The sequence below is a fragment of the Diorhabda sublineata genome, chromosome 4, assembly GCF_026230105.1.
Source record: "Diorhabda sublineata isolate icDioSubl1.1 chromosome 4, icDioSubl1.1, whole genome shotgun sequence".
Lineage (NCBI taxonomy): Eukaryota > Metazoa > Arthropoda > Insecta > Coleoptera > Chrysomelidae > Diorhabda > Diorhabda sublineata.
Window position 1 is genome coordinate 9,011,989 of NC_079477.1, and position 121,896 is coordinate 9,133,884.

At 31.5% G+C, this 121,896-nt stretch overlaps 2 protein-coding genes across 4 annotated transcripts; both read left to right on the forward strand.

The window, feature by feature from the left end:
• The first annotated feature begins 22,987 nt into the window (after positions 1–22,987).
• On the forward strand, positions 22,988–75,355 carry LOC130442801 (protein Wnt-10a-like). The gene is made up of 4 exons (XM_056777157.1): positions 22,988–23,214; positions 69,623–69,906; positions 72,660–72,847; positions 74,918–75,355. The coding sequence occupies exons 1-4, from the start codon at positions 23,004–23,006 to the stop codon at positions 75,252–75,254; spliced, it is 1,020 nt and encodes a 339-aa protein (XP_056633135.1). The 5' UTR covers positions 22,988–23,003; the 3' UTR covers positions 75,255–75,355.
• Positions 75,356–81,459: 6,104 nt separating this feature from the next.
• Positions 81,460–118,295, forward strand: LOC130442736 (neither inactivation nor afterpotential protein C). 3 transcript variants are annotated; one of them, XM_056777084.1, is made up of 18 exons: positions 81,460–81,590; positions 82,968–83,279; positions 84,563–84,667; positions 86,837–87,061; positions 89,438–89,604; positions 90,779–90,869; positions 97,299–97,580; positions 101,283–101,671; positions 104,363–104,905; positions 106,203–106,495; positions 107,900–108,168; positions 108,263–108,543; positions 109,495–109,754; positions 114,462–114,530; positions 114,619–114,794; positions 114,846–115,045; positions 117,107–117,876; positions 117,935–118,295. In XM_056777084.1, the coding sequence occupies exons 2-17, from the start codon at positions 83,007–83,009 to the stop codon at positions 117,831–117,833; spliced, it is 4,350 nt and encodes a 1,449-aa protein (XP_056633062.1). In that variant the 5' UTR covers positions 81,460–81,590; positions 82,968–83,006; the 3' UTR covers positions 117,834–117,876; positions 117,935–118,295. The 3 variants fall into 3 exon arrangements, with proteins under 3 accessions (XP_056633062.1, XP_056633061.1, XP_056633064.1); XM_056777083.1 differs by lacking the exon at positions 117,935–118,295 and having other exon boundaries at positions 117,107–117,887; XM_056777086.1 differs by lacking the exon at positions 117,935–118,295 and having other exon boundaries at positions 81,462–81,590; positions 114,846–114,932; positions 117,107–117,887.
• The last annotated feature ends 3,601 nt before the right edge of the window (positions 118,296–121,896 follow it).

The following is a 121,896-nucleotide window of genomic DNA, read 5'->3' on the forward strand; positions in this document are numbered from 1 at the left end:
CATATTTGCATTCAAAATTTTCTACATAAAGCGGTAACAATTTCAATTTAATATTAACATAACTAATCGAAATCAAAGGAGAATATCACGAAGTGAAAATTTTAGAAAGAGGAATTTGTTATAGCAATTGCAAATTACCGCCCTTTTGCAGATGGAATGTTTAGTGTAGGTATATCTGAAAAATATCATGATATAAGTTAATAGGTTCCTGGATTGAAAAATGGGTGATAAGTCGTTAACTACTGATCATAACATTGCCTTTTAAATTTAATCGATTATAAATATTTAATATAAAAAAGGATTGAAAATGACATATATCAAGGAGAAAATTACTTTGATACGAATAAAATTACTTAGTATTGCATCCAATATAATATTGGAAACCGTTTTTTCTATACAGTTTATCATATAGAAAAATTGATACACGCCATGAAGGACGTATGAGATCCCATTTGAACAACATTGCCTGAATTTCAAAGCTTTTGGTAATATAAAATGATTTAAATTAAAAATATTTTACCAGTATTTTTAGTTGATAAATGAATACATTGTAATCAAATTTGGACACAACAACTTTTTAACGTATTCTTATAAAAGCTTTTATTATCGAGATTATACAAACATGCCATCGCTTAATCCATTACCTTAAAGAAATTACTTCTCAATGCGCGTTCCCTGAAGCAAGTATTCAAGTTTCGGAATGAGGAAAAAGTCATAAGAAGCAAAATCGAAAACAGGGACTGAACGATGATTCTTGTTCAGTGTTTGGCCTAAAATTCAGTCACAATCAGGCTGAAATGTGACGGTACATTATTATTGTAAGCAATCTACGAATAAAATGTCTGTATTCCAGTCATTAACCACGAACTGCTTCATGTAGACGCCTTAAAACAGACTCCTTATTGACCATTTGGAATGGATTTATGGTGAAATATACCAAGGTAATCGAAGAATTCGTTGAGCTTTACCTTCATTTTCGACCGACTTTGACGTGATTTTTTCAGCCTTGGCTCATGTTCGGTGCACCATTTCCTAAATTATTGGTCAGTTTAGACGCCAAAATATATTGATTAGATCAGTAAGTTTCCTCAACGTTTTTGATGTTTTTTTTCATGGTCACTATCCCCAGATAAACTTTAAGCATCGTCAACAAACAGCTGACAAAGACAATATGTAGTTATGTCCAATCATGAAACTGAAGAGAATTCAGCTAGATCCATTAGGATTATTATTTGAAAAAATGTTATCCCTTGCATTCATTCAAAATTACAATCGAATAAAAAATACTACAGAGATAGAATACATGCTCCGGAAAGTAACAATCCAGATTGTATCCGGTGTTATTTTTCTTATATAATTTAAATAAAGAATTATTCTATTTTGTATTTTATTTGTGGAATATTTTGTTAATACGTTCCTGTACACTCCAAATAACACGGAACCGTTTCTAATTCAGCCATATTAAATCTGATATTCATGGTTTATAACTCACAAATAAGCCAAAAATCTTCTTTTCTTGATGCCCTTTTATGCCACTTTTCTTCATTGTTCTTTTTTTCAAAAACTTTACAACGGTAATAAATTGTTCCATACATAATTTCGTATTGTAATGACTTTCAATAGGTGAATTCATGTAATAATATGAATAATTGAAGGTATTAAACTGTTTCTATGCTTGTAGAATGAAATTAACCATTCATTACCGGCGAAGGTCAAGTATTTATGATTACGTTAATGTAATTGAATAACTACTAGCCTATCTATTTAAACTCATTTTCAATAATATCTTGCAAGAAATTATTAGCTGCTTTATAAGATTAAGCATAGCTTTACCAATCACTTTGTAATTTGTAATGTAATAATTTTTTTTTAATTTCAGAAATTGGACAATATCGAAGACGCTACAGATAAACTGGTATTTTCAACAGAGGTTTCAGTGGGGCTCAGCTATTTCCCATGTTCTTATTATGTCTTACAGATGTAGTCCCAACAGGTCTAGGTGTACTAATACAAGGGTTGTCTGAGAAGTTTCCGACCTAAAGATAACAGCATAGTCTCGTTAGTGTGTATTCTTAGTCTAGCGATGATTCTACCTTCTAACCCTTCCAAATAATACTTGCTGTCTTTTTTCTCAAGATAGGCGTTTACGTGTATGAAAACGTCTTCGTCTGGTAAATATCCCTCTCTTGTAAAAAAAGTCGCTTGTAGCCAGAAAGGGTGAATACGATGAAAGAGCAATTTGTTAATGTTATGGTGATCACGTTGTCCTGATGGAAAAGCACTTTCTTCTTCTTCAAGTATGGTAACTTTCTGAAAGTCGTCCCTTTGCCATATTTAGTTCCTGTTATTGATTTATCAATATGTTATGAACTTTTCGATTATATCGCCGGTTGACGCAGTTTTGCAGTTCCAAACGCTCGTCAAAAAACCAAGAGAAAATAAAAATTATAACTAGCGAGGGGTTGGGATAGGTTGGTTATTTGTTCAATGGTAAGAAGTGATCCGATTCCGTGTTCTCAATTTGCCTACTTCTTGGAATTGCACCGAGGAAATGAAACGCTGATAAAATCAAAATAAAGGATTTCCACTATTCACCTCTGAAATAATTTCGAAAACTTATTCCGCCGTTCTTCAAAGGAGAAAACAACTACTTTCCTGACTAATGCCTCGACGAATATTGAATTACAACTTCTCTAAAGAAGACGTAAATCGACCTTTTTGTCGATTTACATCACGCTGTGTGATTGAGATTCAAAATTCACTATTCAGAGTAACGTTGATAGACATATTGATTAATTTCAATCAGTCAAGACAACAATTTTCGCCCAAAATGGTGTGCTAAAAATATACAAAATTAGGCTTTCTCCTTGTATATAGTATGAATAAAAGCTAAAGCTATTGAAATAGATTCAAATACATTTTTTGCATTGCTATTATTATTAGAAGAAGAAATAACAGAGGAACTGGCAATTCAAACAGTTAAATGTTCCAATAAGAAAGGGGATGAGGTTTTTGTAATTCGAGATAGTCGGTACCTTCAATATTATCGGACAACAAATGCTCATAGACATTAACCCAAACATAGGGAGCATTCTAGACTTTCCATAAAGAAGAAATCTAAATTTATTGATACTTCAATGTCGAATTTTGAGAATGTTTCAACTATTTTTTCGGAGTAATAAGAATCTAATTCTATTTGTATTCACAAATTATCTCCATACACGCTGATGAATCCAGCTCAATAGATATGAACCGCAAATCGCGACAAATCAACGGCATGACTGCACAGCGGATTAAAAAACACCATTCCCATTTAAATAAACTGATTGGAGAAAATTGTCAGTCACTCGCCGCAGTAGGTGTTCAAAGAAACCGAGGCTTAGCAAGGAATAGTGACTTTACATTTGAGTTGGTTCTGCAAAATTTAAATCACTTATATTTTTTTATAAATTTTTAATTTTGCAAAAAAAATCTATGATTCATCAGCTGTGAATTATATATCCCAAAATATGCTGTCTTTATAATTTTTCAATTTTTAATTTGACAATTCTAGATTTAAATTCTTCAAAAATCACTAAACGAAGTTTGTTATTATCCAATTTGATTGCCAGCTAGTACAATATCATGCAACAAAATAAAAAGATTATTGCTCGGATGAAATTAAGATTGGTCTATCTTGTAACAAAATTTCCTCACACCACCCCTTAAAAGTTTCAATTTAATTTAATAAAACTTGGTAAAAAGTTTTGATATGAAATAAAGGAGGGGTTGCGAATTTCACCCCTATAATGTAACAAGAATATTGAAAAAATACCCGTGGTTAGTCCTTTGTAAGTACAAATTTCTAGCTTTACTGAAAAAAAAGCACTTCATATTTTTATGGTAATATCGTTCATACGAGCAACCTCCTAGTTTTTTCCGTTTTCAGAAACACCCTATATATCAAGACTACTATATTTTTCTAGGTAAAATTATCAATTTCAGTCTAAATAAAAGAATGTCTAGTTTGAACTGATTCATAAAAATATATGAATTGAGTGAGGAGGAAAGTGATTCAAATGGAATTCTTCAGCATCATATAAAAACTCAACTATTCCAATTTTTTTCAATACAAACATAGAAGTAAAATGGCGTTCCACAACTTTTTCTTGCCTTGAATATATTTTATATTATTTTTAGAAATTCTCTTTAGATTTATCCTTATAAGAAGACACACATCTCTTTAGACTTTAGAAGAACAAGATTTACGATAAGATCTAAGAATGACAAGCAAAAATTGCAGAATATCTGTCTTAAGCCTCTAATTGCCTTTCAGCAGTTTAAATTGACGTGCGTAACCTATAATTAGACGGTAATCGATCGTATCCTCACAGTAAGTATAAATCAGAACTGAAAGCTGGATTGTTTTATTGAATGAATCACAGTTTAATATAAAATTATTATTATTACAGAACAAATTATAATTAGTGATACAAACTACGGCTTTGTGGGCAAAAATCCTGTGTATAAGTCTTTTCATTATAATCCGAATTTAATCGTATTTCATCTTTTATTCTCCCAAATTCATTGAGATTTCGTATTGAATTTTTTTTATAATTTATCAACAATCAGAATATTTATTTACATTGTTCCACGATTATTTCAGTCGTTCATTCTTTTTGGTACTAAAGGTTCTTCTAATAGTAATAGTTTCCATGGTTTTTTTAATATCCTTATATTCTTGATACATCTAGATCTACTTGGTTGATGTAGTCCGAAAGACACCATGGGACATGTATTCTTTGTCGGAGTATTTTGGATTGACATCTCTGGATGATTTGTAGATTAGGCTTTGAAGCACAGTCCCATATTTTGACTCCAATGGGCTGGCTCAATGATTCTTTTCGTTCATTCGTCTTGATGTCAAATTGTTTTCCCTCTTTGTTGTTCGAAATTGAGTCTCATATCCAAGTACATTTCTAGGTATTTAGCACTGTCTTCTTGTAGTACTTTTTGGTATTGTTTAATGATTATTGGGAATGTATTCTTTTGATGATGGGGGATCAATTTTTGTAACATCAAGTTTACTTCTCGTAAAAGCAGTTTTTCAAATAGTTTGGAAGTAACATTGAATAGACTTATTGGGAAATACAATGTGATGTAGGTTGAGTCCTCAGTAGATTGATTTATCATTATTATACACTATTTCTGTCAATATCCAAATTATAGATAGATGTCAGTATGAATACAGTACAACATCATAAATCTGGAATCGCTAGGAAAAGATTGGTTCCGAATTTTATATTTTTCCGTATTTTCGAACATTTGAATGCATTTATGCTGGCGCCATCTATCGCACTAACGAGAAATCATATCGTATTACATAATGTAAACAGAGGGAAAGGTATGCATAAAATATAATAAAATCGCGTTTAATACTGCACACAAAAACATGTATAAAATAATAATAATAAAAAAATTAAATACTTGAGAACATATTCTTTCTGCTATCTATATGTATGGTGTCGCCATCTAGTGTCAAATACAGAAGCTAAAACGAACGAATTAGTCCGGATTTACGATGTTCAGCTGTATTCCTTTTTGGCAATTCTTCCAGAATGTTGATAATCATAACCTAATTTTCTTAGATTCAGTCGGTTTATCTCCTCTTTTATTTCTTTCACATTTTTGTCAGATTCTTCCATTATAACAAATCTTTCTAACCGCTTGTTAACAAAAATGGAGAATTTTCTTTTTTGCATAGGTGAAAAATGGACTTAGACTTTGAATAACATTTAGATGATTTATATTCTATAAACAAGACCAAGTATGCGGCCTGCGTATGCCTTTCCAATTCATAACTGAATGTCAGACAAACCACGCCAGAGCATATCTTGTAATTGCTATTAATCCATAATAGTTCATCTACCTCAACAAATTATGTTCACAATAAAACTTCCTTCATAGATAACGTCATCTCTGGAAAACTTCATCATTTTTTCAGTAAAAAGATCTCTGATAACCAAAATCTATTTAGAGTAGAGTAAAGAGCACTTGATGGTCAAGGATTAGTGTCACTGCTCACAAAATGATGATAAATGATACTTCAAAATCATCAAAGAAATGAAAGAGGAGTTGACTTCTCAAATAAACCTCAAGCATCTCACAATCAAAGTACTTTATCGGAACACTTGACATATCACTGCAAGAACAATACAAAAAAGTATAGGTTTGGAATTCCAATAACTTAGCAGAACGAATTAGGAACTAGCTTCAATTGGGATAAAAGATCAGTAAAACAGATAATGGGTTGAAATGAAATGTATCTAATTCTAACAAGCTTATTTCAACCGAATCAAATTTAAAAACTGTTCAATTTTACTGGTGTTTTTTTATTGATGGATACATTTATCTTTAAAAAAATGTTGTTTTAATGAATTGTATCTACTAATCAATTTAGATAAATGTCACTTGAATTATTTTGATTTTTGCAAATTAAAGACATAAATAATTAATGGCGGCTGTACACTTTCGCCGAGCGCTTTAACCCTACCCTAAAGATCTTAATGAGACGGTGTCAATGGGGTAATTATTCGTTTGATATCGTTTTTTATAATGTGATAAAATTGAAAAAAACAGGTTTTTAGGGTTAATCCTTCCTCATTTGTACTCTAATTGAAGATCTTGATGAGGGGGTGTCAATGGGGTGTGTATTTGTTTGATATCGTATTTCATAGCAAGAAAAATGCAAAAAACGTGTTTTTTTGGTTTTTATTCTACTTTCTTTGTACTCCAATGTAATGTATTGCTAAAGGGGTATCAATGGGGTGATAATTTTTTCAATATCGTCTTTTATAACGTGGAAAAATGGAAAAACCATGTTTTATGGTTTTAAGTTTACCTTGTTCGTACTCTGATGAGAAGTCTTGATGAGTGGGTGTCAATGTGATGACTAATTGCTTAATTTCGTCTTTTATACCGCGGAAAAATAGGAAAAACGTGTTTTTTTGCTTTCAACCCTACCTTGTTTCTACTCTAATGAAAGGTCTTGATAAAAGGAGGATAATGGAGTGTGTATTTGTTTGATATCGTATTTCATAACACGAAAAATGAAAAAATCATGTTTTTTTGGTTTTTACTCTACCTTGTTTGTACTCTAATGTAAGGTATTGCTGAGGGGGTATCAATGGGGTGTTTATTTGTTTAATATCGTATTTTATAACGTGGAAAAATGGAAAAAAAACGTGTTTTTTGGTTTTAAATACGTACTCTGATGAGAAGTCTTGATGAGTGGGTGTGTTAATGGGGTGATTAATTGTTTAATTTCTTCATTTATATCGGGGGAAATGTGTTTTTTGAGGTTCCAACCCTACCTTGTTCGTACTCTAATGAAAGGTCTTCAGAAGTGGGTTTCAATGGGGCGATTATTTGTTCGATATCGTTTTTCATAACACATAAAATGGAAAAAAACGTTTTTTTTTTTGGTTGAAACACATTAGAAGTAGTTATGCGCGTTAAATTTTTATTTATATGTTCATACGTAACATAAAAATATTTGTTTATAGCTTGTTGACATTTTGCACCAAATTTTGAATTTTTCGTAGGTGTCCCTTAAAGTGTCCTTTGTTTGACCTCAGTTGATCCGCATGGATTTTAGTCTATTCCGATATCCTAACCCAAGCATCATGTAATTTTTTTATCTCTATGACTTGAATCCCACAGTACGGATTCTGTTTGATATATTTCTAGACTTTTATTCACTTTTATTAAACTTGAACTTTTATATACGTATACTTCGTGCAGCTGCTACTTGTACTCTGAAGCGTAGGAGACTGTACATTAATGTCATCGATTCTCCTCGCGAGAAATCCCGAGACCCTTTGACTCGGAAACGAAAAACCGACTTTCGCACTCGGCTTGTCTCCGGGTGTCTCGCAGAGAGTGTACAGCCGCCATAGTGAAACCATTTTAGTGAACTTAACACTAAATATAAGTCACCTTTTTCTTTATGACTACTTCTACTCCATGCTAGAAGCGCACACAACTTGAATAGCTTCTGATGACACATATCTGGCGACAAAGTTTGTAGATCTCACGATAATTTTGAACAAATTCTGAACATTGAATTTACAGTTCTATATTACGTCAAACAGCACAATCCAAAATGAAACATTAAACATAATTCAGTTGGTTGTTCAAACCTTACAGTTCATTTCATAATATCAAATAATTTATAACATTGTGAGTTATGACCTACATCTTCGCCCGTTGAATAATAAACTAATAAAGAAATTGTTATAACAGAACTTGTTTTTACAATAGTCAATCATCTTTAGGAATTAGAAAATAACATCCATTATTTCCAAAGGTATCTAATAATAATCATACATCATATTCAACATCACGTATTACGTGCTGAATAAGATCTTGGCGTGGGCGTGAAATGTTAGAATCAAAGAAGAAAAGAGAAAATGAAGAGGAAAGCCGAGAATTTCAAGAGTTATTAGAGTTAAGTAGCCTTGTCGGTGGCAAACAAGTAGTGTCGCATCATGTCAAAGGTCTCGTCAATGTAGTTGCCATTATAAAACAATCTTTACACACTTTGTCGGTTCTCTTTTTAATATCAACAGTGGCGTTCTCTTATTCATCATTATAATACTTAATAGAAGTTTACTTAGCACTACTTTCCTCGAATATTAATGGTATAAACCGACGCGTTCGCCAAATTTTTAAAATTGTATGCTATTCGAGTATATAATTGTGAGATGAACAACATTTCTCTAGAATTATTTATTTAACAGTTCAAAATTTGGACGACATCAATCAATAACACGATTAAAGTAAAAAGAATTGATGAATTTCCAGAACGCTATGTTCTTATTAAACTTCATACATAAATATTATTAATAATTTCGTTGAAAATTTTCTACAAACACTAAAGTTTGCGAATCCATCTGCTCAAGTTCAAGTCAAATGTTACATATTTTTCATTGCTACAAATTGAATTGAGCTTATTTTCCATAATGTATACGATCAATTAACATAATGTATCTTTACGTTCAATAACGCTAAAATTCAGTGTTTGATCAAATGCGTTTATCCATTTAAATTTGATTGTCAAAAACCTTTACCAAGCATACTGTAAAAAAGAAGCTGCTGAAAATGTGGAGAATATTATATTACGAAACAAAACCTATTTTTTTTATTATCTTTTCAAATTATATGGTTGGATTTATTAAATCAGTTATGTTTGTTGTACGCCTCTGTCGGGTGTCACTCACGTCTTTCCCCTCTTTTTTTCTAAATCTCACTTCTTAACACCCCACGTTGTGCGCGTTGTCCTCTGCGAGTAGCTCACTATACCTCACCACCCCGAACCTTCTCTCTCCGTCTTTTTCATCTCTCTATCTCTTCACTGTATTCTGACACCACTGATTATTCTTCAAAGACTTACCGCTCATGTTTGTTATGGTGATCAGTAGTCACAGCTCCGGTTAGAGATACTTCCGGGTAAAGCGCCCGGAGGAGTCCTTTAAGGATTTTCTTTAAGGATCTCTGGTGATATATGTGTTAGTAATTTTGAATGTTTCGACCGTGTAATGTTATTTTTTTCATTGGTAGACATGACACTGTATGTGCTTGTTCTCGTGTGATTTTTTAAATATTTTATTCAATAATGTGATCCTTGAAGGATGACTATTAATTGTAATATTCGGATATTGTTTACAGTCTTTGTTGTTTTTTCTTCTTGGTAAGTTAATTTTCTATCATTTTCAGATACTTATTTGAACGAATGGCCTAAATGTATTTTTTTGTCATAAATATAACAAAAACTACATTAACATATTCAGTAATGAAATGCTTATTAGATCCGATTCTCTTCCACTAAACTTGTATTATAAATATATAGAGCCCCATCTACTAATATACTATGTTATTCTTATCGTAATTGTAGAAAATGGGTTTAATGTTGTGAGAAAATATGAAAAATTCATTAAGAAATGATGGTAATTACTCTAAAGAATCTTAGCTACTGCATTCCATATCCATTGAAACTAGAATACATTGTAAATATAAGGATTAAATTATTGTATCATTTATATCGTTTGTTTTGTTGAAAAAATTATATACATTTCAATGAAGATTGATATTCATAGAATCATTTGAAACATAGAGAGTAACAGGAAACAGAAATCACAAAAGTATACGGACAATAATCAATTATGTTGTTTTTTTACCTTTTCTATAAATTATTTCACATTTTTAAAAATATTGAGAAGAACCGGAGTAAATATTTACCTAATATTCAAGTGATACTCCAAGTGGTTGTTGTTTATCAGCTTAAAAAATGTTTCCATATATTATACTTTTCACATTTTCAGAAATGTGATTAGAAATATTATTATTATTATTATTATTATTATTATTAATATTATTATTATTATTATCTAATAGTGATCATTCTTTTCTTGTAACTTCCAACTTATTAAAGCATTCAATGTAGTTGAGGAATCTCATATAATTTGGATTATATGATGCTTGCTAAAAAATTAGAAATAACGAAATTAATCATAGATACAGGTCAACAATGTGTCTTGCAAAAATTTTTTAAAAAGTTTTTATATCAAAATGAATCGTTTCGGTAAAGCTTCATATTTAGAAAAGAGGATAAATACGTTGAAATGCAAACAAAAATGCGTTCGGAATAAGTTTCCAGCATTATGTGAATAGCAAAAATATGAGTTTGTTGAAGAAGAATTCGAAAGACTACTTGAACATAAAGCAAACCAATAGCACAAATTTTAAAAATAGAGTGGAAATAATTTAGGATACCAGCGCAAAGCTTTTTTTGATATTGATAGAAAAGTAGACTCATTTAAGGACATAGTTTTTGAGTACTCATGTACAGCCAAAAAACAGAGCTACAAGCACTTTCGGCGTGATAAAATACAATTTTGCAGCTCCCTCAACTGAGTGAAAATATATCTTACATTGATCTCGTGTAGCGTGGATGCATCAAAATATCCAAATCGATCTCCGTCAAATTTGGACGAATCACAAAAAATATGTACAGTGTTATCGAGATGTGAGACAATCCCTTTTCTATTGATCAAATCTGACTATTTTTTTCGATCACTAACTTCCATCAGTTATTTCAAGTACATAGTGGAATTGATAATCTCGCCAAATTCGAGCAGAACACTGGGAGCAATACATTTATAATTCCACCTAATACTAAATATTACAATCTTTGACGTCGATAGGAGCTTCCCAAGTGTATGTGAAACTTGTTCAGGCTTTAACATTTTTTGCACATTATTGCTACAGATGATGTCAATCAAAGCAACACCGAATATCAAAACGACTCGATTGTCTTTAACTTCAAATTTAGATTGGAATGACAGAAATTTCATAGGAAAAAGTTGCAATAGTTTATAACTAACTCAATAAGTGGAGACGTCTAGACACGCAATATTCGGATTGATATCAAGAAGGTTAAGGTTAACTACTCATTATACTCATTCTAATCACTCTTCTGATTTTAGCAACTTACAAGAAGTCATTTAAATTATTGGTCATCCTTCAAGTGAGTCACACCTAAAGCATAGTGATGAATTAATTTCAATACTTTTACGTTCAATATCAATAAAGAATATGTTATTCATTATATAATCGTAACGTAAACCACTCGAGCAATCGTAAAATCGATTACTTTGCGATTAATGAGCATTACGTCGAGTTACGAGCAAAAAATAACGATAAGTTCTCATTTTATAATAACTGATAATACCCGATACTTTAAAAATGAGTTGTTTTGGAGATTTATTAAATAAAGATAAAAGATAAAACAGAAAAAAGTTATAAATCAAATAAAGCAATTTTCACTGAAATTATAGCACCTGTTGTGAAATATTGTACTTCGATGTACGAAACGGTAATGGAGAGAATTATGAAGAAAATATGGTTATAAAGATGTGGAAGGTTACGATACAACAAGAAGAATATATGTCGAAATTAAAATAAAAATTACAGGACAAAAGAATGGTTTGTGCCTCAGCATACTCAGATTATACTGAGAGATAGAATAGGATAGAAATAGGAAGATTACAAATTTTCAAAATGAGAAAGAAGATAATAAATTACCATTTGATTATTTACTACTCAACCATAATGAAATAAGCTGTTGTGAAACTCCTAAATAAACATTCGATGAATCGAAGCAAGAAGATTAATATTGTAATAGATTACCAGTAAATCAAACATAATTTCCAATTGAAGTATATTGAAGAACATGTGATTGCAATTCAATCGAACCAAAACATAATGAATAAAATCTAATTTTTCACAAGCTAAAGAAAAAATATTAGCTGAGAAAATGTTGTTTCTACCACTTTATATTCATATAAAATTGATATTGACTTGATTAAACGTTTGTTAGAAACAGTTTACCCAATGTACCATTCAATGTTGAACTCAACAAAGAGGAATCCAGCACGTTACTTAAACAATTATTGATGCGTAAGAGCTTTAACTTTGCTAAAAGAGTAAAGATGTGTTCGTTATGTGGCTTATTTTCTGATCATGTAACAATTATTCGAGGGATTAGTATATTCATAGAAACTTAATCACAGTAATTAATAAACACTTTCACCGACTGAAGATATTAATGAGTAAACAGTGGACTAGTAAAGCTTTCCTTGTTGTAGTACACAGTACACATAAAATCAAGATGGCATAAAGATTATGCACAGTAGACTGTCGATAACTGGAAGAGAGTGTTCTTCAAAGATAAAATTTTATGAGATATTCAAATTGTCGTAATATAATATGCTTAAAGAAAGTTTTTGTGTTCATATTATCTCTTGAATGGAGCCATTAGACTGTTGAAAAAATGTTCCGATGATGAGTATGTTAAAAGGCACGTATAAAGTTGTTTATGATTCGTGCGAAATCTACACAATGCAAGGGCTTAAATAAAATTGATAATCAAATCTTGGAGTGAGTCCTACGCAATTAGGAAAATAATAATTAGACATCTTGTAAAATTATATATAATACAACTAGAATTAGATTATGTTATGTTCTTGAAATTGGAAAATACTCCTAAAGCAACCATCCTGAGCTTACCTCGACGAATACAAGTGATTATTAGGTTGAGGCGTTATTCCACGTTATTTGAATTAATTTTATGAATTCCAAACTGTATAGCAGTGAAACCTCACAAGATTCATAACGGAGAAATATCACTTTATTAAACACCTTCAGAGAATATGATTAAACAGAATACCAGGTATTGTGCAGAATGGAGTACAACATCGGAATACATAATTTCTAAATGAACTGAGATAGTGAGCGCTCATGCCAGGATATTCGGTTTGACTGTGATCAAAAGTGGAGAGCTTAGCTTCCCTATACCGTCACAAATAATAGCATTCATCAATTCTCTGAGAGTGCACTGATAACAGTAACAAACATGTCAAGCGTAGCTCTCACAAAGAAGAGTTACGACAGATCATTTAACTGGCAAAATTCATATGGATAGTATAGAGAAAAATCAAATCGAGCCAATGCTTACAATCTGAATTTTCCTTCGTTCTGTATTCCCAATTTTACTCTGAAATTAGTAACACAATCTTTTATAGTGAAAATATAAATCTTCATTTTTTGTTGTGCTATCTTTTAGTGAAATTTCAAAGTCTGATTCAAACGTTCTATAATATTGATAAAAAATTTAATAAGAAACTGCATCCAAACAGCCAAAAAACAAACAGAAAAAGTTAAATGAAGTATGGTGAAAATATAAGTGGTTTACCGTTGAATATAGAAAAGAATTTAATAGATAAAAAATAGGTGAAGTGCTAAGGGTATTCCTTAACCAGACTAAAATGAACATTGCGTGAAGGTCTTAGATCTACGTATACACTTAAACTAGTGCACAATTGCAACGTATTAAGCCTATTCGGAAATCGGTTTCCAGAGCTCTTGGAAAGTAATAGGAATTTGAATTGTTTTTTTCGAAAATTTCTTCTTATTTTTGTTATAATGATTATATAAATATAATTTCTTTAGGAAACAAGCGTCAACGAGTTTATTGAAACTTCAACGTGGTTCAAACAATTCAATGAGTCCCTTCTCAGGATATTTTATTTAGCAGCACTGTGTAAGAATTTCCATTTAAAGCTGGAGAGCCATGCGTGATCTCACGCTGTACACTACTTGCACTTGTCCACTTTAAAGCATGTGTGTGTATAATGTATTCACAACGAGTAGGTGAAGCTCAGGAGAGGGAATGTTATTCGAGAAATAGTCTATCTTCCTTCATTAGTATCAAATATTGGTGGATGAGAATGAAATTCTTGAAATTATGAGCTTTATTTTGTCTGTTCCTGCTTCAATCCTATGTAGATAATTTTTTGCTGCTTCTCCAATTGTTCTATAAGGGCTTAGTTTGTGCAGCTCACCTTTTTTAGCATAACTGTAGCAATCATTCCATTCCACTAAAGTTATTGATCGACAATTTTAACAACAACATCGAAGCATTTGCGTAATTTTCTTGAGTACCCGGTGCTATAGCTGAGAAGAATAACTGCTTCATACCAGAAGCTTTAAATTTTTTGACATTATTCCTTCACTATATTTCTGATATGAGTTTGTTTCCGCTGATTCATTCATCTCTGAAGACTGGATGGACACTTTCAAAAATCTACATCCCCCAACTTCAAATGAGTATTCGGTATTTGTCGCTTAGCTTGAACAGTAGCTATGAAATCTTCAAGGTTGTGGCAGTAAACTGTTGTTTCTTCATATATATATATATACTTGAGAAATAAACTTATTATGCTGCGCATGAATTGTCTTTTCAAATTAGGTTGAATATTTTCTCTATTTTTAGAAGCTACTCGAACAGTGTTAGCTATTGCACAAGTAGTTCTCAGACTGAGATTAAAACATGTTTTTATTTTTTAAAAATCTTCAATACTTGAGTAAATATTGATTGAAAAATTTGTTGTCTTTGGCACTTTTATTTAAATATATTTTCACTGATTTTCTCCTCATCTGAGAAAGTGATATGATTGAATCATCCTTTGTTCTATACCTTTTAAAGTTCAAGTTTCATTTTCAGTTTTTTAAAATTGGTTACGAGTGATGCTTTGGAGCATGTATGTTCGTTTCCTAGTTTAATTGAATTGAAGCATTCACCACACCGCTTTTTAACTGAAGACTGAATCTGACCTACTTTTGAATTCGACAGAAAAATATTCTGTCTTTTATGAAAATTATTAACATAGAAACATATTAACTAGAAACAATTCAAATCCCCCATTATTTTCCAAGAGCTTAGGAAACCGACTGTCTGAATAGGTTTAAAACGTTGCGTTTGTGCTTTAGTTTGAGTGTATACGTAGATCGAAGTCGTTCAAGTTATAATTTTCATTTAAGTCTGGTTAAAGAACACCGTGATTCACAAACTACCCATGAAAGAATTAGATTGTATTACATCCCTATAATATTTATGATTTGATATCTTTCATCAAACATAAATTGAATTTCATTCTTAACCTTTTGTCGAGAAACCAATATGTGATAGGCGGAATCAAAATTTATTACTATTTCAAAATTTGATGCCAATTAAAAATCAATGTTGTCAAAAATAGTTGAAATATAAGTAAGAAAGAGAATTATCTATCTATTGATAAATATAGAATATATTTTATTAATTTAACATAAGTACAATTTTTCGATTTTCCTACATGCATCGATCACTTTATCAATCAATCTCAACTATTGCAAAAACGTCTTACTCAGCTTCCGATTATCCACTTACTTTTCATTAATTCATCAACTGTCCATCACTCGTTAAAGCAATAAACTTTGCTAATTTATTCAACGTTTACCCTTAAAGGTTCACACTACGTCTACAGATGTCTCTTTTTTCACGTGTAGATACCAACCCAAGAAGCATACAAAATGCATAGTGACGATGTCGACTTAATCGATCTTAAGTCGTCACTAAATACAGTCAAAGGGTTAAATTTTATTGGACAGCATCGCCAAAGATTGATCAGCATTTAAGATAAAGGTACACCTGGAACAGGAACGGTTTCAGATATTTTATTTGCTAATACGAAAACAAAATTGATAGAATTTGTAAGTGCTTAAACGCTCTTGGAAGCTTTAGATAATTTATTGATTTTTTTTTGGTAAGACCATTGTTTTAAGAAAACTTTTCTGCATATCATTTGCTATAAATAATGTCTTTATTAATTATAAATAATAGAAACAGTAATTTATAAATTGTAAATATTAGATGACCTCAAAAGTTCGAAGGCCAACACTTATGATATTCATTTAACTCTAAGCTATATCTAACCTTCAAAAGACACGTGTATAAATTTGACAGCTGTGGTACTATTAGTTTGTTAGTTTGAACAAAATGGACAAAAAGTGAATGCCTCAAAGAAGCTGTCACTGACGAGAATATCAAATCAAAAAATGCACAAAATAATTTCGGATACTTATAAACTGAAGCAGATAGAGGTAGCTAAAACCCTAAAGACAATAAATTAACATATTGGACATTTGAAAAAAGAGGAAAGCGCTGTTTCATCAAGACAATGTACTGTCTTAGAAATAAATGAAAACAATGGCAGAAGTGCATGAAATCAGCTTCGATATGCTTCCGCATTCACCGTATTTTCCAGATCTTCCTGTGAGTTTCTCCTATTCCAATAACTCAAGCAAATGCTTCTCTGGATAGAAATTTTGCGTCAATGTCGAGGTAATCGCTACCCTGAAGCCTATTTGTAACTATATCTTATAATAGAATCTATTTTATCAAAAAAAGAACTTGATACCTGATACATCAAATAAAAGCTTTCTCTACTTGAACTCTATATGAACAAAATTATAATTGGTGACAAATTTTTCTTTTTTTGGGCATTTCAAGGCCAGAAAAATTACCAAAATAAGGTTGTGCTACTAACAAGTACCTTAAAATTTCCAGTTTTTCAAAAAAAATTATCATCTCCAATCTGTTTTTATACTCACGTGGATATCAACATGATAATTAGACGATTACGGAAGTCATCGCATTCAATTACTGAAGATAAATCCATGAAATTGCTTTCTAAATCTTCATTTATTCATGTTTATATTTCTTACTTGATACTGTAAGAAATCTTAAAATGAGCAATTTAGTGTGTACTAACTAGAATTTAGTGTGGACAATCCTAAATCAAATAAATAAACTTCGAATAAAACTTCTCTATTTTATATGCAGCAGTCATATTATTTGTTGAAATAAGCAGCTCACTAAAAAGTCATAAGACCGGATCTGATGTTGAAGGTTAAACGTTAACGTTAGGATTGATTGCACTTGGGGTAATTGAAACATCGGTCGATGAATTCTAATCAATTGAAAAATTGAAGTGGATACTGACAAGATGTAAGTGACTCTTTGAATGGACACGTCGCTGGAGGTTAAGACTTTATTTAGAAAGTACTATATTTGCTAAGAAATGAATGATTCACATAGTATATATAATGACAACGTTTTGTTATGATATAAATGGAAAATGAAGGACTATTAGAGAAATAGAACAGTTTTTTGATACAATTCTTGAATAAAAACTATACCATCAATCATTTACAAAATAATTTCATTAACTGGAAAACTATCTTATGATTCAATCCTTCCTTCCTTCCTCTTCTTTCGAAAGCATCGATGGAATAGAGAAAACAAGCAAGTTCATAGAAACAACTGGATCCGTAATAGAAGAAATGTATATATTTTATTACTCAACATATTCTCCTCTCAATTGGATACATTTATTACAGCGAACCTGCAACGCCTCTAAACCTTTCAGAAAAATGTTTCTTCTTGGTCTGCAAATCAGACGTTTTAAACCTTTTTTCAGTTAACGAAAGACATGATAGTCGAACGGAGGTAAATCTGGTGAATAAGGGTGGTGTTCTAGTAATTTAAACCCTATATTACGAATTTTTTACATGGTAACATGAGATTTGCATGCAGGGGCGTTGTCCTGCAAAAAAAACACCTTTGGATAGCTTTGAATAGTAATATCCAGTTATTGTTCTACCCTTATCCAAAAAATCAATCATAATTAATCCATGGCAATCCAAAAAAACTGAAGCAAGAACTTTTCCATCAGATTTTTGGACACGAAACTTCTTAGGTCTTGGAGAACCAAAGTCTCGCCATTCCATCGATTGTTGCTTTGTTTCTGGATCGTAAAAATATACACTAGTCTCATCCATAGTAACAATTCGGTTACAGATCGAACGCGATGCTTCTACCTTTGCACACTTTTGGTCAACATCCAAATATTTGGGGATTTTACAGCAATTTTTGTCATGTCCAAATTGACGTGAACTGTATGATGAACGCGTTCGTATGAAATATTCAGTGCTTCAGATATCCGTTTTAGCCCAATTCGACGGTCTGATAAAATCATGTCATGAACTGCATATATATTTTCGGGGACTGACACAGAAACTGGCCTTCCCGATCAGTCATCATTTCAATTTATTGCGTAACTCTGTTTTAATTTTTTGACATCAAACTTTACACTGACACTTAATAATTTCTTGTGAGTTGCTATGGTAAAGCAATTTTTTGTTCATGCATGGAACTGGTCTAGGCTAACTAGATATCATACATCCTCGTAAAAGGAAAGAGGAAAACCATAAATGCGTTGGTGAAACAGATTGAAAAATGTCGCTGCATCAAAAAGGATAGAGCTCACTCAAGATAGAGAAGTATGGAGAAAGGAATGAAATGTTGACTAATGGAGGTATGAGGATAATAAGATTAGGTATATAACATTCCTTTACTTTGATATTTCCATAGATTGATTAGCCGTGGAAGTATTGGAATACCCGTTAATGAGTTTTCATGACACAGACCAAAATGATTACTATCCATTATATCGAATTCTTAAGAAAACATTGTTTATGAACAATATGTGATCATCTCACATCAATTTCACATTATATAGAAGCAAATAATAATAGACTACATGCATAGGTGTACTAATCAACCACAAATAGCTCTGAAAGAAAAGAAGATATGTTAAGATATGGTTCAGGTTTTGGATAAAGTCCAGCCTCACGAAATCAAACATAAATTTTCATAAAATTAATTGCGAGAACCAAAATTCAGAACTAAGACCACAAGTCAGCAGCATCCTATACAGATTTGATATACCACTAAACTATACAAACTACTATAAGTACATTTGTAGAAGACACATGTGTGCTAGCAATTGGTTAAACTTGATTAAAATAAATTGTATAAATAAATACAATAGTCTAGTGTCAATGGCTTTTAAAAATTATATTTTACCACATTCAAAGACAGCTAAGTATGGGACATGAAGTTACTGCAATACAAAAAGCACATTAAGGGAAAAGTGGAGAGGTGAATCTCAAATATGGAAAATTGTTCTAGATTATAGATAAAAACTCTGAACTCTCCATTCGAATTAAATTGCTGATAATGAAACAAGTTCTAAAGCTTGTGTAAAATCAGAACAATGTATTGGTATTGTTATATAATAAACTGCGACTTCCACTAAAATACAAAGAAAAATATCACTGTACTCGTATTAGAAAGTATACAATCTATAAAGCAAATGTTTAAAGTTTGAAGACGCCACGTTGTTTAGTATTTATTTGGCAACCATCAATAGTAAACGTTTTCAGTGAATTTCTGAATTTACAAAAAATTGGTCATTGTTAAGCGTCAGCCCAACCAATATAAAAGCTGAACTAGATTCTACTCTGAGTGAAACTGCACTTTCGTTATCAATAGTAAAATATAGATTAAACGACCTGCGAAGACCAGCATCGTAGTGGTCAACCCAATGAGGTGACAACTCCAGAAATATTGAGGAAAATCCACAAAACTGTACTGGATGATCATCGGCTGAAAGTGCGCGAACTAGCAGACATAGTAGGCATTTAGAAAAGTGCCTTACATAGCATATTAACTGAAATTTGGACATAATAAAGCTATGCGCAAGTTGGGTGCCACATTTGCTCACAATGGAACAACAACAGCGTTGTAAAAATGTTACCAATATTTGGCAATGTTCAGAAATGAGCCCGAATTTTTGCGCCGTGTTTCAACCATGACCCCAAAAAAGGCAAAGGCCGTCGGATTTTTTTGGATCCGTGTGTGGTTATTTCCATTGACTTGATTGTAAAAGAAATACCACTAACGGCGAGTATTGTGCGAAATGAATTAAAGTTGGAATTGCTACCTCATGCATCCTATTCGCCAGATTTAACCCCGACGGATTATTTTCTGTTCCCAAACTTGAAAAAATGTCTCGGTGGCTGAAGATTTTCCAACAATGAAGAGGTAATATTAGCAGTTAATGGCTATTTAGAGGAGCTTGACGATTCTTATTATAAACAGGGTATCGAACTTATTGAACATCGCTGGGAAAAGTGTATGGAGCTAAAAGAGAGCTAACGTTGAAAAATAAAAATATTTATTTTTGTTTTCTTTGTTGGGCCAGGTACTTCTGGAACCATCCTTGTAAATATTTGGGGGGTACTATGAACTAGAATATTTGATTTCCAATTTTCAAATTTAAACAATTAAAAAGGATCACATTGTATATTCGAGTTATGGTATCTAGAGCTCTCTACCATTTCGTACGATCGTACCATCAGATGACATTCCGGACAGAAGAATGCCAACAAGTAAAATGTGTGGACATTCGTGGGAATATACTGATTCGAATGAAATTCATTGCTCTTGCAAGATTTATTTGGATACTCTTCGTTTTTCATCTTTCCCACTCTCCTTTTCTTCTAGTTTTTATTTTCTTTGTTTAAAAGCGGTTTACCATATCAGAATTTTAATTGGAATAATTTATGTTGAAATAATTAAAACAAATAACATTATGAAAATATTCAAGAGTTTTGTTATGGGATACTAAACATATTGAAAATAATGGAATGATATCGAAAATTCGAGATGAGTTGGAAAAATCAATAAACAAGTACTTCTCAAGCTCCAGGCTTCTCTTTTTAGTATCTTATATAGCTCAAGCAACAGCTATATTAAATTAATAAATAAATTTTATAGAACTTTGGTGTGAATTACAAGATTGCGTGGTTTGCAGATCAAAGACGTCACATGATAAAAACCCGTCGTTTATGTATATTCAATATGAAATTAATAATGTACAGAGGGTGTTCCAGGACTTGATGCAACAAAGTCGGGAATCAGTGAATGAAGTGAAAATACATGTGACATGAAAAAAAGTTTCTCACACTACCTTCGTTTCCGAGTTATAGGCTTTCAATGATGCGAAATCAGAACTTATGTTTGTCATTTAGGAAGTCGGGAGGTGTTCCTTTGTGATAATATAATGCAGAATCTTGGAATGTTATTCCAAGTTCAAGGAAGTGTGTAGAAGTGCAAGGTGCCCACTTCGAATATTTAATATAGTTTTTTTGTTTTGATTTGACTTGAGTTGTAGACTAATCAACTAAATTTTCATTTCAATTTTTTTCTTATGTATGTAACATGATGTTCGACAGTAGTATGCAGTGCAATTAGAAATGGTTGATTGTGCTCAAATACAGTAAGTATCGATAAATAATTACAATTTATAATGATTTTCTTCAGAAGGTCTCTTTATGACGAAAATCGTTTCCTTAGCATGTACAACGAACTAAAAATCTACGTATCTCCTAAGTCAAAAATTTCATCAACTTATCATTTTTACTATCTTTAGAATGTGTAGGATATCCCTGTAAAAGTTACTGATTGTTAACCATTGAGCATAAACCGCCCCTAGTCTTCAGGTAGTAGTGTAGTGTAGTGTACAAGTACTGATTTCGTAACTCAAAGACTTATAACTCAGAAACGGGGACTCGGATGAGCAAAATTTTTCATGTCATAGCATTATTTTCACGTCCCGGAACACACAGTAACCAGATATTGAGTTCAATTCACCAACAATATTGAACAAAATAAAATAATTAAATTTCTTTATTTCATATGTCATATGCCGTACTATGTAAAATCAACTACAATAAAAAAATTGAAATTTCGCCTGATAGATACATCTTCTTCTAAATTCACATGCATAGCCATTGAAAAAGTAAAAACTGCATTAATAAGAAATATATTTGAATTGCTGATAATATTCAGAACAATGGTTAACAAACATATTGTAATAAATAAGTACAAGGCATATCTTAACAACAAAAATCCCCCTGCCTTTTTTAAAAAAACTTTCCCAACAGTTATATATCATTACAATAAATATGGAATTAGAATAAGTTTAAAAGGGCATATAACATTATTAAAATATTCCAGTAGTATAAAATATGAAACAATCAGAAATAAATAAAGTGATATATCAGATTCCTTATTATAATAGTAAATCTGTGTACATGGGGCAGACATTTCAATATGTCGAAAAAGGATTAAGAAATCATCAAGTCATAAAAAAATGAAACCACATCAACCAACCAAGAAATATTGTAAAATTTACATTTACAAGAGGTGGAAAATCTTTCAAAAATAAAAACAATTATGGAAAATTAGTTATTCACATAAAACTGAGGAATATATCATCGAGAAAGAAACTAAGTAATTTGAGAGAAATTTAGTACACTGTTTTATGAATTTCAATTTAAATCGATAATCACATCTTTTTTGTTCTGAATTATGATAATTAAGATCAGAAAAGATTTGTATTTCGATTGAATTATATTGTATTTTAATATTCATGTTGTGGGTAATAATTTAATTCATATTTTAGAGTTCTTAACAGAGTATGTTGATATAGACCAAAATCAGTTCGAAAAATAAGTTTCAAAAATTGTTATTATTCAACCAACTGAATTATATATTGAAGAAATTTAATATGATTTCCTATAGCAAGTTTGAGCTCATAATCACTTTTTTGCATTTTAGGCAGTTAGAAGCAAAAAATTCAATTAGACAACGTACGTTTTCTTTCCATAGTTCATATATGGACACTACTATTTGCAGAACTGTACCTGGATTCACCAAATCACAAATAGAATTGTGCTACCAACAACCTGATGCAACCTTGATGGCTCTAGACGGTTTAAATCGAGCTGTCAAAGAATGCCAATATCAATTTCGAGGACATAGATGGAACTGCTCATCATTAGAGACTAGAGGCCAAAATCCCTATATAAGCTCAATTTTAAAAAAAGGTTAGTGTGTAATAGCTTATATTATTCAAAAACTTCTCGTTCCATAGATAAAGTTATTCGGAATTTCCAGCACAAATAATTGATAAAATGATAATGATACCTTTAATTAACGTTGATATATTTGGAAAATTTTTTCAGTTACTATAAAAGAATGTGTATAAACGAGCTCGAAAGTTGTTCTCTTATCTGAGCTTGAAAAATGATTTTTTTCAAGTGAAGATACAGGAAAAACACTTCAAGGAAGCTTGTTTAAAGTTTATCCCTTTGATTATGAAACATTCTGTGTATTTACAGTTAATTGTATTTAATTTCATTTATACACGGCTGCTAATAAGAGTATATGAATATGATTTCTTTTGTTTCTCATTTTTTAAACCCTTTTATAGGTTTTTGTTGCTAATTTACTTAATTCTAAGTCTCTTTTGTTTAGAAATTAGATTTTTAAACAGATAAAAAAATGATGTTCAGATTGTTTGCGGTCTTCATTAAAATTTTACTTGACATCTTGCAAAATAACTAAAAACAATAATTTGGAAGCTTCCTTTTTCCTATGCATGTTAACAAATTTTAACAATTCTCTCTTTGTTACATTTGATTCCGTCTACAGAATATCTGGATTTTTATAATTTTATATAAAAAAACTCACATCCAATTATAAAAATTCTTCAATCGCAATCCAACACAAAAAAGAAAATTCTTAGAATTGATCAAGATACATAGGAACGAGAAAAAAAAATAATTGATAGCTGCTACATATTTTTTAAATATAACAACTATTGAGAAATGAACAGATTTTTATTTTAATATTAATGTTGTAGGTTATTTATTAATTAATATAATTATGTAAGCTGCAACATCAATTTTGTTGAAGAACTGAATAGATCGAAAAGTCAATTTTGCACCCGTTTTTTCTTTTAGAAGAGAACTGATATCAAGAACATTTGGCAACAAAAAAATGTAAAGATTTGTCTATTTTTTTTATGTTGAACTAGGTTTTTATTGTGGCACAAAAATTATATAGAATATATCGAAAATCCTGTTGTGGTAATTAATTTAAAATCACTACGTGTTCCTCATCGGGGATTGAATTTATAATGAGAATATAACAGTGCATATATATGAGGATATTAAGAAATTACATTAATTCAACAAGAATTATGGAGAAATACATGTTTAAAAAAATGTTTAAATTATAACTTTTAAATAACGACCAATGACAATAATTAATATATATTGAGTGTATTTCTTTTCGATGCTATTCAATTGTTTTTTGTTAGAATGAAATCCGTCCAATTTAAAAATTGGACAGCTCTGTACTGTACTTTAAAAACCATGAACTAATTATCAATTTTCAACAAATGTTTCCTGCATATTCTGACACAAAAACATTTGGCCTTAGAGCTATGAACAATATTGGAATAAATAAAAATTGTGAGCAAAACCGCTAATCTAAAGCTGGTCTTGGTTTTGGTCTTCTTTTTCTGCAAGACCACGATCCCAAGACCAATACCATCACTAGAAACAAAAGAGAACTTTTCGAATTTTGACAAAATATTTAGACTAATTTTCTCAAATATGAATAAAGTAACAATTATTTTTTATTAAAGTTTATAAACTTAAATGATGAAGGGCCATTATTCTAATATTAATCATAGTATAAACTTGTCTGAAGATAAAATCGAAACGAATCTCTCTCCCTACCTATTTTTTGAGAATGTTCAAAAGCAAATATTTATATTCTGTAAGATGTATGGTTTCCAACAATGATATTGAAAAGGAAATAATGAATTCAAAATGTAATTAATATAGGAGCCTTTTACCACATTGCTTTATTTTTTGTTGAATTGAAGCGTGCTGGAAATACGAGATTGCTTTTATCCTAGATGCTTTTAACACTGAATAATTTCACGTATCAAATTGATATATTTATTGAATAACCATCAACACACAGTCATTCCTCGATAACTGAGTGTTAAATTTCATTTTACTTTCAATTATCAGTGGAGATACTATACATAAGATTAAGAAAGTATATTTATTAGAATAGTACAAACACTGAAGACATCGAGTGTGTTGATTCATTTAATGTGAAAATGTACAGTGTTTTCCACTTTATTTAAACCCCCTTTCGATAATTTCTAATTGAAAAAGGTGTGAGAAAACATATAGTACAAAATCAATAATAGATTGAGTAATGATCACATCTATGAATATATTAAACGCAACTTAATTTTTTGAATGAAACTTCTCATTGTGGAAAAGTCGTACCTATTTTATCAATAGATAGCAAAAAAGTCAAAATTATATTTATTTTGAAAGTATCGTGCACCCAGTAAATCAAATATGGCAAGAAAAATGTTTACGACTTAAAGAGTGGTGTGGTTCTTAATTTTATGTACCATTTTTCTCAACTCTTTCTGTCTCTCACTATGCCCTCTTAATTATCGACCCTCAGTACTTCTAGGTTCTGTGTTTGGTCTTCCCATTTGGATTTCGCTCTTTCACTAAGTCTATTTTCTATATATCTCCCCTTCCAAACTTAGTCTCTGTACTTTACTTTATCTTCTCCTCCCAACTGGTTTCGTAGTTCGTAAGCGTTCGATATTCAGTATTTTTCTTTCCAATATTCTTAGTTTCTCTTCGTCCTTCAGTATTAGACTGATTACTTCAGCTGCATAAGTTACTGTTGGTCTTATTATTATCTTGTAACTTTTTATTATAGTATTTTTACTTAAATTCATATTTTTTGATAGTATCCGGTATTTATCACTTGCTCAATTATTCTGTCAAATATCTCTATTTTTTTTGTTTTCCAGTTTACTATTTAAATGTATTGAAGTATTTCCTTCATCTCGTCTTGCAGGCAATATACAGTGCCTTTCAGATAAAAGTATCCACCTTTAATAACTTTTGTAGTACTGGTATTTAGAAAAAATCCAAAAACACGTCAATTTATGTTGGAAGGGGCAAGCATTATGGCTTATTTAAAGTTACTGGAAAAGCCACCCCCTCACCCCTAGCAGCATCCCCTTTATTTTTTTAAATTACTTTTCATATTTTTTATTTAAAATTTGGATACTCCTCTTTGAGCTGATTTCAAAAATGTATAATACTTGTAGGTTAAAGTGGTTAGTTTATGAGATAAACAATTTTTCTTTTAAGAGCACAAAATTTACTTATTATTTACTTTCACCTTATTTGCCTGTACTAAAATGGGTTGTACAACAGTTCAAACTCTTTAATCTTTTTAACTGTGCTATTTATTATGAAGTTACAATAAGTGTTCAAAATGAGTACCATTCACTTCCATACAATGGTATAATCTATTTTGAAATGCCTCTCTGACATTGCTTAATACGGCTGGATTTAATTGTCGACATTCATTTTCTATCCTCTCTCGTAAATCATCCAGAGATTCTGGTTGGGTAGCATAAACTTTTGTTTTTAAATACCCCCATAAAAAGAAGTCTAGGGGTGTTAAATCCGGTGACCTAGGTGGCCACTCCATCATCTGCCCCCTTCTACCTATCCAACGAACGGGGAATGTTTCGTTTAAAAATTGTCGGACAGGCATAGCATAGTGTGGGGGAGCTCTGTCTTGTTGAAATACCAGTAAATCTTCGGAAAGGTTATCATCATTTTCTATTATTGTTGTAATACGTGGGTCAACCCCTTCCCTGAGTAACTCAAGATATGATTCACCATTTAAATTTCCGTTGATGAAGAAAGGTCCGACAATGTGGTCACCTAGGATACCACACCAAACGTTTAACTTTTGGGGATGTTGTGTATGGAATTCACGTATAATATGTGGATCACTTTCAGCCCAATATCTACAATTATGCCTACTTACTAAGCCATTTAATGACCATGAGCATTCATCAGAAAAGCAAATATTGTTTAACAATTGTGGATTGTTATTGATAATTTGCGTCATTGATTCGCAAAACTCTAGACGACGATCAAAATCATCTTCATTCAACTCGTGCACCAACTTAACTTTGTATGGGTGGTACTTGAATTTATGTAGAACTCGGAAAACTGTAGAAGATGAAACACCGATCGCTCTACTTATTGTTGACAACGATTGGGGTTGTTGAGCCTCTAAGCTGACTTGCCCTAAAATTGCCACTTGGATTGCTTCGTTATTTACGAGTCCCTCTCGCTTATGCACTTTATTGCAAACAGACCCTGTTGTGGTAAATTTCTCCATCAGTTGAATTACATACTTATGAGTTGCATGTCTTCCGTCATGTAATTCGTTAAATATTCTAGCAGCAGCTCTTGCACAATTATTATTTTGGTAGTATAAACCTACAATTTCAATTCTTTCTTGCAAAGAGTAAACCATTTCAGAGAAACAAAATAAATAATGTATCAAATTACACTATCAATAGTGACTACAAATTCTAGTTGACAATGTCAAACTTTGATAAAAAGTAGAGTTTTTTGTTGTTTGGATTTTTTAAGTAGAATAAATAGCACAGTTAAAAAGATTAAAGAGTTTGAACTGTTGTACAACCCATTTTAGTGCAGGCAAATAAGGTGAAAGTAAATAATAAGTAAAATTTGTGCTCTTAAAAGAAAAATTGTTTATCTCATAAACTAACCACTTTAACCTACAAGTATTATACATTTTTGAAATCAGCTGAAAGAGGAGTATCCAAATTTCACATAAAAAATATGAAAAGTAATTTAAAAAAATAAAGGGGATGCTGCTAGGGGTGAGGGGGTGGCTTTTCCAGTAAGTTTAAATAAGCCATAATGCTTGCCCCTTCCAAAATAAATTGACGTGTTTTTGTATTTTTTCTAAATACCAGTATTACAAAAGTTATTAAAGGTGGATACTTTTATCTGAAAAGCACTGTATATTATATTTTGTTTTGGTTGAAAATTAGTACTCTGGTTTTTGTTTCCTTATTTATTAAGAAAACAATACTTGAACATAAAGTGTTATATGCAAAATTTGGAATATTCCAATTGGCAGATATATGCGATAATTACGAGTATATTTGGAAATGTCCAAGTAGCAAAATAAACAATATATAATGGTGATTATTCTATAATATTTCTAAATCTTTTTCTACTCACATAGAATTCGTCGAAAATAATTCTTCGTTTCGCTGATTGAATCCAAATCACCAACTTAATTTTCACTTAATTATATATAGACTTCAAATTCACCATAACTCATTATTACTATTAAAAATGTATTCATTTTTTGTTTCAATTCCCTGGTAACATTTTTTCTTATAGAGTAAAAAATATATGTTGGCCGATGTTCTGGCAATCCGTAGATGTCATGTCTGGATGCAATGTTGTGGTTCCTTGCAACGGGTATTATCCACAAGTTCAATATAGATACAATTACTCTGACCCTGGTATATAGTTGTGACTCCCAGAATCTTTCGGCTGAAATATCCCTAACAGCTGAAAACAGGGTTTCAAATATCGAACGGGGCTTTAGTTTTCGATGAGGCTGACGTTGATTATAATTCGTATTAATATGTGGAAGGTTAAATTTACGATGATTTTGGTATTAATTGAATTTGGAAGAATTTTTCAATCGAACTATGTGATTAGTGAACCATGCAGAAGTCTACACTCACTGGATCTTTTGGTAGACAATAATTGTAAAAGTCATCTGTCACGTGTCATGTAACCACGAGGTTCTAGGAAACTTTGGACGGCATGAATATTCAATAGCCATACGGAGGCACTTGTTTTGTACCACCTGCAGGGTGCGGGAATTTTGTTTGGTACCTGAGTAGTTTGTTGTATGTGGTGTGTTTACTGTGTCTTAGCTTTTTGTACTTGTTTGCATTTGTATTTCTTTGCACAATGTACCCTAATTAATTTTAGGGTACTGCTTGGCAGGATAGTTTGTCCGTTAATGTTTAGCTACGATTGCAATGAGCTGATTTTCTTAACCATACGTTTGAGTATGAATTACTCTCTTTTTGAGGCATTTATAACTAGGTTATTGTTGTGAAAATATTGTAAAATTTTGTTGTTTATATGTGTTTAAATGATTTTGAGTGCGTGATAGGAATATTTCGCCGATGCTACAAAACGAGTGTCTCTCATCATACTAGACTGTTAAAATTTGTTGGGAAATGGGTAGGTCATATGTAAAAAGGGAATACAACAAAGGTGATAAAACTGACCCTTGCGGAACTCCAGCATTTATGGGGTATGGTCTCGCCATGCTTCATTATTTTTAACGTAAAATTTTCTGTTGGTTGACCAGGAATGCAAAATTTTAATTAAACAATTTGGTATGTTTAAATTTACCTCGACCTATACGGAGTCTAATAATTTTTGGACATTTGTCGATAGCGACCATGATGGACTTGTTTTTATTCTGGAAGCTTTCTCTAATATAATTAAAAACTCTTATTATTTGAGCCGTCGTACTATGTCCACATCTGAATCCGTATTGCTCGGGGGGTATAATTTTTTCTAAAAAGTTTCTAACCTAACCTAACCTAACCATAACTCATAATCACACCTTATATTTGTGAATATATTTACATAATATCATGAGTAAAATCTGAAAAATTTATATATATAAATTTTAAAAACGAGGCTACTTATATTTTCAAAAGTAAAATGTCTCAAAATTTTGTATGTCGCAGTGAACGTTCAAATACATTATCACTAAATCAATCAAATCTTTCCTATAACGTTAATGAAAAATTTGAAGTTGAGATAGAATTTTCAATTCACACATTTACAGCCTTTTATATTGAAAAAGTACAGCGTACTTTTGTGTTTGATTCGTATATCTAATCAACGTGTATGAGAAATTCACACGTAAAGTGCTAACAGTCAACATTCTTTGATGTCACTATCTGAAGAAATAACACTACAACATTTTTCTATCCAAATTTGCTCTTAGAAAATTCAAATTATTTCGATCGATAAACTTTTACAATACAGATGTTCAATGCCAGATGGATACCGACATTAAAGACGGTACATTTTACTTGCTGTTTGTCTTATTTGTTTTCTTATAAGTGATCAAAACCTATTAAAAGTGTTCATGCCTTCTGCTGTAATCGTTCGCACGATACATATAGCAGATCAATCACCAATTTTCTACTATGACCAATGAATCTACGCTAATATGTTTCGGAAACAATATACAATATCTAACTCTAATTATGTCTACTTTATGTCACTGGTTTATACATTCTTTTCGTCGCTTTGTTTCGTTGTTATTTTATGAGTGAATCCGTAATCCCGCGACACAATTTTTATTCCAATTTCAAACATTAACTTCAAAAGGATATATCTTTGGTTCCCAATATTCTAATTTGATTTGAAGAGGTTCCTTTAGCCACAATAATTAATTAAAATAAGCAATATTTGAAATTATATTGCTTGGAACTGAATATTTTTCTTTCACATTTGACACTTAATATGTTTCAGATTAATTTCACTCATACGGGTGTGTCTACTTAAGTTGGAATCATATGGAAAACTTTATTATTAGCGATTTCATGAAAAAAAGTTCTGGAAGGTCCAGAATTTAAAATGCAACCAATTTTTTTGAACCAGTATACGAGGTTTTCAAAAAATTTGAATTTTGTGCAAGAGTAAAGTATCTATATTTTTCACAATTCAGTAAAACGTTATAATGTAAAGTATTGGATTAAAAGTTATAATCAAATATGCAATTACAGCCATTGTGATTATTTACTAATCATTCCGTATTAATTATTCTGACTGGATATAATTTATCTCTCTTACCTGTACAATTTACATAAGTAATGAATGCATAATAATTATTTATTGTAGAATTTGAAAAATCCATACACAGAATTTTTATTAAGCAGAAACAAACATAATTATATTTTAATTCAATGTCCTACAGCTTCGACATATCCACCTTCTCTTTGTAAACATTTAATTGATTTTTTGTCAAACTTTCCGTATCATATTTGGAGTAAATTTTAGGCATTCTTCAGAAATAATCGTCTCAAATAGCCTACATCATCAAATGGCCCTTGCTGATAAACCTGCTGTTTTAAGTAACCCCATAAAAAAAGTCGAGGAGAGTCAAATCAGCAGACCTAGGAGGCCAAATACCTTTGAATTACCTTCCCATTAAACATATTATCAAGCATTACTCTAACGTTTAAGGTACTATGGAAAGAAGCACCGTCTTGTTGGTACCAAATTGTCATACCTTCTTGTAACGGAAGGTCGTGCAAATGTCGACACCACACCATGCGTTCGTTTTAAAAGAATATTCTTTCTGAGTTTTTATTACAATGTTTGAATTACTGTTAGACCACCAGCGACAATTTTGTGATGAGACGGTTCCGTTTGAAGAAAATGTTGCCTCATCGGAAAATATTATAGTTCTTGTAAAAAACTGGTCTTCAATCAGCTTTGCATGGATAAGAGCACAGAATTCAAAACGAATATCGTAATCCCTTGGTAGTAACGTGTGTACAAATTGCGGTTTGTATGCATGATATTTATTACCTTTCAAAATATTTGCCACTGTATCTTTACTTACTGAAGTAGTTTGGATTGCAGAGGCCCTTTTTCTCAATGACATTTTTAGGTCTTCTACGACAGAAAGCATCACCTCAAATTCAGTATCTTCATTCGCAACCCGTTTATTCTTAAATTTATTTTCTATACTTCAAAGCATCAAATTTATTTAAAATTTTTGTATCTGTTGAATGCCTAATGTTCCTATGCGGATGCCTATTATTAAAAATATTTGCGGCCTGTCTATGTGTTTTATAATTGTCTCCAACAATTAACCATTTTTTCTTCACGATTTAGTTAATTTACCATTTTTATTGTAATGTTATAAACACATACTTCATGTCAGGGCATCCTAGATTGGTTTAATCCTGCCAGAAAAATTAATACGGAATGATTAGTGAATAATTACAAAACCTGAAGTATCATAATAAAAGGCTGTAATTACATATTTGAATATAACATTCAATTCAAACCTAAATTCAAATTTATAACGTTTTTCTGAATTGTAAAAAATAAAGATACTTTACTCTTACGCAATATTAAAATTTTTTGACAAACCTCGTATACTGCTTTGAACAAGTAATATCTGATGGTTGAATTTCAGCTTTTGAACCATGCAGAACTTTTTTTGCATAAAACCACTAATAAAAAAGTTGTCCATATGGTTCCTACTTAAGTATATCGTTTTTTTTTTCTACTAAATTTAATTAAATTACTTTTGACTACGTAATAGTGGGTTTCATTAGGAGTTTGGAAATAAGGATTTTTAATTACGCAAGTGACAAATTCACGGAAAGTCATGCAAGCCCAAAATAGTTATTTACGTTATAAGTCCAGGAAGTGATTTGGTACGGTACAAGATAAATCTTTATATGGACGAGGCAACGAAGGAGCCGAGTCAAGAATATCTAATCCAGTACCGTAATAATAACTTCACGGACGTATATGCTAATAACCTTTTTTTTTATATTGTTTTCGGTTTTCAATAAAACCAAAATTATATTAAAATATCTTTAATTTTCCGGATTCAAATTAATACTAAAAAGTCGACTTTACAGTACAGTATGGAAAAAGAAACAATTTCTGGACGTGTAATGAACGATACTTTCCACTGTACTCATCTGGAAGCAATGCTAAAACGGATAAGAATTAAATTTAGATTATTTTATTTTCAAAGTACATAATCATCATTCATCGTAATAGTACGAAACATGATTAACATTTAATTCATGTTAATTTTGAAAAATATACGAATATATGAAGAAAATCCAGATATTTCATGAAGCATATTAGAGCAAGTCAGTGCTGGTTTGTTACCAGCAAAATTCAAGTGGAGTTATAAACACGAGTATGAACATTTTATGGAATGGCGAGATATACATCGTTTAGTTTGTGAAAAAAGCCAAGAATATGAAATCTTCCACGTTATGGAGTCAGTGCTAAAGAGTTATTTAGCTATAAAAGAAATTGTTGGTGAAACAAAATATCCAAAAACTATTGCTTTTTTGAAGCGGCAAGCTGTGGGCTATATAGCAAATCCATTACATTTTTATGCGAAGCTTCAGATGAACAATATCCACTGGCAAAAATTATTTTAGTGTTTGGGATCTTTAGCGCATGCCGTAGAGATGATTTAATACGTTTGAGTGAGACGGTATGAAAGAAAATGGGCGCTTTATTTCTGTGATAGAAGTATAGAAGTTTTACCATTACCCATGAGTGATTTACATTCGAGCCCTGTGCACTTTACCATAAATGTGCAAATCTACGGCCTGAAAATATGAACAGCAGGAGATTATTTGTGGCATACCTAAATCTTAGTTATTACGCCCAACATGTTGGACGCCATACTATCAGCGCTGTGCAAAATCTCTGAAACCTATACTTAGCTCTGATAAGAAATGGAGGATGGCGTTTTTTCAATGTAGCAGAAGAATACATAGAAGAATCCATAGAAAAAAAAATAGAAATATCATAAAAATTGTGCAGCTTAAAATGCAAAATACAGACTCTGTGACCTTTCATCATAAAAATAAAAACATCTGCTTCAACATCTTTAGTTTGAAAGAATGAAATACCGAGAGAATGAACAATAAGTGTTACTATTAATACCAACGATTCCTAAATATACCAATAAAGTTGTTATTATTTTCAGAAAAATGTTGTTTCTTGTTATTATTCATTACAATTCTTTTTCTTATTTAGCGCACGGAAATAAGATCGGAGATCGAGAAAAACAGATTAAAACATAATAAAAAAATATATCATGTCTGACTGTGAACAATGAACATTTCTTGCTGTCAATTCAAATATTCTTGGGTCGTTATCAAATTTGAATTAACCTCTTGGTAAATAACAATAAAAACATTTTAGAGCTTGTACAACCATCACGAAAGGTACTAAACTTGAGGCTTGGTGTAGCATTGGAGTACAAGATTGTTCTGCGGCGCTACAAAACAAAACAAAAATCCCTTGAGTTAAGTGAGAGATGGTTGGATGCTTAAAAATTCACTAAAAAAGTTCACTATTGATGGCTGCTAAACAAATACTAAACAACGTGGCGTCTTCAAACTTGAAACATATGCTGTATAGATTATGTAGTTTCGAAGAGAGTGGTATTTTTCAAGCAGCTACCGCCATCTCTAGATCAGGTCAAGTACTTCTGGAGTCGTGAATAAAAATTTCTATATATTTCTATAAAGTTTGTTCGTAATTGCCACTTCACTGTAGAGAAAAATGGATTTTTTGGAGATTACCAAATATTTAGCTCTCTAAAAGAATATTAGAGATCCGTCTTTGAAATTGTATTGTATACCTTCTTATGAGCTCTAGTTGGATTCAGATTCAATTGGAGAAATTTTTCCTAATACATACTGTTAGATTCTTTTTTTAATAAGTAGATTTTTATTATAACAAAGTTGAGAATCGGTACGCAAAGCTTACGTAAATCTGTGTAATGTCTTAGAAATCAGTTCATTAACAAACATACTAGAAACTTTCAAACATTTTATCCATTTTAATGGTAGAATGGTCATTAGAGAATTGTGTACAACGGAACAATTATAAGTGGTAATTGGAAAACACATTTTCGAGATATTGGAATCATGTAGAGTATTTGCTAATTGACGTTTGGATTTTTGTGATTCGAACAAAGCTAAGAATTCAGTCAAATCTGTTTCGAGTACGCATTTAAATATAATTAAAAGAAGAAACGTTCTTTTTCACATACCGACTCATTACGTCGCTTAAGAGGTTGACATTTTCGAGTGTGCGATATATTGAAATGTTAATTTAAATGACTGCTTGTTATCTGAGTGTGTTACAAATATCCGACGAAAAACTCTCATTTTCATCGAGTTTCTAAGAAACCCTCAAACGTGACAATCATCTTAATGTCGAAGTATTTTGATTGGTGTACATTTTCAAACTGATTGTAACCATTTTGGTGTATCAATTAATTAAAAGAGACTGCATTGACTTACACTGGTTTTGGTATAAACGGCATTATATGCATCAACAATACTTAACTTTTTTTACTAAGTTCTTACTGTTGAAAAGATACTTCTTTATTAGGATGAGGATACGTGTGCAAGGACTTTTAGTCCCAAATGGGCAGGTGTCTGAATTCGCAATATTTTTATTTCGCAGATATTTATTGCTTATCATTTATGCGCAATTACTGGGGCATGTTGAATATGTAGAGAATCACCACCCCTAAATTTTTTTTTTCAATTTTAGATAATTTTTTTTTAATTTTTTTATGATACAGCATTAGTAAATACATATAACCCTGAATTTTCAACCCTTTACAAGCTACCCCTATTTTACCATGACGATTTTTATTTTTAATAATTTCTTTTTTTCTTCTCAATTCAATTTGATCTTCCGCCTTCACCAGTCGATAACCGATCAACGATCAATCGATCACTTTCATAGATGGAGGCAGAACAGCTCATTCTGCATTTAAGCTGCCATTGGAAATTCAAAGAAATTCAGATGCAATATGCAACAATCGTCTATGGCCACAGTGCTGAAACAATGTAAAATTATTTATTTATTAATCTGGGATGAATGCATTATGGCACATGAGATATTAAAGGATATAAAAGGATATATAAAACAACGATAAATTATTTGGCGGCACTTTGTTACTCCTTTCAGGTGATTTCAGGCAAACACTTCCTGTTATTCCACGTTCAACGTACCCTGATGAAATCAACGCTTCCTTAAAATCATCGCGACTATGGCGTAATGTTGAAAAAGTACAGCTGACGGTGAACATGCGCGTTCAAATGCTTCAAGATCCGTCCGCCGAAACATTCTCTAAACAACTGTTAGATATTGGCGATGGGAAAGTTGCTGTACATGAAAATACTGGATGCATTAAATTACAGACAGACTTGTGCACAATCATCGACTCGCAAAATACCCTCATCGATCGCATATTTCCCGACGTACACACACAATATGTAAATCATAAGTGGCTGGCAGAAAGAGCGATTTTGGCAAGTGAAAATGTAGACGTCAATGGATTAAATTTAAAGATACATCAGTTGTTACCTGGGACTTGAAGTCATATAAATCTATCGATGCAGTTTGTGGTACCAACGAGACTGTGAATTATCCAATTGAGTTTTTAAATTCGTTGGATTTGCCAGGCATGCCACCACACAATTTACAATCGAAAGTTGGATCACCGATTATTCTCTTTCGTAACTTAAACCCACCACGGCTATGTAATGGCACACGATTAGTCATTAAAACATTAATGAAAAACGTTATAGAAGCCATCATCTTGAATGGCAAGTTTCAAGGCGAAAATGTGTTGCTGCCACGAATCCCTATGATTCCGACAGATGTGCCAATTGAATTCAAACGCACTCAATTTCCAATTAGATTGGCATTCGGTATAAAGATCAATAAATCACAAGGCCAGACATTGTCTGTATGTGGCTTAGATTTGGAACACCATGCTTTTCCCATGGACAACTATATGTGGCATGTTCTCACGTGGGAAAACCATCCAGTTTGTTTGTGTTGGCTAAAGACGGAATAACCAAGTATATTGTACACTCTATTGCGCTAAGAGATTATTTTTTTTTTTAACTGCCATAATTGATAGTTACAATATGAATAATTATTTTTGATATTTAGATAACTAGCAAGAATTGTACATCCCCGAATTATTTTTATTGACCTAAATATATATATATATATACATAAAACGTTCTTCACCGTCTTTCGATTCCCCGTTTCCATCTTTCCTGATCTTCCCAAAGATATCTATCCTTCTTGATACCCTCCCTCCAATTTATTCTTAGTCTTCCTCTCTTTCTTCTTCCTCGCGGTGTTCAATTTAAAATTTATTTGGGTATGCGGTGGTCTTCAGGCATTCTTTGGACATGTCCGTACCAACTTCTGTAATCGTATGCTGCCGTGCGTCTCCAATAATCCATTTCTGTGGCTTCAAGCATTTTTACTGTTTATTCTTTTAACGGCTAGACTTCGCTACTATATGTTGTTATACTTTTTATTATGCTATGTATATTTTCGATGTTTGTTTTCATTGGATATTTTTTTGACCTACAATACACTATTTAGCTGTCGAATTGCTTGTCTTCCTTGGTTATTTCTTTGTGTGATTGCTTCATCTAATCTCCCACCATTAGTGACTATCATGCCTAGGTATTTGTATTTTGTACAACGACTTATTTTTTGTTGTGTTTCTTCAAGTATTAAATTTTGTTGTTCTCCTCCAATACACATATACTCCGTTTTACTAAAATTTACTTCCAGACCCCATTTCCTGTATTCCTCTACTAGCTTTCTTGTCATATATTCTAAGTCTTCGTAGTCCTGTGCCAAGATAATTTGGTCGTCTGCAAAACACGGGGTATATAGTGTGGAATCAATTAGTGGAATGCCTATGTTCTTACATTTTCTTTTCCAGTGTGCTAGTGCGTATTCCAGGTATATCTTGAAAAGTGTGGGCGACAAACAGCATCCTTGTTTTAACTCCTTATTCATTGAGAATCCTTGTGAAACCTTGTTTCCTATTTTTAATTGGGACCTATTGTTTTCTTAAAGCTTATGTACCGCGTTCATTATGACAGCATTTATATTTGTTCTTTCCAAGGCATCCCATAGTTTTGTTTGTGGTACGCTGTCATATGCTTTTTTAAGGTCAACATACAAAAGGTGGAGCTCTTGATTTTTGGCGGAATTCTTATCAATTAATTGCGAGATCGTAAATAAATGATCAATAGTCAACCTCCCCGTTCTGAAGCCTGCCTGTTCTTCTGCATTCATGTTGCAATATACCTGTTCGATTTTATTTTTTATGATTTTTCCAAAAATTCTGGTTATTGTTCACAGTACTGCAAGTTCCCTGTAGTTGTCGCAGTTTTCTCTGTCCCCTTTTTTATATACGCTAGTCATGTAAGATGTTTTCCACTCTTCGTGTAGCGCTTAACCATTTATACACTTCTGAAAAAGCATTTGCATTTGGTGAGGAAAACGTTTTTCAGTGTCATTTTTAATTAACTATGGTGCTATTCGATCCGGACCTGGAGATTTTTAATTTTTTAGTGACTGACAAACGTCTTTTACTTCTTCAATTCTAATTCTAAGCGGAGATGTGATAATATTTCTATTGTCCTGTCTTTGATTTTCGAACTCTGACCTTGTTTCTGTAAATAATTTAGAGAAATATTCATCCCATTTCTCTAATGTTATTGGCGATATAAGATTTTTTTATCCATCTTCTCGAAGAGACTTTAAGGTTCTCCAACTTTCTGTGTTTCTGCTGCCTCCTAGGTAGGTGTTTATTTGAGTGCAGGTCTTTTCCCATGTCTCGTTTTTCTTTTTTGTTATAGCTTTTCTTACTTTTGTTTGTGCTTCTTTAAAATTTCTTTTATCGTTTATACACGAAATATTAAAGTATATCGTAGGTCATAACGAGAACAAACGAAATTTGCCGTATTATTTCAAGTGAACTATATCCACAGGCTGAATACTATTTCACTTATAATTAGTATCTATACATTTTGTTTATCAATTACTGTAATTTTGTTTCTTATTTATTTATACTATTTCTATCGGTGGGGTTAATTTATAAATATTGTCTTTTAAATGTAAAATAAATGTTAAATAAACTCGTTTATTACCCAAATTTCTTAAAAAATCTAGAAAAATAAAACAAATAAAAAAACCTACTTAGAAATTAGTTCTAAAAAAACCATATACAGCTCACTACTGTTTATAAAAAGCATATCAAACGCCCCAAATTTTAGAATTCAATTATATTCGAACAGGAATGGCTTCACGGAAAATGTTGTGGAATTATTCGTAACATCTCATTAATCTAATATCCAAATAACCAGTAAAGTATGTACAACTGAGTTATACAAGATAAAAAAGATAAAATTACATCGCGCGAGCTAATCAGTCTCCGATAACGGCGCAGCTTCACTGAGATCTTGGCGTTCGAAATCACCTTGAGAATCTCCTCGATTTCAAGCACCTCACCTGGGTTCGTATAAGTATTGAAAAAAGATAAGGTAGAAGGTATTTGGTTTTTCCATAGCTAGGTGTTTTGGGGAGAATCCATTTAATTGTATGGTATTTAGATATTAAGAAGGTTACATGGAATTTCCTGGGTCAGGTATCAGTTTGTCAAGTGTGGATGGATTATCTTTTTATTGAGGAAATTTGTTCGGAGAAATGTTTACCTTTATTAAGTATTTTTAAATGCAAGGTAACATGGCATGGTCGTCACTATCATCAAAAATATTTAGATGTATTAATAAACAAAATTTATACCTATTCAACTGTTTCGATTTCTATTTTAGTTTTCGACTCTTTCCTTGTAGCTTCTTCTTAGGTTTCATCATCAATTTATATTTTCTATTTATGGTTATATTTCAATTTCATATATTGAATGATAGTTCTTTTAATTTCAATCGTATTGACACATTTTCTACTAATCAGAATTCATGACCAAATTGATTAGCGATATCAGTACCAGTTCCTTAGCGCCGGTGGTTGAAATAAATCATTTTTTTTTAAATTATTATGAAAAGTTGTGGTTTATGAACTTGATCAAGCTATTTAAATATATTCCAATGTTTAAAAAAGGGAAATATTCAGCAATCTCATAATGCAATCATGATAAGAATTGCTGAATTAACTAGATTAAAGAAATTTTTGATTTACCGAGTAGTCATGAAAGGGGTAGCTGTGGATAATTCACAGAACCGAAAACCATGTAAATAAAAACTGAAATCAGTTCACACAGCTACTCAAGATTTTATACGTAGGACAATTTTTAGTTGATATAAGGAGAACAGGATTGCGACATTAGAAGTAATACAGCAAAAGGTAGCAAATTCTCCAGAATACAATTATACCAGTTTAGAAATATTGCGTCAAGTTTTTTCAGCATGTGGTTTTAAATACAAAAAACTAACTAAACGGATGCCAATAACCGAATCGTCTGAGATACTTCATTGGCGACAAGATTATTTGCGTCAGATAAAAGACTACCCAAGTTCTAATAGACAAATGGTGTATAAAAAGGGTTCAGTTCATGTCTGGTACCCTGTTTAAACCAAACGCCCTTACAGAGAGGTACATTTTACGTTTCATAATTTAACATTCAGTTTTAACAAGTTAACGACGTATAATAATGATTTTTTTTCTAAGTTCCAAGTAGGACTACTTAAGTGCATCTGTCTAAATAACGGCGTCTAATGTCGTCCAATTTAAAATGATTCGAATGTCTTTTAACGAATTATTTCTCGTATAAAATATACTTATGTAAAGAAATAATATTTCTTTAGATTTAATATGGTTTACTTTATTTATCTGTGGGTTATGATGTCTATGATAGATCTATCATGGATGTCACAAATGTCACTGTCACAAGTGTCCATTTTGATTGATTAGAATAAGATAATAGAGGTTAACTCATGTAGGTCAAGAAATATTGCTTATTTAAGAAAGAATTGAAGAAATAAACATTAAATAGCGTTTATTTCAATTAATTTGAAAATCATCTTATACATATTTTCAAAAGTATTTATAAAAATAATAAATTTATAAAATGAGGTATCTACGCCTATGGTAGATCAAAAATGAAATTGTCGGCAATTGTTTTTATAATCTGCAATTGATATTCGAAGAACTATAACATCTCGAAAAGTTAGTGACAAGTAGTTCTTATGACAGCGGATCCATGCGGAAATGAATTTTGAATTAATAACAAAGAGATTAAACACACCGAACGATTCACTAACCATGAAATTACCTTGAGTAGCGAATCAACTGTAGATTCAATCCACAGAACTTCCATTTAATCGTATTTCATCTTGTAATAAATTGAATTGATTGGAAATCGCGTCGATACCTGCTCGAAAGATATGAACTTAACAAACAAGTTTTAATTTGCTTGTTTCCATGTGCGATAATGGATAAAAATTATATCGTATAAAGAAATAACAAATGAATGAAGAAATATAACCAACTAATACTTCACACTGTAAATTTGAGTTCTATATATCTAATGGATATATCTTAACAGGTGATAAAAAAATGAATATATTCTTTCAATCATAAAACTCAATATGACAACCATTACATTCCACTGACATCCACAATCGACTAAAGCATCAAATAGAATAGTCAGTAATGAAAGCAATATCCTATCACAATAGATGGAAGATATGATAATAAAGCGTATCGACCATTTTTTGGCAACTACCACCCTTATAAATGTCAACGGTTCATTGTTAACCCTCAGGGGTGCTATGACCCTATTTGTTATGGCTACTTAGTGACACATTCACGGTAAGTAATGAATAAAACACGGTAGGCTATACGCCAGTGGCGTCGTTAATGTATTTAAAAAAGGTTTATGGAAATGAATGCATGAAAATACTGTTCATCAGAAGTAAGATGGCATTTGAGATTTGGGTGCGCAGCGATATCTACAAATTTCTTTCACCAATATCGCGAAACGTAATATGCAGGGACTACTTTTGGGACGTTCATTTGGTGTTACAATTTATGAAGCGTGAAGCCTAAAGTCCAAGGTAAGAACTCACTTTACCCACAAATAGGAAACAAAATGAAGAAAAATGTAAGGTAAATGAACAAAAATCGATTGTTTTTGACGATGCTGATGAATGCATATTAAGAAAGATAGTTTACAATTTCTATGTCACCCACAAAATTCGTCGAGACGTCGAGAAAAGGTCACGAAAAAATGTGTGGATAAGGATTATCATGGAAGTTATGAAAGCTTTAGAAATAATATGGGATAAATCCGCTTCCGTTGGAAAAAATTCAAACGGATCGGTGCGAAATTCTACTTTTACGTACAAATATCCGATTTTGTATCGAAGTATTCAATTCTCTCTACCATCATAGCGACTTTCACCTGTGTTCCACAATCCTCTCTTCTACGCAACGATTTATGCCAACCAAATTCTGATAGACAGTAGCTAAATCGTAAAACAGAAAGTATTTCACACGATGTTGAATCTGGTGAATCAAGAGGATCTGGACAACCAAGAAGACTTGTTATGGACAAAAACTGGAGATACCAAAGCGAATATTACAACGGCGCGTAGTTAAGATGATGAAGAAAATTTTTAATGTGTTTTTAAGGTCTACAGTTATCCCAACTATGCTTGTGGACGGTCTACAAATTTAGTATGACATTACGTTGCTCTACAGTATTTTAATAAATTGAATATCGTGACAATTCAAGTACTGTAAGAAGAACAGGTCTCAAGCTTCATAAAAAAACTAGTTTTATCTCTAATGCACTTTGAATGAATCATTATTCTCTATCTTCATTTTTCTCGGTAGAAGCTCAAAACCACATTAAAAAGTTAATTACCAAAATATCAAATAATAATTAAAGATCTTGATATTTGTATCTTCCCAACTCAACTTCCCAATTCACTTTCCATGTACAACATCAAAAAATTCGTGATTCATCTAAAAATCAGTTTTCTGTTAATTAATCAAAATTTTTGTTCCTATTCCATGTTTTAATGAGATATTTGCAACATATCCGGTTTCAAAAACATAAAAATTACAAACAGGAGCTATCGTCTTCCATAACTGCAATTCTCTAGCATTTTTTCTTATGATCAAACATTCCTTGTAACTAGTATCATTGTCAATCAATAATATTCCGATCTGATTTGATAAAAGTAAACGTCAGATAATATTTTTAAGGACACCCTTCTACTTAATTCTTATTTGAGTTACTAGAGGCATATGTATCTCTTACTGTTACATTATTTCAGTGATGAAAACCTTTGGTGTATGCATTGGATTATCTTTCGAAATAATCTTTTTTGAAACCACGTGATTATTAACAGTAAAATAAAAAAATTAAAGTTTAGAATTAGATGCTTTCACTTTGTTATAAGTATACATGGAATAATTTTAGTTAAACCGTACATATGTACAATATTGTATACTTCTTATTAAAATTAATTAATTTAAAATTTAGATGCTTACTTGAACACACTTCTTACGTCTCATTAATGCGGCGTATAGAATTCGTGTGTGATTATTGATTTCTGTAGCTCAAAAGTTAGAAGAATAAGGTCTATGATTTTCTTATCGGTTTTACGGCTTCTACAATTCTTCTCCATAAGCTGTGATCTGTATTTCTGAACTCCAATCTTCTACTTCTCTAATATCTTCGACACTACATCCAACCAATTTTTGGTTTTTCTCTTATTCTTTTACCAACTTTTTCGTTGACTTTTTGGGCATCTATTTTCCGGCATACTGTTCGTCGTCAAAACATTATACATATTCTAATTTTGGATTCTCTAGTTAACTCGAGCTTCGCCATATTCTGGCGTAACACCATATATGTTGTTTTCTTTTCTTTTAATTTCATTCCTTATTGTTTGTAATCAGTTTACTTTAAGTTATTTAAAATCCTTTTCTGTTCTTCTTTTTAAAATGACTTTGTCTCCATATAGAATTATTTACAGATAATCTTGAAAACATGCAGTTTTGTTTATATCCTGCTTTTTCGTACACAATTTTGTCAAAACTAGATTGAAAGTCACAGTCGATATTAGATCTCTTTGCTTTAGTCCCTTCTGAAAGCTAAATTTCTCTGCTACAGCTTTGTCGCTCATGACTCTATTATGTGAGTTGTCTAATGTCATATATCATCTTGACTAGCTTCCTATTAGATTCAAGGCAATATACCTTTCATTTCTATCTATTCTGCCATGCACATATAGTTGCGAGTCTTATTATCAAGGATAACGAGTAGGTAAAACAATAATTAACTTTCGATTAACAACTTAGAACTTGTATATTTAAGAAAAAAGTGGAGTTGATAGATAGTGAATGTGACATATAAGATTAAACTTAGCTTATATACCCCGCGCGTGCCTAACCTCTAAAAGCAGCGTAGATCCACAAGAAGTGACTAAGGTCTCGTTAGAGATGCGTGAGTCGAAAAAGTCTCCCTTGGATTTGTTTGTGTGAGAAATAGGAGGTATATGTTGATTTTGCCTTAAACTTGCTACCAGGTGTATCTCGAATAGGATCAGGTTAATCGCATGCCGAGAAAAGTGAGGTTATTAAAAAAGGTACTTTGGAATTGAGGCATTAAGGCAACTTGAAATTCTCTTAGTCAGGCGGGTAATGAAGAAATATTGATCTATTGAGGAAATTGTTCGCCAAACCGTTGAAGAATAAAAAATGTCGTAAATTAAAGTGTACCCTTATTATGTGTTTTTAAATAGGATGAGAGAGGTACATATGGCGTGGTCGCCACGCATCAATTCCATAAACATGTAGGCCTATAGATTATGTAAATTATCGTCAATATCTAATTCGTTGCTCCTATTAATTTCTAGAAATCTCCTTTATATTCTTACACTCTTGTTCTCAGTAATCTTGTGATCATTGTGTTATAATTCTAGCTACAACTTTATCTAATTAAAAAATATTGCAATGCTTTGTAGACAAAATTTATGTCTCATCCATTCAACGTGTTTTGTATCAATAAAACTAATAGTTACTCATTAAAGAATAGAAAAAAACAAGAGATTGTTGATATTTCAACTCTAATTTCTATTTCTGAGAAAGTTACTTCAATTGCAATTTACATTAATTTCTATATCGCCCTCCACCTTATTTCTGTTATTATCCAAGTACATATTCCTATAATGAGTTGCAATAGGATATGCAAATTGGAACTATGGCACAAAATATATAATTCCTTCAACTAATCGATTGCTACAAGATAACCAGTTTGGTAAAAGTAACACATCTATAAACATGTTAATAGATGTAAATTATATGATAATGAAAACGTATAAACACGAATTAAAGTTTCACAAACTACGTGAAATCTTATAAATTCTCCTAGTTAAAGAGAAGTACTTAGCGTTCTCTTATTTTTTGATGTTAGAAAATAGTATAAACGATGGGGAAACATATCAACAACTTTTAAAAATTTGTCTGGAAGCCACTGTCTCACAAATAGAGATGTTAAACACCAATTGTTTGCTGTATCGATAGACATCTGGTGCATTAGGGGAGTGCGTGGATTAATTGATAGCCAAAAATTATAGGGAGAACAAACAATCGAGCTTTTAGATCGCTGTGATTTTTAGATTGAAATTAAATTTGTAATTAAAAGTTCAGTAAATATTTCAATCGTATAAGAATTTGTATTTATTGTGAATAAAGTACTAGATACTGTAGTACAGAATTGATAAAGAAGTTAGCTTACAATGATTTACGAGGAAAAATCTAATCATTTCATTAAATACAAAGGTTGCATCCATCACTGACAGCATTGTAGGAAGGTTTCTTTGAAAATGTCTTTCACCTATCCAGCAAGGGCCGTCCTACCTAGAAACTTTTTCTTTTTAGCACTTTCTCTATTTTCAAGCAGATAGAAGCCGTATAATATTATAATATTTGATTAATAAGGCGGATCTAGACAGATAGAAAGATTTTTCATGGCCAAAAATGAATCAAAGACTAGTTTTGGTTCATCGCGTTGTCATGGTAGAATGAAAAGCTGTTGACCTCTTTTTTCGTATATTTCTTGACACATAGTTTGGGAAATTTTCCAGTACACTGAACAAGATTACAGTTGTTCCTTTTTGTACAAAATCCGATCGCAGTATGTTCTCAGAATCGAATAAAACAAAGACGATGACCTTTATGTTCTATTTCGATTGACGAGTCACTGGTCGTTCATTGAGACCTCTGAATTTACAACCATTGACATCACTCTTATCTTCAGTAACAATTTTGGTTATGAAATTGGAGCGCACGATATATCTTTTGTTCATCTAGTAATGTTACAGAGCAAATTATGCACTTAATTGTAAACCATCTGTGAAAAGTTTCATTTTTTTCATCAACCTCGTGGATAGTCAATTGCCTATTCTCGTTTTGTTTCAATGTTGACGAAGACCTTTCCAACAGTTCTTAAAGCTATATTATATCAATAGGTATTAGGAAGTGAGCTAAATCTATGACTGAACTCTGTTTAATACTATGTTTGTTGCCTATTATTATGCTTTTATCAATTTTTTCACATATAACTTGGAATAAGATAGTTCCAGAAATAATTTTCTCATAAATTTATGATATTAGTATGAAAAATTATTAGGTACCAGATAGAATTTCCATCTAACCTTGATAATATTAATGTCAGTTGTGAAGCGACTGGACGTGGACTAAGACAACGTGCAAAAAATTTCATAAATTTTCTTTGGAAGTTAAGATGTTGGTCGTTGATTGATAATAGTCTCTTATCATTGCATCATGACTTCCAAAAACCAAAACTAATATTTTTCTTACCTGCTTTTCGCGTTCTAGGGTACTTCATCTATCCTTGATCATAATAAAAGAAAACAAATAACGAAACCTCTAAATAAATACCGGCAATAAATATCAGTAATGACAAGGTTAATTTTATCCAATGAGTAGATTATACTGACATTTTGTTCATTTTTAAACAAAAGTAAGTGGATTTATCCTAAAATTTTAAGCTTCGCCTTTAAAAAGAATAACAACAAAATTATAATGTAATTGCGAGCCTGAGCTCTATCTTTAAGACATATTGTTCCATATTTTATTACTGAGAAAAAATACTAATATGTTTAATAGAAAACGAGAAATAACGATAAAAATAGGTGTAAACTAGGCCAGTTTTCAAAAAAAAAAGTTGATAATAAATCTTTTCGACAAATCTTAGCTCAAAGCTCACATCAAAGAAAATATTGTAATACTCCACGCTTTAGTTCAAAATAAATTGAAATAAAGAGGCACATTAGAAAATAATGTCGCTATTATTTATTAAATTCGAACAAATAAATTGCGTTTCTATTCTTCTCCAATAATGTAATCATCTTTGCTATCAATAATATTTTGTCATCTAGTGTGAAAATGTTCAATGCCGCACCGATTGAAAAGAGTTTTTAAATATGACATTTTAAAATGACATTTTTTTCATCTACTAAACTTTAAAATTTTTTGTCACTAACAACATATTGTAGCCAGCGATGCTTTAACTTTCAGACCAATTCATTTATATTTTTCTAGGTTTGATATCACCTTTTCTTTGACAATCACCGGATACTTTTTGGTCAAAGACTGGTGCAATCAATCCAAATGTTCACAATGCAGATCTACATAAACAGTAATCGTCTTTTCGGGATATATATTAGGCCTCGCAGTACTACCTAGTTATTTATTCGAGCAAAGCTACTACACTTGGAGTTTTGGATTATCATATAGGACCGATCAAGGGATCAAGCGATCAAAAAACTGTTGAAGCAATGCGTTACATGGGATAGATAGATTGGCTTTGTTCTCTTTAGATAGATTACTGGAGACTCAAATACCCTTTGTTCATTTTTCTAATCTATTCTCCATTTGTCAACCAAGGTTGGTTGAGGGTGTTTTAGGGTTTGTCGATTGTCTGACATGATCATGATTCGACTTTTGCCCAGAGCGTGTTTAATGTTTTTGGTCCTAAGAAAAAATTAAAAAGATCAATATGATTGGATCTGAACTTAGAATACCATCTTTGGCATTAAAGAACGTCTAATGCACTTGGATAAATTTGTTTTTGGTTATCACTGATTTGGTACTGCCTTTACGAAATCATTTAATGCTAAATATGACCATTCTACCCCGAATTTCAAAAAAAGAAAAATATCCATTATTTAGAAGTGGATACGATGCCACTTCAAAGTACATAATGAAACATCAACATTCGCAGAGGCCATATTACTTTTAAGTTCTCCTGTAATATGACATGAATAATCAGAAAGAAGCCTCTATATCGAAAAGGTTTCATAATTATGTACTAAATATCTAATTGATATCAAATCAGTTGATGAGTTCATCATAATTTCTCATTTCATTCATGAAAAAAATTAAAGAAAAGGTTGCACGCGAAATTACCTCACATTCGACTTCACAAAACATGCTAACAGTTGTTTGTGAACCCAGTAGTGCCTAAAGAGTCATTTTCTATTTTACTAAATAAATTTTCTCAGTAAATGATTCTAAGAGTGGCACTTACGTGAATATAATTACATGTAGTTCTAATACGAAATAACCGTTCAAACACCTTAGGCCACTTTTTAACCTATAACGCGTCAAACGTTCTCGTATATTGAGAATTTATGCTTAATTGACTTATTACCAGAGAAGATATTTCAGAAAATAACATAAACTTTTTTTTCTGATAAGTTTCTGAAACATTGCAGCTTTCGAACAATAGTGGGTTTGCCATAATCAGGATTGGATTTCGTGGAATAATTGGAATAAGTTAGTCGCAAAGAAACCACGTGCCATTTTTCAAAGTTACAAGAAAAGGATCCAAAATATCGGTTTATTTGAGCAATAACATTTCTAAGAAATTTTTGTTACTTCTTTTGTATTTAATAAGCGAAGGCATCAAAGAAAATTGATCGACAATAGACGAAATTTTCATCCTGAGACAAATGAAGAAAAATTTAAAAAATCCATTTAATATTACAAACCCCCGTACATGATGGGACGAATATTAATGAAGATATTATTCTACGGCGACGACGCAATCTTGACAACAGCCGAAAACCTTAATATGCAGATATCAGAATCAATTGTAATAACAAAAGAGCCTACAACATCTAAACTAGCTGTGAACGACAACCCCATTCACCAGTGTATGCAATGTACACACTGAGGAGTCAGATAACAAACGCCAGAAACTCTTGGCTATCTATGTGCATCGACAGTAAAGTATGCATATACAAAACAAGAAGTGAGCCTAATAAAAGTATGAGAGATAATTTGAAAATCCAGAATATAGTACAATTCACGAGATAGAGACGACGATATTGGAGAGACCATAGAGAGAGAGACAGAATTATGGAAGATCAATGGGTTAAATGGGCAAAGGATGAAAAACCAACTTCAAGGAGACCTCCCGGCCAACTTTCAAAGATATTGAACCAAAGCTAGACATATACTTCTCAAGAGGCTGAATAGAAGAAGAAACAAGTCTCACAAAAAGATAAAGAAGAAGAGGAAGAAGAATCTTATGATACATTTCGCCAACTTTTTACTTTTTAGATCTTTTCATATACTTATGTATGAATCGTCTTGATTTTAGGTTTTTTTTATTGGAAATAAGTTTACCTATTCCAAAAACTAATTTTCCGTCAGAATAGACTAAAAATATAGATAATTTATCAAAAAAATATTATAATATGGTCTCATATTTATATTAATCTAAATATAAAAACAAATTGATCAATCATCTCGTCACATCTTATGTAGTAATGAAATTTGATTTTTCGAAGTCCTGCTCTGAACTGTTTTGAGATAATTCAGTTCACCTGAGGGTTTTCCTCGACTTTAAGAACCTATTATTTCAAATGTAAATCTTGTTCCAAGGTATTTATTGTTCAGAAGCATGGTAATCACCGTAAAAGCTTTAATTGTTGCTATTGTCTTGTTAATTACTTCCAACAGGAGGATATAAACGATGCTATGGGCAAATATTGCTGTTGCAAAAACCAGAGGCTGCGAGAATATTTGCAACAATGAATTAATTACGTCATTACCGTAAAAAAGATTGATTTTCTCCTCTTCTTGTTTATTTTTTGTTGTGGATTATAGGAAGTACTTACATATATATATATATATATATATATATATATATATATATATATATATATAGGAAGTTCCGAAACTTGGTGCAAAAAATTCTGGAGTGAATATATGACATGTGAAAATAGTGCTGTGACATAAAAGAATGTTCTCAAATGTCTAGGTCGCTCATAGGTCTTTTAAGTGGTGAAATCAGAACTTATATTTAAGTATATTTTCTAAATCATACATTCCCACATTATGAATTTTTAATGGATGATTACGTATGTTCATACCCAGTGATTAACAATCCGTAACTTTTACGTGCTTTAGAGCATAATGCATTAGATGCAGTTGATGCGGATTCCACAACTAGATTACGCAAAATGTTACTAAAATTCAATGCATCAACGACAACTATTCATGGGATTCTCAAGTTGCAACTTCTTTACCCCTTTTACCTCCAGAAATTGCATGCCATAGAAGTAGAGGATTATCCAACAAGACTGGCTTACGCTCGTTGGTTTCTAGATAAACAATGAGCTGATAATACATTTGTTGGAATAGTACTTTTCCCATAATTTACATTTATGGGCAGATGAATATCTTCACGGTACAATTCAAACAAAGAATTTTGTAGGTCGATATTTTTTTATAATAACCTGAATGGTCAGAAATACTTAGAATTTCTCAAAAATGATACCTTATAAGCTTGGTATATGTAACACTGGTAAACACAAGGAACGAAATTATCGATAGAATAAACTTCCATTGTGCGCTTTAAGTTCAAAGAAATATCCTCCGTATACTCCGGAAGGATGTGGATGTGCAAGATGCCCATTTCGGAAATTTATTGTAGTTTTTTTTTCATTTGATAATTTGTAGGCTAACCCACCAAATGTTTCCACATTTCATTTTAAAAAAAAAATAAATTTGAAAACTTCATTTTGATATCTTTAGATTACATAGGCTGTCCCTGTAACAGTTACGGATTGTTTACTATTGGGCATGAGCCGCTCTTGGCCTTCAGATAGTAGTGTAGATTTATTTATTCCGTCAAACATACGACATGGACATCCGTAATCATCCAATGAAAATTCATAATGTTCGAATGTATAATTTAGAGAATGAACTTAAATATAAGGAAGTAAAATTATTTTTTTTCATGTCTCTGCATTATTTTCACACGTCATGTCACTCCCGAATTTTGTGTATCCCAGAACACTCTGTATATATATATATATATATATATATATATATATATATATATATATATATAGATAATTTCACTTAACAATAATCAAATTTATTGAGCTATTAAACGAATTGTTAATTTTGGGAATTCCTAAATAAAAGTCGATTTAAAAATTAAGTATAACTCATCAAAAGATAAAATAAGCGAGCAATAATTTTCAAGTGTTTTATCATTGAGTTTGACCCTCTAAGGTTTAGTCAATTTCATTTTTTCTTGGCTATCACACGAAATGCATTATACAACAGTAGCTAAAAACGCTAAACTCTTTTGAGCAAGAGAGGAATACGCCATAGAAGACCAAGTACAAAGACTAACTGATTTAATTAGAAAAAGCACTAGAAAAAGAAAATATATACTCAGCTGTGCTCCTCTACGTAGCCTAAGCATTTGATAAAGTCTACCATCACGGACAATACAGTTTGCTGTTAAAATCCTACATTGATGTGAAGAATGTTTTATATCAAGTGCGATCATATTTAGAATTTGGACGTATAAAATCTAGTATACCTTCAAGTGAGTGTTATTCTCATCTATCCTATGGCCAAGTATTCTAAACTTATAGCACAATTCTCTTCAATTTTTTTTCTAATCATTCATTTTTGTGCAACTTTATCCTGCTTCTTTCAATCGCTTCACATAATTTTGGACCTAAATTGGCATAATTATCACCTGTAATTTTGGCACGCTTTCACATGTACTCAAATTACGTTTTCGGTATCCGAAAAAATTATTAGTATGATCTACTCTTCTTGAGATTGATATTAAATTTTTTGTCGGTGGTAAAAATCATTGTTCTCACTTCATACTCTGCATTTTGGTCTATGCAATATGATAATGAATCCATATGTTGTTACTAATCTTGCAGAAAATCTAATTTGTTTCGTCTACACGGCATTGACTGCAAGTATCTTCTCGAGTTTGCTTGCGTGCATCTGTTAATATTGATTATGCTCATCGCGTAGTCAATATTTTCATGCTCAGCAGTAAATTTTTGTGCGTGACACATCCTATAAGGACCAGTATCTTCGTGCAGCATGATATCGTCCATTTTTTAATATTTTTGTGCGTGGTATCGATTTGGCCATGCTCTTCTGTACCCAACATTCATGATACCATGTTTTCATTATATCATATGATCAAGAGACTTCTGGTGGCCTGAGGTGAGAGTTTGATCCCGGGACCCCCTCTCCAGGGACCTTGTTCTTCAACTCGCCCCATGTCTCATTTTTTAAAATTCATGGCATGAGCTAAGAATTTGTGAAACATCTCCAGACCTTTACATTAATAGGCTTACAGGACTAAAAACTGCAATATAGTCTAAAAATGTATAAGTATGTTCAGCTATGTTCGAAATAAGTAAATTTTGGTTCAATTCAATTTATAAATTATAAACATTTTAGTACTTTTAATTAGTTTTTAGTGTCAAGTCACTATAGCTTATAGTACTTATTGACAAAATATTAACGACTATTAAGTGTTGCATGCTTTATTCTGTTGATTTTAGAATGGTCCAAAATTTCTCATATTTTTTTGAGTATGTGGAACTCAATGTGATCTGACAAAATGTATAAACAAAAAAATGAGGCCTCTTGTGAGGCCCGGGGCAATTTGCCCCCTTTGCCATATGATACTGGGGATACGTTCAATGTATATCTAACAAATTATTGTTACTTTGCGTTGCTACCAACTTTGTTAAAGACCATCATTCAATCACCGCGTGTTGCTCGTCACGAGGTAATTTTCTAAAATCTTTATAGAACGGTTTAATGTTTTCTGCTATTTATATTCTGTTATCCAATTTGCTCTATCCTCTAATTTAAATGTAGAAGAAAACTTTCAAAAGAACAGACTTTCCTTTTCCTAAAATTTATGTCCCACCACTGGTAATGAAATTTTCAAGATTCAAATATGCGGGTAGATTATTTAATGAAAGAGAAAGAAAAGTTTTTCAAATGACTATATTGCATTTATTTGTTACTAATGGTGTTAAAATTATTTATAATTCGCTCAAATACAATCAATTGTCGAATGATTTGCAATAGTGCAATTACCAACTTAATTGACTGCTTTTACTCCATAAGCGAATTAATGACAAAGCCGTTAATACCAGTTTACCATATTCATACCAAATTGCTCACATTACAGATTTACGTGAAAGATTGTTAGAGAAAGATGTTTTTGTTCAATTTCCTACTTAAGAATCGATTAACTACAAACTTAGAACTCTAGAAACTCTAGAAAAATTACCCATTATCCTCCCTCAATAGAATCACATAATATTTCTCAAGCCACAATTGATTCCTCGTCTGAAATAAATCTACGTCGTTTTAGTGATTTTACAAATGGAAAATCAACAAAATTACTTGGTATGGGGTCAGGACTATAACATGGATGGTACAATACCCTACATATTTTGAAAAGTCTCATGGGCTAGTTGAGCATGAAGCGTTGAAGAGTTGTCGATATGAAGATACAATAACCGTATGGGGGATCTCGGTCCTTTTTCAACGCTCTAAATAACAGTGGCAAACAATTTTCAATGCATCATTGAGTTGTAATTGTTTTTTGTTTATCCTGCACAACAACAACAACCATTAAACCTGTTGGATCATTATTCTGAAGAGACGTAATTTTCACTTGAACAGGCTTTAACTTATCTCACTTACTTTGCTCTGGTCAATTATAGATATGAATGACTTTGAACTGTTTAAAGAATCAATGTTTAGAAAATATGTACGTATATATTATTGAAAAAATAAAATACTGATTTATACTAATAATTTGAATGGTTTCACCATTCATTTTATACCTGATAATATGTCGTTTAGTCATAAATATCAAAATAAAAATAATAAAATTTTGTTATGGTAGATTTAGCTTTCTAAATCCCTATAGAAACATAAGGTAAATTTTAAAAAATATATGATTATTTAGGTTTTTGATTTCTCCAAAAACAATAAATAGATTTTTTGGATATGAGGTGTTTCTTAAATGACCGATTCATTTATTCTGAAATCGGAGAGAATATCTGAAGCAAACTTCCTGTCTTCAAAAATGCTAAAAAATATTTGCTATTCTTTGGAAAGTATATTTATAATCAGGTATCACTTACTGAATTATTTCCTACAAGGGCCGTATTATGATAATGATGGTTTTCGAAATAACATTCCATATATAGAGAATGTATTGGTAAGGAGAGATGATGGAACCTATTTTTACACTTCATGAAATTCCATGTATATAGTTTGGCTCTTAAAGAGAAGACTTCATTAAAAAATATCAACTGCGAACGGTGCTGTCTGCAATTTCTTCTTCTTTTCTTGAAGAGTTGTCGTTGCATGTTAGCAGTGACAGACGACTCTTACACCGGCGCTGTCACCGTAGAGACTTATAGATCTTCTTCAGTCAAATGGCTTGACTACATGGAAAGATCTTGAATAATTGCTTCGGCGACTTTTTACTTTTCTGTCATTCAAGTGTTTCCATTAATTAGTTTAAATGTATTCATGCTAACAATACGTATTGTTTCTTACTTTTTGTGATCATAACCTTTGTAAGAATCTCATGATTAGGTTCAATGAAGAAAGTTGAATATTCTGTAACTAACATAACATACGTAAAATATACCTTAAGGTAAATATGGCTTACATGATGAGCAAATCAAATATATACTTTCATTAAAAATTTGAATGTTTATAATTACGTTATCATCCTGGCTTTTGTACGGTTTACACACAACTTTGTATTAACAAATGCCAATCCTACTTCCTACGAGAGAAATTGTTATGATAAGTTTTTTTAATAATATTGAAAATATCATAAGGGAACAAATTTTAACCTTTTTATACAATTGAAAAAATTTTACTTGCTTCGGATTACGATAAATTGCCTGTCAGATATTGACACTGAACGTAGATTTGCAGATAAAGCGATAATTGAAAATAACATCATACAAAAGTGAACTTTCAAACATTCTCTACTATGAATTAGTCAGTTAAATAAATTAAGTTCGACTATTATTGGTTATTTGTAGGTATTATTGAACATATTAAGTCTGGTCATAGTATAAAAAATATTACTGTGCAAGGATTTAATCTCGTGTCCAAACTCAGGTAATAAGTATGCAATTATAAAAATCCACCTGCTTCATTATTGACGCCTGCTCAGGCATCAAGCCATAGCTCCTCAAATAGATCACTACCTTCCATGTTGGTTGTCAAAGCACAGGAGGAAGATTTTTATTCACTAGAAACTAGATTTAAAATTAATTACGATATGAAATATGAAACCTCAAAACTATATATGTGCAAAAAGTATTAATTTTCACCTATAATGCTTATTTAAATTAATTATTGTGGCTAAGTGAGCTTTTTAAATCTAAATAGAAACAAAAAGCTACATCCATTTCAAGTAAATGCTTAAAAGTTTAGAAAGGACTTGAGAATCTCAAAATTAACATCGAAATTGTATCGCGAGATTAACTCACAAATAAATAAACGAACGAGGAAACAAAATGAAGAGAAGAATATGAAAATTGAAAAAGAGCAGTTTGCAGAAATGAAAATTATAATAATAATGGTATTAATTTTACGATATAATATCTGAAAAAGTATTCGAATTTTCTATCGTGTACCACAAGACTTATGACCTCTATATTGTTTGTGTTTACAGAACACCTAAATCTGACGTGCATACTTTCTGTCATAAACTACTGACATTACTGAAGTTGCCTCTAAAAAGCAAACTAATTCTATGTGGCGATCCCAATATTGATTATTCCAGTGTGTGTACTGGTCAAGAATGTCTTCAGTCAATTTTTGATTCTTTTGATATGGTCATATAACGGCACCAACCAGAATAACTAAGACCAGATCTAGTACTATAGAATATATCGTGTCATCGTATGATCCAGAATCTATTGACTGTACTGTGTTTAAGTCAGGTCTCTCCGATCATAAAGCAGTGATAACAAAATTTTCCAAATTCATAAAAACCATAACTAGTCTGGCATCCAAGTCTTTACACCTCAGACGTATTAAAAATAAGCAAAATAAACCCTCGTCCACTAAAGGTTATAGAAAAATTTTTCATAAGATAATAAAAGATGCCAAAGATATTGATTATAATAAGAGAATCGCGAATTCTCGTAATGTTTCTAAAGAAACATGGTCCATTGTGAATGATCTAAGAAATAAGTCTTCTTCATCGAGCATAATCTGCACCTAATAAACTCAATAATTACTTTGCGAATGTAGCCAAAAATTTATCAAATTCTCATGATCCGCTTTCATATCTACCTGATGCTAATGCTAAATTACACAGTTTCTTCTTTATGCCCGTAGTTTTAGTAGAGCTTCGCAGTACAATTAATGACATCAAAAATAAATACTCATCTGGAACTGATGGACTTACATTAAAAATGTTTTCGAGCCTGCCCGATTGCACATTAAATTACCAATCACTTTAATTGTCTTAAGATGGCTATAATTATACCTCTGCATATAGGAGGAGATAAAAATCAAGCATAGAATTATTGCCCAATTATACTCCTTCCCACGTTATCTAATATTGGTCAAAAAGAGGCTTTCATCATTTGTATTTAGATATAAAATACTCACTTCCCATCAATTTGGGTTTTTAAGTAACAAATGCACAAAGGATGCTATTTTCTTCCTCCTTAATAATGTGTACTCTAACCTAAACAGCAATCACTCCAATACAACAACCAAAGTTTTATCATGTGAAAATACATTGCAGCCTTTTTTATTAAACAACTCCACCATTGACGTCGTTGAATCTGTAAAATTATTAGCGCTTATCGTGGACAATTTCTTAAAATGGGAGTTACATATTGCCTCCTTATCTAAAAAATTAAGTTCCTCCTGTTTGCGCTGAGATTAGTTTCCAAAAAACTGAACTTATCCACCTCCTTAACAGTCTATAATGCTCTTATTGAGTCGCATCTTAGATATGCCCTTCCCTTCTGGGGTATGTGTGGTGCGACTCAATTTGAGCGAATCTTCAAACTACAAAAGAGAGCTCTTATATATTTACTCGAAATAAACAGCAGGGCTCACTGCAGGGACTTCTTTAAAATATTAAAAATTCTGACTCTTTCGTCCTTATTCATCTTTGAATTCGTTTGCCTAATTCGTAAGCACACTTCTCCAATTTCAGAAAGATTGTTACCCGGCTATCCACTTACAAAACCCGAAATGTGGTGCACGACCTTTACCTACTTACTCCACGTTCAGAATTAGTTAAGGGCTCAATATTTTACAATGAAAAAAAATGCACAATCACTTGCCAATTGAAATCAAATCGATATCATCTTTTACCGCATTTCGCAATAATTTGAGGGCATATTTACTGGAAAGTGCCTTCTACTCTTTAAACGACTTCCATTCTAATAATAATATTCAATTCTGGACATGCTGCATGCTGGTTTAATTTTTGCTATTATGCTATTATATACTAATTATTATCTTTTACTATTACCTATAATTTTGTTATTTTATTTGCATCTTCATTTAATTATTTTTATGTTAGTTTTTACAAGCTGTTCTCTACAAATTGTGACAATTTTCTGACAATAAAATATTTCTTTCTCTCTCTCTCTCTCTCTCTCTCTCTCTCTCTTTGAACATCCCTTGCTGCGCCAAAGTTATCAGAAAAAAAAGTTTGGATAAGAGTGTAAATTATTAATTTTGAGTGATGAAAGAAAGCTTTGTATAATTGCTTTATAATGGTTCCTAATTTTTAACTTAACTATTCATTTTTAAATAATCTAAACTATCTAAATTCTTGAATAATTTGCTTTTTCACTATATAGATTTATATATTTATACATTTTATCACTACTCGATTTCAGCTCATCACTTATTTATTTTTGAGCCTACCTGGCAATATTTCTTCATTCGGTCTCCATTCTGTAATTTTCCTTGTTCCCTGCCGTTTTCCCATTCTTATAATGTGTCCGTACCATTGTATTTGTTTAGCTTTAATTTTATTTATACTACATACTCATTTGCTAAAATATACTTAATTTCATAGTTCATCAGTCCTTTATACTCATTATTTCCAGCTTTCACTGGTCCATGAATTTTCCTAATTATTTTCCTCTCATATATCCTTAGTTAATCTTTGTCCATATTTGTTAGTCTCATAGTTTTAGCGGCGTATGGTTTTATTGCAGTCTTGTAGACTCTTAATTTGGTTGCTGGGCTTATTCCCTTGCTCTGCATTATAATTTTATACTTATTATATGTCCTATATCCCGCATGAATTCTTTGTCTTGTCTTAATCTTTGTGTCATTTTTGTTGTTTATTATTGTTCCTAAGTACTTAAAGGTGTCGACTACTCGGAAGTTGAAGTCATTTATCTTTACTGTTCCTTGTTTGTGTGAATATCCTTCATTTTTTTCAATTTCCATATATTTTGTCTTTTTTTGTTTTATCTCCAATCTTTCAACCTCTGTTGTCTGCCTCCCTTACAATTTTTTCCAATGTGTCTTTGCCAATAGAGTTAAATCAACAGCAAATGCTATTAGTTGTATTGATTTATTGATGATAATTCCATCGATATTACATTTCCTTATTATACCTTCATCTGTAAAGTTAAACAATACCTTTGAGAGTCCATCACCCCTCACCCTAGCATTCATTCCCTCAGATGGTCCGTTTTTTGTTATTACCTTTGCATAGTCATTTTCACCAATCTCATCAGTTTTTGGGGTACGAATAGCATGTACTGTTGATTTTCGTTGCTTAAAACCTTTTTGATATTTTCCTATTTTTGATTTCATTACCTTTTTCAATTTTTCATTTATTATTGTTGTTAGTATTTTGTATACGGAATTAAGGAAACTAATATCTCTATAATTGCTTTTTTGCTATAGCTATAACAAATATTTCTCTCTCACACAGTTTAGTTTGTAAGGGAGTTGGCATTATTGCTTCCTGATCGATATGTTACTCTTGCTACACGATACAAAAACAAGATTTTGTGGAGCAATCCTGCAATCCATAAAAATATTTTGAGGTGTCTACAAAATGCCCTGTTGGATTTATTGTAATTAATGAATTACAAAATAAACTCCACTCCATTTATTTACGTCTCTTTACGCTTTTAAATGGAGACACCGCCACACCATGTGATAAAATATTTTATTCGTAGATGCCAATAACTTAATTTAATTAATCTCTAACTAAAATCCTTGGTTAAATAATTCTCTTCGCACACCTAGTGTGATGCTACTGAAAGTTCAAATTTTGGATCTAAGTATATTGGAAGTAGGTTTCTTTTGTGTAAAGTATTTATGATTGATAATGAAATAGATGGTGTACTAGGTACAGAACTATTTAGTTTTTTCTCGAGTGGAATAGCGATGCTTATAACAAAATTTAGTTATGCTTTGTTCATCTTTCTTCGACTAAGTCATATAATTGATTCGTAGGATCTATTTAGAGCATAGGAACTATAGAAGGAATTTTTTTTGCCCACATTTCAATCATTATTCCTAAAAAGAAATGGAACATATTTGAGGTGTCTACGACTTTCCAAGATGTCCAGTCCTAAATCCAAAATGAATAAACTAAACTGCTTTTATCTATTATGCAATTTTCTTATATTTTTATTTATGAATTCATTTGGTGGATTTTTCGAGAACTTCTATTGTCAATAGGCATTGTTTATGCATCTGTATAACTTGATGATTACTTTTGTGGAATTATAAAAAAAAATCTAAGCGTTCTTAATTAAACAAATGTACCTCATACACCACTTTAACTCATAATATGCTTAATTATTTTGAGAAATTTCTGCTGTTAACAAAAAAGCTGACTTATGTGAAGTGCTTACGAAAATTCTCAGGAGTAACACCATCCGAAATAATGTCAACTTCCAAAAAGTATTCTGAGATTCCAATGCCAAGGTATTGCGTATATACCTTACGTGAAACAAAGTACTTGGTTAATGGTGTTTGGTAGTCTTGTAGAGACAAAAAAGCGATGTAAAAAGACAATAAGAACCGTAAAAGAAGAGTATTCTTAAATCACGGGCAAATGTCGATAATGTGCAATTCGTAGGCAGCATCATTTCAGCGGTGCTTCTGGTCAACTGTTTTTTGCGGCAATCGTCAAGTAACTCGTGACGAGTGAGTAAATAGGATCTAAATTACAAACCTACATTTCGAATATTACTGTGTTGCCTTTTAAGAAAGACTCTTAAGACAATTGTACACCTTTGGTCGAAACATTGCACCAAAATTAAATCCAATATTTATTTCTACTTATCTTCTAGATATAACAAGATATCTTCATAATTTATGAAGTTTTGTATTCTAAAAGAAACAAAATTTACTCTTTCCAATCAGATTAACATTATTTGGTAGTGTAATTTGTACTTTAATAACAAAGAATATATGAAATTATTACAGATACTTTCTAATAAATAAACAATAATGAAAAAAATATATCAATACTATTACGTGGGCTCAAATTTAATCTGGGTATCGGTAAAATATAGTTTGAGAAAGTTGGCAAGGAAAATTCTTATACTATACATACACAAAAAAAAATAAAACAAATAGGTTGCTTAAATTACATACAGATATGTTGAGCTCAAATTTCATATAAAGTTTATACCAGAGTTTGAGACCATATGAGAAACATAAAAACTAAAGTAGATTTTCGCTCAGGCAAAATAACAATATACGAGGACCGTTTTATTTTCAACCTCCGATAGGATGTAAATAAAAGACAAGTTCATATGAAACAATAATTTTATTACTAAAAGATTGGTACACTTACAGTTACTTTTCAACATAATCTCCGAAAAGATTGAGATATTTGCCATATCTGTGGACAAGCTTTTCAATACCCTCTTCAAAGAAAGTTTCCGTCAATGAATTCAAGTAGAGTACAAAACAGACCTTAAAAATTCCGTAGAAAAAATTCGTTGAACCAAGTCATCTGAAACGACAGATTTACGTCCTTGACCCCCATACATACGAAACATTCTCCGATGGAATTCTGCAGCACTATGAACTTCAGCCTGTAGAAAAAGATTCACACTTCGCAATTAATACTTTGCGGGAGCATCAATAATGGCGGACATGTTTACGTGGCTGTAGTACGACTGATGCCTGAATGTCAAAAATGGCGGAGAGTGTAGTGCAAGAGCTTCGCAGTCGCCTATGGCGCATGCCTGCTTTCTTCTACCGCCTAGCGTCTGCACGGAGCGATCGGAGGTTGAAAAAAAACAGGCCCTCATACATGTACGACAGAAGAATAGAAGGGATAATCTAAGAATGTGTAGAATTATATATGACACATAGATTTGTAGGATACATTCGACGATATAAATAGAGAGGTAATATGAAAGTGCTCAGAAATAAGGAGAATACTAAGTACACCAGTAAAAAAATTAAAAGAGTAGTCGAAGCAGTAAGGAGATCATATGAAAATAAAGAAACAGTCTCTAATTAATGTAATATCCGGAGACATAGTAGAAAGAATTGAAGAAAGAGATATAATAATAGAAGATGAAACGCAATAATTTATTGTATAATAAAGCAATAATTGCGAATTCGGAAAATGGAATGCAATAAGTGAATATATGTAATGCAGAATTTGGCAGGATGAAAATAGAAAAAAACCTAAGCAAGAAAGAAATGATTGTAATGATTAAAACAAAGATTTAGTTTAGCAGTAAAAAAGTGGAATATGAAATACTATACTGTTGGAAAAAACATATTTTTCCAAAACTGTATTATTTATTGCTCACTATAATCACATTGAAGGATCTATATCTTCTAGTTTAAATCATATCCTCTTGACTTCATCATCAAGGAACGTTTGTTGTACAGCACTTGTTACAATTTTTCTTTAGTAGTGCAATCTACCTTAGCTGAACATTTGATAAGAATGTACCAGGAGTGCTTAATTGGATTTGGGTCGGGTAATCAAGTTCTTTTGATACATTATCCTGGATCAATTTAGAATTGTAACAAGTCAATTAGAAATATTCCATCAAATGTGTGCATGAACGGAACAATCCTACGACGTTAAATTAGTTATGCTCCCAGTGCCATGGGTTGTGCACTAAAGCCCAAAATATTTGTTTAGAAGGATATTTGATAGTCTGTTGCATATGATCTCATCGCAGAGGTTTCACTCGGTCTAATGAAGGATTGACATATCTGTACGAGTAAAGTTATTTTATGGCTGAAAATTACCTTTTGTAATTTGTCAACAGACTATTGCTATACATATTGTATATTATCTTCTGAGAAATGATTTGTTCTTCGGTGTTCTTGCCTACCGGTTAGCTTACAGAAGTTTCTCTGTACAGTTCAAGTATTTACTTCAGCATCATAATTCATAAAATTCTTCGTCTATCCATGTCTTTCTTAGATCTAGTTTTGTATTTCTAATCAAAGTTTTATCAGCTCTTGAGGAAGACAATGATTGAATGAAATTTCCGGATTTTTCTACACTAACTGCTGTAGCTAAATCTCTAACAGTTATAGACTTGTGTTAATCAAAAGCTATTATTTTAGCATGCTCTAAGTAGAAGTAAGAATACATGATGTAATAACTATCATCACGTAACATGTACAACAAAGAATTGTCCAATATACTGAAAAGACGAAGCTGAAATTGAAGTAACTGAGATAAAAAATTCTAGAATAAAAGTGGAAATAATGGAATGGAACATAATGGACAAAATGAAAAATATACTACATACTATATTCGGTGAAGAGATCGCGATCATGCCAGGATCGCCTTGTGATTTTTGAATGTTAATTTAATATTTATCCAGGTGTCCGGAATTTGAAAAGCTGTTGCACTTCTAGAGCTCTTGACTAATTGTAGTCGTATATATAATTGTAATAAGTAACAAAGTGTAACTTGAGATGTACACTTGTGTAATAAAATAGTAACATGAACCATATGGCTTCTTTACCTCCTGGCGTTAATAGATAACCCGGTAAATATTAAAATAACATTCACACATCACAATGAAAATGAGATAACTACGATTGGTCAAGAAAATAATGGAAAATGGATAAAATAACAAAATAAATTGAGTATAACCCCAGAAATATAATGCATAAACCAAATAGAGCAGATGACTGGGTCGAAAACGCATGAAAAAAAGTTGGAGAATAGTTTCTCCAAAATATTAATATAAATTCATTGTTTTGTATCATGTTAGTTGATAATAAACCATTTTTTTTATTTGTGTCACATTAGTTTTCGATTGTTTCTATATATAAGTAGATTTTTGGAATTGTAGTAAAATGAAGCAAAACCGATATTGTCCGATAATGTTCTCTACTCTCTACTTTTATTTGTGATTTGTGATGTATGTGGCTATGTGGTAAGTGAACAAGCAAATAATTTTCAATCAAATAAAACTACAACAAAGTGTCAGAAATAGCTGAAAGATTATTAAAAGGAAAATGTCACAATATTTCCAGCCAATATGAAGCTAACAATCGAATCTTGAAATTATCAGCACATTACCATTACAATAGGATACACATTATGAATATGAAAGTTATTAACATCACAATCCCTACATTTTCTAGAATTCATTCGATTAGATGAATATTTTATCAGAGAACAGCTTCCTAATTTTATAAAAATAGATAAGAATATGATTTGAAAATTGATAAATAACTCTTCAACTTTTCTTCATACATAACATTTTGATAAATAAATTTTTCTTTTTAGTTATTAGTTTATTTTGTCTTTCACCTCATAGTAAATGATTAGGTAAAATTTCAAATCAAATATTCGACTACCAACTTTCTTGAAAATGAACAATCCTTTTAAGCGGTACTATCGTATTCTCCAATTGTAATACTACATTTCGTATTTCCTTTATTTTTGAATTAGTTTCAGTTTAGATTGCTCTGCGTTCCCCGTTCCCTAATTCGTTGACATAATGATCGTGGTGGAAAGTTTGAGTACAAGGTTTAGAATACTCTTAAGGCGAACAATATAATTTGAATCGGTTTCTTCTTGTTTAGTCACCGACTCTCGTCTCTCGTAATGTGTCTAATGCCCGAGAGTTGTATTCTCGACCACCGGCACTGATTGTCTAATAATGCCCGGAATGGTATTATCGACAGGACGTTACTTATTCCGCTGCAATTTTTCTGCTCTTTTATAGGATGACCACCAAGGGACTTACTTCTCATAATCATACAGGAAACAATCTGACATCGCTTAGACTATAACACAACTCTTTAAAAATGGAAAGATCTTTGTGATTTTTGATATTTCCTTAGTGGTCACACTATTGTGAACTCCTCACTATACTGATTAGAAAAAAAACTAGCCTATTAGTACAAATATATTCACCACTGTTAGTTTATCAATACCTTATTTAAATTTGATAGCATAACTAGTTTCCATTATTTGATATTCATAGAAAAACTATAGTATCCTACTCGCGGGTAATGGATATCACTCAATGCTACTCATCTGAGTCAAATCAAAATTTTTGTGTTTAGTAGAAATAATCGTTATGACTAATATTCCAAAAGTCGACCTTTACGAATTGGTAATTATATAGTTAACATCGACATATTTAGCAAAACTCTTTTGATAAAAATATTGATACACAGGATGAATAAGTTTCATATACCAAAATTAGTATTAGCTTATAACTGGAGAGCTGACTTTATGCAGGATGACCAGGATTTTACTTAAGAGTTCATTCACTAGCCCAAAACACTAGCTTAAAACTTTATGGATGATGTAAAATTTACATTTAATAGAAGTTTGTTTAAATTATCAGTTAATTCCCAAACCTCTGCAATAGTGGTGATATTTCTCAATAGATGGCGATACAATTAAATTTGTGCGGGATAAAGAAATTTTTCCGTCCCAGCAACGACCGATTATTTCAGGCAAGGCTGTACCTGAATTTAAGGTGATAGTTTTTGAAATCAGATATTATGCTGTTATACCTAACCTAACCAGGTGAAATTATTATTTGGGACGAAATATTCCAAAATGGACGGGATAGAATGAGTTATTTTAATTTTTATAGGTATAATATTTATTCTAGGATATTTGTTAAATGAGTATTTATATTTCTCTTTATGTAAATCACACAATTACAGAAGCAATTGAGAAGCAATTGAGAGAAAAATAATTTGCTATTTAGATGTAGATGGCGAAACATATAAATTAAAGAAAAACCATGATTATTATTATCTGGTACAGGGGAAATTGAACATTTGCTTAAAAGAAAAGTTATTTTTCAGTATGAACCCTTCGAGATAGGGTCGCCTCCCTTGTCCCCCGGCCACCATTTTGGAAAAAGGGGTGCAAACACCGTTTTCGCGATACCTCAGAAACTATGCATCTTACAAAAAATTCGTACAGACCCAATTTGTTGCAAATTGTTACAACTTTTTACCCTAAATTCAAAATTGAAGAAGTTATAAGCAAAAGTGTGAGAAAATTATTTAAAAGTAACATAATATTTTAGTCTATCAACTGGGTGTCATCCGATTCGGAATCTGAATATCTATATTCACCGAATTTCGTTCTCATGTAAACCAGTCTTCAATTATTTTTTCGTTTATTTACTTACTTTGTTCATACATATTATATAAGACATTCCATGCCGCCATTTTGGTTTCCCCGAGTATATATTCTGTTTCTAGATTTGATCGAGGTGTCCGATTAAATGATGTTTGGAAATTATGATTATTTTCCTACCTTTTTTTAACAGAACATATCGGGTTTACAGATATTTTCAGTAGTTGCCATATAAATTATGAATAGATATGTCCTTAAATAGATATTAACTTTAGTATAATACATCTTGAACAGATGAAAGAAGCTGAAAAGGTCTGCCATTTTTTTCCGTCTTAAAATTTACAACGAAAATTATAATCTGTGTTCGTGAATTAAGCTGATTTCCAGCTATTTTCTGAAAATAATTCTTAATCAATATACCGTTACAAATATAGCTACACATTTTGACGCAGTTTTGAAAATTCTATAGAAAATTGTACAAAATTATAAACGCTATTTACCACTAAAGTAAGCATTGTAATCTTCCAGTCTTACGGGATTTTAGGTATTTTAAAAAGTCAAAAGTTGATGATGTATTATATTTATATTCACCGATGTATAATTAAATGAAAATTCTTATTCATTCTTAAAAGAACTGATTATAAAAGTAAATACACGTTCAATCCAATAATTCCTTGGTTATGAACGTTACATCTATTTTACGATTAGTACCGTCAATATAAAGAAACTATTAGGTATGTCTTGAGGTTGTTCTTATGAAGAATACAATTAATTTTAGATTATCATGTTTGATTTTTATTGATAGGAAAAGAAAGTTGCAGAAAATCTTAGTTTCATAAATCGTAGATTGAGTAACGTAATGGAAGACTTCCACCGGTCCGACTTTATTTCGGTCTTTATCAAAATATGACTTGACATTGACAATTTGCAAAATTATATTCATCAATAGATGACCAACAATCTAAAAATCAAAATAAAAATCTGTTTTAACCACAAACAATATTTTTTTCGTAGTTGTTATATATGAAAAATATTCAGCAGCCATCAATTAAATTATTCGTAGTTTCATTGAAATTTATAAAATAGACCTATAAATGGCACTCAAATCATTTTGACCTCTTTTTATCATTGACAGCATTTCTATGTATGTGAACTTTTTATAAGAATTGTCTTTCCTTAGTATTTGATCCCGTAATTCTTGAATTTTTATAATTGAATATTCGCATTTCTGTCGAGAAGAATATGATACATTAACGAAATATTTGACTAAAATAAAATCTAAAACGCATAAAAACAAAAGAAATATTATATATGAACCAACTTGGAATGTTTGTGGAGCCGTTAAAATAGGGCAGACATCTCATTATTGAGAAAATAGATTAAAAAGTCATCAATGCGATAAAAAATGTAACTGCATTAACAAACTGAAAAATATCTAAAATATTAAAACGCTTCCAGTATATTCTATATATCTAAAATATTAGAACGCTTCCAGTATATTTAGTAGCTACGTAATCATATGTACTGAAGACCTGTTACGGGAGCAAGAAGAAAAACTTTCTAAATGAAACTTATCATATCGATAAAGGACAATCTGAAGAATAATAATCTAACTATCTGGTATTTCTATTTACCTTCGATCCGATACCTATATTCAATTATTAAAGAATATAAAACATACGCTCTGTATACGAAAAGCAAAGAAACTAAAAAAGCTCTTCGCGGATTTTAATAAATCTCTTACTGATAATATTCATTGAAGAATCTTAAACATCACCATATGTTAATAGGACGTTCTTGGATGTTGTACTTAGCCAGTCCAAGACCAAGACCTTTAAATTCAATAGGTAGGTATGCCATGGCGTTAGCGGGTACGACAGAGACAGACAACTCGGTAGATACTAAAATATTTAAAAGAACTGACAATTGCATAGATAGACGAGTGCCGGCCGACTGCGGCAAGTACTCGATATAACCTAACTATATCACTGGCGGAACACGCAGGAAACACTAAATTTTATTGTAGAAAATTATAATTTGAAAGTAGACAATAGAGCACTCAATCAGAAATTTCGGAGTCTTATTTTTCTCACCATATTCTATTTAATTAACTAATAAACAAATATATCTAGAGATCTAATGTGTAAATATCCCCTACACTATTGGGATATAATCAACAATATACCTTATAGGAACAGAAAGAATCTTTGTACAGAATACAATTTTTGAGAATTTCTTTTCTTCGACACAATTTCATTTATCCTCTGGATGTTCCACCAAAAAACAGAATCCAATTAAACCATAATATAGGTTGATCCTAATAACACATACTCCATTCAATTATAAAAACGGATTTTGGGGTTTTCGTGTAATTTCAAAATGAAATACTCTAGATCTCTGACCCCTATTTCCATGCAAGGTTCATCGCCAAGACCAAAATAAAAATGGATAGATCAACTGAAATAACTGGATGCAAAAAACTACAAACTTCGGAGGAAAATGGTAAAAGATAGAAAACAAAGTTGTTGGCCCAATCATAATTTAAATCCAACTGGTGTGCTTCAGACAATACCATTAATCTCTTGTTCGCTATAAGTCAAATAGTCTGAAAGTGCAGATGTAAGTGAAATATTCAATTTACTCAACTGAAATATTGGTGCTTTCAATAAAATTCAACTCAATTAACCTATCGAACTCATGAATCTTATCCCCGAAAAGTGTATGTCCTCCGCCTTTGCTAACCAAACATTTACAATAAATCTAAAGTGACTCACGTAAGGCAGCTACAAACAAGGTATGAAGGAGAGATAAAAATTTTGAGGACAAGTACTATATAGGGTATTGGCTACTGCTTGCTTATAATGCGGCATTCGCATTGGGAAGCACTCATTCTCGTAAATCTATGCACAAGAATCGAAAGATGTGTCTTCTTACATTTAGACACTGGCGCTGGTCGAGTGTCAAGTTCATATTAAGCATACATAACAAGGAAGAGATTTGTCGTATGATTTTTTCAACGTCAAAAACTCAACTTAAGAATGTCAATTGATACCAATAATTATAAAAAAGTGGAGGCTCATAGTACCTTAAGTTATTGAACTTGTGATAAATAAATAAGAGAAACTATAGGAATTGGAATTGAAAAATTTATTGTTGGTTATCAAATTAATTCAATATGAATCTTTGATTTTGTAATGAATGGAAAAAATAACATTTTTTTAAAATGAATTAAATATGGCATAAATCTGGGTACAACTGGATTCTAAGAATGATTTAAATAACAGACGTTGATGGTTCTAATGTGTGAAAAGATAATTAAAGAGTAAAGAAACAATTTTCAAAGGAAATTTGACTCTTTTGTCCATGTTCACACTCATAGTATTATAAGCCGCCTTCACAAATCATTACGCTATTGAATCTATTTTACCTTTGAAACCTAATTTGCCAAAAAACCTGAAATAAATGATTTATTTTCTCAAAAATTATAATGAAATTTGTAGAATCGAGTTAACTCAATTAAAAATATTATTATAAAATAAAAAATATACAAAATTGCTTATTTTCCAGTACGACTGGAACCCGTTATCATTTCACTGCAAATCGAGAATCTAATCAAGCAAGCGCCATGTTCAGTATAAATCAATTTTTTTACATTGTTTTCATTCTCTTAAACCCTATATCATCTTTGTATCTTGCAGCGCCATCTATTTGTGAAATAATAAATTTTTATTAAAAAGTTCTGTTTCATTGAAAGAATTGATATTGTTAAATATCCTTAATTTATTTGATTATGAGAAATTTCAAGTTAATAGTTTGATAAAAGGAGTATAAAACTCCATCAAAACAGATTTGAAAAATGTCGTTCCTGTATATTGATACAATTTCCCATAACTGCACCTGTACATTGTTTTTTATTTGCAGGTTATAAAGAAGCTGCTTTTGCCCATGCGATTACTTCTGCAGGAGTAGCAATTTCTATAGCCAGGGGCTGTAGTTCTGGGACCCTAATGAATTGTGGCTGTGATTCAAAAATATATAAAATTAGGAAACCTAGAGCGATGTCTAAAGCAAAGTGGAAATGGGGAGGCTGTTCGGATAATTTAAGATACGGAATTAAATTTTCTAAAATGTTTCTAGATTCCAGAGAAAAGGCTGAAGACATGCAATCGAAAATCAATCTCCACAACAATCAAGTTGGCAGAATCGTAAGTGTAAATAACCTAAAAACTATTATTTTTAAATTATTTTATGATTTTCCACTATGCATGGGACGAGTTGATTTATATTTAAAATATTCACCACCTATATATTTAAGAATTTTTGCAACCGATGCTTCTACAGATTGAGAGTTCGAAAACAGTGAGGTACTCTCAAAAAATTAATCTTTAGTTCTTTTTAGTTTCTTTTGATGGATGTTAACCAGAAATCACACATCGCCAAATCAGGCGAATAGGGTTTATTCGGAACATAATTTTCGGGCAAAAATTCTCCAAAAATTCCCTCAATCATTTGATAGGTGCAACTTCGATCGTACATGTCACTCTGTCACTGCTAACAGTAACTCAAGATCAGGATCTATTTATACGTCCCTTATCATCCTTATCATTAATTCGACCTTGAAGTCATAGTATTTCATAGCGCGCACACGTCTTCTTGATAAATTTATATGTCGATGACAAATGGATGTACCACTACCTATTTTCTCTTTGATCGTAACGACTCAACTGCAGCTTACTACTAACTGGTGGATGGTACTATTTAAATTGTAACTCTTTTATTTACGTGGTATTTATAAATGGTTCTTGTACTTACTTTATTCAGGACTACTTTAATTAATCATTGAAGGTGGAAGAGATTTTCATTATGTGTATAACGGTTTCTTGAATTTTCTATCCATTCATGAGAGAACTTGAATCAAGCAAAGAAAGTCTACAATACTAGTTATGCTTTTCAATTTATGTTACAATATAAAATTTCAACTAACATTCTTTCTTAACAATAACCAACGTGATTTTGGAATTATCGTTAAAAATGTTGTCTGATCTAGAAGGTTACTGTGTCATTACTATCAAAACAAACTTTGGATTCTAGATATCGTCATAAAATGAAATCAAGAAACGTCAAAAATAATTTCTGTGCGTATTAAATCCGTCAGAGCTCCTTTTTGTTGAATGAATGAAGGTCCCTCCTAGGCTGACCTAAAGATGGCGGTAGCTATTTGAAAAATACCACTGTATTAGAAAGAACAGTATCTATACAGCAAATGCTTCAAGTTTGAAGACGCCACGTTGTTTATTATTTGTTTGGCAGCCATCAATAGTGAACTTCTTCGGTGAATTTGTTATATGATGTAATACTTTCATTTTTAAAGCCTTAGACCAACCAATATACAAGCTGAACTACTATCTACACATCTACTCTGGATGTGAGTGCTCCTTCGTTTTATAGAGAAATATTGTATAGCAAAGATCAATTTCGCAGTGATTAACCAAATGAGTTGACGACTCCAGAAATGTTGAAGAGAATGCACACAAAAAGTGCGGTACATCACATATGAACTGAGAATTTGGGCATGAAACAGCTGTGCGCCAGATGGGTGCCACAATGGAATAAAAACATTGTCGTGAAGATGTTTTCATTGAGTGTTTGGTAGTGTTTTTTAGAAATAAAAATGAATTTTCACGTCGTTTCATAACTATAAATGAAACGTGGGTCCTTCAACTCAAAGAAGGCAAAGACCGTTCCATCTTCAGGCAAGGCCTTGGTGTCGGTTTTTTGGGATGCGCGTGGGATAATTTTCATTGACTATCTTGAAGAAGGAAAAACTATCAATGGCTAGTTTAATGCGAACTTATTGCAAAATTTGAGTGAACACATCAAGATAAAGCAGCCGTATTTGGCTAATAAGAAAGTGTTGTTTCATTAATACAATGCACCAGCTCACACATCCGTTATTGCAATGGACAAAATTATTGAATTAAAGTTTGATTTGCTACGTCATACCCCTATTCGTCATATTAAGCTCCCTCGATTATTTTCTGCTCCTAAATTTAAAAAAAATGGCTCGGTGGTCAAAGATTTTCCAACAATGAAGAGGTGATGTCGGCAGTTAATAGCTATTTTGAGAAGCTTCACGATTCTTAATATAAAAAGGATATTGAACTTATTAAACATCGCTGGGAACCGTGTATGGAACTGAAAGAAGATTACATCGAAAAATAAATATATATTTTTCTAAAATCTTATTATGAATAACCCGATGTAATTTATCGTGAATAAAATTTGAAAAAATAAGTGCTAGACGAGAAACTTGTGGTATTTTTATAATCACACCAATAAATATTTTTAGATTTAATATACCTGTGAAATGTGAGCAGATAAAACTCATCATCAAGGTTACAAAGAATCACTTCCAATCTATTCAATTTGTTCGTCTGAAAGACATGAATAAAAACATAAAAGAATAAACATATGGCTCCCCACTAGTTGATAGACACCTAATATCCGTCAGAGCCCGTGAAAACATTCGTAGATATAATAAAATGTTAATAAAGTTGTGTCCTGTAAATTAATGAGATGGAAATTTTATGTTTCTTTGCTGAATATGTCGATGATGAAGACCGCAATTTGAGAGGTGGCTGGACCCCCTAATAATCAAAGTGCAGCAGGGTCACGCCCCTAAACATATCTGACAAAGAACCGCCATTACACCTACTTTTGAGTTGTTATTATTATTATTAGGACCACACGCGCCGTTTCTTTCATTAAGAAATTTTACCTCCTCTTCTGAAATTAGGACAGTCTACAAATTTTTTTAGGCGTTATTAAATGTGGCATAATAATAAATGGGAAGTTTTTCTTATTCTCATCGTTCATGATTGGGAATTGGTCTTGAGGGACAGAAGAGAAACGAATTTATATTTTTATCGTTTTGTATAATAAATGAAATTTGTTACAGGCTGTATCCAATAATATGCAGGTGATGTGTAAATGTCATGGGATGTCGGGTAGTTGCGAACTAAAGACCTGTTGGAAATCTGCACCAGATTACCGTGTAGTTGGAAAGGCACTCAAAGATAGATTCAAATCTGCTATATTAGTCGATCAAACAAATTCTGGAAAAAAGAATATAAGAAAATTCAATATGTAAGTTATTTGGTGTATAAATTGGTAATCGTAAATTATAACCGTAGGGAGCTCATTACTTTATTCCAAGATTCATCTTCAACAGTGCAGTGCAGTTCTGCATTGTTGTGTTGTATAATAACACCATTACTGACAAAAATTTTGGGATACTTTCCCATTGAGTCACTTGATCTAATTATTCATAATGAAAATTTGCTTTGAAAGTTATTCAAAATGCACTATTACTCTACAAACACACGAAAACACCTTTTTAGGATGTAGAACTTTTCTGTTATTCATTTGAAGCAATTTCCTGCCTTTTGAGTTTTGGTTGATTATATAGAGCCCAGTTTTCGTCTCCATTGATCAAGCGATCAAAAAAAAGTTTTCTGTGCTGGTGTGAGTAATAAATACACCTTATTTGTTCTCTTCGTACATTATAAGAACCCAAACACCTATTCTGCTTATTTTTCCAATATACTGCAAATATTCTTGGAAAAAAGACCAAAGTTCGTTGAGGGTTCTTCGAGTTCCTGGATTGACTTCCACTTCTGCCCTTAGCAAATCGTTATCTAATGTTTTTTCTGATCGATAAGAAACAGAGAGATGGAAATAACTGGATCAGACCTTCGATAACTACCTTTGGTATACACGAAGGAGAAGGAGAGCAAACATAGAAAATATTTTTGGTCGCAACTGACGTTACTAAATTTTCGTAAACCTTACAATGCTGGATATACTCTTCAGGTATTTGGCTGGTGATTTCACCTCAAATCGCATTGAAAATTTGATTATTTTGACTGAATTTTTGTCAACCTTCAAATGTCTCAGACAGAACTTCGAAGTGTACAAGGCTCTAACAAATATTAAGAAAGTATCTACATGTGTAGGATCGACGTTACTTTACGGCTTGTTAGTATATTAGATGGCACCGCAATTCTCGCAAGTTTCATATTGCCTCCAATCAGAGCTTTTTTCAACATTTCAAATAAAGTTTTCGAAGTATTCCTCACACCGGTTAGGTATTTTGGAACCAGAATTTCTACCCCTTTCCCACATATATCAGTTTCTAAGTAACTAACTAACTTGGCTTAGGTTACTGACATCAAAATATTTTTGGTATATATATCAGAGTTCCGAAGGATCTAGCCCAAGAAATCATCTCCAGATTGTTTTTCTATTTTCGTATGGTCATTAACTCAGACTTCAGAGATTCCATTAATATTACAATGTCATATGTTCTTCGGAACTCCCAAATCAGTCTTGAATAAATAAGATGGGAGGTTATTACTTCAATTGTTACCTAACTGTCGACATGAATTGTTCCGCTTTTAATATTTTCTTCATAAGATCACTTCTCTGCATCTCTTGATGACTAGTATTTTTTCGTAGAGGAAACAAGTGATGATGAGTATCAGGTAGCTGCTAATCTATTTCTTCCAAGCTTTCTTTCTTACTCTCGTAATAATTTAGTCATGGGAAAGATCCGAGAAACAGAAGCCTGAATTTTAATAGGATCTGTACCTTCCCTAGAAAATTCTGAGGATAGCCTCTTGGGAATATTCATTTATTACCAGATAAGGAGTTGTCACATATTAATAATCACAAGTGTCCTGGACACGGTTCTATAGCTCCAGTGAAACACATACAACTTCGCCTGTAAACTTAAATTCACTACAATATGGTTTTTTCGCTGAAGTTCAGTGATTTTTTTCTGGGAACCATGGCAATGAAACACTAAAGTGAACTAACTTTAATATATTTTCCGAGCTTTTGAATACTTTGAATACTTATGTATTCATCGACTGGAAATAATTAATTGAGTTTTGTGGTGGCTCAAGTTGTATAAGTTCTTATAAAATATATATTGGAATAATTTTAAGATATTACTTTCAAGATAATACTTTAGTTATAAGCAAGAGCTATTTCAGGTTAAATACCTGTTGGAATATATTTGTAAGATATTTCCACTTGGTGCCATTTCACAACAATACGAATGACTCCAATTTGCATCTTATTTACTAGAATTTCATAAATCGTGTGAATGTGGAATCATGAGAAACTATTCAACTCATTTTTATTTTTTTATAGGATTAACCAGAAAAACCATAGAAAGCACAACAAACTCAAACAATTACAGGGTAAAAAAAACAAACATAAACGAGATTTATCCAGCGATCTTTTATATTACGAGAAATCACCGAATTTTTGCGAAAGGAACCAAAGTCTAGAAATTCTTGGGACGACAGGGAGAATATGTAACAAAACATCGACTAGTAATGATAATTGTGCAGAACTGTGTTGTGGACGTGGTTACAACTTTATAAAAAGAAGAAGAATCGAAAGATGTAATTGTAAATTTATTTGGTGTTGTCAAGTTGAGTGCCAGACTTGTAGTCATGAGGAATGGATCAGCGTTTGCAAGTAATTGTTGTGAAAAGAAATTTCTCAGCCCAACACACACTTATCGCCATTCCAAGAGTTTATTATTTACAATTGAAAATATCAACTTCCTATAGTTCAATAAACAAAATTGTTCAAACACATAGCTGTGAAAATTAATCTCCTACTGTTACATTGGAGAGACGGTGATTGAGCTATATACATATATATATATATATATATATATATATATATATATATATATATATATATATATATAGCTCAATCACAATCATATATGGGCGCAGTAGTTGTTAATGTGTATAGGCAATTTTGACTGGCAAGTTGTACCGAAAACATAGAAAATTGTCAAGATATCAAAAATATTTTAGAATCAGAAAAATTACAAAAATTCACCACTTTACTATGCAATTTTAATTGTGTTTATTAAACACAACTTTTATAGGAAATTTACAAGACAAGAAGAAATCGATTAAACACCATCGGGGGTATCATGGCTATATAACAATGTATAGACTTTTGTTATCGTTCATTAATTTAAGAAACTAGAATGAATTATTCGTAGATACATTGTAATTTTTCAGCATTAAATTTATTATTTAAAATTGTTTATTAATATATCCAACCAAAATCTATACCTGAAATATGTATTAGTGTTCACACAAATAAATAAATCAGTTTAGAAGTCTTTTTCGGCTTGTGTGTGTATTTCATTTATCCAATATTTTTCATTTCACCTCTTTATGTACCCTCCAAGTAACGTATTCATACTGCGTCTCAGAATCAGGGAAACCAAACGCAAACAATGAACAGAACAGTTTCTTTTGACAATTTATCAAAACCTTCAATACTGAATATGCAAAGATTGCGAACAACTGGAATTTAGCGAAGATTGCGAAAAGCTCTCCGAGTTATTGTTTGATGAAGGTGGGACAAGGTCAGATCCTTAAGGCAGTGAAATGAGAGATGCGAATAAAGCGTATTCCATCAAGAACCACGCCTAGCTATTGATCACAAACATTCGACTAATAACAAATCAAACCTCACTTATCCTAACCTAATATAACCTATTTCTATTTAACGACATATGTGGCTATATATTATTTGAATGTTATAATTTCTGTAATTATTAGTTAATAGTCAGGTACACTATTTATTATAATCAGTAAGTTTTGTGTAATCAGTAATAACTGACTTGTTATTGGTATCATATGTTTCTAAACTAGACGTGGTTCTTGGTGATGTACGCTCTCTTCGCCTATCACATTCCGCTCCCTTAAAATTCAAGTTTTATCTCACTCTCGTCAAACATTAACTTCGCTAACTAAAAGCTTTTCGCGATGTTGCCGACACCTCAATACTATCATTGGAATTCATGACCTGACAGAGAAAAATGATCCACAAATTTGATACAACTCTTGCGTGTACTCAACAATAAATATATAACATAAACAATTCGTAATACTCCACAACCCAATTTCCAGTATATTATCTCAATGCTTTAAATTGCTTGCCACATACAGTAGAAATAACTTGATTACTTAACACTATTACGTCCTGCTTATTATGGATACAATGGATCTTTTGTACTTGTCTACCAATATAAAACTCTTTTTGGGATAAATTAAAGAACCCCTGAACTTTATTATTATTTAAAATTCACGTACTTATACATTTTATATTAATTATTTATAATTATAATTATTTAATTATTGATAATGAGACGGGAAACAAAATGATATAATAAGGTTGTTTAGGTAAAGAAATTCATATAATAAAATTTTAAATACCAATATTTTGACAAATGAATGTTTCAAGCATCCGAAATTATTGGAAAAAATGTCTTTATTCAATAAAATGAGGGTATAAAAAATAGTACTCCAAGAGCAAAATCACTTATCAAAATACCTGAAATAGAATGGTCGAAGGCGACTATCACATTGAAACTGTTCTAAATCTAACCTACCAACTAGTATATAACCGTTTTATTTGGATCATTGGAACAGAAGATAAGAAAGCATCTAGTGACCAGCAACCGACATATATAAAACAGCAGACATTTTATTATCTCTTTTGGCCGATGTAAGGGTTCCACCTAACGCATTTCTTTAATGAATGCATGTATCGAGCGCACATTTGCAGGTATAAAGACGGTTATTTAGCTTGAAATGTTTATTATCGTAAAAGAAAAAAGAAAAATTATTAAAAAGTTAACAATAGAGTGACAAAGAGTTAATACTTTCTCATCATTGCAATTATAGTGATAGTCTCCTAACCTAACATAATCTAACCTAACCGAATCATTCTTAAATTAAAAGGCTTTTTTATGGAAAACTTTTTAATTATTTTCAATCCAATACCAAAAATTCACAAAAATAATTTTTTCTATCAATTTTTGTTCAATATTTTTATAATATTGGTCATTTAATCATTTTGGAAAATCTTAGATGTTGCTGATGGTTTTCCGGTTTTTCTTAATGATAATAATTATTCAAAAGTTTGTATGTTTGCCCATCTCTAGGACTTCAGCAAATCAAATTCTATTCTTGTGCGTTCGTCGAACGATCTTTCGACACAGGTTATATGCGCCAGATACACGAAATATTTTCTAAATGTGCCTGTGCGCTCCTCGCACTCCACCTTCTTTAAAGCATAATCTTTTATTGACTTTTGGGCATCGTAATTTAACCAACTCCGTTCACATTATAGATTTTTGTTGATCAAACTTGTATATTAAATTTGTTAAGAAAACGAAAAACTTTCATCGGTATTTGTTGAATTCAACTGATATCTTCGGATTTACTTTATTTTCACCAACTTCTGAAGACGTGTTAAGCAGCAAATTGTATTCTATTCCGATAGTGGTCTTCTTTAAGATAGTTCAGCTCATAAAATAAAACCAGGAACATTTTATTTTATATACGGGCATTTTCTCGTCGCAAGCTTCTACTATTTTGATTCCTTAGAAAAACTAAGTTTGTTTTGTTTTCCAGGCTTCTGTTGTAGTTGTTTCCGCTTTGGCGACACAAAATTATTTTAAATGATACCAATATAGTTTAGTGGTAGTTTTGTTAATATAATCTTTATATTCCTTACTATGTTCATTTTTTTCAAATTGGAACATTAGTATTACAATAAAAAAGACATGAGTTGTCTCCAGACATTAACGTGATCATACGCAGTAGTGTTTGAAATCGTCGGTGTTTTCTGATTTTCTGCGATTTTTCTGTGAACTAACCGTTCACTAACTAAATGGCGGATATCAGAGAATAATACCGTCGTAGCTGTACACGCCCTTACTCACAATGATAACTCAATAAATTTTACCACCAAAAGCTGTTGGGTTCATGGAGCCATTTTTTGCACCTATTTTATTTCATATCTATCTCTTTCGGTATCAATGATCGGGCACACACTCGGTAAACTATTAACAAACCTTGAAATCACGAATATTCCAGACCTGCAGAAGAAAATATTTCGTATATTAGACCCCACACCCTAATTACCTTAATTACTCCATTCTGCATTCATTTCCCAGAACAAGACATTTTTGTATAAAAAATGCATTTATGATAGTTCTCTAGCATTATTCATAAAAAATATGAAGAATCTACGTTGCCACGAATTATCCGAATCTAAAGGGGTAGTTAAATATAATTCTTCATTATTAAGGGTACTAAAAGGTAATTTAGTTACTTTAATGAATTTCTTATCTATTGCAGCTGAATAAAATGACGTTACTTGTTCAATTGAAGCTTGTTTTGACTCAAGATGCAATTGTTCGCAATAATTTTGTGGAAGCAGCACTCCTGTCAAGGGAGCTTCAACTTATGAGAGAAATATTCAACCAATTCAATGTTTAATGGAATTTTTTAAATAAATCGAGTTATTCATCGAATGAATTCTCAAAGAATTTCATTGTTAACACGTCACCAAATAGATAACCTTTATATTTACACTTTACAACTAAAATATTCAGCCATAACTGTTTGTTTTCTACTATAATTATACGTTCCATGTTCGTACTTCCTTTGTCTACAAAGACTTTGACATCAATAAACAATAAGCACCAAACAACTTTTATTGAACATGTTTCTTTTATTTACTAGGATGTTATACACGTGATTGCTTTTAAAATTCCCTTCAGTTGTATATATACCGCTTCTCTTTTGTCGGCTAGTTCTACAAGATAATTCTCCTATTTGTCGTCGACTTACATAACTTTCTATCAATCTCCTATAAATCTTTCTTTTCATTTTTTCATAGAAAATATTGAATCTGTTATATAACGTCTATTTGGTTAATGTGTCATTGACAATCAAATGGGCTTGGGGAAATTAAAAAAACTATATTCTTTTATGAGGAAAATAAATACAACTTGATTTTACAATAATAATGATGTCAACTAACAAAGTTTAGAAGTAAGGATATATTTTAAACCGCTCGAGATCCGTTCCAAATAGGTGCTACGTCATCAGCGCCTATTTGACAAAATGCTAAAGGCTAAAGTAGGTTTTTTCGCGGCTATACAGACAACTTGCCCATAAGAAATGGCATAAATAAAGATTTTATGACTGTTAAAATCCGCGGGATGAACCAGAGGAACGATAATACGTCAAGCTAAACTTGATGAAACTACCTATTTATCTCGAAACTATCTTCACACCAAAACCTTTTAATTTTACTTGATAAAACCGCATTCCTTTTTCTTTACATCCCACCATTTTCTTTGTAATTTTTTCCCTTGGGGATACTTAAAAATACTTTATTTGGTGCAGTGATAGTGATGTTGGTACATTTGCTACAATACAATATTTATGACGAATATTGATTGATGCAGGTATCGACATCCTAAGAAAAAATATAACTAATAGGACGCGATAGAAAGATAAAACAAAAAACATGGTGTGGATGCTACTGTAGCTTATCGAACGAAACTCGATCGGCGCTGGTGACATAAGCAAGAAGGAATAAGGACTTTCAAACAGTACAGTAAATTGCAGAATTTAAGTTACGGCGTGCCCTATTATTTAAAAATGTATACCCGATTTCGTTGTCAGACCCATTGCAAATACAATAATTTTCTAACATATTTTGAAAATCAAGAAAACTATAAACTTTTTCCGAAAAATGATTCTGTTTATTGTCAGTCCTCGCTATCGTTCGGGGGCAAATTAGTTCTCGACTACTGAACGTTACATATCTTATAGTATATGTGATTATTTAACAATTTATCCAAGAAATAATTAGGAGGCTAAAAAAAACTAATGTAGAGTTAATGGCAGTAATCGCTGAAACAGAAGAGAGTTGGGAGAGTTGGGAAAGTTGGTCGTTGAATATTTATTTTTTTATTTGGTTAGGATTTTTTGAATGATTGGTGTGCTATAGTTTAGTTGATGCGCAGTAGAAGAGTTTACAGCTAAAGAATCTGAATAAAGTATATTTAGTATATACAATTTACCGATTCAAAAGCAACTTGCAACTATGGAACATGTGTTAAGTTAAAAATATCATAGAAGCTATGTAAACGTATTGAAATGACACATAAAGAGACAAAAAATATTATCAGTGAACACAAAAAAGGGATTGAAGTATGCAAGTACTGAGATACTATTGACTATGTATTGATGTGAGTATGACAAATCTGATATCGTCATCATAAAGTTTGATGTCATACGAGTGCTATTTGAGTTGTTTGAAGATACTTGGAAATTTTATTTTGTTAAAAAATTGGAATGACTCTATTAGACTTTTGGTGATGAGGTACCATTTCGAAGCAATGTAATTCACTGTTTCTCTGAATTTAATATTGGTTGCACTTCGCTACAGGATGAAAGTCATCCAAAATTGGCTGATGTGCCATAAAACATCAATGCAGTGCGTAAACTGATATTGCAAGATCATGTGACATACCATACGCATAATTCGACAATCGCTCAAAAACAAGATCGTATCGGTTAGTGCAAAGAAATACTGAAATCCGCGTTCGTATTACGTGATACTTTCTTAATTAACCAAATTGTAATAACAGAATTGCTATAAATTTTTTGTAACTGTACAAAGTTGAAGAACCCTTACATAAAAAGGAATAACGAAAAACACGTACAATTCAAAGATACTTTACAATTACCAATAATTGAAACCAACTTTATTACTAATCCTATTAACATTAATGGCTTCGGCTCAGTAATTGCATTAACGTTACCTATAATGTTATGTGAAAAAGTTTTAGTTTCAATTACTCCCTTCTTTTGAGTAGATGCAACAAATTATGTAAAACATTGTTGAAGGGTATAGCATAAATACTTTGAATGAAATAAGCCGCAGCTTTTGAAGTTGTTTTACTAGATAAAACATTAAGGTAAGTTCCCAATTTTCTATTTCAAGGAGATAAATACTCGTAGTTGTATTAACAATCTATTGTCCTCTTAAATTTTAAAATCGAAAAAACTAGATACTGAGTGAAAATCACAAACGTGAATAGAGAAATTACAAATTATAATTCCCTTATGACTGAATGATTAGTTTCTTTTTTTAATGCCTCTCAAGATAATTGAATGCTTTCAAATCAATTCTGATATTTTTTCTGAGAATAATATTGGGTACAAACCAACGCAGGTTCATAAGAAATATTTCGAATTCCTAAGAAGATGTTTTCAATTTTATCAAACTTTTTTCAACTTACGCTAAAAATTTAGTGAAAAGTTTTTGTTCTGCACTGATCAAGCTAATATCTTGATAATTTGGTAAAAAGTACTTTTCATCTTTTTTGAAAATTGGAATCAAAATACTTTCTTTCCATTCTGATAGTATATTCTTGGTGTCAAGTATTTTATTGAAAATAGTCCGTTGTTCTTCGTGTAACGTGGTATTCCCATACTTGATCATCTCGTTTGATATTTCATCAATTCCTTGAGCTTTTCCGTTTCTCAGTTTAGTCACCATTTGTTGTATTTTCTCCAAAGATATGGTACATCTCTCAATTTGTTCCTCATTTTTATGTGGGTTCTGTATTGGTGGACTTATTATTGTTGAGTCGTAGAGTTCTCTAAAATATATCTCCCATTTTTTCAACGTGATTTTTGAGCTCTCTATATACTCATTTATTGGCTTTTTCTATTCCTGAGTAGGTCCCTTATTCTTTTGTCCCCATTACTTATACACTTATATATTCATTATATATCACTGCTTTGAATCTATACAGATTTTTTCTTCTCTTCAGCCAGCATCTTAATTTTTTTTCTGAACCAGGGCTTAGTATTTGATCTTCCCCCGTTCTTTATGGTTCTTCTTCCAAACGCTTCCTCTGCTGCTTACAGTATGTTCGCTCTTTTTTATCCATGCCGTTTCAACGTCGTCGCAGTCTTGGATGTTGTTCGCAACTATTTTTCCTCTGAGCCTTTCTTGATATAGGTGTTTAGTTAAGTCTTATATATTTGAAAAATCTAGCTAAAACTAACAGGAAAATTTAATTAGTGGATATTGAGGACAATTACTCATAAGGATGATTGCGTTGCTAATGAATTGTTCCATCAAATTTTCTTCCCGTTCTAGCTTGTTATTTATGTTGTTGTCGGTCGATTTCTTGTTGCCAATGATCGACGAAATGAATTGCCAGTGTTAAGTTCATGATCTATCAGTTTTAGAAATACTAGAGTAAGAAGTGTCATTATTAACAATATCCTCTCAATAATTCATAAATTATGTAATAGTTGTAGATTAATATATTTGTATCTAGATATAGTTTGGAGAGCTGTTGAAATTTCGTTTCAAAAAAATGAAAACTGATTTTGGCGATATACAGTCTCCTGAAGACCGATATGAAATCAGCGACGTCGTTGGATGCGGCGTCTATGGCAAAATCTACTTTGCCATTGATCTGCAAGCGAATAAAAAGAAAGTTGCTATTAAATGCCAGAAATATGAAACTGGTTGTAAAGAATTTGTTGAAGAAGAATACAAAATTTTGAGGGATTTCAGTAGTCATGCGAATATTGTTGACTTCTACGGAATTTTTAAAAAATCGAACGAAATTTGGTTTGCTTTAGAGGTAAGAAAAATTAGTTTATTATTTTCCTGATGGTTATTGAAAACATATACGTATATACATATAGATAAATAATATCGGTTTTCATATGTAAAAATTCCTGTGCTTAAATTCAAACATGCTGTTATTTGTTAAGACTAATCCCTAATCCTATCAAGAGTACAAGTGCCTAACTTTCTTTCCTGTCTGTCTCTTTGTTTATTGACGACTCTTTATGATGAATAGTATGGAGCGCGATAAATGAAGTTCATATATTTATCAAGACATTGAGGTAAACCAAAGTTTAGAGCAGCCGTGACAGCAAGGAAAATATGTGAAATTGATGAGGAAAACACTGAGTCAACAGTACAGCATTAGTTTAATGGTTTAATAGTGGAGATGTGACAGATACAAGCAATCTGACGGTGTTATTCAAACTTATTGTAATGGAACTATGAAAGAGTGTGTGTAGCTCCATCTATCTATGTTTCTAGAAGAAGTTAACTGTTACCAGACAGAAAGTTCCGTAAAGCATATATAAGACAGATGCAGTTAGTGGAATATTGAAGACGGACGGATAAAGATAAAAGCAATCTGGATTGTGAAGAAGTGACCAGTAAGTTAAATTCTTTTCCCAGAAGGAACGTTACATTATCTAGACTCAGATAAAGCTATACTCAAATTTCCGATGGTTATAACTTTTCCAAAGAAGACTCTCTCAAAGGTAGCGAGTTTTATGTCACACGTGAAGGACTGTACAGAATTTCAAAAAGATACAAATAAGAACAAAATCTCAAATGAATTGTACAGTAATCTAATAACTCTAGAACAAATAAAAATAACAATATAATGTCTAAAGTATCGAACTGAATATAATATAAAATAAAATTGTTGAATATCGATTATCCTTAGCGGTTGAAGAACACAATATTTTATTACAAATACTCTTTCCAAAATGCCAGTGATTATTCACTAACATATTTTTTGCTTTTCAATTAATATATGGACCGTTAAATAAACTCATATTCTTTTTCAAAACATTTTTCATTTCATTTCTAAAAGGCACAAAAGCCGTTATTCAAACATATTAAAGCAATGATTTAAAATCGATGGAGGTCATTTCAGTCTAGCAAATTTCGACTGAAGAGACCATAAACCTCTTTTTTCTGTCAAGTAATAATGAATTTTCAACAAGTTAATATGTGTCATTGGTAAGAATACAATTTTTATAATTAGCGTTGTGTTGTGGTGAGCCAATAAAAAGCGGTCAAAGAATGATTTATACTTGTTTTATACTTTGTTTTAAGCCATGTGAAGGAGGCTCTGTTATTGACTTGGTGAATCGTTTATTTGCAAAAAACCGAAGAATGGTCGAAGAACATATTGCTTATGTCATCAAGGAGACTGTTAGAGTAAGTACTGTATAAAGACTTAAAGAATAAAACTTGAAAGACATGTTGTAGTGAAGGATTTATTAGCTTACACATTTTTTGCGGAGAATGAAAAAAACAACAGCATATCACAATTTGACAATAATTGATTACATAGGTTATAGTTCAATTTGGAATAATATTATAAAATTATACAATGCGTTTCATATGTATGGAATAAAATCAAATTTAGCGTACTATGTGAAAAAAACCGGAAACAGGTCTATTTTTATTCTTAAATTGGCAATTTACAGTATTATCCCCCTTCAACACCCCCTCTGAATTATAAGCCCACCTCGAAAATATTAAAAGAGAAAGGGTGTAGTATGCCACTTTGTTGGAAAGGGATTTTAGTCCTCTTTCCAGTAATATAAAGTTTTTTGAATTTGGTACTATCATTTTTGAAAGAATTGATTTTTAAGATGTAAAATTTTGATAATATCTCTATAAAAATCACAATAGAATTAAGATAATGATGTCGCATAATGGAATGTATTTTTTAATTTATTTTACAATCAAATTAAATGTTCAAAATGACCACCATTCACTTCTTGACTTCTTATTTTGTTAATTTCTGCCGTTACCTCAATTTTTAAATCAGCAATATTGTCAGGTCCATTAAAATATATAAAATAATTAGATAGTTAAAATAGTCAAAAGACCAAATAAAAAATTCTTATGTCATTTAGGTATTTAAAATACGTTAGTTTAATATTTGTGCACGTATTAAATTTAATTAGGGCTCATTTGTCCGAAACAAATTTATGGGAAACTGGACATGTAAAAAATATTGAAAAACATGTAGAAATGTTGAATTTACTGATGAAAAAAAGTCAGATGTAATTTTAGAGATTGAGGAGAATCCGCATAAGACAACTCGAGAACTTTCCGCCGACAATGATGTAAGTAAATCATCTATTTTGAGAGTTTTGCATAAAGAAAAATACCTCTACAAAGTTCAGTTAGTTCAGGAGTTAAATGAAGATAATCCTGATAAAACGCAAGATTTCTGGGAATTGATGATGGTCATCATGAACGCAAATATGCAGTTCATAAACAGAATAGTTTTTTTAATGAAACGACGTTTCATTTAATAGGAACGGTTAACAAACAGAACTGTTGATATTGGAGCAGAGAAAATCCTCACTGGATGTGTGAGGCTCACACTCAATATCCTAAGAAAGTGGAATTTTGGGCTGATATCATTAACAAAAAAATTATTGGCCCATATTTTTTTAAGGTGAGAATTATCTAAAAACTCTTAGTGCCCATATTACGAAGACTTTTTCCTGGTGTTAATCATTTAAATGAGATTTACTACCAACAAAACGGAGCTCCACTGCATTTTGCACGTACAGTTAGAAATTATTTAAACGTTTTTCCCAATAAGAGGATTGGAAGAGGTGGAACGATCGAATGGTCGGTTAGATCCCCCGATTTGACTCCTCTCGATTACTGCTTATGGGGATTATGCGACATTATCATTTTCATTTTAATTACATGTGCGATATTCTGCACATATTGAAGTATTTTTACTCCTCACATGGAAATGCAAGGAACAATCTTCAGACTTGACATTTGGATATCTAATATATATGTTACGGAGAGCCACCGAAATATGGAAAATGTCGACTTTCACCGTTAAATGTTAGAATTCACTAAGTCGCTTGGTGTATGTCTGACATTTTTGCTAAATACCCTTATTTCTAACTTACACCGGCAAATGTCGACATTCACCAAGCACTAATGGTGAATGTTGAACATGTTCGAACTTTATAATCGCTTCTCTTCATTCAGTCTAGATAAATTTTATGAAAAATCCATTGATCGAATATTTAAAGGCCATAATATGTGAAGAATGTATTGCTGGCTTACTAAAAGTAAAGTAATGGAGAACTTCGAAGAAGGAAATTTGAAATCTGTTCACCATCTTCAGTTTGTTATTTTGATTGAAATATTGTTGTGAAATAGTTAGTGCTAAATTTCTATTTGTTTTTGTGGCCATAAAACTTTTGTAATGATAAAATGAACTTACGTTTTGGATGCATTCGCATAAATGAAAGATAAAATTTTGTATCTAGGCGAACAGGTTGACAAAACATCATTACTATGAAATTCGCAGAATTTTTAAATAACAATTATTTTCTTTAGGGATTAGTTTTCCTCCACGAAAATAAAATAATTCACCGAGATGTTAAAGGAAGTAATATACTACTTACAAAAGAGGGAGAAGTGAAACTCTGCGACTTTGGACTTTCAAAAATACGCAATGAAGCTGATGAGATGCTGTCTGTTATTTTGGGTTCACCAAGCTGGATGGCACCGGAACTAGTTAATTTAGGAAATAAGAATAGAGACTCTGGTTATAATGATAAAGTAAGTTGAATAAATCCATTAAATATACACAATATTCATTGCAAAATACACAATTATTATGAAATACTGTATAAATTTCCTGACATAATATCTAAACAAAACAAACAACTGAATAAATTGTTAAGCATACGAGGATGGTCTAAGAAGTACTTGGCCTGATCTAAAGATGGCGGTAGTTGCTTGAAAAATACCTCTGTATTAGAAAGTACACAATCCCTATAGCATATGTTTCAAGTTCAAGTCTCAAGACGCCACGTTGTTTAGTATTTGTTTGGCAGACATCAATAGTGAACATGTTCAGTGTATTTCTAAACATACTTTTATTTGAAAGTAATTAGCCCAACCACTATGAAAGCTGGACTAAATTTTACTCCAAGTGAGGCTGCTTCTTCGTTATCAACAGTAAAATATTGGACAACAGAGTTAATATGACGCCGTACGGCCCGCGAAGACCAGCATCGCAGTGATCGACCAAATGAGTTAAAGATTTCAGAGATGTTGAATAAAATCCAGAAAGTTATCAGACGTAGTAGGCAGTTTAACAAGTGTGATACATCGCATATTGGACAAGAGAAAGCTATGCGCAAAATGGGTACCGCATTTGCTCACAATGGAACAGCGTTGTGAAGATGTTCTCATAGAGAGTTTGGCAATGTTTTACAGAAATAAAGCCGAATTCTTGCGTCATTTCATAACAATGGATAAAACGTGGGTCTATCACTTCACAACCGAAACAAAAGAACAATCAAAACAATGGACTAGAAAGGAAGAGCCGTTCTATCTGCAGGCAAAGTCATGGCGTCGGTTTTTTGAGATGCGCATGGGATAATTTCTATTGATTATCTTTAAAAAGGAAAAACTATCAACAGTGAGTATAATGTGAACTTATTACGACATTTGAGCGAAGGAATCAAGCAAAAAAAGCCGCATTTGGCTAAGAAGAAAGCGGTGCTTTATCAAGACAATCCACCAGCTCATACATTCGTTATTACAATTGCCAAAATAAATGAAGTTTGGATTGCTACCTCATGCACCCTATTCTCCAGATTTAGCTGCCTCTCTGGTCAAAGTTTTTCTAACAATGAAAAGGTGATATCGGCAGCTAATGCCTATTTTGAAGAGCTTGCCGTTTCTTATTATACAAAGGATATCGACCTTATTGAACATCGTCGAAAAAAATATATGGAGAACACAAAATTTTTGTGTTTTCTTTGTGCGTCAGGTACTTTTGGGACCAAACATTATATAGAAAAATGTAAACTTATCTTACTATGTTAAAGTTAATATTTCTTCTTGTTTTATTTCATTATTATCCTTTGAACCATGAAATACGAAGTTTGTCACGTAAATTTATGTATATTAGATGTCCCATAAATACTAGTGCAAAATTTCTAAGATAAAAAGATAAAAATAAAACAAGAATAAACTCAAATTAAAATCTATACTTTCAACCGATTTATCATTGAAAAAACGACATCTCATTTCATAAGTAGCTATATATACAAATTAGACAAGTGTAGTGTTCCACCACCATACCAACAATTAAACTCTTCAGCTACTGGATTGTCTATAAATCGAGATCATAACCTCAGACTGGAAAGAATAAAGCTATATGATCCTTTGTTGGAAAAAGAATAGTTTGCACAAATAATTGGCAGACTTGGACTATGAAATGAGAAAAATTAATAACAGCAGGCTGTACTTGTGAGATAACAATCTGCCTGGTCACCTATTGTAAATAAGTACTATAAGTGATATAAAAAATGAAAATAATTCATATACATTTCTCAAATACGGATGACAAAAGAGCAATGAAAACGAGAGGAAAAAAACTAGTAAATAATAAAGAGTACAAAGTACATACAAATTGCTTAATGAAAAAATTGAAACGATTAAAAATTTAATGAAAGGTTTGAAGCTTTATTTGGAAGGCTATTTTTTGAAATCATGAATTGAAAAAGTTTGTACGCATAAGTGAGTACTGCCAAAACCTGTAATGAATTGCTGAGCAAATTCGTGAAAATCAGAACGCATCCTGCTGTAAAACTAAACAAGATTATTATTTTTACAAAAATAGTTGCTGAGAGTATTATCACATTGGAGATCAATCACATTCATTTGTAAACTACGCGATACATCTTCAATGTCACAAAAAAATTGCTTTCAAAATTTGAAATTAATTTTCATTTTCAAATTTAATTATAAAACTTCCATTTACAAAACCGTCGCGGACCGTAGGAAGATATATCTCGGTTTGCAGAGCGCTGCCATATACGAATCGATAATTGAATCACTTAGGTGTATAGAAAATCATATTGATGAAGGAATTTATGTTATTTAAGCAGTACCTACTTGTTATTGATATTATTTTTCCAGATTGATGTATGGTCACTTGGTATTACAACCATAGAATTAGCCGAAGGTAAAGCACCTTATCAAGGAATGAATCCATCTAGAACCTTATTTCAGATAGTATCAAATCCACCTCCTACTTTAAAAAAAGTTTCGAATTGGACAGAAAATTTTCACGATTTTATCAGCGAGTAAGTATTTGGATTGTGCAAATAGATTCTTGCGCCACTAACAAAATGATTTTTGATGTGATCCAAAAACACACGCGGTATTATTTTATCGAAAACTGCAATGGAAGTAATTCCAATGAATAACATTGTACTTGTCCAAACTTTGAATTCTTGACTGGAATCATTTCTATAAAGTTGCTAGGAATATTGTCTAAAATCAAGAAGTGGACGTGATAAACTACAAAACTCATAACAGCCAAAAGCACCTGAGACCAAAGTGACTTTTCTCCTTTTAAATCACTCAAACCACGTATAGGTAGTCTTCAAATTTATTGTATTATCATCATAATATTTTAATATTTTATAAGGGTTGAAACCGCTTGATACGTAGTTGCTAATATAAAAATTCATTTATCCTAGTTTTCACCATACCTCGTGTCATTATAACAGGTATATGGGCATTCACAATAAAAATCACCACACCATGAACTTATTTTTCATACCAGATTATTCACATAACCCAACATAGTGCTATTCTATATCGCATGCCTCTGATGTGTAATACCTAGTGATTTTAGATATTTGAGAAATTGTAGAAATGCTTGCTATTCTTGATATAACTGCTGCTTAGATTCATCCACTCCGATAACAATTATATTGTATGAATCTTAATCCGTTTATTTATACTAGGAAATCCTCTATTCTATGAAAGCTATTCATAAGTTTAACTTTAAATATTTTAGCATGTTTCGTACATATGATAGAAATCACTGAATCTTCAAAATAATCTAAAAACCTTCAATTGCAATAACAAATCATTTCCTCCAAAGTATTATTTAGTAAAAAAAATCCCCTATTATCTTGATAACAGTTTTTTATCCTTATATAATCTATTCTTTTCTGCACTTTTTTCTGGTGATGTGATTGGGCCGCTTCTATACTAACCAACCGAATCCAGTCATACTAGAACAAATTTTGTGAGAAACAACTAAGAATTTGGAAAACTCTGATTACTCTTATGTTAATCTTTTCTCGCTATGTATTTATGAATCTAAATTATCAAAAGTAAATTGCATGTATATCTTCATAAGCTTATAAAAGTCAAAGCCACATTAAAAGCATCATTATGAGGAGCAAATTCAAATAAGGTTAAAAGTATCTTTGACAATGATGTATCTAATCTTTTTTGTTATAGGTGCTTGATTAAAGATTTTGAAAACAGACCCTGCATGATGGAGTTGCTCGAACATCCTTTCTTAGGAGAAGTTCCAGAAAATAATTACCATGTAAGCAACTACTTAAAAATAAATTATGTTATTGTAAATCCATATTCACAGTTTGAATAAATTCAAGTCATTGGTGTGTCCGCTTATCTAATGAAAATATGATATAATAAGATCCAGTAGTCATTTTCAACCATTACTTAAATAAGCTGGCCAATTCCTTCCAAATCTTCTTTTATTTTGGGACTCTGAGATGTGATGCATTAAAGCATTGACTGGTTTTCAAGTCTATGTAAATGTTTCTCACTTTGGTGTAGGATTTCTTCTTGTATATATGGAAATCAGTGTATAGTGTTTTATTTGTAACATACCATGACGCATTAGTGATTAGAAGTATTATAGCTACGTTTGATTTGTCGGCACATCCCCATGGTTTAATACCATTCTCTAAATGGGTTTAATGATGATTTTGTATAGTACTATATATATAGTTTAGTATATGTACAGTGCTTTTCAGATAAAAGTATCCACCTTTAATAACTTTTGTAATACTGGTATTTAGAAAAAATCCAAAAACACGTCAATTTATGTTGGAAGGGGCAAGCATTATGGCTTATTTAAACTTACTGGAAAAGCCACCCCCTCACCCCTAGCAGCATCCCCTTTATTTTTTTAAATTACTTTTCATATTTTTTATGTAAAATTTGGATACTCCTCTTTGAGCTGATTTCAAAAATGTATAATAGTTAAAGGTTAAAGTGGTTAGTTTATGAGATAAACAATTTTTCTTTTAAGAGCACAAATTTTACTTATTATTTACTTTCACCTTATTTGCCTGTACTAAAATGGGTTGTACAACAGTTCAAACTCTTTAATCTTTTTAACTGTGCTATTTATTATGAAGTTACAATAAGTGTTCAAAATGAGTACCATTCACTTCCATACAATGGTATAATCTATTTTGAAATGCCTCTCTGACATTGCTTAATACGGCTGGATTTAATTGTCGACATTCATTTTCTATCCTCTCTCGTAAATCATCCAGAGATTCTGGTTGGGTAGCATAAACTTTTGTTTCTAAATACCCCCATAAAAAGAAGTCTAGGGGTGTTAAATCCGGTGACCTAGGTGGCCACTCCATCATCTGCCCCCTTCTACCTATCCAACGAGCGGGGAATGTTTCGTTTAAAAATTGTCGGACAGGCATAGCATAGTGTGGGGGAGCTCCGTCTTGTTGAAATACCAGTAAATCTTCGGAAAGGTTATCATCATTTTCTATTATTGTTGTAATACGTGGGTCAACCCCTTCCCTAAGTAACTCAAGATATGATTCACCATTTAAATTTCCGTTGATGAAGAAAGGTCCGACAATGTGGTCACCTAGGATACCACACCAAACGTTTAACTTTTGGGGATGTTGTGTATGGAATTCACGCATAATATGTGGATCACTTTCAGCCCAATATCTACAATTATGCCTACTTACTAAGCCATTTAATGACCATGAGAATTCATCAGAAAAGCAAATATTGTTTAACAATTGTGGATTGTTATTGATAATTTGCGTCATTGATTCGCAAAACTCTAGACGACGATCAAAATCATCTTCATTCAACTCGTGCACCAACTTAACTTTGTATGGGTGGTACTTGAATTTATGTATAACTCGGAAAACTGTAGAAGATGAAACACCGATCGCTCTACTTATTGTTGACAACGATTGGGGTTGTTGAGCCTCTAAGCTGACTTGCACTAAAATTGCCACTTGGATTGCTTTGTTATTTACGAGTCCCTCTCGCTTATGCACTTTATTGCAAACAGACCCTGTTGTGGTAAATTTCTCCATCAGTTGAATTACATACTTATGAGTTGCATGTCTTCCGTCATGTAATTCGTTAAATATTCTAGCAGCAGCTCTTGCACAATTATTATTTTGGTAGTATAAACCTACAATTTCAATTCTTTCTTGCGAAGAGTAAACCATTTCAGAGAAACAAAATAAATAATGTATCAAATTACACTATCAATAGTGACTACAAATTCTAGTTGACAATGTCAAACTTTAATAAAAAGTAGAGTTTTTTGTTGTTTGGATTTTTTAAGTAGAATAAATAGCACAGTTAAAAAGATTAAAGAGTTTGAACTGTTGTACAACCCATTTTAGTGCAGGCAAATAAGGTGAAAGTAAATAATAAGTAAAATTTGTGCTCTTAAAAGAAAAATTGTTTATCTCATAAACTAACCACTTTAACCTACAAGTATTATACATTTTTGAAATCAGCTCAAAGAGGAGTATCCAAATTTTACATAAAAAATATGAAAAGTAATTTAAAAAAATAAAGGGGATGCTGCTAGGGGTGAGGGGGTGGCTTTCCCAGTAAGTTTAAATAAGCCATAATGCTTGCCCCTTCCAAAATAAATTGACGTGTTTTTGAATTTTTTCTAAATACCAGTATTACAAAAGTTATTAAAGGTGGATACTTTTATCTGAAAAGCACTGTATATTGTATAGTGTATGTTCTTTCCATATGAGCTACGAGTCCATATGCGTTGTTAAATGTTTTTAGTTATTACTTGTGGTATTTCTATGTTATTTAGAAAAACTGGTGGACAGCTCTGTTTTCCTAACGTGTAGATTACTTGAACTGATTCTGTTTCGTTAATTTTTATACTTCACTTCTCGTACTCATGTTTGGATATCGTTTAAGTGCCCTTCTGGCATATTCGATTCTCGTGACTTACTAGTATGGCATTCTTATCTGCAAACTTACCTACTCTTTGTTGATAGATCTATTGTATACACAGTACATAGAGTAGGGGACACTATCTTGAGGAATACCTATAATTTGTTCTTGTTGAATATTCCTTTTCTTTTATATATGATTGAAATAGTTTGAATTATTCTATGTGAAGGTATTTTTCGATTTTTTAGTTAAGATCGTTGTATCAGCTCTTATCGAAAGGTTGGCTGAATCCACTTGTGCCGTATTTTTTGTTTTCTAGTGTTACATTTATGTTGTTTGGATTTGCTGTTTCGTAGAATGTTCCTTTCGGAAATTGTTTGAATCATGTCCTTAGTTGGAAACTAGAATTATTTCTGCAGCTTTAAACAGTTATGGAGAGTAATTCAAACGAAGTGAAATTTTGAAGATAACTATCATAAGTATTTCTCATTATCTTGGTAAATCTTCTGCCATTTGTGAGGTTATTCGGTCCATTTAAGGCGCCTTCTTCAGTTTATTAATATTATTTCTTGCAGTACTTCATTTGTTCTCAGGTATATAATCACGAGTATATGGAGAGGAGAATAATTTTCTTTCTACCTCGTTGTCTGAATCGCCCCTGTTTGGTACAAATACTTGAGTCAGATGTTCGATGTGTTGTTTCTTCATTCGTTCAAGCTCATTGAGGATTATGTCCTAGGACTTTTTTTTAAATATCTGATTCTTGATATATGGAAGAAAAATATCTATATTTCGATATATGGATTTTTTTTCCATTTTATTTTATCGGTTTTTTTTTCAAAGAACAATCGCACTTCGGCTCAAAAATAATTCACACAGTTTACAATCCATTATATTATATAAACTGAATTAAATTAGAAATGTATAAAAATGTGAGTTATTATTATTCGATTTTAATACAACATATTTTTCAGTAAGAGTTTTTCATACTATTAGTTGTTTTACATGTTCAGTTGTTTGATTCCTACGATTATTAGGCACTAAAAGATAGATGGTAGAAGCAATTCGTTTAAATGCTACAGACGGAGCAGAAGAAATCAAATATATAACAGCTATTTCTGATAGTACATGGGACTCCTAATTAGTTTATGATAAAGGAATTTTGATTTGTTGAATGTTTATATTGGTTTCCAAATCGAATTCGAAATTTTTCATTATCCTCGAGGGCTAGTTGTTTGAACTTTGAATTTAATGATAACCATAAGTGTGATAATCAATATTCTTCCTAGTCGAAAATTAAAAATAGCTCACCTACAAACAAGTTAATCTTATTAAGTAGAAATGTACTTTTTTGAAATACCTGAATACAATGACTGAAATAGCTGTTGATAGAACAAATACTATGATATTTGTTGAAAACAACAAGAAAAAAGGGCTAAATAAAGTTAAATGGAATATATTACATAATAAAAATAACAATATTGTGTTAACCATTAATTTTAAAAGTGTGGTCAAATACTTAATGAATTAGGTGAAAACTATTATGTTAGTATTTCTTTCGATCGAAAATTAGTTTCAAAAAGAGTTTTGACGTATTTCGGTCTATCAAAATTTTATATATATATAAAATTATCCCTTCCGGGGATATTTTATTACAATTACTTATGGTCTGATCAAAATAGATCAATGAGTAATTTAATTCTAACTTCATCTACTACTTGCAAACTTAACTTTGGTCTGTCTCTTTAGCAATCCTTAGGTTCTAACAATGTTATCATGCACGCTAACCGAAATATGCTCCGCTTTTCACTGACACTATACACTCGAAAGATTTGTCCTCTTGAGTCTTCTGTTCAAGTTCATATTGTTCAGGAGCTGGATTGCCTCAACGTTGGTGTGGTATAGAAGTCGTTCATTGTTCGTGGCTTCCTACGAATCTTTTGATGGTTTAACTAACAGTTCTAAGTCCAAGTCCCTGTGAAGGTCACTGTTTCTGTAGTACCAAGAGGCGTTGACTATCCTCCTCAGCACTTCATTCTGGAATCTCTGTATTATATCTAAATTGTTCTTTTTAGCACTTCCCCAAAGTTGTAAGCCATATGTCCAAATTGGCTCAAGTATTTGATTGTACAAAAGCCCTTTATTGTATATCGTCAGAGTTACGCCTGACTAGCCAATACATTTTTCTAAATTTTATTTCCAGTTCTTCCCTTTTGTAAACAGAGGCTTGCAGGTTTCTTCCCGCTTCATTATGGTAATTACCTATTGCCAAAATTGCAGTCACATCCTCAAAAGAGGGTATGATGTCATTATCTAGGTCAGGGATATCACTAGTGTAAAGTAAGTATAGAACTGGTCCCAATAAACTTCCTTGTGGTACCGCTGCATTTTATTTCTTTTAATTCAAAGGAAGCATCTTCTTGTTTTATTCTAAACGCTCTGTGTGTGAAATATGATTCTAGCTGAAAGTATTGTCTAGGAAAAACTTTTCTTAATTTATACTCAAGTCCGTCAGGCCGCACTCTGTCAAATGCCTTCAAGAGTTTTTTCGAATATATTCGTTATTCGGTGAACTTAATCTATTGACTTTCCCTTAAACCAAACTGTATTATGTTCTTCTACGATAGATAGATGATAGGTTTTATTCTTTTCAATAATATCTTTTCGTATAACTTTGATATTACTGGAAGTAGGGAGATTGGTCTATACGATGAGACTTCATTCGGTTATTTTCATGGTCTGGTCTATCAAAATATGAGTTGATATTGACATTTTGTACAATTGTATTAATCAGTAGAGCACCTATGAGTGAATATCAATATGAAAATAATAAAATTCTTCATTGGCAAATTGATATAAATAAGTATATACAGGATGTTTCAAATTGAGTGCGCACTATTGTTAACTTTTTTAATATTCTAGATACGAAGTCGGTTAAATTAGCAAAGTAGTAGTATTTGTCACGCTGATTAAGATGATGAAAACAGAAAAACAATTTTCGAGTAAAACATAAAAATAAAATATTTTTAAATAGAACTCCTTGTATATTTTTGGCTCATACTTTTCCGAATAATTTGCAGAATATAAAAGCTCCTATACAACATTAGTATAAATTTAAAAATAACCAAGATATTAGCGTATTCATCTTTCTAACAAGTTGGCTGTGGATATTTATCCTTTTGACAAGTTGGTGGTGTACGTCAAACTAAATAACAAAAATCATTTCATCCATCAATGGATTACACTGCTGTCAAATAACATGTAATTTGTTTTAGTCTATGCGGATTAAGATTTAAAACTATAAGAGAAATACTTATATCATGTGTAGAAAAAATATTTTTCAAGCATTGGAATGATATGGATCCCGAGCGTGATCATCCAGACAAAAGATATTTTCTTAAGTTGTTTAGAAAATTCAAAATAACGAAACTGTTTTTGTAAAGGTGGGAACTAAGAAACAAGTAAATGTGTTGCCATACTTTGAAGGGTACAAAAATAAATCAACCAGAGAGATAGTGGCAAGGGATAGTGGTTTAAGTTTATCTACAATTTGGAAAATTCTCACACAATTTAAGTTTGAGCCCTACAAGTATCGACCAGTGCAAAAATGATAATGAAAGAAGATAGATCTTTTCTGCATGATTTGTAAATAAATTCTATTTTTCCGAGTTACTCGAAAAGGTATAAGCAATTGTTTTTTTGCTAATTTAACCGACTTCATATCTAGAATATTGAAAAAGTAAGCAATAGTGCGCACTTAATTGGAAACATCCTGTCTTAAAATTTATTAAATTCAAGGGCTTTTCAGTTAGCAATGGAAATTAAAAGCTTGATTTTGGATGTGGCGAATGTAAAGCTTCCTATAGGACCTGCAGACGTAGTGGTTCATGGTAAATATATCAAAAAAGACATAGATGGAGATATCGAACCGATTTACGAAGAAGATTTAGCAGCGTTGAACCCGATATCGGAACGAGATATATTGGAATTACTAGAAAAACGTGTGGAATTGGGAGAATATTATACTTATATTGGTGATATTCTACTATCACTAAATCCAAATGAAACTAAAAGAATATATGGCACAGAGGTAACTAATAAATACTAAATAATGTAACCATTTTTCTTCATCTCCTTGTTTATGTTATAATACGATTATAAATAGCCTTATAACTTATAATTTGAAAAAACTCCTTTTTTAAAAGAATCTTCTGAGAAATGTCTTTTTTAAAAATAGTATTGAAAATTCTGTTCAATGCTCGGCAATAATAAGATACGTCAGAATGACAGAAATTTTAGTAGGAGTTCATCGATGAAAAGTTTTTCGAATAGTGCCGCGGTTAAGTCTTTCTGGTAAACAGCACAGGCAAATATTTCCAGCAAATTCAATGCATTTGACACAAAATCATCTTCACTATTAGCAAGAAGAATAATTACTTATGTCTCTCTTGACTATGGAGTATTGAAGAAACCATAAACCAGTCATACCAGGTTTTGTCCACATACACTATATTTCTGATTGAGTTTTTATATTTGAGACCACATTTATTGAAGCATACCTAAGTATCTCTAAATAACAAGTCAAGGCTAGGGTATATATATTCACCTAATTATTTATAGTTTGTGATAAATCATGTCTAATTTTGGCACTAAATTGGCCGTATAAAAGTCATACAAGATGTACCGAATTAGGGAATCGTCCTCCGACATTGGACATGTAAAACTTCATCTCTAAACTTTGGACTGACTTGATTGTTTCACTATGTGATAAAAATGGTCGTCAAACATCAATTATCAAAATTAAATACAAAAATCATAAACTAGAGATATAACTGCCACTGTTAATAATCGAAACGAAATTAAATATTCTATTTACTGCAAATAATGGGACGGCTTCTTTGAAATAATCAGAGAATTTTTTGTAATCTGAACACACGTGTTCTTTGTTTTCTCACCGGGGTTACTGCGAATATGTGAGCTAGTAAATTTTTTTTCTTCACTTATTCGGTATATCATTTATGTGATCGAAATTCTTTGATATTTTAATAGTTTTTCTAATAAGAATAGATAAAGTACAATATTGCCACCAAATATTTTTGAAAGCTCTATTTCAAAAATTGGCGAAGGCACTGATCTCCTTATGATTAGAAAATATGTAGTTACTACTTTTTACATCTCAAATTAAAACTATATGGAATGTCTCAAATTTGATCACAAATAGAGTTTCATTTTTCCCAAGATTTGGGAAAAAGCAATGAGCCCCAAGAAACCATTCTAAGAATTGGTGAAGGCGCAGGTTAACAAAATTATGTCTTCGGAGCTGTATAAACTTTGTGTGAGAATTATTCTATTTCGTACATACTGTTCAAAGATATACGCTCTAATACAATAGAAAGATAATTTAGAGCGATTATCCATAGAGCGACTTACATTTGTGCTCAAGCTTATCCAAAAAAAAGTGTATTCTGCTTAAATCTGGTGCCCATCCCTTCCGATGTATTTTCTGGTGGAAAATTTGTTTTAGTAATCATTCTACAAGGACCAATCAAAAACGTAGCTTGTAACAATATGGTAAATATTTGTGTATCAAACGACATTCATTTGATCTTCACAAAGTGGATTATAATGACTTAATTCCGAATAATCATACGCATTCTCATTAAGTTATTTCAAGTTGTCGTAATATTGTAACTTGCTGAGTCTAATTCTATGAAGAATACAATTGCAGTACTGTTTCTTAAACATTTTTTATTTATTTATTGACTGAATAAATAGTATCGAGAGATAAATATGAAATTCGTGTATTGCTAGACATTATTGGAAACAAAAGATAAGAGCAGCCGTAGCAGCAAGAAAAATATGTGAAATAAAGAGGAAGACATAGTTAGTGAGCGAACGATACTGCGTTGATTTAATCTTTTTAATAGTGTAGGCTGAAGACCGTTCTCATCCAACTGCGTAGAATATTGGGGTTACAAGGGAAGCAGCGGAAAACCAACCTAGCCAATTATCACACTACCATGGTCTTACTAAAGATTTCAAATAGCATGTAGCTCCTTGCCTTGCCGAAAGATCATCATTATATTAAACTTGTATTGAAAAATGGATTTATCTCAACAACCCAAGCATGGAGATTCAATAGCTAGACAAAGAACAATTAGCAGGACCAGTCCTAAAAAGAGGTCATTTCGAACGGAAAGTCTTGTTGTGTGTCTGTTGGAATTATGAAGGTTTAGTATACTTTACACTCATTCAACATGTTCAGGCTAACAATGCTGAGATATACAGTGGTCAGCTGTATCGGAAAAATATTCGAGTTTAGTTAACCGAGAATACAACAAGACAATGCCGAACCATATTCAGCGAAAGCTACCAGGAATAAACTTGTTGAACTCGATGGTATTGGACTCGTATCACATCCAACATTTGCTCTAGATATTGTACAGTTAGATTACTATATTTTTAGATCCATGGCATAATTTTTGCGTGAAAAAAGCCAAAGAGTTCTTGCTGAACGTTAGTTTTAAGCCAAATAGTACTATGGCCTCTGCGAATTTTGTAGGATTATTTAATAATCAAAGTGAACAATGAAAATCGACATTATTTAAGAGACACTCTCTATTATTCTACGGTTAGCACTAGTAAATGTATTTTATGTATTCATGCATTTGATATTTAACTAAATAATGAAGAATAACCGAGAAATTAATACATATATGTCTAGATTATGCTTAAAAAATTATGAAGTTCATATTATTTTAATGATCAAATGGTTTATTCATTTCAAAAAAAATATGAAAATTTTCTCAAATTGACTCCATACTACCCTTGTCAAGTTTTTGATACAATAATAATTTCGAACCAGAAAAGCATTTAGAAATAAAGAATATACACAGAGTATTAAATTTGCTACGAAATCTATCTAATAATATTTATATATTTTGAACTACTTGCACTGTATTTAAAACAAAATTATATCACAGAATCAGAGCAATCTATTTGAAAATATATAAGCTTAAATGAAATAATTAGAATTCCTCGTACTAATACTAATACCCTTTAGAGAAGATTTTGGTCCTTATATAGCAAAAAAAATTTATATTGTTACAATTATATTATAGTCCTTCTTAAATTAATTCGGGGATAGTTTTCTGAAGTGCTGCTTGGAAACAACTAAGACATTTTTAAAAAGGTTTTTCATGATAAAAACAAAAGAAGGTGGGGACAAATTGAATTGGAACACCATAAAACTTCAACTATAGCTGATGCCCAAATTGATGTCCATTGTCATGACTACACCAATTAAATCTTCTAAGTAAATTCTTTTTGCTGTGTAAAAAAAGCTGTTCTGATGTTTTCAAATGATTCCCTTCGGTAGGGGCTACTTCCAGTTATTTACATTTTTTTTCATTGGATGCTCGTTAAAAGGAGTTAAAAGAAGTGTGAAAAAAATGCCTTACGCTAGTTTTCATTCGTTTCTCAACTGTCTTTGATTCTCAAATAAAAAATTTGTCGTATCTAAGTACCTACCACAAAAGAATATATAATGCAAATTTAGTACAAAAACCTTTACAATGGTGACGTGGAATAAAAAACAGGGTGTAGCATTACTCTTTTTCAAATACGATACCACGTGACTGCAAATGTAACATCATAATGAAGTATCTATTTTCTCCAAATGTGTGATACTACCTACGGTTTATAATAGGGTAAATCAAATAAATTTTGGGGTATACTCTAGAACTTTGGGACACTGTGTATAACAGACAAAAAAACGTATATTTTGTTATAGTTTCACGAGAAATATCAATTTAAATCAAGATCTGATAATGCTCCACACATTTACAGCATAGCGGATACAGCGTACCAGAACGCTGTACACCACAAAGCTGTACAGCAAATTGTTTTATCAGGTGAAACGGGATCCGGAAAAACTTCAAATTACCTCCACCTTATTGATCACTTATTTTTTCTTGGAGAAAATGCAAGTGTAAGTTCCTCCAGAATAAAAAATACTATTTTATTACTACACTCTCTCATCCATGCATCTACTCCATCTAATATTTATGCCACAAGGGCAGTGTTTAGAACAGAAATCAACTATGGGAAGTCTGGAAAATTAAGTGGAGCTAGTTTTAAAATTCATTGTATTGACAAATCTAGGGTGTCATCTACAGATAAGTGAGTACTTTCATTCAAATACTATTTATTTATTATATAATTATACTTCCAATTATGAATTATCCAGCTTAAGTATTATAAATAAGATATTTTGATTTTAAAATAGAAGCAGACTCAACAAAATTCCTCTTGTAAACGGCAATGACCGAGATAATATGTTTATTTTGCTGGACTAAAAGCGGTTTGTTCGTTTCGGGGACTGAAACCTTTTTTTCATCTAATAATGATCGGAGTCCTTGGGTGGTTTTACGAGTACAACACATTTTAACAAGCTGGGTTTAGCATTGTAAGAGTCTGTTAGGTTTTTCTTTGTTCACGTATTGTGGCATAGTAGGTACTACTGATTTATTGATTCTAACATTCTAATAAGTTTTTGAAGAAATTAATTTGAACTGACTACTGTGCCACAATACATGAAAAAAGGAATATTCAAAATGGCTGAAGAAAAACTGTTTGGTTATATTTTAGAAAAGTATGAACTCAGTTTTTTTCATATGTTACAACATAAGCTCCATTTTATTCGTTCTACTCCCCAAATAAATAGAAAATACGAATGTACACGGAAACGATTGTACAAAATTTGCTCAAATCCATAAGTAATTAATGATAAATATTTATATTATTCGTGAGCACTATAAAAAAAATTTAAAGTTGAAAACTTAAAATTCTTTTACTTTTTTCTTGTTCAATTGTTTGTCACAGAAATCTGAAAGCTTGGTGCACCCTTCGAGTAACCACCGATTGCATTTGATGGATTCGATCCAGTCTTCTCCATTTTTTTTGTTTCGTTGTTGTTTTCACCTCAACCTACACAAATACTGGATTCATCCTCTCAACTTGAAAAATCATCGTAGATAATTGCAGATTCTCCTTCTTCATCGTCTGATGATTCAAGGATAGTATTTCCTTTTTTCTTGAAAATGGTTTTTCCGTTAGATCTCTTGTCTTTGCAATTTTTCTTCTGTTTCGAAATCGAAATCAATTTTTCTTTTTTTATTGAAATATTTTCAGGATCTATTGAAACAGTAGCAAGCTGATTACTGCGTAGACAACTCGACTGAGGCGTTATCTAGTATTGGAGTCAACTGTAGTCTTTTTAGAGGTTTGTGCACGTACCAGAAGCGGTTGTGGTTCTTCTTCTATTAGATAAGCATAGTCAGGAATGACTGAGGGATCGAACGGAACTACACTCATTGCTATGAATGATGACTTTGCTTTTTTTATAGTAGCAGATTTCTCCCATGCAGTAAATGTCCGAATTGTAACCTGTTAATTTGTCGTTGGGGATTGACCCTTGAAAAATGAACTAATGACATCATAATAGAATCATTTGATTACCTTGAAGAAACATCTGACTAATGACTGCAAGAATTGAGTGGTAAGGATCGGTGAGCAGAATAAAATGAATTTTAGACGTATATGTCAGCATTTCCACGTTTCTGCAATGGTGTATGAATGGCCTTCCAAAATAGGGATATTGCTGTGAGTTACCTGGGCACAAATTGTTCTTTTAGTCATTTGAAGAAGATTTCTTTATTGATATATGCAGATTTTTATGGACTGTAGATCCTCTAGGTATTTTATCCTCGTATTCTGGCTTCTTCTTTCTCCGATGAGATAATTGACGCAACATTTTTTGAGCCTTTGACGGCCACAACATATTAAGAGCGGTTGTTCAATTGCATTCAATTGTTTCATTAAAAATGTGCTCAGCCTTGTTCATTAGTTCGTCTTCAATCCATGTACGTTCCAAAAGTAAAAAATAAAAAGAAGCATTATGTTTCGTCATTCCTAGTAAATATGCAGCAGAGAAACTCGTTCAGATTTTCGTATAGTCCGAAGGAATAGATATGCTTCTTAAAAAACAATCTAACCATGAATAACCTGCCTTATGAGATATCTTATTACATTTATATGCCAAATCATTTTTTCCGTCAATTCAAAAGTCATAGAATACATATACAAGGGATCGCGTTGGTGTAAACTCATATTTTTGTAACTTTTTTCTATAAGTCACGATTTTAAACTCATTCTGAATTCCTAATATAGAAGAAGGTACCAAGCTTTTATTGTGAAGGTCTCCGCTCTGCAATCTGGAATGCTAATACTCATATCTCCATTGTCAACTGCAGAAAGAGCCTTAGATAACTGGACACTAGTCAGTTAGCTCTAAACTTTCTTTCGTATTTTGTGGGAATCGCCAGAACACATGATCTCTGTTCTTTAGCTGTATGACACAAAATAGTAAAAATCCACACTCGATTATAAACATGTGACCCTGAAATAGTGTAATAATAATAAAATTTAACTTTTACATACCTACACTCAATCTGAGTTTAGACCGTCCAAAAATTTCAACGATAGCTGTAAGAACTTTTCAATAATATTGTCATATCAAACTTAATTTAACACTAACAGTGCAGTGACTTAAATGATCGATACAGTGATGTTATGTTTAGACAATATGCATTATAAATGCGTCGTCTCACCTTATGTGCCAACTCTCCTCGATTCGCTCTATAGGTTACCTGAATCCAGTTTTATATTCTACATATCATTTTTCCAATTGAACTTCCTTGTCTATGGCTGATATTTACTAGTGGACCATTCAATCAACTTCATGTTTGTGTATTAATTAATTCCGAAGCAAAAGTTGGATATTGTTCTATATTGTGTTATGACTTCTTCCAGGTTACAAAGCAACTTCCACATATTCTACTATTTCTACGATGGAATCACTTCAACACCTATGTATGAAAAATATAAACTGAATACAAGTAGACAATATGATTATCTGAGAATATCAAAAAAAGATAAGACGAACACTCCTAGAGATGATATTCCTGCCAATATTGTTAAATATAAAAAAATATGCAGCTATCTCCAAGACTTAGAATTTACTACCGAAGAAATAGTAACAATCCATTCTGTTATAGCAGCAATTTTACATCTGGGAGAAGCTCAATTTGTAGAAAATGAAGATATGTTGGCAGTATTACAAAATAAAGAGGAAGTAGAGAACTTTGCGGAATTGTTGGATATAGATGCAAAAAAAATTTGTTGGGCTTTAGCAAACTATTGTGTTATTAAAGATGGTAGTGCGTATAAAGTGAGACAAACTTGTCAAGAAGCTACAGAAGTCAGGAATGTATTAGCTAATTCTCTATATACAAGACTTGTAGATTATATTGTTGGAACGATTAATAATCGATTGGCGTTTGGGAAGGCTATTTTGTAAGTATTTTGCGCAATTAATCGATTCCCTTAACCCATTATACTTTATGACACATATAAAATGAGGCGGCTTGAGATATTTAAAGTATCAATTTCATTCAATTTTTAGCGTAAGTGCACGTGGTTGAACTAATTTTGATATAAAATATTTAGAATTTTTTTTATTTTAATTAACGTGTCTCGATAACTGAGATTAACATTAACAAACGGTTTGTATTACATACATTAAGAATTTATATTTTACCATATAGACCAATGTCTTTCGAATATCGGATAAGGCATGGTAACTGTTTTACGTTATTTAAACTTTTGTAGAGCGAACTTCCTAGCTGGTGGCTACAGCGCTTAATGAAGTATTGAGGACAAGTTGTATAACAAAGAATTGTTGTCATTACCAATTAATAACAGAGACGAGGACAATTTGATAATAACAACTTGTTCGACATACTTGGGTATTTAATTCAATAGAGAGCCTCTAAGAAATGACGAAATGTACGATTATCTCTTCCAGAATCACAAAAAATATTGAGACGATCACGGTCAAGTTTCTGATAATGATCGGCTTTCGTGGCTGTATCAAACGTTCGAATTAGCAATAATAGAAATACAAAAAAAGACTCTAAAACGATTGAAGTATCCAATAGAAATAATTCGAGAACTGGAAAACGATGTTGCCTTAGAATTTATTCTAATAGGTTGCCTGATTCGTAGAAATAAGAACTGGGTTTGCATCAGAAAAAATAAGCTTGAATTTTCTATAATCAATCTGCGCAGAAAGTAGAAAAATCGAACAAGGGATCAACAATTTGATATAGATGTTATGAAAAGTTTCATTCTCAAAACGTGTTTCATTCTTAGAAGCATACCCAACAAAACAAAAATCAAGGAATAAAACTCTTAATGATACTATATTTGATGATAGAAACCAAATTACTGAAAAACTAGAAAATCATTACCATCGGCTACTTATTTCATATAGAAAAAAATATTTCTGTTGATATAATTTGTTGATGATTTCTTATTTCACACTCTCACACTAAAACACTTTTTAAACCAACACTAACTTGAAGATAATTATTTGAGTATAATTTTACATTACTATATTTACACTGTCTATAACAAAACATCGTCAAACAAGGACAGATCTTAGAATTAAAACTGAGTGAAAAATGAAAAAATGTATAACGTAATAAAATAACAAACAGATATAACTTACAAAATTCAAATTAACACCCGACATTATTTATATTTCATTCCTATTAAGGAACAGCATTGTCTTATATCGCTTTGTTTTCAGTGGAAACGCTTACGTAATAAAAATTCTGGACTTTTTTGGGTTTGAATGTTTCAAAGAGAATAACTTCTCTCAATTAATCGTCAATACATTTAACGAACAACTCCATTACCACTTCTTGCAAAGAGTATTTTCTTGGGAGTTACAGGACCTTCAAGACGAAGATATTGAATTCGTTTCACTATCTTATTATAAAAATAAGGATACTTTGAATGAAATTCTGGGGGCCTCCGAAGGGTTATTATCAATTATAGATGACGCTTCTAAAAAAGGACACAGCGGTATATATATTACAGGTAATAAAAAGGTTACAGCTATTATAATGTCATTTAAAACTTTTCTCTTCAAACAAACTATTGATTTACAATATAAATCAAAAGTCACCGGTGTAGTATATCAAAAAAATTTTTTGAGTTAGATTTTGTTCTTCTATTCATCATGATAGTTTTCTAATTATTTTCATATAAATATTACGATTTGTGTTTTAAAGATGATTTCATCATTCTATTGATACTTCTTTCCTTGCGGCTTTCTTAGTTCTAAAACAGCTGGTAGTTGCTAGAGGCAGATCTATATAATATAACGGGTGTTCAAACCAAACCTTTGCCTCAACAGTATTTGTTTTGGTTGGAAAAACAATCAATTCTATTTCCAATGGTTTTAAAAGACTTTAAAGAGAATGAGCTAAAATTTTAAAAGCTGTCTTTTAACTCAGAGACTAAAAAATATGATTTGTGAAAACCATTATCTTTGTTTCCAGCGATAATTGCAAAATTAGAGTGAAACAAAGAAATACCTCACGATGAATGTTTTTAGTTTATTAGTAATCACATTCCTTAGTTTGTAAATAAACAGAATATAGTAGGTATTACAAGGTACTTCAGAAATCAAAATCAAAAGGAACAGAATAATTTGGCACTGAAGTGATTTTAGAGATATAGAGTGAGAGCCCTTACCATGAGAAATTAAATTGGTCTTTTGAGAAAAACGTTCCCAATTTATCTCCTACTATCATAACATCCTAGCGCTCACTGAATTTAATTCAAGAAGAATCATTGAAACGCCAATATATGACCCTAGAAACTCATTCTATTATGTTATACCACAATATAGTTTGGTCCAAACATTTTTGTTATTAGATCCCATTTTTCACTTTGCGTGGTTGTTTATTTGTGAGTAAATCCATAATATTTGATTTTGAGATACATAAGCACCGCAAATTTAGAAAACATTTTCAATTCTATATCGATAAAAAAGCTCAATTTATATCATATATTCAGGTTTGATTTTTCTTATATACCTTTCTTTTCCATTAACTTTTTCAATTATTTTATTTTGAATACGAATCAAATATTTCAGAATGAACAATACTAATATTCAATAAAGAGTTCTTTCATGTCTGTCTGTCAAAAATCTTATCAGTTCTTGCTAACAAAATATTTTGAGGCCGTTATAAAATTTCACTTTACTTTCTGGTAAATACTAATGAAAACATTCTGGGCTTATCCAGAAGTTAATGATAGTTTCATACCAAACCGTTAGGTTGATGATTATCGTATACATTTCTTGTGAATGCGATCAGAATTTGGATATTTCAACTATATAATCATTTTTATATGAAATTTACTACGAAAAATAGAAAAAACTATCAATACAAATTTTTCTCTATATCTAATAACATTACTAACATTTTTTTTCAGAAAATTTGTATTATGAAGAAAAGAAAAAAATCATAATATATGATGAGAACACGTTTGGAATAGTTCATTATACTGGAAAAGTTTCATACGATTGTAGAAAAATGCCAGAGAAAAATAGAGATTTCTTAGCACCAGAAATAATTGAAACAATGAGAAGCTCTAAAAATCCAATTATAGTAACTCTTTTCACTGCAAAATTGGATCGTACTGGGAATCTCATATTACCATCGGAAGAAATAAAGAAAAATAAATATATTCTTGGTTCAAAGGTAATATAAATAACCTTAATGGAGTAATCAAACTAGTATTCAAAATATTGTTAAAAATGCATCACCTGTTGTTTGATTTCGAAATTATTTTCAGATATCTATGAACAGAGAATATTCACAAATACGAAAAATGCGAACCCAATCAACAATATTTAGATCTTTATGTCTTGAATTACTCAAAGAGTTGTCTATTGGATCCGGTTCTGGTGGAACGCATTTTGTACGTTGTATTAGAACCGACCTGAAAGGACGACCAAACAATTTCAAGAGAGAATTAGTCAAACATCAATTAAGAGCTATGGGAATTGCTGACACGGCTAAAATTAGACAATCCGGGTATTCGCAAAGAATCTCTTTTTCAGAATTCCTTAGAAGGTAATACCGATTTACTCTTATATCAATTTACTGTAAACAGATTTCTAGAATATTTTCTGCAGCACTATTTTGTAGAATTGATATTTTGTAGTTGATCAGTGGATTGAACTGCACATCAAAAATTAAACGAAGTGTCTATTGGCACCCTTCACGGAAAAATCCGTGACTCTAATTTCAACCATAGACTCGGACTTTTTTAAAGAAATGAACCGAATGAAGGTTTATCCGTCTAATTTCAGCCGTGAATGTTAAGCTTTAACTCACGGATGAATACTTTCCACGGATAAATATCATCCACGGACAAATACCGCCTTCAGATGAAATCTGACATATGTGAAATTTCTAATCCCAATATATTTTTTTCATTCATTTAGAAGCAATTATCCAAAAAAATTATTAATAAATAATTTGATTGTAAGAATAACCTTAGTAAGTCCGTCGCAATTGTTTACGGATGATTAGGTTAGGTTAGTTTAGTTTTAAAATTTCCCTGTTTCTAAAATTAAAATTAGATCACGGTTTTTTCTGTGGAGGGTGGTAGTTATGGATCATATGGTGAGATTTAGATACACAAAAAAGCTTCATTCTGATCTATCTATAAAAATGTCCAGGTGTATAAGGTTAAAATGATGGCCAAGGATTTTTCCATGAGGGATGGCGATTTCTATGAAAATTTCCGTCTGTAAGAGCCACGGAGCCATGTTCAGAAGCTAGCCTGGATACGTTCATTAGTTTTCGGGAACTGGTCGAGTTAATCGGGTCGTAGTCATATGATATGATCCTTTCTACTTTGGTAGACCGGTGGGTAAATGCGATAAGCCGACGGGTTGTTTCATGTATCTATGGTTTTTTGAACTTTGAAAATTATTTATTCCCCTGACGATTAAAGTTTCCTGAAAGCATTTGTGAAGACTTTTAGTTAACATTAATTAATAATCCGTTTCGTTTCAGGTACAAATTCCTAGCTTTCGATTTTGACGAAAGTGTTGACATCACAAAAGATAACTGTCGATTACTGATGATCAGATTGAAAATGGAGGATTGGGCATTGGGAAAAACCAAAGTTTTTTTGAAATACTACCACGAGGAATATTTATCGAGATTGTATGAAACGCACGTGAAGAAGATAATAAAAATACAAAGCATTCTCCGAGGATTTCTGGTAAAATGTAGACTTGCTAAACAAATTAAAGAAGACAAAAAAGAAGTGGGTAAGTTGAAAAATCAACGTTATTTTCTTATACTGAAAGAATGATTATATTGATATGTAGAGAATAATCTCGCAGTATAGTTTATTCTAAACGAGATTAAATACTCACTTCTTCCTCTGTTTATTATAAATAATTTTCTAGCGAGGTAGGGGAAACTTATATTTCAAACAAATGACCTTTAGAAATCACATTTGAATGTTGTTTTCCTAATAAAAAGATTCATAAAATGAAATAATCCTCTTATACACCTCAGTCTTCATAAAACAACTGATATATTATTGGTTGATATTTGGTATATACGTGAATAACTCGAAAACTGCTGAACGGATTTCAACGCTGCTTAAACCAATCGATAGAGCAATTCAAAACGAAGATTTTGATGTCAAGGTTTGGGGAAAAACATCGAAATTCAACACATATTTAAAATCAAAGATCTGTGATGCTTCTGTATGGTAATTGCAATGATTGAGTGACATTTCAGCCGTGTCAAACTTGAAGCAACAATCAACTATGGAATACTTCATCTAATTTGATAGATACTGTGAATTCTGTAGCTTATCATTTGGTGGTTTGAAGAATTTCTATCAATAAGCGTTGTATGAATCAAATACGAAAGCTTTTTGGTGGAGGTTTAAAATGTATGCATAATTTCAATCAATGAACAAAATGTACACCTTACTTAATATTTCCATTACATTTCTTCAATTTTATACATGTGCGTTTATACAGAGAACTTTATAATATAGATAAATCGGAATATCATAAATACTATCATAGAAAAATCAACCTTCTTTTTTTTGTAATTAAAAAAGACGAAACTTTTGTCTCAGATTACTCCCAAATTTTGCACAGAGGAGCTTTTTTATATGAGGACTACAAAAAAGTTGTCGGTTTTCCAAAACAAATTCAACTAGGAGGAAATTCAAAAAAACTTGATAAAAACTCGTTTTTATAGAAAACCAAACTTTCGATTCAAAAACTGGTATGATTTTCGGACTCTTCGACGCAAATACATGATATTACATGATTCTTTATACACTTCCAATATATACCCATATTTTAATATTTTGGCACAGAACCGAAAAATTTTCAAAAAATTATAGATATGCTTGTGTATAAAATTCAATATGTCCAATATTGTGAGGGATATGGCGTGATTCAATAAACAAAACGTGTACTCTTAATATTTCCATTGTATTTCTTCAATTTTATACATGTGAGAATTATACAGGGCGTAAGTTGGAACAAAATTTTCTCATAAAAATTACAGTATTGCACCTCTTTTCAAATAGTGTCATAAGCTAAAAACACAATCTATCGAGTAATTAATTATAACATAGATTTTTACTTTTCGCAAGTTTTCTACTACTAATGGTTCAAAATGAACGAGATTTTCAAATTTTTTTACTTATGACACTATTTGAGCAGCGGTGTGATATAAAAATTCGTAGTATATACGTTTTGAAATGGGAAAGTTGTGATATAAAGAAATCGGATGTAGAGCATATATACTCATTCAAATTGACGTTGATAGAAATATTTCTATCTTGTCATTATATAAAATGCAATGATTGTCTCTATTATCACTTCTTCATATGCCTTAAGTCGCTTGAGGTCTGAGAACAGGAAGTAATTTTGAAAGAGTTCTTTCGTTCTTTTGAAAGTAATTCAACATATTTTTGGCTTGTTATTTGTTTTCGGTCTCATAGATAATCAATAGGGATAACACTCTTAAAATATGCTTTTTGCTTTCTTGCTACACACTCCTCAGATGAGTCCATTATTTCGATTTTGGTTTTGTTTCTGGGATATAACACAAATTTCTTCTACTATCACGTATCGATGAAAAAATCTACTAGAATTACGGTTGAAAGTATCAAAACATTCAAATCCAAAATGTTCTTTCTATATTCGCAGAAAAGTCTAAGAATGTGAAGTTTTCCTCGTTACAGCCAATACCATATATTGAAGAAAACGTGTATTTGAAGAATACATCAAGCTGATATATTTATCAAAATATATGTTTTCCAACTGATTATTCATCCTGAGGAATGTTAACATAAGAGATACAGAATGATGAAGCCTACTTAATAGTTTGATTAGATTTTTATTCACTACTTTATGTGTTTTTTATTCCCATTTTACATTTAGTGTGTGTTTCGAGAACATGCCATCAAAAACTAGACATAGACATTACGGTCTATGACATAAAGGACACAAATTTCATTTTGGTTATTGAACTACCCGACATAAAAACGAATATACAGCAAATTTTCATTGTTTAAAAGATGGTTTATTTTGATATATAGCTTTCTGTCCAATATATGCTACCAATCGCCTATTGTTATTGAAATTTATTGTATAGTAAAAATACCCTAGGTTGATAGCAAAATACCTATGGGGTGTAGATGTAAGGAGAAATATCTCATATGCAAAAAAAATTTAGGAAGTGCCCAACTGTATATGATAAATAACAGTTCAGAAACCTTCCTGGTGTAGAGAAACGTTATGGTGTGAATGTGGCGATTCTAAATTAATTGAATTATGCCGAGTTAAAGAATTTGATATCCTCTTTGACTCGAGCAGGTCATTATCGAAAATTTCAACGACTTTTGTTGTACAAAAATGCGAAAAGTTCTACAGGGCGCTTACTTTAAAATTTACCCTGATGCTAATGTTGCGCCAACCTTATTTAACATAATTGGACAATCACTTTTCACAATCACATTTTTTTTTCTTCATCTTCACACTCCATAAAAATACAGTTACGTACGCTGGCCATTATTTTCGGAAAACTACTACACATATGTATGTTTTAAAGTAACATGGCGAATAGAAGTCTAGTGACTAGACTGAAAATTATGAAGCGTTAATTATTGATAAACATCTTTATACATAAAATAGGATCCCTATTTCCCTTGGTCATACCATTACGCGTGAACGGCTGGACGATTTTACTATTTATTTGTTGTGTTGGTTATTGTCGGGAGAAGGTTCTTATGAAAGAAAATTCAAGAATAATTTTTTAAGAATACTAATTCTAATCTAACCTTAGCGCTTTGGACAATTTAAACTTTTTTAATGTAACATTATGACGTTTGAAATGTTACAAATATCATCAAAGATATAAAAATTCAATTCAATATAGACTTCTAGTAAATTTGGATAGACTAACATGAACGTTACTAACATAACAAGTGATATACTCGGTTATAAGGAAGAATACAATAGTTTTCCATAATTTACAGTTTGAATTTTCATTTTTAAAAATGCCAACAATTAGACGCAGAGCTCGCATTGCTGCGAATCAAAGATATACAAGAGCAAGTCAAACAGACGAGCAACGCGAAGCGCGGAATAAAGTTGAACGGAATCGATGGAATCAATATCAACAACATAGAAATGTTGCGTTTAATGCCTATTGAACTGCATTCACTTATAACGTAGAAATAGAGTACAATTCACAGCATATTACTATTGGACCAATGAACATTGTATGCCATATTGCAAATTGACGCCATTGGTACCGCCACCATTACATTCATTGGTTTCCGGAAATGGGCCAGATTCTAAACATTTTTTGACTCATATTCAGTAATACAATAATTGTCTTCAAATGCCATCAATTGGTGCAACAAAAATCATTCAAGGAATTTTTACGCCAACTTTTAAGATTCAGGGTCAAATATATCATTTAACAGGTTCCTTATTGCCAACGAATAGTGACTACAAATTTATTTATGGGCGATTCAGCAAGACAAGTCGATCCGCATTGTCCACACAATAATTCGGTGAAAAGACCAATTATGAAACAGCTCCAAACGTTTTTTCATCAACATAACGAATTGGTTGCATTATTCACGACCGCTTTAGACCGCATACCGTCTGATAATCACAAAATTGTCATCAAAAATGATAAGACGCCAGCAGGAGAACACTCGAGACGTTTTAATGCACCAGCAATTAACGAAGTCGCTATTGTCGTCGGGAGTGAAAATTTAGAAAATCGAAATATTGTTTTACATCGCCGTAGCAATCAACTGCAGCGTGCTTTGGCAAGGTGAAGATGGATATAATTTTTCAATGAAGGTGATAAATCCAATTACAGGTTCCGAAACAATTTAAATATTTATTTCAATGAGTTATTATTCATACAGACTAATGGTTCGGAAAAATAAGAATAATCATATCTTAAAATGTGGCGTTTCTTCCGCCAATATGCTGTGGATATGTACGTGAAAGTTGAAATTGAGCGATTGACATTTATCACGTTGAACCAGGCAAAACTGCGTAATGAAGAATATATTCATCTACGGGATGCCATAAATGCTGATGGAAATGCACAGAATGTAGGTAGAAAAACTATTCTCCCTGCCACATATACGTCGGAAGTCCGCGGAATATGCATGAATACGCTCAGGATGTTATGTCGTATGTTCCTCATTATGGCGCACCAGATTTGGTTATAATGAAAGGGCTTGACCAAAATTAGATTCTGAATACAATTGGGACCGATTTCGTACGGTCGATTTTAAGAAATTTAAAAAAAATACGAAAAAAGTTTTGTAAATGTGTTTTTTTGGAATAAATTTTAAATATCTATCGGGTTAGCTCGGAAAAAAATAAATGCTTTTTTTTATTTGTAACAAGCATGTAATGAATAAATAATATAATTGCAACTGAAATACATTCTCTTTGTTCCAACAGTTGAACAACTACAGCCTAGAAGAAGAGATAGTATGACAGAAGACGAAGCTGCCGAAGTCATTCAAAAGGGTAAAGTAATTTAGTAACTAAAAGCTAAACATATTATACCCTCCAATAGTAGCTTTATAGTATAAATAGACACATTATGTATATTCAGCTTACAGAAACGCTGCAAGACGTAGAGAAGTTCTAGAAGCTTACAAACAACTAGGTGAAGAAGATAAATATTTTATTAGACCTTACGCTAGAAAGTGGAAGAACAAGACTTTGTTTTCAGTTTTAATGAGATATAGAGCAAAAAGAGTTCAAGATTTCTACAATTTGGCTCAACAAGTAAGTAATTATAAATTATATCGTGGTATCTACTTTATAATTATTTTTCAGGTCCACCTTTATAATATGAATGCGTATCACAAATTGCTACAGACAAAAGAGGGCATCGACTTAGACTTCATAGATATTAGAGCTCAAGTAGGTTCATATCTGGATGACATCAACAATTCTGTTCTTAAACTATATTTTCGATTGGAAGATATACCCTTCTACAATACTTCTCATATGTCTGATTACCTCACTAATATTGGGTACGGTATCAAAATAGTTATTAACCTAACAAATTTGATAAAATAGATACAGTGAAGAAAGTTTTTACGCAGGCGTCTACAAATGGGTTTGAAACGCATTACGGGCAGTATTTTTTCAATATTACATTTCATATATCTCTTCCAACTATTCTACGCTAATAGTCTAACCTCTCTGAATGGTAGTTTCCGTTTTTCTACCCATTTCTTAAACTCAATCTTCCCATTTATTTCAAGGTCTCTCTTTTTAGTTCTTTCTTTAGGTCTAATTTACTTTACTTTTAATTCAAATAATTTACAATAGGTAACAGTAATAAAGATAGTTTAATATATTAGTGGTGATATTTTCTTTTTACATTCACCGGTAAGTTAATTTTTCTAATATAACTTCTTGCCTTCGCTTTTCATGTAAATTTTTAACTGTGAATTGCTACGTCATATATTCATTCTATTCTAAGTAATTCTTGACAAAAATGATCTAAATCATCTCTTTTCAGTAAAAAAATTTATTTTGAACTATTTTGAGAAAGAAAAGGAATTATTTCTGTCCGCTTATACATAGTTATGGGGTAAAGTAATGAACGAAATTTAAGAAAATAAACTACCAAAATAAAGAAATTTTCCTAGTAAAAACATATTTAATTATCATTTTTTTTTCAATTATTCTCATACAACAACTGTTTGTCGATGTCAGTCTCAGGAACGATAGATATTGTAATTGAAGTCATGAAGGATCGTGTGTTTTACCTAACAAAACACATTTCGGAAGACCTTCAATTGCTAGAAGCCATGTAAGCAAAATTACTGCAAAATTTAATGAAACGGGATGCTTCAAAATCTGGAAGACCAGAAATAAGCCACAATTCAAAGTTAGATATTTTGCTATCATTAAAAGATAACCTCACGCAACTAAAACCGAAATTACGATACAAAAAAATGTTGGTTAGATGTAGCAAAGTTTTCAGAGAAAGGCAAGCTGCATCCAATTTTTTATATCGCAGAAAAGTAAGCTTTGTCAAATAATGTAATACAAATTTTATATTTTCATCGAAAACGAATATTGCATAAATTTTACGCAAAACTTTATTATAACAATAAGTGTTATATTATGTGCTTTTTCTATCCGATCTATTTTATCTACTCGTTCCTTTCTTAATTGTTCTTTACTATTTACTTTATTATTGTTGCCTCTAACAAGTGATGAAGAAAAAAGATATCTTTTTAGAATTTGATATTACTATTTTGAACAAATAGAACTGAATGAGAAGAGAATAAGCCTTTATTTCCTTGTTTATTATACCGTGTTTTCTTTCAACCTTTTATTTTCTCATTTCATTCCATTAGATTTTATTTTACTAGTATTTTCTTCTATTAATGTCCACAAACTTTTCGTCAATTTTCTCTCATTTTCCATAAACTGATCTAGAGAATTGTACATTATTACTTGTCCATCGACGTTCTCTTCTGTTGTTGCTATCCATATTAATAATTTTCCGCATTTATTTTGGTCTTTATCTAGAATAAGTTGTCTTCGGATCCCACAAGTACCACATCAACGGCGAATAGGAATTATGGTAGTATTGCATCCTACATTTTTATTTATTGCTTATCATTCACATCATTTCTTTGCACTTTTTTAGTGCGTCATCTATTAGTATGTAAAATAGTGAAGAAAACAATACGCCTTCTTATGTCCAGTTTTTGTTTTGTAGATGTTTGTGTTCGATATAGTGTGTTCTTATTTTGTTTGTCATTCCTATAGAGTGCTTGTACCATCATTATCCTAGTCTTTTTGTCATTCCTTCTCCTTCAGCTCCTCCGTTTCTTTTTGGATGGAATATTTATCAACGCTGTGAAGCATATATGCATCTTCAATAGTTCTCCTATTTGTCTCAGTCTAAATATTAAGTCTTGCTTGCTCTTTCTCTTCATTTTGAGATTCTTACAACGTTGCCTCCAGTTTGTGTCTAAGTTTGTTTCCTTTTATTCTTTTATGCTAGTCAATGTTATACCTCATTAATTTGCGCAATTAAGTTTCATTTATGAAAGTAAATTTTATTGTAGAGATATTAAAAACAATGAAGAACCATGGGATAGTCCATACCGCTGGCGTGAATCTATATCCCAAACAAAAGATGAATCAACCGATGATGACATGGATACAAATGACACTTTAGCAAAAATAAACTACAGAAGAGAACCAGATGAAGATCTGGTAGCTCTCGCAAGCCCTGTAGAATCCGATGGTGGGAAATTCACCAAGGATATAATTAATGAGGACATTAGAACCCAAAATAGACAAACTATCAATTCAAATAAAAATGTAGATGAGAAGAATATTAAAAGTGGAGGAAACACGCAATATAAAGTGAATTTGAAAAAAATTGAGAATTCTTATAAACCTCATAGTGCACCAGATTTTCTGAAAAACTCTACTCCTGCTAATAAAGATTTTGATTACATCAAAGCTACTCCCATTAACATTAAACCTAAATATTCTATTGATCCTTTGGATGAGCTCAGAAATATCGGGAGAAGAGATAGTAACGCTTCTGATGATGATCCTCCTTATAATTTTAAAGGAATGTTGCGAAAAACCAATTTCAGAAGAGAATCTTTGAATAATGCTTTCCAAACAGTGAGAAAACTATCTTTAACCAAAGAAAATTTGAAGAATAGTAAAAATAGTTTATCCAACGGTCATTACGAAGATGAAGCTATAAATGGAAAACATATTTCAGTGGAAATTTTACCAGGACTTGTTATGGAAGGTGTTGAAATTGAATTGTGATAACTCACTACATTATTTCTACCGCTGTTAATAATAAAAAAATGTATTCATAAAGTCGTTTTTTCTTTTATGATTTGATGTTTAATTGCATTATATTCCAGGTTATTCAAATACATTCTATATTATATGATAAATAATCTTCACAAATCTACAGTGTCATCTTTCTCCACAGTTTTCACCAAAATTGAGTCGTATCGAGGAGGAAACAACTTTTGTATTCATCTTTCGTAGAAATCTACCGCCTGTGTATTGAACCAGCGTGTAAACTACATCTTCAAATCTTCGTCATTGCCAGAACGCTCATCAGGGTACAGGAATTTTTTGATGAATAAGAAAATGTCAAATTCGAATAAAATCAAGATTATAGGGTGAATTAACAAATAACCCTCAACCAAATTCCGTTGAAACAGCTGTTGTGTGTCAACGCGTAGATGTTGTACAATATACAATATACAGTACAAACAGTACAGTAATTTATTCCCGACAAAACAACTTCTCTTAGTGAAAAAAGAAATAGAAGGAGTAATGAATTTAGGTTTTTAAAATCATCATATAGTGACATCAAAATAGGCTGAAGAGGAAGAGAAACAGTTGTAACAATAAGTTGCAAAGTTCAGTTTATATATAAGGAAAGAAATGGTAGAGTAAACCAACTAAAAGAATCAATGTACAACGCGATTTTCCCGAAACATACCAGAGCTGTGTTCAAAAATCATAAGAAGTAAGTGATTGTTGCCGAAACAAAATCACAACTGTACCTGATAACGTTATATCAAAAACTTACGTCTAATCCGTACTTCTAGAATTAAGTCAGTCTATTTTTGTCTACTGAATAAATTAACCTGTAAGCCTATAAGATGCACACTGGTTATGTCCGCGGTCAACCAGACCTGTAAAGGACTTATACTATTTCCTCTGGGTTGAGTAGGTTGCGTCCACAATGATTTCATTTTGTTTTTTAATATAAGCTTTTCACGTTATTTTTGTACATATTCATCATTCAACTTCACCACTTTTTTGAAATCTAAATTTATAACAGTCTACAATATACAAAACTTTTTTTTTTCACTTAACATTTCGGGCAGATTTGGAACATTAGACTCTGACTGCAAAAATATTTTTTGTCACAAAATTCATTTCAACCAATTACTTTGAATTTATTCCCATTCATGGTAGTAACATGAGAGGGGGTGCTATAATAAATATAAGTTGGTAATGCGTATTTTACTTAAGCTCCAGATAAGAAAATGGTTAACCAGAATTCAAAATTTAGATATCGATAATCCTGGAAAGTATAATTAGGTTAAAGAAGTATTTAGTAACACATTTCCTGAAAGGTCTTCGGGTCCCAATTCATAAAAGACTCTTACAGTAATCCGAATTAAAATTTGACCGCGGGAAGCAACTCGTATGCAACCAACCTATAGACAAAGTTAGACGTTATACTTATAAAATTAAAAACCTGTAATAATTTTTTGGAGAAATGAATATTTTACAAGAAAATTGTACTGAGAAAAGCATTCATAATATTCAATATTAGTAAGCTTCTCACATTTTTATCCCTACCTCGATTATTAATTATTGTTATTGCAATGAAACAATAATTGATTAACAGAAAAATTTACTACTTTTGGCAGTGTGGCATTATAATTGACTTTTATTCTAGTCTTTAATTGTAACAGAATTGCTTAACAGAAACAAGAATCTCATTTTTGGCTCGTGAAATAGTTATTTGACGAGACTCATTTGATGGTTCAATATGTTATATCTTACTACCGATTTACGTAATGAGGATTTGACAAAATTAATATTGATATTAACTCCAATTTTAGAAACATGATGTTCTTGAAAAACATCCTGATTTTTATAGTTTCCAAAGTTGATATTTATTGTCGTTTAAAAAGTAACCTTGACCTTAAGGTTAAATCTATCTGAAAATCGGTATAACTATTTATACATGGTATACAATGCATTTTGTATTCATGACCTTGACACCTCTTGATGATGTTTCCAAAAGTGGATGAAAATTTAACCTAAGACCAAGAACTTAACGAGTTTTAATATAAGGTGTAATAAAAAAATAAGTAATTTATATTTTAGATTTAGACAAATTCTGTCCAGAGGTTTTTCAATAAAAAAATGACATTTTAACATAATTCTATGTATTGTTATATTTCCAATTTAGGGCTAATCAAAAAACGTTTATCCTTATCCTGTTCAACAAATAACAGTGTCAATACTATTTAACACAGAATGAATTAATAAAATTATTCAAAATTAAAAGCCTGTTTTTAAACTTATTTTGTTGTTAAATGTTTATTTTATACATATTCAGTATTTATACAACTCATCCTGATATACTTTGCTACATTTCGGGTAGTGCACATAGTGTATATTTTAACTTGGATTTTCTCCATCAAGATAAGTATTGAGTAACACACATGTTTTGCCTCACCTGCTATACATACCAGATATCTTGGGATGGTTATGTTTCACACGTATAAAAAGATTTCCAAAAAATTCCACTTACAAATTTATCTTTCAATACTTTATAATAGTGAAGTTTTTACTGTGTCATAATATCTACGACGGCCGTTTTTTCTTCAACCTCCGATCTCTCCGTGCAGAAGGAAGCAGGCATGCGCTGTAGGCGACTGCGTACCTCTCGCACTACACTCCGCTACAGCCACGTAAAAATATTTTCCATTATTAATGCTCCCGCTAAGTGTGAATTGCGAAGTGTGATTCGTTTTCTACAGACTGAAGTTCATAGTACTGCAGAAATCCATTGGAGAATGAGTCGTGTGTATGGGGAAAACTTCATAAGTGATGGTGTTGTGCGTAAATGGTGTCGAAAGCTTAAAGATGAGTGTAATGATGTGCATGATGAAGAGGGCCATGGACGCAAATCTGTCGATTCAGATGACCTGGTTCAACGAGTTGACAGAATGCTTAAAGAAAACCGCAGATTCATCATTACTACTTTGTTTACGGAATTTTTTAGGTCTGTTTTGTACTCCACTTGAATTCATTGACGGAAACTTTCTTTGAAGAGGGTATTGAAAGCTTGTCCACAGATATGACAAATGCCTCAATCTCTTCGGTGATTATTTCGAAAAGTAACCTTTCTCACACAATAATTCACATTATAAATACTTTGAATATAAATATTAATTTGGCTTATTTATTTAATCTGTTTATAGTAAACGTAGACATTCAGTTACCTTTTGAGCTGATATTTAATACTGATATATTGAAAATATTCACCAAAGTCATAAGCGTCAATTCATACTAACTACTATTAGGTGGACTGAAAAGTTCGTAAGTTGACCCGCTAGTAGTATTAGAACAGGTTCTGATCGACGAAAATAGCATAAATGTAGACAAAATAATTTTATATAACTGTAAAGTGAAGCTAATTAAGATATCTAAAAATATTAAAGGAACGTGTTGATGATTCTGTTCCATCGTAATAAATTCGAATTTTGAAGAACGAAATCTCGCCTCATTTGAAGATGTCTTAAAAACATGCACCGTATCACAAATCAATGAAAACGATGGCACAATTGAACGAATTGCACGTTTCGAATTGCTTTCGCAACCATCAAATATCGAAATCTCCCGATATGGCCTTCGGTGACTTTCTGTTCTCAGATTTCAAGAGGATGCAAGATGGAAAAAATTTGCGCCAAAGAAGAATCCATCAGCTGAAGCTTATTTGAGGCTAAAAACAAATCGTACTATTAAAATGGTGTCAGAAAATATCTGATCGCAATAATCGTTGAATATTGAATATTGAATATTGAATATTGAATATTGAATATTGAATATTGAATATTGAATATTGAATATTGAATATTGAATATTGAATATTGAATATTGAATATTGAATATTGAATATTGAATATTGAATATTGAATATTGAATAATAGAATCAAATTCTATCAAAAAAAATTTTTTCTTTGCTATCCTACGAACTTTCGAGCCCATCTGTTATTAACTAGGCTCTAAGTTTTTGAAAAAAAAAGCTTCCTTCTTTGAGCAAAGCTACAATTAAGGAAAT

Coding starts and splice junctions, on each gene's coding strand:
- LOC130442736 (XM_056777084.1), top strand. CDS start 83,007: ATGAAAACTGATTTTGGCGATATACAGTCTCCTGAAGACCGATATGAA. Junction 83,280..84,562: donor AAATTTGGTTTGCTTTAGAG/GTAAGAAAAATT, acceptor CTTTGTTTTAAG/CCATGTGAAGGAGGCTCTGT. Junction 97,581..101,282: donor AAAGAATATATGGCACAGAG/GTAACTAATAAA, acceptor ATTTTGTTATAG/TTTCACGAGAAATATCAATT.
- LOC130442801 (XM_056777157.1), top strand. CDS start 23,004: ATGGACACTACTATTTGCAGAACTGTACCTGGATTCACCAAATCACAA. Junction 69,907..72,659: donor ACAATCAAGTTGGCAGAATC/GTAAGTGTAAAT, acceptor AATTTGTTACAG/GCTGTATCCAATAATATGCA. Junction 72,848..74,917: donor AATATAAGAAAATTCAATAT/GTAAGTTATTTG, acceptor ATTTTTTTATAG/GATTAACCAGAAAAACCATA.